Here is a 144,179-nt window from a genome sequence, read left to right as displayed (position 1 = left end):
GCAGCAGTAGTGATTACACTCTTTTGCTGTTATACTTGATGCAAACTTTACAATCTCACTTCAGAGTTTAGTGACCCGTTTAAAAGAAAATCTGGAGAAGATGACTGAGGAGAGAAACCAGCGCATCGCAGCAGAGAACCGTGAAAAAGAGCAGAATAAGAGAGTCCTGAGACAGATAAGGGACATGAAGGAGGAGATGACCGAGCTGTCCAAGAAGGAGGCAGAGGCCAGCCGCAAAAAGCATGAACTGGTACAGCCCTGTGTGCTCTACAGATAACTTAAAGTAGATAGCACTCACTAAAATGTAATCTTTTCACCAGGAAATGGACATAGAGAGTTTAGAAGCAGCCAACCAGAGCCTACAAATGGATCTGAAACTGGCCTTCAAAAGGATAGGTGACCTGCAAGCAGCCATCGAAGACGAGATGGAAAGCGATGACAATGATGATCTTATAAACAGGTAGAATGCATTTTCAGTCTTGTAGAGTTTTATACATGAAAGTTCCAGCTAGGCAAAAATGAAGTGCAATAATCTGCTTAGTGTAGAACAGCAAGTTTTCATTTTCAAAGGGCTGTCAGTCACGACCTAGTCCTTTTTCATATCTCCCACGTTGCCACATCAAATCCTCTCTAACCTCCTTTGTACTCCCACCAATGCGTTTAATTTGATTCCTTTATTTCGTCTCTACTGGTTTCCCATGTTTGCACGGAGGTTGAGAGTCGTGCTAACTGTGAAGTTGCCCAGGTAAACAGTGGTACAGACTTCTTCAGGAGATCAACTATATATATATATATATATATATATATATATATATATATATATATATATATATATATATATATATATATATATATATATATATATATATATATATATATCATATATATCATATATACCAGCACTGTTTGAAAAAGATTCATCTGATTCAGTATGTCAGATGTTGCATTATGTTATATTATTTTATTGGGTACCACTTATTATTGTATGCGCATCTCACTTTTTCCTTTTTCTTTTTTTCTTCTGGCAGTTTGCAAGATATGGTGACAAAATACCAGAAACGAAAGAACAAAACGTGAGAATGAAAAATGCATGCCTTGCCTCTCACCCATTTTAACAGCATGGTAGAATAATGCAGTATTACTTTATATTTGCTGTGTGGATAAGGCATATTTTTAAAGAACGGCAACTCATACAAGGACTGCGTATCTCTGATAAGAAGGATGCCCCTGCTGTTTCAGTTTGCTTTTATTTCATGCTTTCAGTTGTTCCAGGTGTCGGCTCACAGTCTGCCTGGTCGGAGGTTATACAATATCAGAGAATATAGCAAGATCATTTTATTTAAAGCCCCACTGCATATGATTTTTGCCAAAAAATAGAATGAAATAAAAATTACCACCTGTAATGAAGTAAAAAAAAAAAAACTAAGGGGGCTAGACCTGACTTATCACTTTACATGTGGACTTATAATACACTGAGGCACACTATCTGCTTGTCTCCATGGAGAGGTTTACTTTGCTTTGAACATTCTTTACTTTGCCTTGAACAATGAATAGCATAAAACTGAGCTATCTCCATGGTGAAGGTTCCAAAGTTTGGTGTTAACTTTCTATCTCCCTGGAGACATGTAGGAGGCGTACCCCCTACCAAGAAATCTTACTTCCGCTTTAAGATAAGCCAAACCAAATGCCTCAAATTCACACATTCTTTCTTTAACCAGAGTGCTTGAGAATATGCCTGAGCATGAGCAGAAAAGCAGCAAATAGTAATTGACCTGCTGTGATACTCCATCATTGTCTCCATGAACATCAACAGCCATCATCATTTTGCTAAATTTGAGCCCTCTTCAGAGGCCTTCATCTTCTGCATTTGTTTGAAATCATGGCTGCTGCTGAATTCATTCATTCCCTCAGTAATTTTCTCCTGCTACCATTCCAAATAACTTAGAGCAAGTTAATTCCAGTTCATTTGGGGAAAAATATTTGACATTTTTTGATTCCCAAAATGTGGATGTTATTTTTGACACTGTAATTTTGTGTTAAAAAACAATTTTGCATGTCCACACATTTTACATTGTGCATTTTTACTTTATACAAATCATGCTTTCCATTCCTGATGCATGTTTTGATAATTCACTCAGAATTTACCCCAGAACTAGATTGAGGGTCTGTGGTTCCTGTTTTGCACACTGGGTATTTATATCATTGTTACTATAAAGTCCAGGCTACAAGGCTTCATGCATGCCTGCACATTAGATAAACCAGTGCATGTATTTTTCTAATCTCCTTTGCTGGGAGTAGTGAAGCACTTTATATTCATATTGTTACAAATGATCACCTTGGTAGCATGGTAATGCTTAGTCATCAATCTGAATTCTAATTGTGTTTTCAAAAGCTTTGTGTTTGACTAAATTCGATATCCAGGTATTTTGCAGGAAACTATTCATCGCTTGTAAAATAATTTGAACATTTATCCTAGTATATGGAAGTGTAGCCTTTAGTTTAATGCTGACACTGTTACAATCTGCAGCCTTAACCCCTGATTGCTTTTTTGAGAAATCAGCATTGGGCTTGTTGTTTCTTTTATCGCCCTTTTCTGTTCACACAAATCAAGAGTGCCACTGCATTTAGTTTGTCTTTGTGCCCCTTAGTAGGAAAAAATACTTATGTTTCCTGAGAAGCCTTTTTGTCCTTCAGTGTTATTGAATTAGCAGAAAGACACACACAAATTGTTTTTCTTGTAATTTTCAAGTAAAATTTCCAAATAGATTATGCATCCAAAAACTGCAGTGCACAGCAGTTAATTTCAGAATCTCATTTTAAACTATTTAAACCAGTTTAAAGGTGCATTATGTAAATTTCTGGTTGGGGGTCTGTCACCTTACTTGCTGCCTGGAATGTTCCACAGTATGACATTAAACAGCTCAACCTTACATTTATTCAACTATAAGTGGTTTTATAGCTCAAAAATACCTAGAAAAAAAGGCATTTGGACTGTGAGCGAGGTTGCCTCTACACAGATCTGACCTGCAGCTTGATCTGGTTTGGTCTCCATGACGATAGAAAGGTTTAATGCTATACTGTGAAATATCCCAGGCAAAGCAAGAACATCTTCATGGAGAAAAGCTTTTGATGGACACTCCAATAGAAAAGTTACACAATGCACCTTTAAGCCAGTGTAGTCTATATTTATTCAGAAACTCAACAGTGATCTTAGGCAAAGGTAAATTTATTTATAAAGCAAAATTCATGTAAGAGCAACCCAAAGTGCTTCACAAACACAGAAATACATGATCAATAGTAGATGGTACTTATTGTGAAACGTGGCTTTTTAATATCAGTGAAGTAGTAATAGTTTTGTTAAACATAATGTATTAATAACATATCATTTATCCATTTACTTTGTGTCTATTAGATGTGTAACTTGTGTAAAACAACACTTCTGTAGCTATACCTATACCTATTACATAATTACCCAAATGCAAAGTTTGTACTGAAACCTGACCCCTATACTTTTCTAGCGGTAAACTTATAGAACCAAGCCATATCCAGAGTTTGATACTGACTGTAAACATTTGTGACAGAGATTTACAACGGCTGCAGCCCAATTGTCAGAAGCGATTAATGTTCACTTCTAAATTCTTGGGGCTTTGGTTGTATCTACGAGCCTCAGGACTGGTTAGCTACTGTGTGAAACCAAGGACAAATCGCTTGTGACACCATTTGCAAAGCACTCAATTGCAAGCCACCTTTTATTTTGTTTATGTGTGTTCTGGTGAGTGGGGGATAAAGGGGATCATTTAGCTGTGGGGGGTTTCACTAGTTGTTTGGGCAATAAATCATGCTAAAATAGGGGGGATTACGGTGTAGGCAGTATAATCAACTTAACACTGATAATGAAGCTATTTTTTCATGGAGGAGTATGTGTGGTGGTGTAAATTTGATTTTCGCAGCATTAGGTCAGTGTATTTAGGCCTGAACTAGCTAAATACCAGTTCCAATACAAGTAAAAGGGCATAATAAAGCTATTGGTAGCAGGTCTGTTACCAGTTCATTTTCTTAACACAATTTTTATATTTATGCAAAATACCTGGTTGAAGATGAGATGTCTCCTTAACACTGACTACCTTTCTATGATAAGTAGTAAAACTAAGTAACAATAGAACCTCTGCTAACAGAGTACCAGCAGTGCCATCTTTTATGAAAATGCTTTTAAGCAACCCACCAGAAAGGAGCAGCCACAGAGAGGACACTTTGTTCTTTAGAAAACCAGAGTGAATGTGAAACACAATGCACAGTGACACAGCAAATAGTGTGCAGTTCAATGGGAGCATAGACACATGTCTGCACTATGTGGACAAATGACTGAACTCAACACTCCTCCACTGGCTGGTTCAGGTATATTTACTATTTTTGGTGTAAACATTTTACACATGGTAAGATTAGCTTGTTTCAGATAAAAGATCTGTTATTTGTTGTGCCTCTCCTCATTTTTAATGACAGTCAGCTGTCAAAATGTACTCGGCACAGCTAAATCTTTAATTCAACAAGAGTAAACAAGGTGCGCATTTTAGATTGATGAAACATGACAGTTTGAAAGCTGCGTCAGGTAGGAGCATAAATAACTGTAATTCTAACATGACAGGTCAAGCATACTCACAGGACTGTCATTTATCACCAAATGTAATCTTCATTTAGAAAAAGATTCATCCAGCCCTGTGTCTTTAAAATATACAAAGTTTTCTCTTTTAAACAAACTCAAACCACCAATAAAAAAATGAAAGTCAAATGTGGCCTTCACAGCATCCTTGAGCTGCTTTTAAACTGTAATGTGGAATTGATTTTCACACATCAAGTATATGCGGGCGCCAATGCCATGTTTGGAGAAGCTAGTGTAGAGAGGTTGAATTTTACATCAATATATTCCACACATTGCAACCATTAAAGCAACACTGATGTGATTTCACTCATCCATGCCATTTCCTGTCACATTAACCTTCCCTCACAATGGGATGCATAATTCAAAAACATTCACCGCTGATCGGAGACAAATGAAAGAGGATTGACCTTATCCAAGTGGGATCTCCTGTGCTTTTTCACTGGGATCCAGGGGTCTGCATGTATTGATTGTTATGTCAGGAGTAAGGCCACGAGGCTGTCTCATGGCTCCACTCCAATAACGATCACTAAGAGTAGGTGACATGCCACGCAGATGCTCCCAGCCCAAAAGCAGCAAAACAAGTTAATTATGCCTCCCAGTGCATCATCTATATTCTGTCCAGATCACGACTTTGCCTGACTCTTTCACATCTGTTTATCATTCTGTGCTATTTTTACACCACTGGCTATCAAACTAATTGCATTTAATCTGTTGGAATTCTAACCTCTGCACTTTGAGATTAAAATTAACATTACATTAATTTTATATATCAACAAACCTTGAAAGTGGAAAGTAAGAGACATCACCACATCTACCTGTTAGAATAATGTTTTATTTTTTCACAGTGGCGATGAAACTGAGACCGATTCGGAGGTGGAGGATCGTGTGGATGGAGTTAAGTCTTGGCTTTCGAAGAACAAAGGCACAGCTAAACCCCAGCCAGAAGAAGGCAGTCTGAAGAGCACTAGGTCAGTCCAATCATCCTTATGCATCATGACACATCACCACAGCACATCCCATCGCTAACACTGCGATAAAACCTGCAGCATTTCCAGGATTACCCAGGGCACTTTGCTGCAGACGAACGGGTATTTCCTATGATTAGGTGTCATTGCTCTCTTCCAGTAATCTGTCTAATGACGGGAGGCAGAAAGGGAAACGGCTGCTGTCAGATTTATTGAAGTGGCCCATGGCGAGTTGGCACGCCTGCTAAATGGTGTCTAGCCTCAGTAATATTGCCTTCATCCCTGGCTGATTACTTCACTTACTGTGTACTGTACATAACAGCAATCAGCAGGGATGAATCTACCCTGGTCCCAAGGGCAAAATGAAAATGACAAATTGACAGTCTAATGTCGAAGTCTTGTGCCAAAATCACTATAGCTCTGTGTGCCATGTCCTTCCTCTTCCTGTGCTTGATTGCTAGTGTTATTTTTCTCTAGATATGCAAATGCAGCAAATGCAGATGTTGTCGATGTAAAAGAAGGTAAGGAGAAAACCACAGATGGAGGGAAAGATGGAAAAGTGGAAGTGGAACCTCTCCGATCAGTGTCTGTCATGAGTTCACTGAGCTACAGGAAGCGCTCCAACCTCAAGGACTCCATAGGGGGCACTGGTGATGAGAGCTCACTCTTTAGCACTCTGAAAGAACAAATGGACACGCCAGACCACGCTTCTATCCGCAAATCCAAGTCCAAACCCGGAGACCAGCAGGATGACTGGAAGAAGAGCCAGGCTTCAGACGATCTGGATGACAAAGGATCCGTCATCTCCATGGCCTATTCAGAAGCCACCAGTCGGGCCAGGAAGAGCTTTGATTCCCGCTGGACATCCAAAAGCAGCCCTGAGTACGACAAGGAGTCAGTGGTCTCTTCTGTTCGGCTTTCCACCAGGAGCAGGGGAATGCTAGACTTGGACGATGACGATAACAAGTCCACTATCAGCAGTGTTAGCCGCACAAGTCCTCGCTCTGTTCACCGAAGTTCCTCCTGGAAAGACGAGAGAAGAAGCAGCTCCCGTTTGTCTCTAGCACGAAGCTGTGGCCTTAGCGAGTTCGGCCTCAATGTTGACGACGACGATGATAGTCGCAGTGTTGCTTTTACAGAGGGAGGCACGTCCGCTTACAGCCCACGCTCTCTCAGTCGAAGTTTCTCCAACCCGGGTCAATCCACCACAGCAGATCTACCAGAATTGTCCGACATCAAAACTGTCTCTCACCGCAACTATTTAGACCCCGATCTGGAGGCTGCCATCAATGAAGTGCTAAGTTTCAAGCCTATTAAGTTCAAACGCAGCAAACTTGATGAATCTAGTGAAGAGGAAGGTGAGGATAAGAAAAGAGAAGACAGTCGAAAGAAAGATGATGAAGGATTGGGTACTTCTAGCTCGGCTTTGGACTACAGAAGTCGTCCGTCAAGCACTTTGAGCACCAGCAGCTCCAGAAGCCGCAGAGATAAAAAATCCAAAGTCTCTCTATCTGATGATTCTTCTTCAGATGATAGACACAGTAGAAAGAGCTCCAGGGGGAAGAAAGGCAAAAAATCTAAGAAAAGAGGAAAGAAAAAAGTTAGCGAATCTGAATCTTCATCCTCTGAGTCTTCATCATCATCAGAGTCATCTTCGGGGTCCACCATCTCGTACCGCAGCTCCAACAGTGTTAAAAGAGCGCCAACTAAAGGATCTGATGATGAGAAGGAATCAGCAGGGCCAAGTAAAAAAGATAGTAAGAAGAAGCAGAAGAAAATGGACAGTTTGGTGATGAAGTACCTCTACAAGCCAGACAGCGACTGAGCCCACACAAGCAGGTGATGCCTGGTGTGAATATATAAGCAAGAAGTCAACTCATTTTGGTTGATGCATGGTGTGGTTGACAATAACACTAATAAAAAAAGTATCTGTGATTGGATTTTCAGCAGCACACATAGTTTAAAGGTGCATTGTGTAATTTTTCTGGTGGAGGGTCTGTCAAAAGCTTTTCTCTTTTCTTCATGGACATGTTATTGCTTTGTCTTGAATGTTTCACAGTATGGCATTAAACCTTTCTATCTACATGGAGACCAAACCAGGGTAAGTTACAAGTCAGATTTGTGGAGAGGCAACCCCACTCACAGTCCGAATGCCTGGTTTTCTAGGTATTTTTGAGCTATAAAACCACCTGTAATGTAATAAATATATGGTAGAGATGTTTAATGTCATACTGTGGAACATTCCAGACAGACATATCCATAAACAAGCAGGTGACAGCCCACAACGAAAAAGTTACATCTAAAAAAGTTACATAGTGCACATTTAAGCATCTGACCTGTCCATGTTCAAAATCATCCCAAAACTGTTCATATACTCGAACACTAACCCAATAACTGACAGCACAAACTCTATCTAACATATGTTGTATAGATAGTCTCTTCTTATAAAAAGCACAATCACTTTACATACACAATATAACTTTCAGCCACCATAAGCCTCTCAGGAAGTGTATTCTATGTAGAAGAGGAAGCAAAGTACTTTCTATTTTGTAAAGATGAATTGTGTCTCTTGGAGTGCCAGTGCTACTCCTAATGATGTTTTTATAGCCTCCTAAGTACAGAGTCTTGGTATAAAACAGTGTCTAGTGTTGTAGCGCTAACAGATGTTCAAAATGAGACATCTTGTGCAGTGAAAAGAGTTTAAAGATGTTCAACATGACTGTTATTTTAGTGGATAATGTGCATCATAATTAGGAAAAACAAAAACTAAATTTAGCTTTGGAGTGGGTTTCAAAGGGCTATCTGTTTAAGAGAAATGTATTGACAGTTACAGCATCTGTCTGTCCTCTGTTAGTCTAAAACATGCATGCCAAAGTGAGTCATTATTTTGGGAGGACAGTTGCCCTTGAACACTCTCTCTCCACTGGAGTATTAGCTTCTGCATAAATAACAGAGAAGTGTTAGATTGGATTATTATACAAGCTCATTTAGACTAAGGTTATTCTGTAATGCAGTTTCATAAAAATACTTTCATCATGAGAGACCAATCTGAATTACTTATTTAGTACATGGTTGATGTTGACAAGTCTTTTAACACTTAATCATAGACAAAAGAACGTATTATTTATCATCTAATAACACAAAGTTTTCAGCGTTTCACACCAACACAATATTTTGGCAGTGAATGGGTGAAGTTTGACACTAGACACTTCCACATATGTGACACCTCTGAATACATAAGTTATGCATTGCAACCACAGTGAGACTTCTGTCACTGAGCCTTGTGTTGGCTGCTTTGTCAGACTTGCATAGTATTGGCTCTTCAGTTTTTATAACTTTTTATAGAAATAATATTTAGACTTTTTTAGTTTTTATTGTCGAATTAAAAACAAAGAAACACTAAAGCATTTTACAACTTCACACCCTCCAAACAAGTGTTATTTTTAGTTTTAGTCAAGGTTTAATAAAATAATTTTTTGTTTTAGTGTAGTTTTAGACAGTAGAAATGTCACGTTCATTTTGGTAACTAACTCCGTAATACTTGAAACTAGTTTAAAAAACACATTTTTAACTATGATAAATTGTATTGCACTGATTTATGGGAGATCAACAAACCCTGGATGTTTAGTTTATTTATGATCTGGTTTGGGGCTGAAAAATAAAGCTTCCTTTTGTTCATTTTTGTTTCGTTTTTAGCATTGGACAAGAATATCTGTGCTTTCAGTTGGAAATATTTACATTTGGTCTTAGTTTTTTATCAACAAAAAGTGTAATTTTCCTAATAGCTTTAGCAAAAATTTGAGAATATGACAAATTAACCCTGATCTAACAAATAAGACTCATGTTGTTACCTTTCCTTGCATGTGAAGTCAGTATTTGTCTTAGAGTGACTTTGTCTCAATCTGTATACACCATTCAAATGCTCAATACAAATTTCTATCTCCATGGAGACCTGTTGTTTACTGCAGAGGGAGTAGCTTAAATTGCTTGCGGTTTCGCTGTACTATATTTTAATAGCAAGTTTTTCTTCTTTTTCTTCCTATTCAGTTTTCTAGCCGATAACGATCTTATGGTGTTGTGTTTTTTGTTCCCCACAGCCCTCCTGTGTGCCAGAGCAACCCGGTTTTGGGCAGATCTGATGAGGAAGACAAGGTGGACAAAGACTCCAGCAGGCAGTCCCCGAGGCACAGCAACACCGCAGACCAAACTGAGGTCACATAATGCTTCCAGACACAAAACGTATAATTGTATTCTACAAACTTTTCAACGCCTCTAGAGACAAGGCCCATTTTTTCACCATCATTTGCTATTGTCAAACATGCACTGCAACTTGAGCGCTATCAAACCAACTTCCTGTCACTACTTTATACTAAAAAAGCTGATTTAAAAGCAACTTTTAAGCTCCCGTCAGAACTGTACTGTCAGAGTGTTGAGATAGCTTCGCCAAGAGGATTTAGATAAGCCTGAACCAAGGAGGGCCAACCAACTATTAGGAGCGCTCTTATCTCCCTGTACTTAATGTGGAGGAATTAACCCATTTGCTATTAATGACCACCCCCTAATGGGAAGCAGTTACATGTAGTGATTGTTCACGGGTCAAGATCTTCGCTGTATGTATGACATGTGAGATATTTATCATCGAAAGCAATTGGCACTGAATATTAATGGCTGATATTAATTTATTTTAAAGAAATTATCTATATTGTAAGTAAGATGCTGAGTATGCTTTAAAATTAGACTATTTTATGTATTTCTAGGAAAGGTTTTATTGGTTCCCAACTTGGTTTTTAACATTATTGTAAAAATGGATTTGGCTAGGGAGAAGGATACATTATTTTCCCTCACCCCTTTTTTATTACTGCAGTCCTGTTAAACAAGGGCAAAAATAAAGTAGAGAATAAAAAATGTCTAGACTAGACTCTAGTTGAGAACCAATGAAGCAGTTAAATATGCAATGTGTTATCGCAGCATTTTTTAATATTATTGATGCAAAAAACTTGGAGTGACTTTCCAGTTACTTTGTGTTTTTATTAAGTTTTTGACTTGCCTTCACCTTTACTTAAATAGGCCGGAAAAATCTATATTTTTGGAGGCTTGTTGTGAACCTTGAAATAAGGCCAAATTGATTCAGCAATAAAACTTGGCCCTTCCAATTTGTGGTGCCAAACCGAATATACTTACAAGCTTAACTTATTTTACAAGTGTATTAACAACAAATATTAATCTATAGACTCTGTAACCAGTGCAATGGCTTCTGTTATGCATCGTTTGAGCAGTTTCCTTCTATGACAAAGAATGTAATGCTAGTAATGTAAATAAATAAGCATATGAATAAATAATAAAAAGTATTTTACTGGGTAAGAGTACCATTACAGAGGACAACCATTTCTAAAAACACCTTTGTACCAATGTAATTTTCTCCTCCAATTCACATCCTGTATCTGATTTCAGAGCTACAAACAGAATTGTACAATGAAGCATGCAGCATTTGGCCTTATGGAATAATAATGACGATCTAGATAACATGACCTTATGAATTCTAAACTCTATTTAAATACACACAGGTAGATATTAATGGAGGCCGCGCCCTATATTTGTGCATAAATTCACCAAAGCCTCAAATGCCTGACTCGCTATTTGCATATCTTCCCAGTAGAAGGTAATCTGCATTTCTTGTCTTCTTTCTTTTTTTCTGTCTTAGCCTCAGAATATTCATGTGAAAACGCAGAAAACTTTGATGTGAGAGCCTCATAATAGAGAGATGTTAAGTAGGTAAAAATAGAACCAGTATTTATTGATATTTTCATACAAAGTAAGTGACATTTTAAATTGTTTTTCATTAAAATCATCTGTTACCTTGACCTTGAGAGTGAATAAATACAGACTTTGATTTGCAAGCTTTTTGTTTTTGAATTTATCTGTAATTTGAATAGAACTTGTGTAACTAGGACATCGTAAACAATCAAAGAAAAAACACTTCAAACAAAGAAAACATATTGGGATGTTATTATCATATAAGATCAGTGTTTTACATGTTGCTAATTGTAAACAATAATATAGATCTAAAACTGCTTAATTAATAATAGTAAATTAATTAAATTCCTGTTCAAAACTGCAGAAATTAGGAGCCCTATCTCTTAATAGCAGTATTTCACCATAAGCAGCATCTTTATTTACATGTTTTTATTGATGAAAAATGGTGGGCAGAGCTAGGGGGTAGGGTGAAACAGTCATTTTCTGAGCAATCATGCCTTGAATGCAGAACAGTACAGGTCTATTAAAACATGCATGAATCAACTGAAGAAAGAAATACTAGTAGTAAGCTAATGCTGATGGCACACTGATATAACATGCAAAAATTTAAATTTTCCATTAATGAATTTCTTGGCTTATTTGGGCTGTCATCAGCTGAGTTACCAATTATATACATACACATTTCCAATACTTTAAATGCAAGTCTTATTATTCTGCATGATAAGACACACCATACAGATTTGGCATAAACCCATCTGATTTTCCCGATTAATTTTAGCTCGTGTCTCCCTGTAGCATCTCATCACGCCCATCCAGCTTTCCCAGGAGTCCATGGAGGAAGCAAACAATTCATATACACTGATTAATTCGGAGCAGTTGTGGAGGCAGACTGCAACGATTCTCACTCTACCTCAGCTTGTTAATATGAGCTGCACCGTGCAAAACCAGCTTGGGGCAAATTCTCAAAGATAAAATAACCCTTTTCTTCTACAGTGGTGAGGCTTACAGATCCAAACATACTGATAGTTTTACATTGCCACCTTGGATGACATTGTGAGGGCTCTCTTTTTCAGAATCCCCAATTTATCTAGCAATCTAAAATCCTCATTCTTATACACAAACTTGTCCTATAGACCAGCGCCGTGGAGATTTGGCTGTAATTTCACTTCATCCCCTGGGCGGCCACATGTTTCCGCTTAAAGGCTTTCTTTTTGAGTGACAGATTAAATTTGGGGCCTGATTTGACTTATTTTGGTTCGAACACCGTTTCACAAACCACTGGAGCAGGAAGTGATTAGTTTCAAGCAAGTCAGTGTTCACGGTGCCACCCTTGCACTTATTTTAACTGAATGGTAAGGCCAAAGATGGTCACTGTTGCTATATGAGTAATCCTGCTAAGAAATACAATCAGGCATAGACTTTACTTTCTAAAGGAGTAATGTGCAATTAGTTAATGGTTAAAAGACACAAGGACACATTTTAATTAATCTCATTCATCATATTGTAGTGATAACATGTGAATACTGATATTTCTTCTACTGTATGTGTCCTCTGGGTTAGGAAAGGTTCAATGTCTTTTCAATGGATAAGAAAGTAATATGTGAAATTCCAACCATCAGCATCCAACCTAGTGAAAAATAAGTTGAATGCTGCCACAGGTGGAAAGCTTACATTTACATAGCTGTAAATGTACTCGATTACAAGTAAAAATACTGTTGCCAAATTTGAAATGGTAACATAGGAATTTGTAATTACGGGAGGTACTTTAATGCTCACAAAAGTTTCCTCTTTTTGGATGAATTTCTTAGTTTTTTGTGAAATGCCTCTTTCAGATCTTATTCAAAGTTATTGGTTCACACCTTTAAAGGTCCCATGTTACACTATTTTCTGATCTATGTTATAATGTTGTTTCTTCATCAAAAACGTACCTGAAGCTGTGTTTCGTTTCATTCACACATGTTTAACACACAAACCCAGCAGATATACGCGTTCTTCTATCAAATGGAAAACAATCTGTTCCACTTTGTGATGTCTACTGTGTTTTTAAACTCCTTCACTAGAATCATTTGGATAATTTCAGCCCTGGAATTGACGATCTGAACTCAAGGTAAAAGCTAGCTCTTAACTTGAAAATTACTCTAAAAGGGTTACTCAAACATGTGTGAATGAAACAAAACACAACTCAGGTATGTTTTGAAGAGGTAACAGCATTATAAAATGACTGAAAGCTCACAAGAGTGCAAGAGTGCTCACAAGACCTTTAAGGATTTAAGAAGTCAGTGAACAATGGTCTTTTGAAACTGTGGCTTTTAAACCAGAGGCAATAACTTCTGTACCCAAAATCTACCCCAGTGACCCTCATATTTAGCCCTTCTCTGAACAGCCCCAATGAAATAGTTTGAATGTGTTGATCAGTCTTCATCCTCCTCTATTAACGTCTCCGTCTGCAGCTTGGCGTCTGCTGTCAATAATGCCTCTGATTGGAGACTGTGGGACTGAGCCTGCAGGGACCAGGTGAGAAGGCTGCTGCGCTCATTTGCAATTCGGAGATGAAAAGACACAGGCGGGTGTGCTGCTTGGGTGCCTCTCTTTGTTTGCACATATCATTTCCACTCTAATGAACACTGCACAGTAGTGGGCCCTTGTAACGAGGCTCAGAGGTACTCGCAAACATTGTTTACATTTTGCATAGGTCTTCACTGGGCTTTGGGACCATTAAAAAGAATTTTCCCTTTTTAGGAGTAAGAGCGGTATCATTTTCAGAACACCTGTTGGATTTAATCCTGTTACATTTAAGTTATATTGAAACACAGCCTATGTATGTTCTTGAGTAATAATGTTTTATAATGATGGAAATAATCATCATTAGCAATTTTGGCTTCTTCTGTAGTTAATGTACATTTCTGATATTTTAGAGGCAAAAGTACATTTGTGACATGTCATTCACATGTTTTTATAAAACTGTTTTAACAGTATTTATCCTACAGTGTCTTACAAATTGGTGTTGTAACCAAATTATATTATTTTTTAATAATTTCAAAAAATAATAATAATTTAATAATTGTATTTATTAATAATTCAGTAGCTACTCCTTATCAAGTTCTGGCTGTTAAATTTTTTGCTGCAGAGCAAAGCTGAAAGGAAATTAATTGAAATGCTTACAGACGAAAAGTGTTCATGAACATTCTGAGTGTAATATTTGTGCCTGTATCTTTGCTCAGCACTTTGCAGGTGTCTCCTGCTGTGCAGGGAGCTGTGCAGTGCTCAGTGTCCCTGCCAAAGGAGAGTGGTTGTCCCTGTCGCTCTCCCTGCCTCGTGTGTGGGGCTGTGGAGACTGGGAAATGAAGTCCCAGGAAGTAACTGACTGGTCCACAGTATTTGAAAACATTCCCTTTAAAGAACTGCAAAATACTGTTATTTCTAAAGTTGGCCAGAATGTGTATTTGAGTAGTTGGTTTGACGTCTATGTTAGGGGCATTTTCTGTAAGGGTATTTGTTCTGTAGGCTGATACTGATAACAATATATATTAAAATGTAGATGTATTCTGAAGTGTGCATCCATGTGCTTGTAGTAGAAACAGATGGGACAGTGTATTTGTGTGGGAGAGCTGTAGTGTCAGAGTAGGGCATCACTTACATGTTAGTAACATTATAGTAGCATGGCAGCACTAGTAGTGGATCAAGTCAGTCAGAATATAAGGACAGAAAAGTAAGTCTTTTTGGTGTTCACTTTGAGCCACTTTGACATATACATTAATCTGCCTGGCTCCCAGTGTCCACGTGCACCTGTTAGGAGTGCACTTCTAATGATCCTTGAATCTCCAAACACCACTCATAACCATGTGTCATGTTGTTCCCTGGAAGCTGTCCAGGTCCTCTTCACAAGCATAAACACAGTATTAACCCCCCTTACATTTTTACATTTCACATTTTTATATGTTGAAATGATTAGTTTTTATTATATATTTTCTTTTTATCTGTCAATCCAATACTCGCACTGTCAATTTTTCACAATCAGAGTTTGAGCAAGATTACTACCTGTAAAAGTATGTGTTAGCAAATAATAATTATTAGAAGTATTTTAATAGATTCATAAAGTGATTATGCATATTATTTGCTTGTGTTGTGCTGCACAATAGTCTAATGACACTAATTGAATGTCTCTTTCATATTCTTTAAATTTTCCATTACCTCTGTTTTAACCAGGATAATCCCGCTGAGATTAAGAATCTCTTTTTCAGGAGATTTCTGGCCCCATAGGTCATCCTATTGTACATGTTTTTAGTGGTAGGGGAAACTGAAGCACCTGGAAGAAACCTACATAGGCACAGGGAGAACATGAAAACTCCACACAGAAAGGTCTCACACTGCCCCGGAATCAAACCCAAGACCTTCTTGCTGTGAGGCAAGAGCACTAACCACTTTGCCACCATTAATCTATGGTTACAACTCATAATAATGAGAATGTCCTACGCAGGGTTGGTCATGGTTAACATTTAGATGAGAAAGGTCCAATAATATCAGGGGAAGCTGTTGTTATGCCCTTGGGCAAGACACCCACCTAATCTTCAGAGTCCATGTACGCTATTGAGAGTGCACTTGTGAATGCAAATACAGGAGAAGTGACGTGTGTCCGTGTTTGCAGCATGAATGTTCCAACCAAAATAGACAAATAAGATGTGATAGTAAACACTTGAGATCATAAAAAAAAATAAAAATAAAAAATCCCACAAAAAATGTAACCACTTGCAAAAAACACACTTGGATGACCACACACTTTCCTGTCTCAGCACATATCTTTTAGAATGAAATGTACTCGTGCTGGTGCCAGTTCTCGACAGCTTGGTTTATCTTCGCCACAAACTCAGCGACAAACTGACAAATAGCAGATATTAAGCATGCATCTAATTGTGGAATATATTAGTTTGACTCGTGAACAGATGGAAGTCATTGGTGTGTTTGGAGTCACTTTATCCAAACCCCAGGACACTGCACTGCATCAACGTCCACTGAACACGTCCCTATGAAGTGTCATCTATTTCAGCTAATACAAAAGCCTAGAGGTAATTTGGCTCAGCGCTGGAATGGTGTCATTGAATTTTGGCAGCAGCTGAGTACAAACAACTGTAGTCAGTGTTAGCATCACTTTTGGACTTGTGTCATTTACAATATGTAGCACTATAGTTGATTCATAAGGTGACGATCTGAAAATTAGGACGTGCCATAGCAATAAACAATTCAAACAAAATATTATATTATATTATAGATTGGTGAAAAGACATTCAGTTGTAAACAAAATTGTAAACAGGAAGCTGAAACCCATAAATATTGACTTCCAAGTGAACATAATGCATGCTTTTTGGGGGAATATATTGTAACTCAAATAAGTTACTTTTTAAGGTAATCATGACCTTATTTTTTTATTTTGTTTTTGTGATATTGTTAGAAATAGCTGCTGTGTCACTTGCTCTAGATCACTGGTTCCCAACCTTTTTCTCCCAGCGACCCATATTTTACCCTTGGGTACGTTTGTGACTCTCACACCTCATAAACTATGGTCTTAAAATGAAAAATATAACTACTTTCTGGCTAAGTAAAAATGTTGTAAAACCGTGACTGCTCCTGATGACAGAATTGTTAAATTATGTATTTTGCTGTCTCTTACAAAATCAATACGTACACATTATTCTAGACAACTGGAAGATCGGACATTTCCCACTTGAATATTATTACATGTTCTGACCTTAGAGCATTCCAGCTGAATTAACTTGTAGGTACACAATGGCTCATGCTAAACTCTTGGCTAACCCCTCATATCCACTTTTTTGTGATTTTGTGTCACAGTGCCTATGTGACACCAGTGTCTTGTTATTTTTTCTACTTAATTATTATTTATTATTACTATTTATATTTTTGCTCTTTGTTATTGTATTACATTGTGATGTGTGAGCTACTGTGTCCAAATAATTTCCCATGTGGATCAATAAAGTTTGTCTAAGTCTGCATCTAAGTAGGAATTACTGCCACTGATTGCAAGTCACACATTGCACATCTTTTTATCTTTATTTATTTATTTAAAACAAGTACAGTGCACAGAAAACATTCAACTCAGAGAGAAAGAATGCTCTGTGTCACATTTAGCTATAAGCTACTTTCCATCTGCAGTCCTTGGGCGGATACAAAATACATTAAAGAAACTATTTAAACCAACTCTAGCAACAACATTTCATCATTAACAGTGTGTCCTTAAAATAACCACAATCCAATTCATCATTAAACATGTAAAACAATTAAAATTCATTTATTCTAATTTCCATAAATACAAGATTTCAAATTCGTCATTATCTTCTAAAATTGTCATTATTATCAGTGTCCTTTAAAATGTACATTTACCAAACTCTTCAGTATTATTATCCTCTAAAATACCATTCATCAGCAACATAGTGTAGTACAATCATTCAGACTGTTTAAACATTTGAAGAAGCCAAATTTTGACACACCCACCTGTTCAGATGCCATTGTTTAATCCATGAGAGAAATTGTGTTAGTTAGTGCAAGTTTTAAGGTCAGGTGGAACCGTGTTCAGTTTTTTGCTGCAGTGTATGAGAAAGCCAACTGTCTCATCACAGTCCAATGAGGTTCATTTGGTCTTCCGATAATTTATGGTATTAGGTTCTTTTTTCAGACCAAGAGTTTGTTTTCATAGTCCACAGTTTTGACTGCTCACTAGCTCTCTTCCTCAGAGTGGTCACGTGATGTTGCTCTGACGTGTCCGGTCAGCTGATTTACAGCTTTTTGGCGCTGTCTTCCTACCAGTGGAGGCAGGACAACAGCGCCATCTTCAGTCCGACTTCCATCCATCCATCCATTTTCTTCCACTTATCCGGGGCCGGGTCGCGGGGGCAGCAGTCTAAGCAGAGACTCCCAGATTTCCTTCACTCCAAACACGTCCTCCAGCTCCTACGGGGGGACCACGAGGCGTTCCCAGGCCAGCCGAGAGACACCTCCAGCGTGTTCTGGGTCTTCCCCGGGGCCTCCTCCCGGTGGGACATGCCCAGAACACCTCCCGAGGGAGGCGCCCAGGAGGCATCTGGAACAGATGCCCGAGCCACCTCAACTGGCTCCTCTCGACGTGGAGGAGCAGCGGCTCTACTCTGAGCTCCTCCCATGTGACTGAGCTCCTCACCCTATCTCTGAGGAAGCGCCCAGTCACCCTGTGAAGGAAACTCATTTCGAGCGCTTGTATCCGCGATCTCGTCCTCTCGGTCACTACCCAGAGCTCATGACCATAGGTGAGGGTAGGAACGAAGACTGACCAGTAAATTGAGCGCTTCGCCTTTCGGCTCAGCTCCCTCTTCACCACAACGGTCTGATACAGCGACCGCATCACTGCAGACGCTGCACTGATCTGCCTGTCAATCTCACGTTCCGTCCTCCCCTCACTCGTGAACAAGACCCCAAGATACTTGAACTTCTCCACTTGAGGCAAGGACTCTCCACCCACCCAAAGAGGGCAAGCCACCTTTTTCCAGTCGAGAACCAAGGCCTCGGACTTGGACGAGCTGATCCTCATCTCAGCCGCTTCACACTCGGCTGCAAAAAGCCCCAGTGCACATTGCAGGTCCTGGTTCGATGAAGCCAACAGGACAACATCATCTGCAAACAGCAGAGATGAGATCCTGTGGTCTCCAAACCGGACCCCCTCCGGCCCCTGACTGCACCTAGAAATTCTGTCCATAAATACAATGAACAGAACCGGTGACAAAGGGCAGCCCTGGTGGAGTCCAACATGCACCGGGAACAGGTCTGACTTACGCTTGGCCCGTCGGTACCTGTCAGCTGCCTCAGGAGTCCCGTGAGCCAGCAAGGCTCGATAGGACTCCTTCTTCAGCTTGACAGCATCCCTTACTTCCGGTGTCCACCACCGGGTTCGGGGATTACCGTCGTGACAGGCACCACAGACCTTATGCCCACAGCTACGAGCGGCCGCATCGACAATAGAGGCCGAGAACGAAGCCCACTCGTACTCCATATTTCCAGCCTCCCCTGGAATCTGTGAGAAGCACTCCTGGAGGTGCGAGTTGAAAGTCCTGTCGACAGTGGGTTCCGCCAGACGTTCCCAAGAGACCCTCACTACACGCTTGGCCTGCCAGGCCTGTCCGGCTTCCTCCTCCACCAGCGAACCCAACTCACAACCAGGTGGTGCTCAGTTGACAGCTCAGCCCCTCCGACACCCGAGTGTCCAAGACATGCGGCCGGAGGTCAGATGACACGACTACAAAGTCGATCATCGACCTCCGGCCTAGGGCATCCTGGTGCCACGTGCACTTATGGACACTCTTGTGCTCGAACATGGTGTTCGTTATGGACAAACTGTGACTAGCACAGAAGTCCAATAACAAAACACCGCTCGGGTTCAGATCAGGGAGGCCGTCCAACTTCCTCTGGACAGTATCCCAGGTGTGTGAGAGTAAAAAAGCCCCCTCGTCCCTGTTTATTGTCCCGTGGGCACATTTCTGTATTTCCATTGCCTCTTTAATCCAGTGACGGTGTTTGTTTTCCTCTGTCCCAATGATGTTTCCTCCGTCCCAGTCCATAGTGTGGTTCTCTCTTTTACAGTGGTCAGAAATGGCCAATTTGAGTTGTTCCTGTTCTGCTCTGTGTTTTGTTGTTTGTGTTATGTTCCTTTTTTCGTGTGTTGAACGCCCTCTCTGTTTCCCCAGTGTATGTTTTATTGCAGGACATGTAGGGTATTTCGTATATGTAATTAATATGATTAACTGAGTTTCAGGAGCAGGACCACGCCTCAGCCTCCCTCTCCTCTCACCAGCGAACCACAACTCACCTCGACCACGCCTCTAATTTCCCAGAAGCCTATATGTAGCAGCCTTTCCCATCATCCCAGTTTGTCTCGGCGAACTCAACCCCACCATCCCATCCCCTATTTTGTCTTTCAGTCATAAGACCCCTACAAGGGGGTCCCGTTCCGGCTGGGCCAAGTGAAGATTGAGACAGAGCCCCCACCTAGAGTCTCAACCCAGCCATCTCTGCTCCGCTTCGTGCATTATCAATAAACTTCTTTGCACTATGTCGTTGTTGGTGTCCTCCTAACTAGTGAAATGACATTACTTTTATGCTCTGGTTCTATTTTGTCTTTTGGGTGGACGAGTAATTGCCTGAGTTTTCTGTACTGGTGTGTTAATATTGTGTTTTTGTGTTTAGTGTGTCCCATGACAGTACCTTTAAAGTGAATGGTCAGATCAGAATTTACAGATGAGTGAGATGTTCTTGTCATCTGCACTGATCCTAACTTGGAGAAGCCTCTTAAAGCAGGGGGAGCAGCATTGTGGAGAATTCTATGGAGCAGCTGTATCTCAGAATTAAAATCATATTGTCAAAGTTTAGCAGGTTGTATCTGCTTTTTTAATCAAAAACTTTGAGGCCTTGCTTAAATAGTCTCAGTTGATATCTTTAAGGTCTTTCCTGCCTGAGACCAACAGATTAAGCAATGATATAAGTGAGAAAAAATCATGGCATGAAGAAAAGCCTTTGATGCCTGAGTGTTTAGAGAGTTTCAAATATGTCTTAAGTTTACAATATTAAATTTCATAACTTTACTTAGATGTTTAATTTGTTTATCAAAAGGATAGGACCAAATCCAAATACAGGCCTAAATATTTCACTTCTTGTACATTATTAATAATTTGTCCTTAGACACTAAGGTGGGGACCACAGATTTGTTAAAGTACATTGTAACAGTTTTTTTTTTTTTTGTGTTGAGTGAGGCATGAGGCCTGTAGCTATTTGACTATACTATCTATACTAACTGCTAGTGTGAACTTATCAGCCTCCTCTGTCACGTTTCTCCCATGGGTATAAATGACCATATTGTCTGCGAACATCTTTGATTCTAATCATTTTTAACATCTACACTATAACTTTCGCGAATCAGCCTCAGATTACATGAACTCGTTTTAAGGCAGAGGGCCAATCAGCAGTGTATTGAACAGACATAATTAGAGTTCCTCCATTGCTGTACAAACTTTTACAAGTATCGCCTCTTCGCCATATTCCCACGTTGACAGTTAGACAGTGAGTGAGTCAGCCGGGATATTAATGCATGTCCTGTCATTTCACATTCCCTTTTAGCAAGCTCCATCTCACTGCTCATCTGGGACCAGCCTGAGTGACAAGAGTCTGACATTTGCAATCTCTCTGCCTCAAAGAGTGACCAAGCATCCCCCTGGTGAGCAGCACCGGACAGCCCTGCTCATTCATTTGTATGTATTAGCGCTTCATCATTATAGTTAATTAGGAGTGTATCTGCATGAGGTTTGGGCATTTAGTTTCTGTGGCAGGTGACAGCAGAGTGGACTAGGGATTCTGAATTTGTTATGCCAAGTTGAAGTTATGGTTTGGGTGAAGAGTAACAAGCCATGAAATGTTGACACCTGTTGCATCATCAAAATGTGTAAGGCAGTGTGAAAGTTGTACCAAAGCGTCTGATTGGTGGGCCAGCAGTTTCTGTGTGGGGGCCCTGTGCAAGAAGCTTTTGGGAGCCCTTCGTTTGGTCAAATTGTGAGATGTCTTGAAAATCCTATATTATGCAAAATTTACTCTTGTGAGCTTTAAGTCATGTTATAATGTTACTTCATCAAAAATTTACCTGGAGTTGTGTTTTGTTTCATTCACACATGTTTGAGTAATCCTTTATTATTAGTCTGTCTGAATCACCTTGTGTGTTTTTTGTTCAATAGAGACTGGCAATTCCAGGTCTGAAATTATCCAAATGATTCTAGTGAAGGTGTAAGGAGTTTAAAAACACAGTGAAGCACTTCCTGTATTACAACATAACATCATAACAATTGCAACATCTAACCCTTACATATCCCAAACAGCTATAAGAAAACACTGGAAAAGCAGAGTGATAGCTGGCAAGTTAGAGACTGATTTGAACATTTGATCTGACAGTAGATTTAGGAGTGGGCATCAAGAGATATTTTTAAAACTCTGAGATCAGTTCGGTCAGGCTGAAATTGGTTCTTGGAGGAGAGGCTAAACAAGCTTTTGAAAGTGTGTCAAAATGCTATTTCAAAAGCTACTACCACTCTGCTAAGGTCTGGACTGTTGAGGACACTTCATTTTAGAGAATAAAATACATTTACCTTCTGTGATGACTTATGTGTGTGTGGACCTAATTAGACCCTCTGTATTTGCAAATAATAGGCCTTCATGTGCACCATTTGGTCAAATATTGTAATGTAAAAAAAAAAAAAAGTTTATTTTTAATTTAAATTTTTTCTTTATTTTGGATCCCCATTAGGTATTACTGCAGCAATAGCTTTCCTCCCTGGGGTTCACATAAAACACATAAACCAAACATGTTAATTTCACTAATTATTAACTTAGTTTTACATACAAACATTATTGCCACATTCAATTTAAACATACAAAAAGTCTCTCACCTGATATATTTTAACATTTCATGACAGTTTCTTTATTAAGTAAAATAAGTTTTAGTTTCTTTTTAAAACTATCATCCTTTTTCTGTTTTCTGTACATGGAAATTTAATATAGTTACAGCTTATGCATTTGTATAGGTATACGCATGAAAAGACGCATTATTTAATTGAATCTATGAGCATATAGCCTGCACTGTAAACATTATTTGAAGTCATACATGTTGCTAGGAGACTTTGCGTGGAGACAAACTGAAGAGTAATGGGCAGAGCAGCAGATATGCAGTTCTGCCACTAATATCAACACAGCAAACCCGTGTTACTCAAAGTTTTCATTATATACTGTGTGATACTTGGCCAGCTTCACCTTGTGCATAGCCTAGAGAAAGGCTCTTGGTCTCATTTTCTCTTTTTCTTTTCCAGACTGCAGCATGGATCTCTCGCCTTTCACACCAACACAAATTAATCTGAGCCGACTGTCCACCTGCGACGCACAAGGGCACAGGCATTTATTTCACTACAGGGACTAATATACAAAGATATATGGCACTGAGGCCTATCTTCTAACATTCTCTATGATACTATTCTTGTCTATAGCAGTTTGTCCTGTAAACTTTTTTTGATGGTCCCATAAATATTAGAGTGAGGATTTTCATAGTTCAGTCTTTTCTAATTGCCAATGATATGCTTTGGTCTTTTTAATGAAGAGGTCTACAGCCAATGCTCTAACAGTAAAAGCAGATGGTCTGGAGCAGTATTCAGATTTTTTTTATATATTTTTTGTAGTGATTGAAAGTATGTATTAGTTAGTTACTTTTAATATATTACATTTTTTAGTGTTTATGTTCTCGAAATTCATATCGAAAGCCATTTTTATTTAGTTTTAATATGACAAAATAAGAGTGATAGATTTTTTTGTGATATCATTCACCCTTACCTTCGCAGTTGTTTGAGGCCAGTTTAGTCCAGATCTTGATGCAGACTTGGTTTAGGCTTGTTCTCATCCTGGTTTAGGCCAGACCAGGTTTAGTCCAGGGTTAAGTCCCAATTTTATTTTGATGTGTGTTCAAGTGGGAATGCAGCCTTAAATGTTGCCAAGTAGAGTACTTGGAGCTATTTTTGTAACACGCAATCAAAGCCAAAGTGCACAGAGCATTCTGAGGAAAATAACAGGCACTTAACTGATGGAAAATAGAACTTAAGAGAAAGAAAGTTAGCTTAGTGTGTCTTTGTTTGATGAAGAAGGAACAAGTCAGTGTGAGTGATTATGAAACTTCAATGTGCTATTATATACCAATTTTGGAAGATAATGATAGTAGGCTAACACACACATGCAAAAATATATTATAATGTGGCTGTAATTTCTTGCTTTCCTGTTTTTCAACATGTCAGGTAATATCTAATTAGGTAGCAACTGCAAAGCAGTGATATTTTGCAATTACAATTAGATATTTATACAAAGGTGGTTTACAATTTCTTAAATAATAGTATATGACTAGAAGGAAAATATAAAGAGCTTCTGTCGTTTGAAAGATGAGCAGTCCCTTCTCTGACTTTGATAAAACTCATAATCATTCAATGTGTGCAAAAAAATTTAGATAACATTTTTTGGCCATATTGCCCAGCTCTATCATAATTTTCCATTATTTTGTACAATGACGTTTTGAACACAAGGATGTATCTGTCACAGGGCCTTTAACACTGCATGCAGCTTTAATCAGCTGGTCTTTGTGTGTTGTTACACATACTGTACTGGGAAGTATGGCTGAAAATAAACTGAGTACATATAATAACCATGGTAAGCCTTAATAATAATAATAATAATGATGATAATAATGATAACAATAATAATAATAATGCATTAGTTTTATATAGCGTTTTTTGGACACTTAGAGATGCTTTACAGAGGATTATTCATTTCATACCCAGTGGTGGTAAGCTACTATTGTAGCCCAGCTGCCCTGGGGCAGACTGACGGAAGCAAGGCTGCCAGTCTGTGCCATCGGGCCCCACTGACCCCACTGTGGCACCTGGAATTCCCAGTGGTCTCCCAGCCAAGTACTAACCAGGCCCAGCCCTGCTTAGCTTCTGAGATCTGACAGGATCAGGCTTAGCCAAGCTGGCATGGCCTTAGGTGTGGTACAGTTTAATGCCTATGAAACATAACCATTATCCAGTGTTTTGGAACTGAAGTCCTATTCTCAGTCTGTGGAGCAGAGTGTTCTGGACATGAAATCCTTCTCTCCCTCTGAGGACCTGATGCTCCCTACAGCTTCTTCTCTGCCGTTAAAGTCTTACCACAGGAGATGCTGTCACCAACACAAGTTGGACTAGTCCAAAATCAAGAGGAGAATCTATAAATGAGAATTTTCTTATTCTATTTTCCCCTTTAAATTTCAGTAAATTCTTCTTTGTGTCAAACTCCAAATGTTTTGATTTAGTAAACTAAATATTATTCAAGTAGGAATAAAATACTGCTGTTCTGCTAGAAAAGTACTCTGAAAACTAAAATTACTTTAAAAGTTACTCAAGTAAATGTACCTGAGACCTACCCACTTTAGAACTCTAGTAAAACAGATACAGAAACCATATGTGATAAAGTTCCAGAATATAATATCACCAGCCTGTGCAGCCCCTTCTTTCCTCCCTCCACTACAACAGATGCAATCCAAAATTATGAAAAGTTGAGACTTTTGCCATAGTAATTAATAATTAAAAACATGTGTCTTTTGAATAGGAAAAAGTTCTTAAAATGTTGCATATAATAAGATGCTGAAACCCACAAATACAAAGCATTACTTAGCATACAAACACTATAATTATCCAAATATCTCCTGTTTTTGTTCACCAAAAAGACCAGTCTTGTACCCAAGTCCTTATAATGTCAAATCTGCATCTAAACAGTGACAATCCGACTGTGCAATCCCCTGAGGCTGTAGGCCTAGACCAAACCAGCACTGGCTCAGACGGGCAGTCAGGCTGATGGATAACCTTTAGACTGATGTATGGCTGCTTTTATTCCCTCAGTCCTGTACGGCTTGTGTTTGGTCAAGTGAGCGCCACTTCCTGTGCACCAGCGTGTCCCGTGGGCCCAGAACTGCTGTCGGGTAATATGATCTATGGTCCAACAGCTGAGACATGAGTGATGAGGCCCAACGGAAATCACATTCTCCAAATTTAAGATACAGTTACCTTATTTTTTAGTTGTTATGATGCTATTGATTGGTTGTACTTGGACATTGTTGGCCTTGGAAGATATTTTTTCTAATGTCTGACTCAAGTTTCTTTCCACCAAACAAGATTACAAGACAAGAAAGTGTGCTCCTTTTGGTCTCTTCAGCTATTTCCTATGGGCACTGCATACTTATTTGTTTTTTCTTTACTTTAATGTCGAACCTTGCAGTTTCCTCCACTGGAGAAAAATAATTTATCTTACGCACTAATGAGATGCATCTAATTTCTTGATTCATGATTCTTCCACACGCTGTGTTTTATAATGGGTCAGCGAACCTCCACAACAGAGCTGTGCCAGGCGCTGACACAATGCATTCTGCTTGACGATAGCTGTTCTGGTAAATACACAAAGTGAGAAATTAGATTTGGCAGGTCATTCACTTCCCCCAGGGATCTGCAACTGGTGACTCCACTGCTTTTCTCTTTATTCTCTCAAAATGAACTCTTCTCGTTAAAAGCTTAAAAACTGACCTAAATGTTGTATATTTTACACATAATCCCATAATAGATTGAATTACATAAAACAATAGAGAAATTAAAGAAGAAGAAGAAAAAAAACAACAACTTAAAACTCAATCACTAACTCTGTGTCAGTTGTTTTTTTATTGCTCCCATAACTTGCAGCCTTAACATATGTTTGCTCTATGAGTCATCGACCCATTTTATATCAAAAGGAGTTTTGTGATTATCATCTCTTCAAGTGAATAGTCAATATTATGAAATATGAAATGATTAGTGTGTAGTGCACATGGTGAGTGTGCACTTCTATTGTTTAGAAAGAGACACTTGGTCTTGTTGATTATGAGCGATCTGAACATGTTGCACATTTGAACATTGCAGGAATTATTTAGGATAATTTTTGTGTGGCTGCAGATTTTCATCAAAGCCATAAACCTCCTTGTCGAAGCCTGATCTCCACGGACCTCAGAAGCTAAGCAAGGTCAGGCCTGGTTAGTACTTGGATGGAAGACCACTGGGAATACCCCAGATGCCACAATGAGGTGCTAGCTGCTATTATTGTGTCCTTAAGCAAGACACTTCACCCACATTGCCCAGTACGAATGTGGTGTGTGCATGAGCGTTTGTGGTTGTTCGAGGGGCAGATGCCTCAAATTTGCAGCCTTCCGTCTGTCTGCTCCAGGGCAGCTGTGGCTACAATAGTAGCTTACCACCAACGTGGACTGAATGAATAATGCACAGAACTGTAAAGCGTCTTTGAGTGTCTGGAAAAGCATTATATAAGACTAATAGATTATTATATTACAAAAGTTTGGAATAAAAATACAGAGTTGTTAAACCAAGTTAAACCAACAATACATTTACATTTTAACATTCTCAGTGATGGCTGTAAAATAGGCAAGGCAAGGCAAGGCAAGTTTATTTGTATAGCACAATTCGTACACAAAGTAATTCAAAGTGCTTTACAGAATAATAAATACATTAAAATCATAATAAAAACAAATCAAAACATAAATAATCATGAAGATTAAAATTAAAAAAGAGAGACATAAATTGGAGAGAAGAGTGCTGAATGAAAACCTTTCACTTATATGCACAGTTAAACAGAAATGTTTTGAGCCTGGATTTAAACAGCGTCACAGAAGAGTCTGTCTCACATGTTCAGGAAGACTGTTCCAGGTTTTAGCTGCATGAACCTGAAACGCTGACTCCCCTTGTTTAGTCGTGACTCTGGGCACCAGCAGGAGGCCGGTCCCTGAGGTCCTCAGAGTGCGAGATGGTTCATATGACACTAACATGTCACAGATGTACTTTGGTGCTCGGCCATGGAGAGACTTGTACACAAGCAGAGCTGCTTTAAAGTCTATTCTCTGAGCCACAGGAGCCAGTGCAGAGACTTGAGCACAGGACTTGTGTTTGTACTTCCTAGTTCGAGTAAGGACCGGAGCTGCAGCGTTCTGGATGTTCTGCAGCTGTCTCACAGCTCGTTTTGAGAGACCAGTGAGCAGACCATTACAGTAGTCTAACCTACTGGAGACAAATGCATGGATAAGTTTCTCCAAGTCTGCTTTAGACAGTAAACCTTTGATTTTTGCTATGTTTTTTAGATGGTAAAAAGCTGCAGATGTTATTGATTTTATGTGGACTGTTAAAGTTCAAGTCTGAGTCCATTATTACCCCTATATTTCTTGCCTGATTTGAAGGTTTTAGAGAGAGAGACTGGAGGTGACTGCTGACACTGTCCCTTTGTTTCTGTGGACCAAACACTATGACTTCAGTCTTGTCAGAGTTTAGCTGGAGAAAGTTGTTTTGCATCCACACACTGATCTGTTGAATGCAATGACCAAGTGACTCCACTGGTCCATAGTCTCCTGCTGCCAGAGAGACATAGATCTGAGTATCATCTGCATAATTGTGGTAGGACACATTATTGCTGCTTATTAACTGGCCTAATGGCAGCATGTAGAGATTGAACAACAGGGGGCCCAGGATTGACCCCTGAGGCACCCCACAGGTCAGGGCCACGTGATCTGAGACACAGTTTCCAATTTCAACAAAATACTTCCTGTCTTCTAGATAGGACTTGAACCAGTTTAGTACAGAACCAGAGATGCCCACCCAGTCCTCTAGTCTCTGTAAGAGGATCCCATGATCGACAGTGTCAAAAGCAGCACTCAGATCTAACAGGATCAAGACTGAGACTTTGCCTGCATCAGTGTTCAGGCGGATGTCATTTGTCACCTTGATAAGAGCAGTCTCAGTGCTGTGGTGGGCTCTAAAACCTGACTGGAAAACATCAAAGGAGTTGTTCATTTGGAGAAAGTTCGTAAGCTGTTGGTAAACAGCTTTTTCAAGGACTTTGCCAAAAAACGGCAGATTTGAGATGGGTCGGAAATTGTTCAGTACTGTGGCATCAAGACTGCTCTTCTTTAGGAGAGGCTTAATGACCGCAGTTTTCAATGCATTTGGGAATGTTCCAGATTGAAGTGACATGTTAACTATGTGAGTGAGTGGTGAAAGTAAACTGTTGAGGACAGACTTTAGAAATCTAGTGGGTAACATGTCCAGGCAGCAAGTAGATGAACTCAGACTGGTAACGATCTCTAAAACAGTTTTGTCAGTTACAGGTGCAAAGTGATTCAGCTCTAAGTGTCTCTGTGGCTGCATGCTTGTTATTTGTGTTGTGGAATTGATGGCATTTTTGATACCCTGAACTTTGTCATTAAAGAAAACTGCAAACTCATTACATTTAGATGTGGAAATCAGTTCTAGTGGCAGTTGAGCTGGAGGGTTTGTTAATCTGTTCACTGTTGCAAACAGGACACGAGAGTTGTTACTGCAATTACCAATAATGTCCGAAAAATACTTCTCTCTTGTTTTACTCAAAGTGTAGTTGTACATATGCATTGTTCCTCTGTAAATCTCATAATGAACCTGGAGGTTTGACTTGCGCCATTTCCGCTCAGCCTTCCGGCACTCCCTTTTCTGTGCCCTGACTGAGTCATCATTCCTCCACGGAGCTTTTTGCCTATCTTTAACCACTTTAACCTTTATCGGGGCGATGGCATCCAGAACATTCAAAACACTCAAAGTCACAGAGTTCAACACATCATCAACATTAGAACATGAGGCAATTTCAAAATTTATCATTTCCATGAACAGTGCACCTGTGTTATCATTTATGTGTCTTCTTCGAACAACTGTAGGAGCAGCCGGTGGTTTGGGAATAACAGACAGGTCAAAGAAGACACAGAAATGATCAGACAGAGCAACATCAACCACATTGACATTTGAAATATTTACACCCTTTGTAATGAGCAGGTCCAGAGTGTGCCGTCTGTTGTGAGTGGGCTCACTGACATGCTGAGTCAGACCAAAAGTTTCAAGGACAACATTAAGCTCTTTGGCATTTTTGTCACACACATTATCCACATGTACATTAAAATCACCTGTAATGACTAAACCATCAAAGTCTGTGCAAACAACTGAAAGCATCTCAGTAAAATCATCAATAAAACTTTGACAGTGCTGAGGAGGTTTGTATATGACTATGTAGAGTATGGACGGTGATTGTTTTAGCTCCATTTTGAAGGAAACATACTCAAATGATGAAAACACCCCAAATGACAACCTGTGTGTAACCAAATGATCTCTAAAAAATGCACACACTCCTCCACCCTTTTTATTTGCTCGTGTTTCAGATTCAAATTTGAAGTTGGGAGGGGTTGATTCCACTAGCACTGCATGACCTGTTTTTGTCAAGCCATGTTTCAGTTAAAAACATAAAGTCAAGATTAAAAGAAGAAATAAAATCATGAATTAGAAATGATTTGTTACATAAAGATCTGACATTGAGCACAGCAAGTTTCTGATTAGTTTCAGTAGGACTGGGTGTTATCTTCTTACAGGGAATGTGAACTAAATTTCTCTGAAATACCATCTATTTTAAAAAGAAATACTAATAGAATCAATACTCAGTTGTCAGGGTTGTAACCTTTTATTACTTTCATTACCACCGCAGCCATAAACCTCCTCCAGTATGTTGTTTGTTTGTTTTTGTTCATGAGCCAGACACACACAGGTGTAAACAGTAGCGTCACTAGAGCGTCTTCCCACTCTAAGCTGCCGCTGTGTGATTCGTGCATAAAGTGGAAGGCTCCCTGTCGCTTCACCAAAATTACATTCTGGCAGGTGTAAAAATTTGCTCTGCGAGGAACACTCCACACAGGTTGATTGTACACCTGCTTGGCTATTTCACAGGTGCTACCACACACTCTAAAACCAAGACTCCCCCCCGAGGCTCTGCTCTCCTCCCAGTCTCAAAGTGTTGACTGCCAGCACGACTCAGAACTCATCATGCTAATCCACCGCTCTCACCATTGTATTTCTGCCATACAGGTGAGCAATAATAACTTGGAGCCTCTGTGGTTGGGCTGGCAAAGATAGCACAACATAATGATCTGCCCAAAATGCAGTGAATAATTAAATTGGCTGGTCAGGGAGCACCAAAAAGTCATTAATATCTTGGTGACGTCTATGCAACACACAACTTGACTGTGCTGTCTCTGTAAAGGTCAGATCCACAGTTTTTTATGGGCACAACTATTAATTTGGGTGTCCAGTGAGGGATGCAATGTACTGCCCATCTTTCAACTGGATGGGTTAATTGTATTCTCAAAATGTAGGATAAACTTCAGTGTTGGAAATCAAAGTACAAGAAGTTTATCAGTTACTAGGCAGTTTAGTTTGCAAGTGGCTGTGTTGGTTTGATCAGTTCTTTGTATACGCATGCTAAAATCCAAGGCATTTATTGTTGGACATATTTTAAAATTGGCTCCCTACTAAATATTAATAGAGCTCCATGGGTTAGGCCCAGGTTAATACATGTATTTTCAATCGTGTAACTACAGACTTGTGTTTAATGCACAGTACGGGCTGTGCCTTGTTCAGTGTTACACTGCTTTTCTCCTGTGTGCAGGCTGATAGGCAGTAAAGGCATTATTAGAAGAATACCCATGTCAGCAGATAATAATGTGCTTCATATATTTCTATATAATTTTATAATCTTGGGTGATTATAAGTGATGTCTGTGCCCACACATGATAACACTGTACTTCTCGGGGTCTACTGCCTAAAGTGAATTTCTTCAGTTTTAATGATAGTCTGGGCTGTGGTGCTGTGGCGCTCTCATCTCCAGACAGGGTTTTGTAAAAAGAACCAGGACTCTGGAGGCAGTGCTGCTGAAATAATGGAGGAGTGTTGAGGATGGCCAGAGGCTGTGGATTGTTAGCTTGCTGAGTGAAGCTGCTTTCCTGCACTAGTTTGTGGACCCTTGGGCAGTTAGTTTGTGTAAACAAAATATTTATTTAATCCTTTCGTCAACAACCTGGGACAGTTGCACGTGAAAAGCAGAATTGATTTCCTGGTTCTTGGTTGTATAGTTGATGTATAAAAGTATTTATGATTCACAGATGAATCACAGTATGTCAGTCTGTTTATCAAAACACTGTCATTGCACAGTTTGGGAATGGGCTGGTGCTCAGAGCACACAGAATCACCTTGTTTGTGGAGGGTCACCTGATGTGATGGCACATGTGTCTGCAACCGTGTGGAGAGTGGTCCTGCTGCGCTGTAATAACACAGCCCAGTGCAGGCTGAAATATTCATGGAGAGCTAAGCCCATCACTCGGAGTCCGCCACATGGAGTCAGTCTTATTATCATGTGCTCTGCTCCTCTGCTGCAGGTCACTCCTGCTCTGCCTTTTAACACTGCCACCAGGGCTGACTCGCTGCCGCTCAGGTCCTGCACCAATGTCTGCACCTCATTTCACTTTGACAGCTGTTTTCTAAAATCCTCATACAAATTCTAAATCTACTGTTACACCTTCCATGATAAAATAAAGTAAACCAGTTTAGACTAATGATTAAGTGCTCAGTGGAGGCAAAAATGTCACTAATACATAGTATATAATTACAGTATATTATGTTAAGTTATTTTAAACTTTATGTAAAATAATGTAAAGTTATACTAACCTTGTGTGGCTTCATTAGACACTTGTCTTAAGGTAATGAATGCATATTTACATATATATTGCATATACAGACATGGGCCCTGACTTGATGTCACCTTAGCTGTTCTATGGCTGTTCCCAGGTCAGTGTGGAGCTGCAAAAGGGCAGGGCCTAAGTGACCACCATCACTCCACTGAAGAGCCGCTCTCCCCTGACACTGTGTGGAAAAGGTTAGACTCAAGATTTACACAGCCCCCAAAGCCACAACCATTACATCAGCAGACACACTCTCCTCGTGTGAATATGACTCATGGCTTCTCTGGTTGAAATAATTTACAAGTGATTAGTGTAATGTCTAATTCTCCTTTGAGATACATAGGCCTGTCTGAATAAGTCAACCAAGATGTCAGAGACACTTGGTTATCATAATAGACAAGGCAGCATATAAACTGAAATATTTTGTTCAAAAATCTAAGTGGAAACAAAGTGTGAGTATTTGGTTTGACAAAAAGATTGATTTGATTTTCTGGGTCATCCTTTGTTAGAAGACATTGAATAAATACAAACTATTTATAAGAAGGGCAGATCAAAAGTTGAAGGCAGGAGGAACAATGGTAAAAGCATGCCAAAAAGTATGTATCAGATCCTTCACCTGTCAGCAGATGTAGCACCTCTGACAGACTGTTCTCGTATATTAGCGTTTCTTCTTTGAACTTCTAAAACTTCTAAAGCTTACTTTCAAAATATACGTGAACATTTCTTGTTTAAAGATGCCGTCCATTTCCCATCTGAATGTGTGTAATCCAGACAGTCCTTGTGCAAGGTGAAGAGCCATAAAGGAGCAGTCATCCATCTTGTTTGGCGGTTGGTATTTGGAAAGCAGTTGAGAGTGATCCTCTGTCAGCTCAGTGTTTGGTGGCCATCATCTTATCCCTGAGAAGCACACACAGGCTCAGGCATTCACAAGGAACCCTTAATGACCAGGTAATCTACTCTATAATAGTTTGAGCTGTGTTTTATATTTATTCAAGGGTTAGCCATTAAAATATGCTGCCTTTTTAACTCCTTCAAATTTTATGAATAAATAAAAGTTTTCAGCTTTCCAGCTTCTAAATTTTGGCATCTCAGAACAGAAACAAGTCCAAATCACTAAGTGTAATGTCCATAAAATCACAGCAAAATTGAAAAAAAAAAAAAGAAAGAAAGATTTTTTTTTCTGAATGAAGTAATAGAATAGTAAAATATTTATTTTATTATTTTTTTTTTTACAATAAAATCATTCATCAGAAGTTAAGCAAGGCCGGGCCTGGTTAGTACCTGGATGGGAGACCACTGGGAAAATCTGGTGCCACAGTGGGGTGCCAGTGGCAATAACTGTTGTTGTGTCCTTAGGCAAGACACTTCACCCACATTGCCTAGTATGAAAATGGTGTGTGCGGAGTGATGGTCGGAGGGACTGATGGCACCAATTGGCATGGCAGCTGCGCTTCTGTCAGTCTGCCCCAGGGCAGCTGTGGCTACAACAGTAGTTGGTATAGGTATAGAGTGAATGAATAATGCTGAATAATGCTCTGTAAAGCGTCTTTGTGACAAAAAAAAAATGTCTGTGAAAAGCACTATATAAATAAAGACTTACTTATTTACTTACTTAACCCTGAATCTTCCCTTTTCAGTTTGTGTGTGGTTACAATGTTACTACTGTGAGATATTTTGCAAAACAGTGCTAATGCTTGAGCAGTATGCAATATACAATAGTAAAGTGTTTGTTCAAATCGTTGCCATAACACTGTTAATGTTAACACTATATATAATTTCTGAGAGTTGTATATCATTTGTTGTGTCACAGAAGTTGTCTCAGTTGGTTGGTGCGTCAAAGACTGATCATAATTAATAAATCTAAATTCTGAAAAGGGCAGAAATGCAGAGTAAAAAAAGGTTGAGTTGTCAGTGGCACGGTTTAGTCACGCTGTCACTCACCAAGTTTCATGTGTGGGTGTGTGAAGGTACAAGACAGAATGTGGTACTGACAGGCTAAAGCATTGGAACATTTATTGCCAGAAGGAACAAAGAAATCAGACTAAAATGAAATGGCCTTTTGAGCCTTTTTAATGAATTCAGTTAAACAATGTCCTTTATAATTTGAATTGTACGCAGGTTTTAATGCAACAATGACATTTAAAAAGAGTGAAAATGGAAAGACTGTGCTTCCCATTAGTGTAATTTTTAATATCTCTTTAAAGGGAATAATACCACATTCACATCATTCATTTTGAATGAGTTGAACTGAATGTGCAGGCTTTAGAATATAAGAGATAAGATATGTTTCGATTTTCAAGGCTTGCAAAGTTTATCAGCATGACTGAAAATAGCTGTGGACATCTGTATACATGCTTTCACACTTTCTCATTAGGAGCACATGACACAGTGCAACAGCCGACCTGTGACCAATTGGTTCATGATAACTTGTCACATGGGGCAGTCAGCATATGGGCCATGGGGCATTATGTATTGGCAGCTTTACAGATTGCTGGTTACCAATGAAAAATTCTATTATCTACTATGTATCAAAACCCAAGATGGGAACCCAAAACCCAAGACAATGATCATAATCAAAATCTCCAATTAATGGTACATACAGATTTGTGCCACTGCACAAGCCAAACAGAATCAATGACATGAAGCAGGATTGTACTGACCAATAAAAACACTGTAAGGAATGTACAGACACATAAAATGCATGATCTGTGTCTTGGGTCCATAGAAACCTGGCCTCTGAATGTCTTCCTTAAACTGATAGAAATCACAGAGCTGTGGACCCACCTCCCTCACACTTAACCTGTCATTAGGAGCACATGTGTCATAAGGCAACAACCTGTGACCAATCAGAGCTCTGTATGTGGGATGTCGGGAGGAGGAAGTGTAACACAGGGGCGGATCTGTTATTGCAACTCTTGTCACTTGTCAGGTACGGCGGCCACTAGCCTTGAGATACTTGGCTGTTGTCTGCGAGTGCTTTATCATGGTGATAAATGCAGCCTTGGAGCGGTGCACTATCAGCATGCTCTGAGGCATGAGACACACTCTGACTAATGAAAAGAGAAGGTCAAGGGGAAGGAGGGGGCTCGCACAATAAAAGGACCCAACTACAGAGATGTGCACGCAAAAGTACAGGACAACATGTCACTGACTCCGAAAGTGTACTACACTGTGAGGAAAATGGTCTTTACGCTGTCTGGGGAGGGGTGTTCTCATCACTACATGGTTTCTGATGAGGAGAATATTCATGTTTTTGTGCATGTGTAGCCTTTATAATGCTATAGGTTATCATGCCATATCATCTATGGCAATTCTCAACATACTTGACAAAAACAAAGTTCAAGTTTATTTAGTATTGAGTGACTTTATTTAGGATATTTGTAGCAGCAATGCTACGTTACACATAGCTTTTGCAGTTATGTGATATTATAATAATACGAAGTTATTCAATTAAAATGAGAACCTTTTGCATATTGCACTTTCCCAGATTTCTTTAAATACCACACGTCAGTGCTGTTTTAAACAAGTGTACATTGTAACTAAGCATTAAACCTTGCAGTATGAAGTACTTTAGCCACTTCTTAATTGCACATGCAGAACATCAGAGCTTTGATATTACAGTAATTACTTTTGACAAGAGGTCTAACGTTCAATTTCTTGTCCTTGTATCAGCCCAGACATATTCCTTCTATCTCCAATGTTATTAAAGCAGGTGTGGAGAATTTTTAGCACATTATTAATTTTAGCGATGTCAAAGTGACAACTGCTGAGTCCTCTCTGGGCTAATTAGCATATTGGGCTGAATCTATTGGCAGGGTCCCCGCCTGACTGGGCACATGACACCACGTGGCCTCCTCAGGCTCCAGCAATGATCAGGGGGTTAGCAGATGCTATGGTGTCTTTGGGGTCACATCCAGACTATTCCTACTGTACCAACTGAACCAGCCAGGAAAAGACTGTTTAGGGAACAAGGATGGCCAAGTATATGGTCTGCTCATTAACTATTTTAATGTCAACATTTTATCAATCCATAAGAAATATGTGATGTAAGGCCAAAGGTCAGACACTGCTAGATATCTCTATTTCTTTTCTGTTGCTTAAAATGGATGGGGAGCTTTGAAAAAGTGTCTTGCTGCTGTGCTCAGAGGGAGAGCTCTTTTCCAATACATGCTAATGAGGTTTCTACAATTAACTGGGCCCTACCAGGAGGAAGCAGACAACAAAGGAGAGGGGGAGGAATACCATACAATGCTAAACACAAGCCTTATTCTTCACAGACACTTGATATTTAGGTGAAAGGTTTTTCGAAGGACAAAATATTCAAAAAAGTGCTATCTAAAACTGATCCATTATTATTTATCATTATTTAAATATCCTTAAAATATTCAGGTTTATGTGGAAATGATAGAACTAAAAGCACATAGTGATAATGGTGATTGGAGCATTTAAACAATCTTTACACATACAAAGCATTGTATCTGATTTTTAATTAACTAATTCATTTTAAATGCAGTTTGCAGTGGTCCATATAGTCTTCACTTACCTTATGCATTCTGCGCATCCAACCTATTGAGTTTATAAGCACTTTTCACTTTTTGCTTCACAGCAAGAGAATTCTGGGTTCGATTCCTGGGTAACTGAGTGATGTGGTGCCCCAGCGACATAAAAACCACTTACTTCAACCACAAGTTGTGAAATGTAATTAAGTCTATATTTAAAAAGTTGCTGAAGATTAGAATAAGATAATGGCTGTACATTGACTACAAGTAATTTCCATTGTATAATCTCAGATAGTTTTGGATGACACATTTTTGTATCTGATTTTGTTATCACAGTCTGATACCAAACCAGGGTTCTGCAACAGAAAGTCATTGTGATTTGTGTGTATGCTTCCAACAGGCCTTTTGTTCTCAGTAATATTTTTAATGGTGATATTGATCATACATAGATTTTAAGTTCACCGTCTTGTTATAACTGTTGCCAAGTAACATAAGCAGTCGCTTCATCTTCAAAGCAGTTTTTTCCTATTATGCTGACAATTCCGTACAAGTCCGTACAATTACTGTGATTTTTGACCTTGTCTATTACAAGCATCCTGTCTGGCCGTGAGAATTAATATTTGCGCTGACTAATGCACTAAAAATAGCAGTAAATAAAATAAACAGATTCCTGGACATTCTTGCAATTGTGAATACTGACTGAGAAGTGTCACGTTTGAATGTAATACATCATGATTAGCCCTGAAAGCATTTGCGAGTGTGATAATGGTCTGTAAGACTGAGAACATTTTGGAACATGTGGCTTTGCTTGGATGAGCCACTTTCGCTGAGGGATAGTCAATCCAAAAATCATGTGTGATTCAGGAGGAGTGTGTTTGTTAACTGTGCAATAATCACTTAGTCCTTTGCTGCCTAATGAACAGCTATCAGAAGATGTTTTACATAATCCTGCCATCTAAGATTACCTTATTGCTTGTAAAGGCCCAGCGCGGATGTGTGCCTCATTACCTTGGGACATTGGTCATTTCATTTCAAGGGTCTGATTTTCATTAACTGCTCTGCCCCCTGCCCATTAGCGGAATGAAAGCTTGGCTGCAACCATCTGGCTGCCAACGAGACCTCAGGGTTTCTTTATAGCCACGCTAAGCACAGGAAACATTGCACTGTTTCAGAATTTTCTTAGTAAAAAAGAATGATGCAAAGTTTAAAGATGCATTAACTTTTCTGGAAGAGAGTGCACCAACTTTTCTCTTCATGATAGATGTTACTACTTTGCCTGGAACTATTTATCTCTATGAAAATAGTAGCTGACACTAACAGGCAGACTACAGGTCAGATCTGTGGAGATGAGGTGGACCACTATCAGAAAAGTTATATAGTTCACCTTTAATATTGTTAATACCGGAATGACTCACTTCATCTGTGTCATATTACAGCCATGGCATTATTGCATAGGAGTATGGCAAGAAATGGATCTGTAAAAATATGTTGTTGAATGTTTTTTTGGAGAAAAATTACATATTCCAGCCTGTGTGATTGATACATCCATAATACTGATCTCATGTAATGCTGGAATTTGTTGCAATGATTGAGTCTTTTTCTTGGTTGGGGAAATGAGCGTCCCATGCTCAGGGTTGACGAGGTAACAGAGGGATAAATTTAGACAAAAACATGAGAGAAAAAGTGCACTGTGAGGCAAAGTCAAACAGAAGCAGCAGGTAAAGTCAACATGAAACAGAGCAAAGGTAGACAACTGAGGGACATGGGATGTAAGATTTGACAATATCTCTGCAGAGCTCAAAGAAACTGAAATCAACTTTTGTTATCCCCAAGAGAGTTAGTCAAAGATTTATCAGTACTTGTCACATGTAGCTTAGGGTGCTGCATATGTAAAACAAGTGGAGCTGCTTATTATGAGAATGACTGGGCTTTTATTAAAAATAGCATTTGCTTGGTGCTTTGTTCTAGTGCCTTTAAACCTCCCCCATGACTATTCCTGTCTGCTAAGGCCCTTTGTTAGCTGTTTATTTCACTGTACAAAGTGTTTTAAAATATATTAAATTCTACTCCCCCTGTAGAATGATGCATTGAAAGAGAATGATGATAATAGAGCACTGCAGTTTCCAATCAGCACTTCCTGTATGGGATTATGTGACCCGGCTGACTTGGCGGGGTGAGCCCAGTCAAAGAGCTCTCATACCTATTTTAGTGCAATAAAGAGATAATGAATAACATAGGACAGTCATTTATACAGCGACTCTCTATGCCACTCTACCCAGATGAAGACATCCTGCACTTGCTGTGATTAAATGCTGCTTGAGCAGTGATGTAATGCCATATTGATTTTTCCAGGATGAACCATTTTTTCCACTTCTCTGGCTGCAAAGGGAGGTCAAAGTTCACCCTCTGCCGACAGCAACTACACAAGCCTTCAGGGGTTTGTATGAAGTCAGTAGAGTTGTTTGGTAAATAGAGCTTTAATATGCATACTGCTGTGTGTGCCCAATATTCTTTAGCTGTTTTACTTTTCCTTCGAAATCTTGGTGTTACTTTGCCCATATTTAACAGATTTGACTTTGAGTCATCAAATTAACCTCTAAACGACCCAAGGCAGAGACAATCCATGGAAGCACCTGGCAGAGACGTCACCTCAGGGATAGGCACCATGTTCTGTTCCTTATTGAAAATGGAAACATAAAACATCCAGTGCAACATGACTCCAGAGGGGCAAAGTGTTCTGAGATCTAAAAATAAAAAATCATATCAGTATGTCATTGGCATAGAGAGAGTGGCAGTGCCATCACGCTGACTTGCACAATGCTGTACCTTAATTGATGCAATAGAAGGTACAGACAGTAACTCACTGCCATAAAAAGGGAACATTATATTGACCAAATATAACATTATTTAGTATATAACACACCAGTGCGCAATAACTGATTTTCTCATATAAAACCAACTGGCATTGGGAATTAAACAGTTAAAACAAAATTTAATTTGTGTTAGTTACGTAAAGACAAATTGATTGAATATAAGTAGATAAAGCTGGCAACATGTAAATGACTCCATGTTTTGTGAAACATAACACAGACCTTTATAGACTACTAATCTACTGCCTTCACAAGTACTAAGAAGAAGAGACAATAGAAAAGTGAGTTCATTGAATTCAATCAGCTGTTGCTATCCTTGTTTACATCATAAATGCTGAATGAGGTGTTGTAAAAATCTATTAGGGACAGTAAAACCCAAATGGTGTAGACTTTTGCAAACACCTCAAAAGCTCGTTGCGATGAGAAGCAGGCGGTGAGAAGTGCGCGTAAGTTTGTGGGGCTGTTCCCGGAGCTGACGCTAGGAGCTGTCCGCGGTGCTGAATCCTCCCTCTCCGCCTCCTCTCCTCTCTCCATGTGCCTCAGCTCACACAGCCGCGAATCCGCTTACTGAGCGTCACAATTAAAGCAGGACCGCCGCGTTTCACTTGACTATTCACGACTCTCTTCATAGTCCGAGTTATTCCGGTGAAAGCAGAAGCCACTGTAGCCCTGGTCTGCGGTTACAGGCGCTTAAAACGAACGCGCGTGTGTTTTTATCCCTCGTCGCCCGGGAAGTATCATCTTTTTGAAAACACAAGGACGTGTTTGTGCAGCGCGGAGAAGAGCGACACCGACTTTGGCAGGCATGAGACGAGACGGTCACGCACGGACCCTCATCGCGGTTCTGGTTGTAGCTGCGTCCGTAGGAGAGATGCTCGGTCAAGGTAAGAACTTGGAGACTTAACTGGGCTTTTCCGCGAGTTGTTTCCGTTTTATTACAGGCAACAAAGACAAAGTACGGTGCCACAAGTGTGTGCAATTAAACATTGCACCAATAAACATATACACTTTTTAATCACTTAGCCTACGCATCATTTTATATTTCAACTTTTTATAAGGTTGCGTAAAAGTTAGCGCACATGGATTTTACTTGTGTCACCACGAGGCGCTTATATGAGCGGACTTGCTGTTGTTTTATTCTGTGGTAGCCTTTCAAACTAATTAGCTTAGCACGCCACCAGCACGTGGCTATTTAGAAGTTAGTTTTTCTTTAATTGTAATGTTTTCTGTTCAGAGGCTCTTTTTTGTCATCTCGCCCTTTTACCACTTTAACCTTAAACCAACACAAATGCAATTGGTCTCAACCTGTGTTGTAATTACTCTCACGCAGGAATAGTGAGGGAATAGTAAAGTAAAATCATGATAAATAAAACATAGATGAGGGTTGTTAGGTGTACACATATTTATCTTTCATCTCATTCATTTATTTAAGATATTTTAGATAGTAGTAAAACCGTGGCATACACAGGCTAGTGAAATACCACAGACTTATAGAAACTTAAATTGTTGACTGCTGTTAAGTTACGTATTTTTGCAGTCAGATAGAGAGATGTGTTTTGGCCTCTGAAGTCTGCGTGACAGACGGTGCTCCGTAATAAGACTCTAATCCTTAGGAATTGCTGAAGATTATTGACCAAGCTGTTTGCCACAGTCGAGTGCCTGTGGGAAGCAGCGGAGGATTCATTCACCATGGCCTTGGCCTAATTATTTCTCTATTGTGCATCTGACATTTCTTTTTTATGAGCAGATATTACCACACCTCTTCAATGCCTCCTTCAGCACCACCTTTGTAAACAAAACTGACATGGATCACAGAATAGTAAACCTAAACATGTCTTCACAAATATCAAATTCATCACATTTTCTGTGCCTATTATAAAACTCCTTCAGGTACAGTAAATGCAAATGAAATCTTTTTTATATCTCCAGCGTAATGATGCGTTTTATGAAAATGGCCCCTTTTTGTGTTGAAAATTAGAGCGTTTATGAGAAACAAGTGATTACTAAACAATGTCATAAGTGTGCAAATGACCTCATATCGCTCGGGCTATTTCTGCAGAGCCCTCTGAAACTGAAGGGCCATTCTCAAGCTATGCCTCACACACAGTTTTACATGATAACCTATGTCCAGTCACTGAGAAGATATTGGACGTGACATTTTTGCATACAGAAAAACAAAACAACTGAACAAAATGCTATTAGTCGCTAGTGGCAGAGTGCGTTGTATTTTGTTTAAATATTTAATGATAAGTTTATGTGAAAAAACATAGTCAGCATTGTGCTTAGAGGCTCAAGTTGTGTAAATTTTTTAGTGTTTTGAGTCACAAATGCTCTTATACTCAGAAAACATCCCTGTTTATGCCTTCCACCCTGTGCTCTGGGGAGTGGAAAAATGCACTCTGTCTTTTTAAGGAAATAACATGTAACAGCTTCCATTAATGAATTTTGTGTTGTCGTTTATCTAGAGATTGGTCAGATCACTCAGAGAGGTTTCAGTTTTTAATCCCTGTGTTGTTTTACATTGTCAGGAGGAGTTGAAGTGGTTCAGAAAACTATCTTCTAGGGGAATATAAGGATTTGGTTGAGGGGAGACGCTTCAGTGCTTGTTGTTGTGGACTTGTATTGGCCCGGTTCCTTTTTCCTGAGTAGTAAATCGATTTCGCTGTCACAGGCACAAGAAAACTTCACTGTACTATTTATGTGGGCCTATATTAAGATGTATATTTTTTTCTGGGCAGTACATTGTGTTATGTCACAACAAATACATCTGTATAATACATAAAAAGGAACACAACAACTATAGTTATACTTCATGGACATAAGTCATAATATTATGATATTATGTATACATATAAATGTATTCTGAGGGTATAAAAACACTACATGATGTTATCTTATGTTGTGTTTTACTCACATTAGTTTTTTTGTTTTGTTTTAATTTTTATCTAAAATGTTGAACAGTACTGTTTATAAATAAACAAATGACGATACATTGATCATATTAGCAGTCTGTTACTGAGTGTATTAGCATTTAGTCATATTTAGTATAAGGTATATCACCTTAATAAACTAAATCATATTAAATATTTGTTAATAACTAGATACATGAATAAATTAAAAAGAAACATTACAAGTTGTCCATTGTTAATTGAACAGAAACTAATATTCTTCACAAAACTACCTGAATTTACTTTTATATTACTACGTCACATCGGTGTATTGTAAAGACAAAACTATAGCATTGCATCACAATACAATAATATTCTCATAAATGCTAAGCGTCTTGTTTACAGTTATTTGACTCTCCATTCAAGTCCTTTGATAATTACTGAGACAGTGAAGCCACACAACAATGGTCGTGAGGCGGCTAATCCAGTCTTAACAAAGCAGACGATAATTACTGGATTCAGATACTGCCATTTTACGGTCAATAAAATCCTGACACATTTTAATAACTGCACTATTCAAAATGGAGAGATCTTTATTGGCTTCAGTGTTAGATTTACTATGAGTGGGGCTGATTGTCTTTACACCATATTCCATCTTTACAACAATATGGATTATTGTGGTTTATAAGAAATGTGCAGAGTTCTTTATAGGCACTCACTTTTGTATTGACACCTGTTAATGTTACAGCAGCATGCCACCCTATACTTAAACACTCATTTACTTTGCACATTCAAACCAGCAATCAAAGCCTGTCTTTGTCTGTGAAACATTAAAGGCAACTGTAGTTCTCCCTTATGTCGTGATGACAAACGTTCATTACATTTTACCAGATCTTGGGACTAAGGCGGCATCATCTGGCCTCGGGGTGGATTGATGCTTTGAGCGGAGGGAGAAAAAAGTGAAGGCGCTATAATTCCAGGGGAGGTAATAGAAATCATTCAACACCTGTTTGTTGGATTGCCGGTGATTAACTTCATCAAGGGCTATTCAGCATCTGTGCGCTGTCATAATTAGTTTAACTTTCCCAAGGCCTGTCAATGGTAAATGAGAGTCATTATGGCAGAATGCCCCTCTTGAAGGCTTTGGCTCCTCTGCCTGGGTCCTCTGTGCGCCTGCCTCGCTCCCTTTCACTGCCTCCTAGGTAGCGCTCGCAGCTTGGCTCAATGCAACTCATTTGCCACTCTTCATGTGCAAATGGCTCTCGCTCCACGACAAGATTCTATGCATCCTAATTTGAGTCATTGCCTCACATATTTCCTCCGACTTATTTTCCAAAGGGAGGTTGCTCTCTGAAAGGATCTTTTGGCTCTTTTTTTCACATTTTGCACAGACTGGTTCACCAGCTGCAGGTTTTATAGAAAGAAAATCAACTCGGTGTTAAGGCTTAATCTAGATGTACATGGGTGAAGAATGTTGCTTTCAAGTAGTGAGAGAACAGGGTGTATTTCCTTTCACTCTGGTGAAACTTCAGTGATGCTGGTCTTTCACATAAGCCCACCTGGAGGAAATTATAACATTTATTTTACAAAGTGCTGATAGTATGTACGTGTAAGCATTTGTGTCTATTAGTTTATTCGTTTAGTTTATCATATTGTTTAACATTTGTATTGTATAGAAAAATACCACAAAGGGATAGAAAAGCATTTTTGTCATTTTATTTGATAATATGGATGCAAAATTACAAAATAAAACTGTGCAAATACTGTCACTCTCACAAACAACCAAAGATATTTAGTTTAAATATATATATACATTTTTTAAATGATTACATTTTTTGGGTTTAAAACTAACTAATACTAACCATATCAAATCAAATTATAGTAAACATGCCCATACCCTCACCATCAGAATTACAAACTGAAATATTGTTCAAAGTTGAGTATTGTTGAGTGAGTGTCTGGAGATGTGGTTCCTTGTGATTTTGTCTGTGTCCTTTGGTGTAGATGATGGATGGAGCTCAGGAGCTGACTGAGGCACTGCCTGTATTCAGTTCAGTGTGTTCAATGTGTTCAATGTGTCAGTCATGAACACAAAACACACAGGGCATTTCTAGTTCATATCTGCCGTTCCTGCCTTTATTTTTCACTGTGATTTAGTGATGTGTACACACAGGCACAGAATAAATGGAATCAATTCATTTGGAAGAGGTTCACATAATTGGTTTCAGCTCAAAGTTTTTCAGTAGAACATTGTATATGGTATCCATTTTTTCCTCCCAAGCTCAGAGGAAGGTAACAAGCTTTTCTCTTTATCGGGCTCCATCCTGGCCACTCCGCCCTGTTTGTTTAATCACTCTGACAGTTTGGGATAGAGCAGAAATGGCTTCTTGCACTTCGATAATTATGTGAGAGGTTTCGGCAGCACAATCGCCTCTTCTGAGAGTTAAAGTAACACGTTCACAATGGGATTGTCAACAAGGCGAATTTGATCTGGGATTGAAATCACTCAGACACTCTTGTTCATAACATCTCTATCTAATATATTCCAGGTGAAGAGGGCCCCTCGAGCCAACTTCAAATGAAGCCAGCATTTTATGGAGGCAGCGACTGGTCAGGGCTTTGGCTTTGGCCTTGTGCCTCATCGATCCCAGCAGCGCTCCACTAGAAAAGCACCGTAGCCTCTTTTCCACACCTGCAGGCGGCGCCGCCTAATCAGGACTGGCGTGTGTGCGGCTGCTTTGGGAACGCCTCTCCCAAACGATTAGGTGCCAGGACAGGGCCGGCTCTCTTCCCTCTTCTCGCCGCCACATCCCATCTAGAAAGCATTTCATCTGTGGCTCGCCGAGTGCTGTGTGAGAAGCACTAGGTAATAGGCTGTGTAATGCGTTTGGGGAGGGGGCCGTAAGTTTAGTATTCTCTGTTAGCTCTGACCTCTGGCAGCCTCAGCCACCCCCTCAGTAATTTCCCCTGAAAAGATGTAATTGAATTCATCAGGATGAGTAAACATATTATAAGTAGCAAAGAAAGATAACGATGTTGTGGATAGATCAAGGAAGCGGATAGTAGCCTCACAACTAATTGAAAATATTCAAAGACAAACACAGGCGGCAGAGAAAGGGTGGAAGAGACTTATGCATTAATAAATGCTGCTTTTCTGCTCTCCACTCTGCAGCGCTTAACATTTTCACTTCTTCGATCTCATACAAAGCTGGTGTGAAAATCTTCCCAATACTGTATTCTTAAACTAAAAGCCCTAACGTTCCATCAAACTGACTTGGCTAAAATAAAAGCTTTGTAACATACATCCACGTAATCCCAAGTTTGTAGGATCTGACATCTCGAATGCTAGCGTGACATGGCCGCGAGCCTTGTTCTGTACAATGAGCTGTATTGAAGGCCAATCCCAGAGGAGCATGTGTATAATTTCAAGCTTCTAAAATTGACCACCATCTTCCAAACATCGAACATTGTCAGTCTGAAGAGACCGCCGGGTGGTCAGGCAATTGTCTGTCAGTTATTGGCCGGGCCACTGCCTCGGCTCGGCTCCTGGTGATGGAGAGTGGGCTCATTGTGGCCATTTTCATCTGTCAGAGCAGCGAGCACCTTTAGAAAAGAGAGAATGCCCGCACCCAGAATGGATTAGTTAGCAGGGTACAGCCGGAGCCTACTACGGCAACTCATTGATTGCTGCACTATAGCTTTTAGAGCTGAGCTGGCCTCTGTACTGTACTGTACATTCCTGAGATTTCTTTCAGACGCCACATGTGGTAGATGGTGGAAAAACGCTAAGTAGCTTTTACTGGAGAAGGGAGCGTACCTTTGACAGAGATGCCAGCTCTCAAATCACACGCTCGCCTCCGTGCACTTAGATCCAATAGGACGCAATAAGTAGAAAAACCTTTGTTAGAACAGAGCAGTGACGAGTGATAACTGCTGGGCTAATATAAATTCCTCTTTATGTTGGAATGTAGTATATCTATAATGTTCCCATGTAATGCATTACTCAGCTTCTGTTTATGCTCCCTAACAATGTTTCACACATTTTAACTTATTTTAAAGAAGTCACTAGAGCTGGGTATGGTTTATAGGTAAGTACAGTACTGAAGTTAAGGTACTTCTTTACTACTACTTTACAAAGAAGTGTGGCCACAAATAAATGGAATGTATGAACATTATATTTCTTATTTGTTACTCTATATGATGAACACAAAAAAAGGTACTGTTCAGGTACCAGTAATGAAAAGGAGGTGTTGATCAAGTACTCGAAAAATAATGGTAAGGTAGCCAGTTAACATACTTAAAGATAGTCTCTCTGCAAAAGTAGGATCTTCAATAATGAAATAATACCAGTGTTAATCTTATTCACCTTTAGTGTTTTTATAATCTAATAACAATACATGAATTTAAACACACTACTTATTACTGTAATACTTGAAATTGTTGTACGCCCTGGTGTTTTTCATACTGGCAATATCTTTATTATAAGTCCGTCATGGTGCCAGTATCTGGACTGAGAGAGAGAGGAAGCATATGCCGTGTGCTGTTAGGCCGCCCTCCTCTGGCTCCGAGTTGTTTTTGTTAAAGAGCCTGTGCCCACGCATTCATTCATGCATTCAGCGTGAATTATTACAATGATCTAAATAGATTGCTACTCAGGCATCACTCCGCACAGATAAACAGGGATCTCCGCTTGCACTGCCTTTTATTCAATCACTTTATTTGCACTTTTGAAAGGCCCTGTGGTGATGTGTGTGTGCAGGGATCAGTTTTAAATGTATTTGGCTGTCGGGGGAGGGGCGCTATTTCTTCCGTATGGCCCTGCCTGTACTTGGCTTTGTGGGATTATTTCGGAATTATTAAAGCAAACGCAACACAGGTAACAGAGGATGATCCATGTGTGGGATGAGGCAAAAGCACTCAATCCCAGGCTAATGTACTGTACAAAATACAACATGATTATAATGTTGTAAGCGATCTACAATTGACTGCTTGGTTTCTAGTAAGTGAAAATTTTGGTTTAGAAACAGCACCAAATACATGCCCTGTGGCTTTGTGGTTTATGGCTCGGTGGTTTAAACTGAAGGGTATACGCAATTTGGTTATTTTGTAGAGATGCCTGCTGAATGTCTCTCCCTGCTCTCAGCCTCTCTTGTTATTGTATTGCAAAAAAATAAAATAAAAAATGGCAAGGCAATATGTTTGTTTGTGGTGAATGCTTGCTTCCATTACAATTCCACAACATTCTACAGCCTTTAGTTCCTTGTATGCTCCACTCATCATTATATGCTTTAGGAAGCAATCTACACAGAATAAAAGGGGAGAATAAAAGGGGAAAAAAATCTTTCTTTTTTAGCAAATAGCCTGTTAGTGTTTTTCAGCACCAACACGAGCAGCATCACAAACACGTCTCTGGTCCTTTTAGCCGAGTGTGCTCTGCTGGAACAAAAACAGATGTTTATCAGCAGTGGCTTGGGAACACGGAGAGGACTATTCCATGAAGGTTCATTGGGAAGTGTTTTTCATAGTCAACGTCCTTGGCTGCTGCAGTAAGCACACTTCTCCTGAGGGCACTGTATGAGGACTTTCACATGTTTATTATATACATGCACTGACTTTACCTGAACCACAGCCACCGGCTGGAACATGTGATAGAAGAAATTCAATAGAAGTTTGTTTTTTATCATAGCAGAAATCACAGCAGCATGCTTAAGATGGCAGAGCTGTATGTTTATGTTTGGAGGAATATTTTGCTATCCGCAAATATTTTGACAAATATTGACTTGATTTTTATGTTTTCCTCTGGAGGAATTTGAACCTGCTCCTGCTATTTATTGTCTGTTTGAAGGCCTGAGCTCAAACAAATGCCAACTGTCATGTCAACAGCCATGACCAGGACTGGTTAATTGTGTAGTGCTGGACTCTTTTTGGAGCTGTCAGACTGGTGAGTAAACAAATGTAGACTGAGTTTTAGTAAACTGGAAGAATCCCATCAGAAGAGCGGCGCACTTGGCTCCAGTGCAATTACCTTCTGTAAATGAAGCCTAGTGTGTGAGTGCTGAGCCGTGTGCACAGGACGCATGTCAACAGTGCACCCGCCGCCTGCAACTGACGCACCTGACGCACACCACTGTTTACTTCTGCTGCACTGTGCATGGTGAAGAGGCTGGGGCAGAGCATGCTGTGAATACGTGAAGTATAATACTAAAGAGAGGTGCTCCTCTCCTTAGAGGCAGCTAACTGAGTTTGACAAAGCTGTTTGTGCTGAGAGACTATGGGACGCTCCCTGGCTGTGGTCCAGAGCCCTGCTCACCATCAGGAGGCAATGCCCCAGTGAAGTGAAGCTGTCTTTACTGAGGAGTTAGCGGCTAGCTGTGTTTAACACCAGCAGAGACAAATATGATCCACTGCCTGATGATCCACAGCTTTATTCACCAAACTATTTTTGGATACAGGAGGTCATGTGACCTAAAAGGTGTTCTCAACAATATTTCTCTACAATGGGATGGGTTGATTTCAGTATCATTTGGACTGTAAAAGTTTAAGCTTGTCTCTAAAGCCTTGTTGATCAATTCCACATCAACCCAGGGCCCATACAGCTTTCCCTATGGCTTATAGGAGACAACACAGAATGTGATTTTACACAGTTCTGGGTGCCAAGAATAGGGTATACCATCTGTTGAAATTCACTTGTTTTATTTAGCGTTAACTTCTTTGTCATCAGAAAGTTAATATGATCACACTTCAGGTTGTACACAAAAACAAAACAATATTTATCATTTGTCTTTTACTACATGCACCTCAGACTGGCTGGATTCAGGGTTTATGAGCCAATTGGATTTGTGAGTTCATTTTTCATTTCACAACCGAGTCCAGGCTGTCCAACCAGATTAGGATAGTCAATTTAAAGCACTACAGCCAAAGAAACTAGTTACATTAGAGCATCTTAAATAGGTTAAGAGAGAGTAAATTGCAGCCTTTGGTGTTGCTCAAGCTTCAGAATAAAACCAAAATAATTGATCAGGAGACACCGTGCTGAGAGGTGTCATATCCAGCCTATTCACAGACTCCTCAGGGTAGACGTGTTGGAATAGATCCCCCGGGAATAAATCTTGTAGTTTCCATGGTAATATGACTAAGAAGAAGGAAGGACAAATACTACTAACCAACTAATTTTATTTTGAAAACCACTTCTCAAATATATTTAAAACACACATTGAAAAAAAACAGTATGCAATTAAATGCAGTTTAAGTAGGCATGTATGTTTTTTTTTACATCAAACTAGTTAATTAAATAACAATCTTGGAGCTTTAAAAATTATAGTCAAAATCTTCAAATTTTGGCTTCGACCAAAATTAGGGGGTTGGCATTTGAGGAGTAATGCTACTCTAATGATAGTATAGTTATAATAATAAGCATAAACTGAGGGAGGTCAAAGCTCTGACTTGAAATAGCTGCTGTGCCATTACACAAATGAATGTGGAATGCCACTTGAGCGTGGTGTGCTTGAGTTTGTGCTGGCTGTGGATTGGGTGGGCTTGCTCACTGACAAACCCCCTCATGATCAGAACACTGGGAATCATAAAGGATGCACATCAAAGAATGACCTTTTCTCTCCAAGATGCTTGTGTTTAAATCCCCCAGATTGATGGAAAGGAAAGAGGAGATAAAGGACCGAACAGTGACTGAACGCACACCATCTAATTAGGCCGGGTTTGTGCTAAGTGTGCGGCACGGTGCAGCTGGATTGGCCAAGAGTGGCTTGTGAAGAAAATCCTGCTGTCGGGGTCTGGGATGGTTTCGGTCGCACGAGCTTCGTCAGGCACACTGAGACTAAATGGGAGCGGTTAAATGATCTGTGCAAGTAAAGGCTGTGCACGGAGCAGCTGCACTCCTATTCTGCCTAGAGTTTGGTCCAAGTTGTATCAGGAGAGTGCAAACTTTGCACTGGATCATCTTTTATCATTTGATCGTCATCGTGAGCATATTCTCAAGTAAAGTTTTTAAAATTTGTAATTGTTGTTGTCTTCTGTAAATCATGAGTAGGAATACTTACTTTTGCTTTTATTTGTGCTTGATGGCAGGTAGGGAAGAGTTTTATGAAATGAGTAAATGGAGGCCAGCTGCTGCTTAATGGTCAAGCATTCACCCTCTATCACAAAGGTTGGAGTTCTAGTACACACATATCTATGACAGACAAATATCAAAAATAAACCATGAAAAATAATTTATTCAGAAACCTGCATGTGTTTAAGATGCATTGGGTGCATTGCTTTGTATAGTGTTGTAATACACTGATATTACATTGTATCGGGCTGTGGAGTTTGCTCTGTTAATTGTTCAGCGGAAAACTGTCCTGGCCTTTATTTGAAACACTTCCTATGAGAGACGCTTCTTAAATTAATTATGTTTGCTTAATGAATAATTAAGCCAGGGGAAAGATAATTTGATGTTACGCAGTGAGCCAGACCATTGTGCATGTAGCGGGAGCGCTGCTCTGTGCCTGGCTGGCTTCACATTGGGAGTGTGAAATGAGAATTAACAAACAATTTGCCTCCTGTTCCATATTTCAGCACGACTAAAGTATCAGTGCTGATCATGTCCCGACAAGTGTCAATACAACGTGTTTGTTTGACGCAGACACACCGACTGTGTACTGACTCCTATTGTTTAACTGGGGTTTGCAGCATGCTGTTTGTTCACAGTTTAAAAGGAGTACATGACAAATGCTACTCAGGCTAAAAGTCAACAAGAAAAACAAAGACGAACTCAGTGGCTTTCTATTTCAAGCAATCAGTCTTTAAACTTCTTTGGTAACTATTCTGCCATGTTTTATTCTTGTCCCTGTGGGTTATTGTAAAATAAAACATAATTTTAGCATTATGGTTTATTTTGCCACATTTCTCTCTGATTTGTCAGTATGGAATAGTTTTTCCTTAGCAGTTTGACTATTGTTTGCCATCTACTCCATTGCTTTAGTTTGATTAGTTCTATCCCCAGTCCCCTTAGTTGTGCTGATCACAAGAGGTCATTTTTATATGTGATCTGTGTGTTTGTAACAAACACAATCAGCTCTACACCTCACAGTTTAAACTCTCTGTAATGGTTCAAATGCCACTGACAGCTTCAATTTGACTCCACAGTGTGATTTATAGGCTCCGTGACTGGCTCACATTGACAGAAGACAGACACACCTGCGCACATACACTAACCCTGTCTACCTCCTTGTCTTCGACGTCCCTCCTCCCTTATAAAGAAATCATTGGCTCCCCGCAGAAAGGGCAAATCCTCTTCAGCCCATTTAAATTCTCCTGAGCGCATGCTGCTGACTATTCCAAACTAATTAATAGACATGTCATGAATAAAAACACTTTGATTATGAAAAGAGGTTGCCCTCTGCCTCCTTTTAGGCTTGTCATTAGTATGAGGACACGTGTGGGGAATGGCTGGAGTGTTGGTACCAGCGGGCCCAGACAGCAGCACATGCCCACCCCCACCACGTCCCCCGTTTACATCTTTTGCTCCATGTTTTATTCAGGTTTGATGGAGCAGACCTAGCACCACGCTCTCTGATTAGACGTGCGAGTAGAAACAGGAGAGCGAGGGCCAGCCGGTGCAGGAGGCCAAAGCCTGTTCAAAGGCCAGTGTGGAGATGGGTGACCTCAGTGAGCGCTTTTGACCTCTCTGTTGCCAGTGTCCCCTCCCCTTTCCAAATACAGCTACAGATGCATCGCAACTCATGCCTTCATTATACCAGCATTGACCACAGAATGGTACACTTATCAGAAACCAGCTCTCAAAGGGGCTGATGCACAGTATAAGTGGCAGACTAAACACTTAAGAAGAAAAACTAGAGCCATTTAACATGATATATATTAAATCATGCTGCATGTAAAGTCCACAATGTTTTCCATTGATTTATTTTTGAGAGAATAACGTAACTAGCCTTTTGCTCATAGAAACAAATGGCAACCACACAATGTATTAAAAATTATGTCAATAATAAGAAAATATTAAGTTCACCAGTTGCAAGGCATGATGTATAGTAAGATGTCAGACCAAGCACCCCTTAACAACGTCTTTGCACAGTCATGAATGGATACATTTGCTGAAGCAGTTAGTTTTACACTCGGCTACTTTATCGATTGCATGTAACAAGTGCAACGTCTCCAAGCCGTACAGTACACGCTCCGCCAAACCGTTATTGATGACTCTTTGCTGCTTTATGTTACGCCACAAATAGGTTGTGGTTGTCAACATGTGGTCCGGGGGCACAGCTGGGTCACCCCAAAGGAGAGCCGGACCCCCTGCTAAGAGCCATCTGCGTCCTGCAACAAGGCCATCCATCATCTCGGGTGCAGCGCTCAATTAGGGGCTCTTCTTCAGACAGCTCAAGGCGGCAGCGAGGGGCTCTACATGTACCTGCCAGTAATGAGAACCCTTGAAACCTGCCTAGTGGCTCTCAATACAAGCCTTGAGAGCCTAAGGGAATCAATGAGTCAATCCCAGAGGCTGGTCCCACGCCCATACTCCGACTAGGCACCATATGTGGTCCCCTCTCCACGGACCAGGGGAGTCTAAATTAAGAAGAACGAACCAACTCTCTCAGACTCATGGCTCAGGAATTCAAATGAGACATAAAGACTTTTTTGAAGCATGTGTAGAACTTCCATATACAATACTGTACAATGGAAGAAAAAAGGATGTATTTCTTTTCATTTCAAAGCAGTCTATAATGGCTGTTGGATATTGGAAAATCCTGGAAGCCCTGACCCAAATCTCTGCAGGGATCCCTGGTACAGTGTGCCCTGAATGTGTGAGTGCCCTGCTCTGTGTCCTACCGTGACTGCAGCAGGTGCTCTGACTTACTCCATAGGACGTACTCATTTACAGTTTTAGGCCAATAGTTGGCGGCAAGGGAAGATTATATGCAATTCATAAACCTGGGCTCAGGGGCTGCCTCCACTGCATCTACTCGTTAAGTGCTTCTCATTAATTTCCACAGCACAGACTCCCAGCACTACCTCCAGTCATACTCTCTAGCCTGGACAACCTCAGGCTAACACTGCCCATTGTTAACAATGAAGTAAGTGCATGGCAAAACAGACTGACCTGCCTTTGAAGTGGTTTGTTAGCTGGATATTGTTTTTCATGTAAGTCTTTTTATTTGACTCTGTTAAGAAAATGTTTAGCCTTAATGGTATCTGAGCTATACTTACTAACTTATTATAGTTACTTACCTTTGTTCAAGCTTTCCTGAGAGAAAACTAAGAAAGTCCCAAGTTTGGCTCAGAGTATAGTGCCTTTCTGAGAGGAGTGCGCATGTTTCTGCCTGTGTACTCCTTTATATAAATTATGTAAAGGATAATTCTACTGCAGTGTTTGTACTGAATAGGTCCAAATCTGCCCTGGCCTGCCAAATGGCCCCTTTGCCATTTAAGAGTGGATAAACTGCAGAGGATGTTTTTTTCCCAGTAATTTAAGGCATGTAGCCACAAGCCAAGCAGTGGTGGATTGACAATAAATAACATATAACTAAACAACCAGACAGTAATAAATATTTCCCAATTTCCTTGTAAATCTAAAGCCACTTTTCAGACAGTGCCCAGCAAGTTTAGAACATTATTTAGTTAGCCTCAGCTGTGGCGTGTTTGCACCAAGGGACTTTGTAGACAGAAGAATGATCCACTCTCTGCTGAGGGGCTAAAAGTCACAGCCCATTGGCCTGTCCAGATGAGACCGCGTTATACTGCATTTTGGCTCCTCTGCTTATCATCATACAAAGACTCAGAGAGAGACCATTGGGTTTTTCCCCTGTGCTCACATGTCGTTGTATGGCATGTGCATCTCCTACATTACAAATCGTGTTCTTCATGCTGCTGCACTGAGCCCTCTCGCTGTTTCCCAATAATCACACCGGCTGCTCTGTTCCACATCTAAATCCCTTCCCGACAAGATTCCCAATCCCACTATGACTCCCGGACCACATCAGCGGTAAACAATATAAAGAGGAGATTTCATGTTCTATACGACTACAGTCATTCATGTGTCAAACCTAATCATAGTTTCATTTCTCTTATCACTCTTCACATATTGTACATACATATTCTGGACAAGGTTGCTTTGGTAACAGATTGTAGTGCAACAACAAGAAGCAGGGACGCAGGTGGAATAGAAAGTTAGAGACCAAAAAAATGAATGACCAACCAAGTTATTATATATTAGTTATAAGGAATCATTTTAACCCTATGAATACTTTTAGCACTGTTTAAGCAGGGGTAATAAACTGGAAAAAATAAACATGTTCTAACAATACCATAACTCTATCTCACTGATAAAACTTTTTGTCTTTGACTTCTTAGTATACTGCGCTTATGAAAATATAATGTAAACTTTACGCTTCCCAGTGTCATTACTGCGCACAGATCCATTACTAGAAGGTACAGTGGAGCAATAGATACAGTAGGGTGGTCTATGTGATGGCTTTGAAGTGGTCTCCATTATTTCACTCCTCACAAGTTTACTTCAAACACTGTGCAAGTGAATGTTTTTGTTGCTATTCTTAGGCAGACAAGTCTCCAGAGCCACACTTGCCTTTATTTTGATCACACAAGAATATATCCTGAATATATCCGTAATGATCCCTCTGTTTTCCATCTGGGAGACTGACAGCAAGACGACTTATGTAGGAATTAAAGGTGCATTAAAGGTGCGCTATGTAACTTTTCTGATGGATGAAGATTGTATACACTGAATGCTCTATAGCAGGGATGTCAAACTCAAATTCACAGCGGGCCAAAATTAAAAACTGGGACTAAGTTCTGGGCCAAACCTAAATATTTATTGAAAAAAATCTGCATGTTTTCTCTTCTTTCAAAATATGTAATGTTAAACCTTTTCTTATTAAAATTTATGTTTAATAATAGTTTTGTTTAAACATTAAATCCAGAACAAGCATAATATAAAATAATCTTAACAGAATTTTAAATAAATAATGTCTCTATAGTCTATCTGTAGCTGGCAGGTCAGCTTGAATACATATTTGATATGATCTCGCAGGCCAAATATGATTATATCATGGGCCAAATTTGGCCCCCGGGCCTGAGTGTGACATGTCTGTTCTATAGTATGTCATTAAACTTATCCATCTTGCTTTTATTTAATTACTATTTTTATTGCCTGAAAAACATGCTTAATTACCGAGTGGTAGTAACTTGGCCTAGTAGTCTACCTCACCTATGTGTCTTCATGGAAATAAATCACTTTAATGTCAAGTGTGGAACATTCTAGGCTAAGCAGTGACATCTCCATGAAGACCAGTAGGTGATAGATACTTACCTTTATTCAAGTTTGCATGAAAGAAAACTATATCTTTAACTGTCCCCAAGAAAGTCTCAAATTTCAGTCAGATCATGGTGCCTTTGTGTGCATGTGTCTCCCCATGTACTCTTTTAACCTTCACAAAAAAAACAAAACAAAAACAAACAAAAAAATAAAACACCACCACCAAAAAAAAAAAAAAAAAATACTGCTACCTTTGTCCTGAGGTCCAGGTCAAAATCATGGACTGAGGTGCTACTGACACTTTGCCCCAGTGGCACTAAAGAGGTAAAATGCAGAGGATTAATTTACCAGCAGGCGGCAGATACTCCACCCAAAAAAGTTCATAATGCACCTATGAAGAAATGAGCGAACTTGACAGAAACTTAAAATATTGATCACAGTGTTCATAATTTGTACTTTTGCTTGAGACTTAAATTGACTGCAGAATTGAGTCGACATAATTACCCCACTCACATATAAGACATCTCTCACATTTGTCATTGCCAATAAATTTACCTTCAGCGTTTTCTTGCTAGAACACAATTTTCCTATTCATCAAGTTAATTTGCATATGCTGCCACTTTATAATATGCTCACGCTACGACTAGGCTCTCATTCAGGAAGATGTTTGCGTGCCGAAACCAGTGTGTCTGTTGTTCACAAGTGCTTGAGCATGTGGCCAGAGCGCTGTCACTAATAAGAGGAATTAAATTTGTGTAGATAAACATATGGAGATTGCCGGGTGTGAAATTGACTTGGGGCTGTGAAATTAAAGGCAATATCCAGTGAGGTGATAGCGCCGGTTGTTATGCACTGTACGTCGACGCCGCAATTCAATTAGTGCCCTTGATCGTCTTCTTTACCAAAAAGGATGTTTGATTTATTTGTTCATTAGTATCCAGCTCCTTCTCTGCAGATATCCCATCTATCCCTTCTGGGTGCAAAGTCGACAAGCACCAACGTCACACCAATCGGTACCATTAGAGAAGGTAAAAAAAATAAAAATAAAAAATTATTTGTGATTATTTGACACAATTATTTGTCTGCAGGCAAAGTTAACCTGTAGAGACCCTATTCAAATATATTATGTCAGATTACCATACACATATAGTTTATATAGATGTTTACAATCTAACTTATTTACTTTAGATCAAGCTATGAAATGATCAGTATCTTATTTTTTTTTTTTATTATTTTGTCTTTTCTCATTTATGAAGAGTCCTATATTAGACAAAGTGGTTTCTTGTGAGCTTTTAGTTATGTTAGGATTTTTGTTGTTACCTTCTCATAAACATACCGGGAGTTGTGTTTCGTTTCATTCACACTTGTTTGAGTAACCCTTTATTCGTCTATGTCTTCAAAGCGCAAAATGTTCTGTTCCACCTTGTGATGTCATGTAGTGGTACTTTTCAAATTAACTGCTACCTTTTACCTTTTGTTCAATTGAGATTGGCAATTCCAGGGCTGAAATCATCCTAGTAATTATTGTGAAATTATATGCAGTTTAAAAACAGTGGAGCAGCACATGACAAAACAAGGTGGAACAGAGTGTTTTCTGTTTCAGAGAAGAACTCAGCCTAAATATGGTTTTGTGTGTTAAACAGGTATGTTTTTGATGAGGAAACAAAAAATAATGTAATATGGGCCCTTTAACATGTTTGGAGATGTTATAAAAGCCCCTGGAGAAGAGATAAGGGTTTACTCTAGGTTTTGAGGGTAGAACGAGCATAGATTAAACAGAATTTAGTTCTTTGTTGTTACTTCGATTGCACAATTTTGTCTGTAATTAATTGAAGGAGCAAACAATTCTAAATTTGCTGACAATTAAAATGGTATAAATTACAAATCCCCACATCACTGCCAACAGAAATCAACAAGCAAAAATTGGATCACAATAAAAAAAATCTCACCCAACTCTCAGTATATTAATCCCATCGAAAGTGGATTAAATATTAAAGAGTTTGGCATGTGCATGGGAAAGAGAGAGAGGGAGAGAGAGAGGGAGGAGGCTATTGAAATGCCAGGGGGATTAAGTTGGAGCGAATATAGTGCAGGCGGCCAGCAGCAGTGCCATGCTAGAGTTGCTGTTTCTCAATAATAGAAATGTCAGAAAAGGGAGAGGGGGGGTGGGCGGGGTGAGGAGGTGGGGGAGGGGGGTGTCCTGCAATAGCTGCAAGCCGTCGCAATCACAGCCGCCGCACTGTGGAATTTTGTCATTACAAGTGCACTCACAGGAAATGGCATTCACCTTTACTGCCACGGAAAAAGTTGGGATTTTAAAAGTGGCCCATTACAGGGACCAGACCGACGCGCCCAATAATCTATGGAGATGGCCGATTTTAGTGGAACAAACATTCTGGAGCATCCATGCCTCCAGGAGGAAAGCATTATTCATATCCAATTTCATGCTTTATTTTATAGTGTTTTATCTGTCCCTGAGCGATCACTTTGTCAGCATCAGTAATGCCTATAAATCCTACTGTGGAGGAGATTAGTCTGCGTGAAGTGCCGCTGCCTGCCTGCTGTAATTAAAATTCTGCAGGATGGTCGGGGTTCTCTCCTGCCATCAGCGCTCCCAAACACATCGCTCCCTGTCTGTCTCCCGTCGCACACTCGCTCAGTTTCACACCGTCCTTTTGTCCCCCCTCAATAGTTTTAATCAATTACGATGCATTTCCAGACAGATAACGGTATCAGTTTAAAAAGGCTCAACAAAGGATCCTTTCAACACCCACAAGCATAGATTGTTTGTTGTTCCGTCTTCGCATCTTGGCTTATCGCAGCATCTCTCAATATATAAGCAAAAAGTAAAGTGCTTTGCAAGACCTTCTATTTTTACTTAAGATGGATGAATCAGCTCAGTACAAATTACCTTACATAATAAACACTGTGAGAAGTTGGCAGATGAGAAACAATGCTTGTGTGCTGTCAATGAATGGACAAAAGGTCATATTTTTTAACTTCTTGGGTTCTTTTTAAAGACAATGCAGTAAAGTGTGTTTACCTTGTTGACATGTTTCGGCTGCTAGCTGCAAGCCATCTTCAGAACTGTCCCCGGTGTTGGTGGTGACGTGTCGTATATCAGCTGTTGTTACTTCCTGTAGGCGTGGTCAGCCTGATGGACCTGGCAGGTAACAACAGCTGATATACGACACGTCACCACCAACACCGGTGATCTGGTTTACTTTGGACCCAATGTTCACAAAGAAAACAAAAATCTGCAAATGTATTTGTGTTAAATCATTATCTGTTTTACTTGTGTATTTTATTCAGAGGGATATCAGTCTGGTCACCATGCCCTCTGCTCCATCCCAAGCCAGAACCAATATTTTTTCTATGATGCATGTGAAACAAAAGAGGTCACTGGTCACCTATCAAGCAATCACGTTTTTGTTTTTTTTCAGATTCCAGGTCTATATAGAACAAAAACAGACAGAAGACAAACCCAGCAATAATAATATTCTACAATGTATATACACAGTTTACAAACAAAATCACACTTCTCTCACCTCAGATGAGACTTTAGTGCTTTGCTCATTGATTTTGCTGAAATCTGCAATGCTTTTCAGTCCCCAGTGATATTTTTTTCCCTTTATTTTCTCCTTGTTTGATATGGATGGACGTGTGGAGATTTAGGGACAACACTCACATCACTGTAATGTATTGTGTGTATTCTAGATTCTCACTGCAGCCCACTTAACCACTGCTAGTTATCGAATTTTCTTCCTTGGTGGAGAATATAAAGTGAGTAACTTTGAATATAGTTGCATATTATTTTCCCAAACTCAGAACTGCCCCTTTTCTGCGTTGTATAAAAAGATTAGCTGCATTCTGATCCATTTTTCTCTTTTGTCTGAGTTGCTAATGTGGCCGTTTGCCATTGTTGTCTGAATTTAGTTAGGGAGTTCAACAAAAACAAACTACAATATGTCTGTGTCTATCTTTTGCACAATAAACAAGCTTTATGACCGACGCTGCTAGCAAAAGACTTAATCACAACACAATCAAATATCAATATAATTACAACAGCAGCTGCATTTAAAGTTCAGCCAGGCTCTGGAACTGGCATTCTTCTTACATTTCTAGTGATCGTGTGTTGTAATTATAGAAAGACACCTTTGTATGAGGTAATATATGGAAGTAATTTTGTTCTTTTTGCACAAATATACCGACTGACTAAGTTATAAGTATTAACAACTTTTCTTTTGGAGTGTCCGCCGTCTATGTTTTCCATGGAGATGTTATTTGCTTTGCCTGGAATGTTCCACAGCATGGCATTAAAGTTATCTATCTTCATGGAGACCAGACAGGTAGTCACAGGTCCGATCTATAGATTACATGTTTTACAAAGTACATTTAGCAACAAAGCGGAAAAAAGCATGATAGATAACTTCATTGCCATAATTATAAACATTGCTGACACAGCAATAACAACTCCATGAAGACAAGGTGTAACTAAAAAAGTTACACCTTTTAAGTATTAAGTTATATCCACCCCATACGACAGTTTTGCTCTTTCTATAATGTACTGAACAAAGTCGAAATAAATCATTAAATGTGAATAGAGGATGATATACAATTGTCTCCTCTTTATGCGCTCCTGGCAGTATGTTATTATATTGATTAGGCCCAGAGCTAATGTAACAGAAAGCCTTTCTGATAGCACCACACGATTGTGCCATTCCTCCTTTCTGCTCTTACACTTGTTGGCTCTAATGTGAGCTGTTAATCTGCTTTATCGTTTCATCGAAGCCCTCTTTGTCTATGAGTTACGCTGACGCTCGCACCATCCCATAAGTTTGTGTCTCATTTAGAAGTTAGACCCTGGAATTATGAGCAAAACTCAGTAGTTTTAATCAACAAATGTGCCTGGGCTCGGCAGCTGATTTGGTTTACAGCCCGGGTGACCTTTTCTGGGCCATAAAGCTCAGGCTCTGCCAATCTCGCAAACGTCACGGGGTCAGCGCTTCATCAGTTATCTGTACTATAACAGCAACGCCGCGCTCAACTCTCCATCTCAAGCTATCAGGCTAACAGAGATAGATGGCTTTATCAGGAAATGTAGCTATTGCGCTACACATGCCCACATAAATTCCCTGGACGATAAGGAGAAAGCATTACGGACTGGGCAGGGGATTCTACTCTAAACTGGGGAAATTTTATACCCGGTAGTGTAAATACAGTCTACATGGTAAATGCTTGATTTATTGTTTCAGCCTCTGGGAAAGCAGGTTAATTGTATTCTGTTTATTATGGGCCACTCCATAGGGCAATATGTCATAATTGAACCTCAATGGCTGTTACTAATTATATAAATGCTATTTTTATTTGTTTATATATTCAGAGGGCTTTTGCATAGTCTATATTATCCTCAAATGTGTTTCGGTGAATTGAAAATAACTGCTCTTCCAGGCTTACACAGCACTATAACTTAATCCATAAATATTTCCAAGCCCTTTATATTGCTGTTTGTCATCTAACATGTCAATTACTGTCAACACTTTAAAGTTGGAAGAAATTGATATTTTAAGAGTGACATGTTATTGTCTTAGCTGCATCATTTTAGATACATTAGAGACAGAAAAGCTGCTTAATGTGAATCTTGGATGCTCCACGGGAGGTAAATTTATTCTAAAGTGGTAATTTTATCAGATCAGATCCCCCCAAGATAATTCACAATTGTTGCTTAATTAATATGGAAAACAAGAACACACCATTGCATTATTTATTCCTATTCCATGCCTGCTCTTACTTGCTGATTCTTTTCGTCAGTGTCGCCAATTTCTGTCCTTTATTTTGTGTCTACGAGAAACAGCGCCTGAGGGTCGCAGGAGTGTGTCTGCAAGCATTTGGGGTCCTGAATACTAAAGTGGAGGTGACACAATGGAGCGATGTGAGAGGTTTCTACAAAGTGAAAAACAACTCCAGACCCACTTAGCATTAGCATGGCTCTGTGTGAACAGAGGTGAAAAGGGGTTGGTGTGCCACTTTAACCTTGTAGTCAGACACAGTGGAGCTTTGGGCTGCTCGCTCACTCCCCTCCTCATGGGATGGGCCCCAGCAGACAGGTGCACCGCTAGGATGTTAGTCTGTTTGTTAGTATGACACCCCAGACACCACCTCTGCCCATCGTCTCTTAGAAAATATGATCTCAATGTGATCCAAAAACCCTCAGGCTCTAGTTTTTCAAAAGCCTAATGTCACAATTGTAAATATTAGAGGATGTAGACTCTATTTGCTTTTATTTAGTCTACTCTCGGGTATCGTTTGCTTGAAACAGTTGGATCTATAGCCTAAAGAACAAACATCATGCTTTTTTGAGGGTACTTTTTTTATATTATAACAGCTGTACATCAAGGCTTTGCATTTTGTACACAGTTGTACACTGTAAAACACAAATTGATCTAAAAGCTTAATGATGAGAGCATTCATTTGATTTCACTGTGAGCAGCAGATGTTCATTTACATGTTACACGCAGGACAATATGAGATAACTCAAACATGCGTGAATCAGTCGAAATGAAACTATGAGTAGGCTTGTGATGTGCGAGCAGTGTTATCATGGATTGCAGCTCATAAAGGTCAATTTTTTATCATATGTCCCCTTAAAAATAAACTTTCCACATCTAAGAGAAACATGCTAAAGAAGGAAGTATAATATCATGCTGACATATTTATTTCATAGATTGAATTGATCCATATTGTAGTTTTTTAAAGGTACGCCATGTTTACTACAATATTCTTATGGCATTAAAGTAAGCTATATAGTTTTTTGTGCTGTATATTTTTTATTAAAAAAAAACAAAAAACAAAAAAACATGCATTCTTACTGTGGCCATTCTTATCTTCTTAATTCCATGGATATAGATGTTGAATGCCGTGCAGTGGAACAGTCAAGGCAAAGTAAAAACATATCAGTAGAGACAAGCAGACCACCCACTGGAAATGTTACATAGTGTACCTTTAATGATCCCTTGTACAACATAATAATGTTGGTAGTAGTTCAAACTTATCTTACTTATATTTCCTTCATCCTTTTATATTAACCGTTCAAAAAGACAAACCAAGCATCCTACACAACAACCATCTAAAATCATTAACTCATCTTTGTCAATACATCTCCAATGACTGAAATCCATGACAATAATTTTTAAATAAACGCACTGGCCAAATTGGACCATTTTTCTGACACACGGCCAGGCTGAAATACACCAGTTTTATATCTGTATTGCTGCTTGGGTTTTTCCTTACACTGTATCTGCCAACATTTAGGGGATTATATGGGCTTGTATTTTCCGTTGAGCTACATCGCGCTTACCCTTGCACCACTGTGGCGACCCTTCTCAGATTAACCTGTGAACACATACACATTTTCCAGATTTATTTTACACAGCGTGGCAAAAAATAGGCTTTACTCTGTCTTGACAATATGTACTTGTCACGGAGCATTTTCTGTATGGTTAACAAACCGTGAGGTGATTTCGATTTTTTGTTTCAAGCACATAAAACTGATTTTTATAATTGTCTAATTTTGACTTCATTTGATGGGATTATAACTGCTGCAAATATAAATTATAGTTTTGCACCAATCAAGAAGCAATTTGCAAAGAAAAGTAGAAAAATATGTTGAAAATTACAGGAAGTAGTGAGTTCAATCCAAAAGTTTTACACATTTCACACATTTTCATTTACACATTTTACACAAACACATTTTCTGATGCAAAATAAAGGTGTTTTCTTATATTTGTATTTGTCAGATAATAATTTCTGTGTACATTAGAGTTATACATACATAGTCAATTATGGAATTTCCTATATAATGTCACTATTCCCAACCAGGAACTAAATTTTAAGCCTTAAAAAATTTCCAAACTGGGAAAACGAGAGTGAATGTTTTTGCAAAAATTCTAAATATAACAATCAAGTAGTCTAACCTGTCATAGGCATTTTGAGGTTTGCAAGTATAAATAATAAAATTTCACAACATGCTGCCACCTAGTATTCCTTTCACAATGCGAAGAAGAGTGATTTTATGATTCAAATAATAGCTGTTTTATAATCTCCCATATTAAGACACCAACCAGTTTTCCGAGCGCTCTATTTCACCTCACAAATGTGGTTCATAACTTTTCATCGGCCTCTCTATCGTCAATTCAATCTTTGATTTGTGACCTTGCTTCTTTGATGTTAATAGAATGTATTGTTGCCCGCCGTGCTGTGGTGCCCTTGTGATGGTGAAGGACAGAGTGCTGAGGATGAAGCACTGGAAATGGGTTTATACAACTCAATCTGTGGAGAACCGTGAGGATTTAAAATGTGAAATTAAACAGACTTAATCTATTTATGTGTTGAATAAACAGATTACACACATGTAGGCCACCGTGGGGAATGATTTTCTCTGCCCCTTTAAGTCTTATAGGGTCACAGCTAGAACATATGGCTGAGTGCATTCATACAGTCACTGCACTCCATACATGGATTACTGTGCATGGAATCAGTGGGGTACTTTGACAGAGGCATGGCTATAGTTTAATCACATCCAAAATATTGAGTGAAAATAATATTTGTTGACAATAGTGTTTATGTGGAACCATTTAGTTTGTAACATTAAAATAATCAATTGCAATCAGTGGTGGGAGGAATACACTTAAAATGCGTTTACTTACAGAATATTGAATACCTGTATTTTCCTATTTTGTAATGTATTTTGATACATGGTCCAATCACAGTACTGTATTCTGAATATTTCACAGTGAGATGCATTATTTTACAGAAAAATCTGCAAAAAAATGATTAGAAACATCTTCATGTTTGTCTCACTATTTCTGATACATTTATTTATACAGCATATTAATTAGAGGGGGAAAACATACACTGACTCACCACAAGAGCAGTGTTTTCTTTTTCCTCTGTAATAAAGAGTCGTTTCAAGCATAAATTGCATCAACTGCTGGAAACTATTCCAGAATACAGTACTCTAGATCAGTATTGGGAATGTGTATTTTCATAGTATTTGGTTACTTCCAATCACTGATTTTAATAATTACATAAATAACTTTAGCTGGTTTTGAATGTATTACCTTATGACTATTCTATCTTGAAATGTTTTTGGAAATGTATGTCCAGAAATTCTATTAATTACTAATAAAACAATCTTCTCTCTTTTTTCATCTTGCTGCTTCATCTGCCTGATCCCTACAAAACCATTAACCCCAAAAGGTAAGCTTGTTATTTATATATTACCTTTGTGCACACATAGACCACGTAGCATCTACCGCCCTATGATGAATTATGACATTTGTGATAAACGCAGTGACCAGAAACTGTCAAATGGCAGCCCAGCACCCCTCCTGGCTCTTCTCTTGGTCACACTACCCACCCTCCTGTCCCCGCCCCGTCCGACCCACTCCACATCAGCCGTTGTAGGGCACTAGAGGTCAAAGTTCACAGTGGCGTGGGCTTAAGTGAGTCACTAAGTAGCTGGGGGCATCAGCAGCCAGCGTTAGTCACCGCTAAATGTCTTTTCACCTCTGCGTTTGAACCAGAAATCCTTGTCTCAGCATCACTTCCCATATGAATACAAATACACTGTAAAAACAACAACAAAAAGATCTGAGACTAAACTGCTTTGAAAAGAGGAAATAAATGGGACATTTTGTTTGACCAGTTTATCTCCCACAGACAAGTTGTCAATCTCACACTGCCTTTTGTCCTTAAAAATACTAAATTATTCACAGTGCCTCATGTTTGATAGCGCTGCTGTCTATTGACTATCACTTTAAATACAGATATGGAGGAAGTTGGGTTGTGTGTTTGTAGGCCTGTCACAAAATGATGAGCTTTGAAGTGAATTTGTTAACATATACAAAGAAAGGTCTGTCTATTTTTTTATATATAGGAACAGATAAGGTTTAAACTTTTGAAGTAGTCCATAATGCTATTACAGTGGTCTACAGTTAATTAATTCTAAAGGTCAGGTTTAGGTACCTGACTGCTCGGAGAGACCTTTTAACTTGAAGTAAAGTGCTTTAACTTTGTAATACATATCATTAATCCTCAGATAAAACTTTAATTCATTACTATATTCAGTGCATTGTTCCAACAGTATTCCAGTGTGATGTTTGCAAAGTATTCATGAAACTATTTTTTCCCAATAGTGATAATTAGATTTTGCAATGAATCCAAAAACAAAAGCAGCTCAAAATGTGCCAGAAAAAACAAAACAAAACTGTAGAATAAGATAGATATCACTTTACACTGGAAGTTTATTTTGAATCAGTTCCTTTGCAGTTTTGCTTTAAATTAGCTATTTTCAAACTATAGACAATATAGTCAATGTTCAAATTTGCAGTGTAATCTTACTATATAAAATATTACTGAAGTTTTGTATTGCACACCTCTACTCTGCAGAGTGTTTACATTTATATTGCTATCAACCAAGTAACTTCTCATTTGTCATTCTTAACTAATTGCAACTAAAAATGTAATGTCACTTTAAATCTTTGCATTATAGATCCCTTGCTTGCCGAAACAGCACATGAACAAACAGTATATTTGTATTCAAATTACAACCTCTTGTAATACACAGCAGCTTATTTACTCACATTGTAGTATGGCCCCGCTGAAGATCACAGTGTTAAGAGGCGTTCTTTACAGTGGAAAAAGCTGCGGTCCCTCTGAAATAAGGCACTATTCATGTGCTGTGGCGGCGTACGTGCAGAATCACCAAACAGCTCTGAACGTGGCTTTTGAAGTGTGTCTCTCGCATGTGCTCGCTACAAGGTTTAGCGCCCGCGTGGGAGGACCGACCACCTGCTGAGATGACCTTGAGGAGCTGAACTAGAGTCTCAATGGACCTAAAAGAGGAGCATACAAAACAGACATAAAAGATGAATAAGAACGCTATATTTCTGCCATTACTACATTATTGTATGCAGACCAAAAGTGACGTCTTGTTTACCAGTGGAAGATGCGTTTCAGAATGTTTTCACTCACCCTTTCCTCCCATTTATGCACAATGCAATATGAAAACATGAACTGAAAACTGGTGACATTCTAAGTAAAATAAAAAAACTTAAATATTTAATGACGTCAACAGAAGCGCTCTGGTGAACAAAATGAAGCATTGAATTAAATAAGCTCTTGTCTCTTCCAATTCCTTTTTGGTACTTTAAGTATGCTGTCATAAAATTATTACATAGCCTATTTTTATGTATTATGATGATGTTATTTTGTTGGAACACATATTAGTTGCATAATGAATTGTATACCTTCAGCATTTGCACATTTGAATGCCTTTATTTGCTGTTTTTTTCATAAACCATATAATAATAATGCAAGACTTATGATTTGCTGGCAATGACATATCTTAAATCCACACTCTATAATTTTATACCAAGCCAGACTGTGTTTCCCAGTATTAGATGTAAATTGAATTCCCAGACTGTAGTGTCTTGACTGATTGTGGGAAAGTTAAATAATGGAGAAGGACTAATGATGTAACATTAGAGTCACCCTCTCCACTGTGAGTAAAGCTCCTCCCGAGGAATAGGCGCTGAAACAGACAAAGCATTAAAAATGCATATTAACACAGCCACGAGAGGGATGAATGACTGGCCACTAAAAGGTCTTTTACGGCCCCTTGTATCCACTCAGCCTAAACCACTCTCGCCTTCACTCTTGTATCTCTCTCACTCGCACAGATCAGCCCCTGCTCCACTCGTGTTTGGAGGATCCTCTTAGGTTAGCCGGGCTTGAAATCCAATTTTTGGTGAAGCTATAAAGCACAAAAATAAATATATAAAATAAGTTCAGAAACTGTGATCACTTTTTTCGTAACTTGGGAAAAAAGTTGAAGTATAGAATCAGCAAAAGTTCGCAGCAGCTGCCTGTCGAGAGACCTCATCTTGTGGGTTTTGTTTTCACCATCTGCCTCTGCGGCAACTTTAGAGGTAATAGTTTCAGTGCAGCTCTCGTAATCTTGTCGTAATTTACATCACGTAACCTGATTGAAACATAAGGCCCCTCTCTGTGCAGTGTGTCTAGAGATTCAAGATTGGAACCTGCCACAAGTTTTAATCTTATTTATATAATTCATATTCCAAAAGGATCAGCTTTAGTTTAGTACTGTTAATGAATATGAGCACACAACTGTGACATTTTTAGGGAAGGTTATATGAGAATTTATGTGATTGCATGAACCCCAAATTATTAATGGACAGTTGCATCATAGAGGACCAAACATACTACATACACATTTCTTTGTTTTAATTGTGAGTCCAGGTTATCTTAGATTCTCTACTGTTGTGTGTTATGAAGGGTTGGCTGTGATGAAATTAAATGATGTTGAACTGAAGTACAATATAACAGTAAAACTTATTTGAGCTCTTGTGGCTAAAATGTATTTTATTGCTCCTTGGAAAGATTTTAAAGTGAACTCCAAAGCCACAGGTAAAACCGGTGAACTGCACTGGGTTTGGAAAGTCAGTTTTATGCAGTATATTCTGAGCAGAGAACATCTCCAAGCTACTCCTCAACTCACTGGATTACATTCAATATTTCAAGTCAGATTTTGTGAGCTGTTTGTATTCATCATTTAATAGCTTAACGCAGCAAAAAATACGAGTCAGAAAATTTTTTAGGTAGGCTACTTTCTATAAAAAAAAATAAGGGAGCCATATGCTCACAATCTTCATTTTAACTTTTGAGAAACATAGCCCCTAGCATGTATTTTTTTCAACCAATGAACAAAAATTTTTTTCAAGAAAAAAAAAAAGACAAAATAATAATAAATCTCTATAAAAGAAAAATTCTAGATTTTTTAAAATAATGGTCAGTAATAAATAAATAAAATAAATCCTAGAGCAGTAGCGTGTAGTAAACCTCTGAATTATATAGTAAATACAATATTTATACAGCCATGGCTCTCGCTGCCTGGATGATGCTAAACACATACAAATGTACTGTATTAGGGCTATAATGCAGAAGCAGCTTTGACCGAGCCTGCTTGTGAATGAGCCTCTGGAGCTAGCGTTAGCGCAGCTTTAGTCCCCGCGCTGAGCTCCACGGCTCTGAACGGCCTCGTATCTCACAGACCTGTACAGGAAGCAGCATCATCCATCAATGTCAGTGTTAATATTGTTTCCCCTCACCTCCCAATGGGCCGCTTGTGTTTTGGTTTAGTGCGTTTATGTTTGCAGACGTGTGTACTCACAGGCCCTCACCTGGCTGTGCTCTCTGGCATTCCTCTGCCACAACAAATAAAACTCATTCCTACATTACATGCAGCAGGCATATTAAAATGGCCCGCTCTCACGCCCTGGCTGCTCTCTTTATTTTCCTCTTGTTTGTGCCTTTTCCCCTGAGAATACATATTACTCCATTTCTATATTTTTTGCATCACTTTACATAGTCAATGCAGTGTACAAGATGCAATCTGATGTGTATCACAGAGCACATTAAAGGTCCTCCAACCTCCACTATGCAAAACTTACTTTTAATCTCATATATGTTATAATGCTGTTTCCTCATTGCATTTTTGAATAATCCTTCATATTTAGGCCTCTCTGGAGCTCAGAGCATCATGTCATGCAGAAAATCTCCCCATGTTTATACACCTCAGTCATTTAGGTATTTTACAGCGTTTACTACTAATTTGAATTGCTCATTTTACTTGTTTTCCATACATATATTATTGTCGTGTAGATTCTATTTTGTTTTCATGTACCTTGCCTTAACGAATGCTGGTAAGGGGTAATACAGTGGAAGACATTTTTCATATAGCTATATGTGATGGTCAGAATAAATTAATCATAGTGGTTTTTATATAATTTGAGCCATAATTTGATATTTTTCATTTAAATGAGCAATGCTGTTCATTTACATTAACATTTGAGAATGAAAAGAAGCTGATATAAAATAGAGGAAAATGATGAGGCTCTTATAATCAAAGAAGTGACGATTGTATCTGTCTGCTGTGTTTAGAGAGAAGAAAATCAAATCTCTTTCAGATAACCTAATAGCTGCCTTCTCTATCTCCACTGCATTGGCGCCCTTAAAAGATCCAAACTATCAGAATCAAACAGAGCGATTTCAGACGTGGTGCTTTTTGTTGTGGCACTTCGACCAATCTTTCTTTATTGCAGCAAAGTGCACATCAAATACATGGTGCAATTTAAGTTGCCATTTTAAAAAACGCAAGTGGGGATGCTGAGTGAATGTTGGACATATCGGTGAATGCTCAAAGATCACGTTTGATCCTAAACTTGGCTTTTGCTGCTTTGTTTCTTCAGAAAAGAGTTACTTCACCACAGCTAGATAGAGAGTGTTAGAGCATGATTTATTTATTTTTTAATAATTAGTTTTTTAGACTAACACCACCAGTGAGAAAGAAATAGTTTTAAAAGATTCTACATCTGATATTATGCATATTGTAAACCGAGAAGCATGTTTTTCTGTACATTGAAAGCCATAATTTGAGCTATTATGAAATTCTTGATTTGCTATTGAAATGCACTGTTGGACTGTTTCAATAGAAAGTCTGTGTGACATGGCACTCGCTCTATGGGTGTAGACCAGCACACAAAGCAAACAGCTGGGCACTCACATCCTTGTGAGCACATTTGACCTGTATGTGGTCTTAAATGAGGTCTAAAGTAGACGGAGGCAGCAGCCGCCCCACTGACAGAAAGCTTATTTTAACAGAGGCTAATTCTGCAGGGGGGCATCCAACTGAGAGGCAGGACTCAGGTGCATTCTGGGACTGTTCAGGTTTAGTCACTGCTGTAAACATACAACTAGTGTTTAAAGATACATGTGCACTGATTGACAAGACTTGACAGGCACTATATAATTATTCTATTTATTCAATATTTATTTAACGTTTTAGCTGAAATCTCTGGTAAACATAGCTGTTTCATTTCATGTGACATCATGGACACACATTCTAGGATGCCACTCACTAAATAAAATAAATGGGATAAAGCAAAATGATAACTTTTCTACAGTTTGACCAAAATGACTCCAACCAAGGAAAATGTGTTAAAATTGTAATTATGGTGTTTGATTAGTTGATGAAGAAGAAAGATGGTTTGAGTTTGGTGGAGGTCAGCGCAACAACAGGGAATCAGGATAGTGATTTGTTCTGGCTGGTCAGCGCAGTAGATTGTACCATGTAATTTCCTTTTTGTTCAGCGCAAGGTCAACATTTGTACTTCTCTCTGTTGAAAGAGTGAAAATATGCGAGACTGACTGACTCTTAATTCTTTCTCCTTTGTCCCACTTTTGACTGTGACCAATTACTAATTGCATTTACAATTGCACCAGCCCACACAGCAGATCTACTCAGAGTAATTGTACTGTAGATAAAATGATAAAAAAAAGTTTTTCATAGTTTTTGATGGCGTAGTTATGGGACCAGGATATGAAGAGTGGTGGAGAGAGACAAATCCATCACACTGCCTTTAAAATCAGCAGTGTACAGTGCTAACCCAATGTGGCTACAATAAAAATCCGATATTACCATAGGAGCTTTGCAGTAAATGAAATAACCTAATAGCTCCTAAATTTTCCACATTTAATCCACAGTTTGGCTTCGCACTCAGCGCACAGTCAGGTCCATTAGCAATTCTGAAAAGTTGCAGTAGGTCTTGTTTGAACCTCGGCTACGGTCTTAATTGACTTCACCATGGAGTAAATGAGAAGAAATGAAAAGACAGATTACTCTAATGGAAGGAAATGAGGTGTGAAAGAGACCAGTATTTTTGGAGGGATGTGGCGCTTTGGTAAATTAAAATACAACAAGGAGTCTTCATGTAATTCACAACAAAAAAGGATTTGTTACTTTTTGATCAAGCAGCTTCATTGTCAACAGTTGGGACATTGTTCAAACTATAAATACAAAGTGAAGAAATTCAAAATTTTAATTTAGATGAATTGCAGTAGTAGTAGTCATAGTCATAGTCATAGTCATAGTCTGCTTATTAAACCTAATACTTTCTTGTCCCATTTGAAGTATTGGGACACATTGGTACCAGTAAACTGATGAGAACCATTAGTTTTGCATGAAATGATTATGATAAAATGTTTAGTCTCTATATTTGCCATATTCAATAGGATAACAATGAATGCCTTATGTTTTTTTCATTTACATTAACCAACAACAACAACAACAGCAACAACAACAAAACATAAGAACTGGAAGATTATTGTTTATAGAAAATAATTATATTGGCCCTTTGCCATGGACCTCAACTGTGACCATCCACCCCGTGGTTCTGGAACAAAATTTCCCATTTATTTTTGTCATAGACTTTCTGTAAAAATGTATATTAAAAGTTTGAAAGCTTGCTCAGGGATAATCTGCAATGTGGTAACTAATGACCACAAGACCTATAAATCTGTTTCTGAAACTTTATAAACCAGGATGTTATTAAAACATTTGGTAGAATCATGTGTTTTTAAACCTTTTTGGACTTAAAATAACTGCATTATGGATATTTGTTTCCAAGAACTGTAGCTGCTGAGCCTCTGTGATGTCTTTGAACTCTTAATATTATAATTTTTCGAAAAATGTATGGGAAAAATGAATGCAAAATTTACTTCCAGATCCAAAGCAAGCTGTCAGTGTTGATCTTCATATGTACTCAAATGTAGTCAAAGGTGCTCTCAATATTCACTGTAGCTACATATTGCATGTTACTGTCTCCAAATGGCCAGCATGGCTTTTTTCTGCTTCAGCTAAAGGTCAAATCTTATGAGCGCGTCTTATTCACCATTAAAGCAGTGTTTTTAAAAGACAACAGCCGATGAACCGCAACAGACAGAACAAAAGGGAGAAGTTATGGTTCCGCTCGATGAAGCCAAAGGGCACTGGAAGCATCGAGGTGTGTCCCATCTCTTTACCCACTCCAAAACGTGACAGAGAAATTGGGATGTCCGCCACGGATTTAAATTCAAACCGAAGAAAAACCAGTGCTGACCTTTTGTTTTGTTTCAGAAAAGCCATCTTGTCCCCAGCCTCACGCTCACTTAATTTTTTCTCATCATTTCCCCCTGTAATATATATTCTCACATTCCTGCACCTGTCACACCCACAAGTTAAATTAAATTATCATTTCATTAAGCCCGCTAATAGAATCATTTATCAGTCTCACCCCATTATTCTCTGCAATCTGCGTTCAAATAATCTTTACATGTGCACCATACGCGGCTGCTATAGTTGGCGAATCTCACTCTTGTTCAAATGGGTTCTTGAACTGAGGCGTGCTCTCAGACTGCAGATAGATCTTGTCGTGTGATGTGCGAGCTTTGGGCCCATAGGAAGTGGGCTATTGATTGGCTTGTCTAGTGGCTCTCTGTAATAATAAGGAAATAAAGCCCCTGGATATTAGAAGATTGACGCCAATCAGCAGCTGCCCTCGAGTGTGCCTTGTCTTGTCTTATTAGTGCTTCTTCCCACCATGTTCGACGTCTGGGTCTGATTTATGCACGAAGAGGAGGAGAGTGGTGCCTGTCGGTAGCCATTTTGAGGAGGATTCCCCGATGATTGCTCTTTCGTTGGGTTATCTGAGACGGGGCAGAGGCATTGGGATTGCCATGGATCCAGGGAACATCGGGGCAAAGACTAAGCCCATAGATCCAGAGGAAATGTCACACGTAATCAAAAACAGCAGACAGGGAAAGCTTCAGTATAAAGAGGTCAGTGAGAGCATGTAGTGATGGACTAGAACACAAAACAAGTTAACAGGAATGAGAGTACTTCAAATAAGTAATTCAGATAACTTCACAAATTCAAAATGTTGCCATGTTTCTTTGCACTTGACTTGTGACGTGGCCTGTTTTAGAATGGCTTGCATCAACAAAGTCCATCCCGGAATATCAGTAATGTCATCTTTACTGTTCTGAGCCTTTAGCCATAAATACCAGTTTGTTTACACTAAAATGGCTTGGGAATGCCTTGGAGTCCCCCAGAGGAGCTGAAGTGTCCAGGGAGGGGGAAGTCTGGGAGTCTCTGCGTAAAGCGGATATAAATAGATTTTCTAAATTCACAAGATTTTTTTGCCTTGGGTTAAATCTATTAAGTAACCACCAGTCTAGAACAAATAACTGAAGATACTGTCCATTGCTCCCAGTTATTTGTAGTAATTATTGTAGTAATTAGACATAACAAGTTGGTACCATGGATTCTTCCCCAAATCACTTACAGCTGATTTGTTGGAACAAATTCAGACAAAGAAAATGTTATACAAATTAACATCAGTCCTTCTAACCTTTAAATAATGGATCTCACGTTTACTATTACAACTGGGAAAAACAAGAATATTAAAGATTGAATTTCGCTAGTTAGAAAATGTAATGTTTGAATGTATTATACAAATGCCTCAAAACTTCACAACTATTCAAACAAAGAATAAATACATGGCAGCTGCGTGATTGCAAGAAATTAAGTGGAAGCATTCGTAATTGGGACACTGAGCAGACACTGTTCAGAATGAGGTCTTGTTATATGGTATTTCTGTTTTCAGGACACAGGGCTAAATAAGGTAGATCTGCTATGGTTAACCTATTTCCATAAGAGTATCTGACAACAATCATTTCCTCACAAGAAAAGTGGTTTCAAGAAAGAATTAAGTAAGCAATGAATAGATAACTACTTCCAGAGATAACGTATAATTAAAATGACACATGATTTATGATTAGTAGTGCTAAGTAAATGGCTAAATAATATAGAAGCTTAGGCTGTTAAAGCGAAGGTTATTCAAATCATTTACAGAGCTTATCTCATTTATTAGATGTATTTCGCTTTAGCATGCCCGGTTGTCTAACTACCACGGTATATAAACTATTTATGAATGAAATGCCTCAAGTTTTTAATTTGTGCCACTAACACACCCTGAAAGTGTTGTTCTGTACGCGCTAATTTCCCTGCGGATAGTAAATGCTATTGCATTGTTTTCATGTCGCCACTCATAACAATAAAGTAGGTGCCATTGCAATTACCACTTGTAATTTATGAATTAGACCTAATAAAGCACCATCGCATATTAAAAGACTACTGTTTGAGGACATATGTGGTTAGCTTCCATTTTCTGGGCTAAATACAACTGCGTGGCATGTATCCAGTAACAAATCAACACCACATTGTTCTGACAGTGCACAGTACATTACCTCAAATGCATCCCTCTGCCACAATAAATATAAATTGGCAGTCTGCGAGCTGTAATTTCCACACTATAAATAGAAATATGCTATTACCTGCTCTCTGGGCAACATGTTAATCTTTGTCAGCATGGTCATAATTTTACTTTAGAAACAAAGAATCATCATAATAAAAACACAAGTATAAAATGAGCTTTTTGCTAGAAGCAGGTGTTAATTGAACTTCCTTAGTTGTTGTCAGTCTCTCTCAGCCTACGCCCACATAACTTTGACTGGAGAAATGAAAACATGACAGTAATTACCGCAGGCTAGAAGGTGATGTTTTTGCTCACATTTTCTTCTTGTCTCTTTTTTACAAATGTATTTATATCATTTTCAGATAGCCTAGTAGGTATAGATCACAGACTGTATATATAAATGGACATAGTTACTCCACTAACCATTGCATTCCAAATAGGAAGTGCTTTGGGCTCTTTCGACTCTGTTTCCAATTCACTTTATGGTGAGAAACTGTCGTCCCTCTCTCTGTAACTGCTGCAGTGAACTTTGTCATTTTGGTCTTAAAATGTTCATATTAATTATTTTTATTTCGCTATTATGTCCGTTAATAAATTCCAATTTCTAATATGGGCCTGGCTCCAAATTCCCCCCATAAGCCAAACTCTATGGGTGATGTTACAATCCCTTAGTCAACTTCTTTGTATATTCTATGGTCTAGATATAGATGCAGAACATTGTAATCAGTAATCACTGTCTTCATTGCCTTGGTGAGGATCTGAGGTCTAATTTTAATAGTTTTAATTCATTTTCAGCTTTCTGGATTGAAAAGCACGTTTGTCTTTCACTGTAAAAAGTATTATGCTTTTCCCATATTAAAGCCTTCAAACCTCCTACACCAAAGTCATACGCATTACTATCAGTGTTCCTTTGTCTTTAAACATAATTGCAGCCACATTTAGACTCCGCAGTGTAGAGATGACAAGTCGTCCAATCAGCAAGTGGTAATTGTACTGGAGAAAGCCTGTTAAATAAATGATTGGAAAGGCATTTATACTTTTACTAATTATATGGGAGAGTTTTGAATTAAGTGTGCAGCCCTTTTTATCCAGCTCGAAATCTATATATGGTACTATATACAGTATGTCCTTGCTTTTTATTCAATGATCCATATTACGATAAATATGAAAAAACACATTGAACACAACATTGAATTCAGTAGCTCCGGTCTGTGCAGCTTCAACTGTAAACAACCAATTAAGCTGGTGAAATGATAGTGGTGTGGTAGCACTAGCAGCTTCTCTCTAATCACTGCACTGAGGTCTCCAACCTGTACGCATTGATCCTGCATCGACCACTCTATGAGAAACTAACCTAGTTCTTGGCTCTCACTCCACACTTCCACTCAGTATTCAGACTCAAGTTCAGTCTTCTGCTCTGGAGCTGACCAGCAAATTGAGACACAGATATATGTGTGTGTGTGTTCATGGTACCTTTGCAGTGTATATAGACTGGATATAGCAATTCAGTGAGGAATATTGCTGCATACAACTTGCTGGGACAGAGATGAGAGAGGGAAGAGAAGTAAAATGAGAATAGCAATGTGCAAAATCCACGGGTTCTAGAATGTAAAAAAAAATTTTGATTGTTGCCATAACAATTAAAGTGCCCATATTATTTTCTAATTATAATGTTTCCTCGTCATAAACATACCTGGAGTTGTGTTTTTATTTCATTCACACATGTTTAATACACAAATCCTACATGCTTAGGCTCAGTTCTTCTCTCAAACAAAAAACATTCTGTTCCACCTTGTGATGTCATGTGGTAATACAGGAAGTGCTCCACTGTATTTTAAACTCCATAAAGCTTCACTAGAATCAGATAATTTCAGACCTGGAACTGCCAATCTCTCTTAAACTAAAGTTAAAAAGTAACTGTTAGGTTGAAAACTACTGCATCATGACATCCCAAGGTGGAACAGAGCATTCTGAGCTTTGGAAATGTGGAAAAACCAATAATAAAGGATTACTGAAACGTGTGAATGAAACAAAACACAACTCCGTGTATGTTTTTAATGAAGTAACATTATGACATGGTTTAAAGCTCACAAGAATCTACTTTCCTTTAACAATTAAAAGCAAAATACACATTTTTAATGTGGAAAACATCCTCTAAATTAACAGGAATTTAACAAGAAACTAAAACTTGTGACTTCACATAGCCATATATTTGGATGAAGTAAACATTAAGCACAAATAATAAAAAATTCCTCTGGTTTGATGAAGTTTTTCTCTATTTTGTGAATATGATTTTAGCTATGGGGGCTTTAACAATTTGTGCACATAATCCAAGTATTCTTTTCATGTAAATATTCCCCTGTTGTAAAAGGAGGCGTTTTGTACCTGCAGTGAAGCCCTCCCAATACACTCTTCAATTTCTCTGCTAGTGAGATGTGTCGACTGTGCTTAGTGCGCCTTTAGAACACAGCTTTGGCTCTTCTTGTTGTGACAGAATAAGGCTACAAGGAAGTGTTTCTGCTCCATCTCAGAACATCAAAAGGTCTTTGAATTGCTCATGTCGCCCAGCAAGATAAATAGGGAGTTGTTGCTTGTGCCAGTAAAGTGTAGAGGCACGTGTCAATGCTGTCAGCCCACCACACGCTTTGGAACTAAATTGTTTGCTCTTTTTTATGATCAAACTTTTAGCAGTGGGCTTAAAATTATCTACTATCAGCATTATTCTCTCACTGTTTGAATGTTTTATGAGGCTTTTCTGGTGCTGTGTTTTGTTTTTGCACTCATTCAGACAATATTTGTTATTAAAATTTAAATGTATGAGTTCCTGCTGTGGAAATCCTTACAGAATCAATAAAGACAAAGTCAGTTTTCCAGAGCGAGCGTTTGCCCTCGGGCGAACCGACTTAACAAGCTCTTTCATATGCAAGAAAGAGTGCATTAAATCAATACGCCCAAATCAGCTGGTGGCTGCAGAATAAGTAAGTGTTATTTAATTCAGCAAATCGCAAAGAAATGTAACAAGTACAAATGCTGGATTAAGCAGCACTGTCCAATTAAAGGGGCATCCTTTCTATGAACCATTTTAAAGAAACTCATTTATAATGGACTGTTTTGCAGTGTTTGTTTGTGATTCTATATCCATGGTGAATCAAGGCATTTGACTTTATTTATAGAAAGTAAAAATATGTAAACCTAATGAACACCCACAGTTTTTTACTTGAAGTTGTGCTATAAAATATATAAGACACATTGTTTACTAATTTTAGTATAATTCACTGCACTTCACTCCTTGGCTTATTTTAATCACTCTTGTTTAAACTGTACATTTGGCCAGTGCTTCTGTTGGCTCCACTACCTGCACAGATTAAAAGCTATAGAATTCTGCAATATTAATGTAGTGTACAACCTAATATTGGACAGTTCAGTGTTTCTCACGATGGGTTGTTAAATATTATGAAATGAAGAGGGTTCATAGGAGGGAGAAATTACTCAACCAAAAACAATAGAGCTCTTTAATTTCATTCACATTAAGCCCTTCTTTACAGAACATCTCAAATAAATCCTTTGACTTGCACCTCAGGGCTTTCCTCCTCCTTTATCCCGCTGAACAACTGGAGCTAATAGGAGCCGTCGCCACAGAATCTCCTCGTCATTCTTTCCCTGTGTCAACAACATCCTTTCATCTCCAGCCTCAAAAGTGCGCTGGCAGCTTTTCTGCCTCATTAAGACAACCTGTCACCCAGAATGCAAGCTAATTAACGTGTCAAAACAGATGCCATTGTTTCATGTCGACATGTGTACGCCAACGCGACCACACCAAGATTATTCACAACCCCTCAATTTTGTCAATATTTATCACATCTGAATACCATACCATTTCAAGCACCATATTGGAGCTTTATTCTAAATTTAAATTGTAAATTGTCTGGGTTTTCAAAAGTAAAAAGCTCTGCAAAGTCACCTAAACACATAAAGTGAATATATTACCTAAAACTGTAAAAACATGAAACACGTCTTTGTAGATATCTTAAGGTGTGGAAGTCATAGCCAGCTTCCTAATATTTGATCACATTCAAAGACACCTGTCCCATCAAAGGCCAGCGACCACAAAAGGAGCTCCCATTTGCTCATGTTTGCACCCAATTATTTAGGGATCTGCAGCAAAGAGAGAAAAAAACCCTCCTGGTTTTATTAGGCAGCTCGCATAAAGAAAATGTAGTGGATAATAAGGTAAATATGAAAAGTCTGACCAGAGTGCTATCATTAAACTGCAAAATAGATTTCCATGGATAAAAACTTAATGCTGGGGATTTTAGGAGCAAACTACAGAGTTCTTTTTTGGAATCCTATTACAGACCAAACCACAAAAGGAACACTATTATTCATTCCAGTTTTAAGCAGCAGCAAAGTTGTTCAATTTTGTCCCTAAGATAATTGGGTGCTGAATCAATTTACATAATGACTGTTTTCATTCCTGGAGTTATATTATATTATTATTTATACTATAAGAACTAGTGGTTTGTTGAAAACAATTGTTGTTGGCTAAGATGAGTTATACGTTTTCAGACAGTATTGAAATTCTTATTTGTACCATATGAAAAGGGTAAAAAGTTTCAAAAATAAAAACTTTGAAGTGTAGCCTTGCAGGGTGTTTAATTTAGTTTATTCATTTTTTGGTGATATGTGAACCTCAACAACAGATTTATATGCAATCTAATTATAATTATCTGAACAACCAAAAGAGATCTTTCCTTTCGATAGTTGATGCAACTTTTACAGTCCCGATCTGATACCAGAGCCTTAGGGATTTGCCGATACCCGATATTATCCAATAACTGGCTAACTACTGCTCAATAGGGATGTCCTGATCCAGTTTTTTGGGGTCCCGATCCGATAGTCTACTGATCTTCTCATTTTAAATTATTTCATTTACACAATTTACGGTGTATCTTTATAAACAATGAAGCGTTCCATAGTGAATTTCGCCAAAATTATTACCCAATGTAAAAAGGCCTATTTAAAAATATATTTTACAATATTATAACAGTGCAACAGCCTCAGGACATAGTGGTAGAGGCATTAGGTGACGTTTTATCTCACTCTTTCTAAAGTTTTTCTACATATTATTTTAGCCATGTTTGAGGCCTGTAAAAAGACGAGAAGCCTGCTGAAGCACATGGGCACATTATGTAAACAAATTGGCGCATTTGGCTCTGCTCCTCCGATTTACCTAAAGTTTGGTTTTCACTTTCAAGTCTCCGTAAAGACATCGGAAAGGTACAACAAATACTATCTCTGTCATTAATCATGTTTTTAGCGTCTTTAAAGCCTCCTCATAAGCATTAGCTGCAGCGTTAGCAGCGACAGTGGCGTGCAGAGGGCTCTGTGCGCGGTATCGACCCGATCTAGGCTATTCACCCAATTGATACAAGCCGATGCTCTAAAAATACTGATACCAGTATCGAATCTGTACAAGTTTCATTTTTGTCAATTGATACTTTGCAGGGACGTCATACTGGGGGTGTATGTATCTGTCTATGGTGGAATGTACACAATGCAGACAAAAGTATTTAAAATAGTGTGGAAACTCAATAAAAAAATACAAAATGGATTAAACAACACATTTTCAGCAGCCTGTGACTGGTAAAAAGCGTCCATGGACTTGTTTAGGAGTCTTTCAACAAAAAGGTGAGAAGAGAACTGATAAACTGTTGGCTAATGCTAGCTAGCTTGTGATTGTAATTTGAAGTGTAAGAACTGCTCACCTGTTGTAGTTCCAGTAAAATCAGTTCTTTCTCGTCAGATTGTGTTGAAACAAACCCAGATTAAAGTCTAACAGGAGTAACAGAGCTTCAGACATAGCAGTGTCTACAGTTAGCATGACATCAGCTGCAAAATGTCAATATTGGCCACCTCTACAGTACAGTCTTGCCACAAGTTGGTCCCTGCGTGTTTGAATGCTTCTTCCTTTAGGTGTTATGCATAGCTCACACATTTTCAATATACGTGCAAACATGAAAAGCCCCTTTACACCACTTCATCCTACAGTGTTGTTGCACTGGTGTTATTCTGCCTGCAGTATGTGATTGTGAAATAGTCTTTGATAATAAAATTGGCGTTCTGCAAGCCTTCGCAACCAGCTCCAGTCCACAAGCACATCCCCTGCTACTGTCACTCCTAATGGGCCCTGGACTGCGCCCTTAAAATACATTGTGAACATTATGTTGGATAATCAGACTCCGGATCAGAATATGTTTGTTGAGATAATATGCTTTTTTGCTGTTGTTGTTGTTGTTGTAGTTGTTTTTGAGATATAAGTACCTATAGTTTGACACTTTGCAGAGACACAGTGCTCTCAACATTACGCCATTAGAGATGCTTATAGCAGTTAAAAAAAAAGTTTTAAGATCTGAAAACACAAAATAGATTTAAACAACCAGTTTTTATGAGCCTGTGATCAATATGAGTGTCCATGGTCCTATTAAGGTGATGAGATTAAGTCTAATTTAAGTAACAGAGCTTCAGACAGAGTAGTGCATTTAGTTAGCATCACACCCCTGAAGGATATTGATGACATCAGCTGCAAAGTATCAATGCATTTCCTTTGCCCTGAAAATGACAACCCATAGTTAGTTACTTGCTAAAGCGCCTCTCCTTGTACCAGATGTTCTACCTTCCCCAAAGACGCTAACATCGCTACCACAGTCACAAGTGAGCCTATTAAAATAGCAACAATAGATGTGAGGGGAAATTATGCAGGAGCCCAGCCTCTCACCTCATTAAACATCGTTCCTGTAGATTATCTGTGGCCATACTTGATGATTCTATAATGAAACTGTCAAAAAGACGCACTGCACTTGAGTCTTGTGCTTTGTGTTATTCTTTAAAACTTACTGGTTGGTAAGTTTCTGCTAAAATTCAGAGATAGATTTCATTTTTTAATTATCTCAAATGTTGCATGCCAAAGTTGTAAAAATATTTTAACTGATCTGTCTGTCTGATGTATACGGAAATAAGCAAAAGTGAATCTGATCTGACTATAAGATCTAACCACTCCACTCTAACCAATCTTGTATCTCCTGTACTCCAATGGATGATGTCTCAATTATAGTAACATGTTTTTGAAATGCGACTTCAGAGAATTGTTGGAGGCGAGCCAATTCCAAATATCTTTGACTTGACTGAGTTTTGTGAAATTGACAGGTGGGAGAGAGTGAGGTTTAGACAATTGCTGAGATTGTGTTTGCAAATATTATTTTCAAAAGTAGAATTGATGTTGATGAAAAAGTGCAGCTTATTATCACTTGTTTGCAAATGGTTTTCTTTGTCAGACTAGATTGTCCAACAGATGTGATTTTCGGTTTGTTAGATTTGGTTTCTGATTTTTCTCTCTATTATAACAGACTGTAAATGGCCTCTGAAAAATAATAGATACCTGTGGTGTCTAAATATTAGTTGTTGTTGTAAAAACAGTTTTTAAACCAAGTGATGTGCATGCTGTATATAGACAGACACCCACATCATAAAGTGACCTTGGAATAGTGTTGCCATGCTGAGTGATGTCAGGCAGCAGTACAGGCTACATGGAAATAAGCAATCAAAAGTATGTGCTATGAATTTGAAGCACACAATATAACAATAAGAAAATTTTATGCTGAGTCAGGTAGTTCCTAAAATTATTCTCCCACATGAAATTTTCTGCAACTGACACTTTTGCAATGTCATTTTTCGAGTGGGTTCACTACCTGCTTGAATATTTCTTTGCCTGTAATGTTTCATGCTATGACATTAAATATATCTATTTGGCATTTAATACATTTATAAATACATAATAATACATAATACATTTGTAAAGCATGTTATTAGGTTCTTTTTTTCAGACCTAGAGTGTTATTTCATACCTGACAGTTTCGACTGCTCACTAGCATGAAATGAATCTCATTGGACTAACATTTGTAAAGCACTTTGAATTACTTTCTGTACGACTTGTGCTATACAAATAAATTTTCCTTGCCTTATTCAGTTACGTGTGCTCATAAACATGCATTCTTTCTATGAACCAGGTCACCTCTCCACAGATCTGACCAGCAACTTTGCTGTGACACTTATTCATCTCTATGAAGATTACAATGCCATACAGCAAGGGTGTCCATACTTTTTTGTCACATATTGAAACATATTTGAGGTGATCAGATGAAGATGATCAGATTAAGGCATTTAACAGAGCTTTGACAGGCATAACATAACCACTGTGCCTATAATAAGGAACAGCTACTTTAGGTCTATACTTCAATTTGCCCCCCAAAAAAAACTTAAGATCAATTGGTCCAATTTAGCTGGAAGAGACAAACCAGCAAAAATTGGTCTGAGGGCCGCATTTGGCCCCGGGGCCATAGATTGGACAGGCAGTGTAACATTCCAGGCAAAGCAATAACATCTCCATGAGACAAGCAGGTGGTGAATCACCAGAAAAACTACACAGTGCATCTTTAACCCAAATGTGTCATAGGTGTTTTACTTTTTTGGATAATGATGGAAATAAAAAAATAATATCACCAACCTCTTGTTATCTCGTGTATATAGCTGAGATATATCTTGTATATTTCTGTATTTAATTTTTTTCTTGTACAGACAATACTTATGCCTTATTTGACATCAGTCTTGCTAATTTTGCTACTTATCTTTGAATTTATTATTATCGTTCATATTTTTGCTCTTTGATATTATATTTACAGTGATATGTGAGCTATTGTGTCCAAACTTTTCTCTTGTGGATCAAAAAAATCTACATTTACCAACATGTACATAAATCCTGACTGAACTGTATTGTGTCTGCACTTACAGGTGTTGAGAGGAGAACACCAGAGGCTCACAGGGACGTCTTCACACACACACCCACAGAGGAGAGAGAGAGCGAGGTGCACCCGGTCACCACAGCACCCCCGGGACACATCCCCAATCACCAGCCTGTCCTGAGGGGCCTGCTTCTCCACGAACACCTGCTCACCAGAGACTTCCAGGGGGACCAGCATTACTTCAGGAGGGATGGCTCTGTAGCGGCTTATCCCACAATGCCGAGCGTCTTGCATGCGGCAGATATGCATGACTCTGCTACCCAGCTTGTACCCCACGAAGATGCTCCACCCTTTTCGGACATTGCCACAAGAGCCACCCCAGCAGCAACATCGTCCCTAACAACTTTTACGCCTTCCACCCCCAGACCACCTTTAGCTCTACGTGAAAATAAAGCTACTGCAGACAGGGCAAGCAATGTAGTCCCAACTACAGATGCTCTAACAACAGTAACTACTCATAGTAATAACAATAAAAACAATCCACAAAGAAATAGTCCAGAAGCTAGGCCCACATCATCGTCAACAAGGATGGAAAAAGCAGAAGGGAGAGAGAATAAAAATAAAAGCAGCACTGACAATTTCACTGCAGAGCCCAGCTTTGGAAGTGGCCTTGTGAAGTCCACAGCCACCACTATCACCACCATGCAAACATCTGGTAAGCACAAGGCTTTTCATCTCATTTTCAAAGATAGAGCAGTCCAATTTGACTTCACTGAGGTTTAGAACAGGGAGTTGGATTGAGTGTGTATTATTTGGATAAAAGCATTATGATTTATGCTTCAGAATGATCTCAGTTAAAATGTTAGTGTGCTGTTTGTGGGTTAGTTGGCTTCATAAAATTAACCACAGTTTATTTTGGTCCAGTGAAATGAATATAATAAAATACATTAAATAACACTTTACATCATGCGCACACAGCTCAATATACTTCACTATGGTGGACCAACAATATCACAATTCTAAATTTACACACAGGTGCCCCCTAAACTTTTATAGTCCCACATGCAGCTGCACTGCCTGATGTTATGCACATGAATATGTCAAAATTGAACTATATTTGTGTTGTTCCAGACTTTTTCATTTTATTTCAGCACCTGTTATTTTTTTTTAACCAAAACTGAGCCCGTCAAAAACTTCCCCTCTTCAATCCCCAGGAGGCCCTAACATGAAAAAGCAGGTCACTGTTGGACTTGTGTTCATTTCGGCTGGTGCAGACCAACTATTCATCCCTCCACTCGGGATAACAGAGCTGCCCATGTGTCAAAAACAATCACATTTTCCCCGGTCCGTCCTGGCGCCCTCTCCGCTGGGCCGTGGAGAGCTGCAGGCCCCAGCCGAGCTGCGTCACAGAGGGAATGTGCACAGATAGTTAGAGGGTTAGACGTCCACACAGGCACAGGTGGGCTGTCAGAAAGATCAGTGGTCCGGGAAAAAGGGAATAACTCATATCTTTACTGTCTCCTACAGAAGCATGCAGTATGAATTTCACTGACCCCGAGGGTAATATCGAAATCCGGCAGACGCTTGACCCCGGAGTGGAGTGCAACTACTTTGTGACTGTCTACTTGGGCTATGGCATCGAGGTGCAGGTGAGACCAAAAGTCTTAAGTCAACTATGGACCAAATGAGAGTCCCATTTAAGAGTTCTAAGATGCAAGCTTTCATATGGCCTCTTATGTATCATGAACCAAGCTCTAGCTCAAATAGGCTTCAGACCTCTTACATACAAGAAGGAGCTATAGAGGATTCAAGGACTGTGGCTGTTGTTCACACAAAATGCTTTAAATAACTCAAAATGACAGTTGTAACCTCTACAGACAGTCAACATTTTGAAAAAGAAAATATTAGATGCGTAGTTTCATTTTCATATACAGTAATCCAGGTGGGTGGACAGAGGACATTTGCAGGCTGACTGCTTACCCATCCAGTCCTTTAACAAAAAGGTTATAAAACGTAACTGTCAGGTTTTGTGTGCGCTGGTATGTGTGTTCCTCTGCCTTTGCGATTCCTCAAACGCCTCATTTAGCATTGGAGACTTTCAAAATGTGCAAGCTTTGTCTTGCTGCCTCTGGAGGGCTAAGATAAGTCTTGACAGAGTATATATTTGAGAGTGTATTTTTCTCTGGGTGCTCGCTTTGAGAAACTTAAGAATATCTCTAACCACTTTTAACCAAAAGCCTTTCTAGATGCTCCCTTTCGCACAGATGTTTGTTATTTACTTCCCATTTAGTAAAAGGAAATAAAACTACACCAATTCACTTTTTTATCAATCTGATGAATACAAAGCCATGTGGAGAGACCAGATGGTGCTATACAAATGACAGAGGAGCTTGTTTCTGTCCAATACATAAACTGTCAGTGGACTGCAGTCAATCAGAGCTTCTCATCAGTAGCATTTGAAGCAGCGTTGCACTCAAGTTTTCAGGTCGAGGAATTGATGAAAGGCGTAAGATCTCAACCAGCGATATAAAGCTCATGTTATTATGCAACAAGAGCCATTTCCTCGTTTGATGTCCCTCGCAGTTTCAAGTGGTTCACCTTCTCACAGAAAAGTCCTTACATGGCACCTTATTCTGACCTAGTCCCATATTGTTTTGAAACTAAAACAAAGTGAGAGGCAATATGTATTATTAGGTAGTGTATTAAATAGTTACTAAATATTAAGTATCTATGTTCCCGTGACATCAGCAATTAAGATTGGGCATTTTGTAACCATTCACATTACAATTTTAATTGAATAGCAAATGTGCCATATATCTGCACTGTGCAATTTTCCTGATGGTGGGTCTGCTGTCTGCTTGTTTCCATGGAGACGTTATTGCTTTCCAAAGAATGTTTCGTGATTTGACATTAAACATATGCATCTAGCATTTATTCATTAAGGGTGTTTCTATTGCTCAGAAATACTCTAGTATTCTGTGAATAGGGGAAACTCTCCACAGATCTGAATTCTAATGTGCTTGTGCTGTAACCTGCTTGTCTCCCTTGTGATAGATAGGTTTAATCTATACAGTTGAACATTCTATACAAAGCAATAAGATTTCCATGGATGCAAGCAGGTGGCCGACCCTCCACCAGAAAAGCTACATAATGCACCTATAAAGCAACCCAGGTGATTGTAGTGAAATCTTTAAACCATTAATAGTGCGAGTTACATAAGATACATAGTTACATGCAGCAGTAACATAATGCTACAGTATAATATTACTGTATTGAAGGCCATACTCTTAGAAAGATTTCTAGTAGTTTTAGTAAAAGAAAAGTTATCTTTATAGTCCAAAAGCCTTAGCATACACTGTTAGTCATCTTGACATTCTGTGATATTCTGACTGTGCAAAGCATTAACCCAGAGAAAAGGCTTGTTCTCCACACTCGAGGAGCTGTGGAGCTGTGGGAGGGACATGACGCTTGAAGAACATGTACTTGTTTTGGCAGCCAGCCTCTGTAATAGAACGGAGTCATCATTACAGTAGACAGGCCAGCAGTTTTAGAGTGAAGGAGAGGGGAAATTAGGCAAAGGAAAGCTCTCAAGGGCAGACACGGTGACTAATAATACGCACTTGTGTCATATAAAACATAATGCTGGATATTTTCTGTCTCTTCCACTAGTGAATCATCAACATTTAAAAAAAATATATCAACGGGCGCCAAGTGATAAATGAGTGGGACCTTTTGGGGATTTTCGTCAGTACGCCTTTCTGTGCTCTGTGGCAGCTTGAGACAGTAAAGTAAAATATGTATTGTGAGAATTTACTGCCACCAACATTTAATGTGGCGGCCCATCTGCTGATTCTGGACGCATTACCACTCATTGGTGAAATCGCTCAAGAAGTTCAGAGCTGTGCAGAATTAGCAATAAATATTATAACATTCAGTTATTGCAGTGACTATTCTGCAGGCCTAGGAAGTCATTTTCAAATGTTAATTTGTTGCCTTGATAATTTGAATGAAGTACTAAAACATGCACAGTAGACTAATCATACTAATCATTCTAATCATAGGCATGTCTGACCAAAATAGTAGCTGACAATGGCTGCTAAATCTGTAATCTATTGCAACTATCACTGGATTCAGAAGACATCACAACATTTTAATGGGCCATATTATTTAATACAGATTGGGGGCAGGTAAAATTAATATTGCTATGATGCTGTTTGTTTCTAATACATTGAGTTCTTGGCTCTAGTCACTGTTAGATTTGTAAGTTTACTTTTGGATATTTTATGGCAAAATACAATGTAACTAACAGGAAAATCTGGCTCTTGCCCCCCATCGGTTAGTATCACATCATCATATTCTAAAATAACTTTTTATTCCCAAATATTTTCAATTAATTTTCTTCTAGCAAATTACTTGAAAGCTATGCACCATTTTGGCTTCCACACATTTTTGAAGCAATCTTGAAACCAGACTTGTGACTGACAGTGCGAGTGTCTAATTTCTTCCCCTAAATCCTTTCCCCTCCCTCCACTGTCGATTTGAAATAAGGTTTTAGTAGAGGACAGATGGAGGTTTTCTAGAACTGGGCCGTGGCATTAAAGCGCTTAAAATCTGTTTTGGAGTTTTTTTATTTATTTGATCAAATAAATCCGATGGGTTAGCTAGCTATCAGCTCTTCCCAGGCCATCTGTCCTGCTGTGATGTGTGTGTCTCTTCTGCTTCCTGATCTACCTGCCCCGGTGACTCCAGGACCTCCTCACTTTAACATTACTTTGCCAGTCTCTCTCTCTCCCAGGCCATTTTCTATACATTTCCTCCAAAAGAATGTATTACGGCGAGGATTCATTTCAAGGGAAAAGTGCCCAGATGTGCCCCATTCCAATTCCTTGTGCCTTTGCCTCCTCTGATAGATTTAAATGACTATCCTGCAGGCCATTATAGGGAGGATTCAGAGGGCAGCCTTTTAAGGACCTTTTTTCCTGTCCAATTCCATTCTTGGTCAGGGTTCATTTCGGAGAGGTGTCGTCTGTGGTCAACCTAGGCATTATATGAAAGAATAAATATATTGTGAAATAATTTTACATTTAAAAATAATATAATACAACAATACAGCGTCTACTGAATAGTGTATTGCAGCCAAAGAATTTTAACAAATTTTATGTTCTACCATATTAAATACCAACCAAGGCATATACTCCTATCTTACAATGTTAAAAAAAACAGACAATGCTAAAGTAAGCCCTTATATTTCACTTTTTGTGTCTTCACAATAGCGACACTAGAAAAAATACTACAAATTTTTGTGATTAGGAATATCAGACAGTTGCATTTTGAGTTGTTCAACTATATACAAAGAAACAATTAAACAAGCACTTTATAACTTTTCTGACACTGGGCACCCACCTACTTGTTTCCATGGAGATTGCATAGACTTTCCTGGAATATTTTATTGTATGGCATTAAAATTTCTAAGTCCATGTAGACATGGAGAAGACGCCATCAGGCCATGTTACAGGTCAGGCCCGTGGAGAGGTGACCCCACAGATACTTTTGAGCAATAAAAGCACACATCCTTGAATAAATGCATGGAAGATAAGTTTAATACCACTGAGAAACTTTCCAGGCAAAGCATTAACATCTCCATTGTGGCGAATCCTCTCACTGGCAAAGATACATAGTGCAACTTCAATACCAGCAATGCTGGGAAGTAACTGAATATATGTGCCAAGAATGCATATTCAGAATACTAATTTTGAGTAACTTTATTCTGGTACAATCGTTTTTTTCATTTGGTAGTATTCAAATATAGTTCAAGTATAGTTACCTTCTTGGTGGTGCTTGATTACACAATTTAGCCTTCAAACTGCATATTATCAGTGAGGAAAATAGAAACCAGAGCTCTTATGGTCTGTGGATATGTGCTTTTAACTTCTCCAGTGAGAGGAAATGCACAACAAATGGTGTAACAAACATAAAGCTGTTTTTAATCCTATGTTGCGTGTTTACCCTATCATTTAAATGTAACCCAATGTAAAAGGTATTTGAAATACAGTACTTTGATTGGACCATGTAATAGAATACATTACAAAATACATGTTAATGCAGGTATTCATTCTATTTTCAAAGTATTCTTCCCAGCAACAGTAGTCATTTTATTAGTACATTTCTGCCTCTTCACCTTCCTTGTGAATCTGGGACAATAATACCATGCTTGACTACTACAATGCATTTATACTGTGAAGTGTACTCCCAGTAGTGCATGATTTTGTACTGCGTCAGTTCACCTCTCCTGCCAAGTCGTGCACTCCCCAAAGGACCAGTAGTGCTAATGAGCCACAAGTTGACACTGTAATGAGCTGTACAGAGGAGAATGGGCCCGTGTATAGCGGATCAGTGAAATGCTCTATTGGACGAGTGGAGGTTTTCCAAAAGGATGCCAACTGTTATAGCTTACCTTGACTCCAGGGTTAAGGATCGGTCTTTTTAGTTTTCCTGTGTGGCGGTGCTGCTCTGTCTCCAGTCAATAGGCATGTTAATAAGCAGGGCCAATACTTGACACACAGTCTCCTCTCAGCGCTGCCTCAATTACTCTATTGATCCAGATGCTCTCATTTTAATTCCACTGTTTCTCACAAAAGAAGCCAACGCACATGGCATTGACCCGTCCTGACTGATAGGAGAGGGGATTAGATGTGTTTTGTTGGTGTTCAGTGACCAATAACAAAACCAGACCACAAACTCAGCTTTAGCTCCTTGTAAAATGTTTTATTTGCAACTCCTGAATAAATTTACCAGTGAGTCATTAGGTAGGCTGTAAACTTAATTCCCAGCCACTAATAATTTGCAATACATTTGTGATTCTTTCTTGGATACTCTGGCTCTAACTCGCTATAAGAAATATAAGTGTGGGCTATTGACAGTGAATGAATAATGCAAGAAATTGTGGAGTGGCTTTGAGTGAAAAGCAGCTATTGCCTTATTATTTTCATAGTGCTTAAAGTTGATAATGTGTACTTATAGATCAGTGGTTCTCAATCTTTTCACGACAAGTACCAGCTAAGTTAATAATTGGCTTTCTGAGTACTTTGAGGCTCAAAAACCGACTTCACCGGAACGCTAATCAGACTAATGCGGGCTTCAAATAAGAATAAACCATAGATCTGTCTTGAAAATTAAAATCTCAAACTGCTGAAAGCACCACATATACCAATAGAGGAAGCCTGCATACAACCATGGGTAAATTCTATGGGTATAAGAACAGTGTGATTGGTCTAACAGATATCGACATTTCAGACTTCACCCCTGTGGCCAATTTTTGTAATCAGAAACACAGCGCTTTAATTAGGGCAGTACAATGTGATGTCACATAACACTTGAAATTGAAGTAGTCACTGGAGGCAGCTCACACTCACTTTTCACACTTTTTGACTTTTTTTGACCAGTAAAGTTAACCTAGTTTGCACAAAAAATGATCAAAAATTTACAGAAACAGTAGAGAATGCTATTAACTCCATGAACAGTTCAGCAAAAAAAGTTGATGTAGGGTTTAGTCCCACTTTAATTCCATTGCTAATGATGTACTTCCTGCCCCTAGTAGCTGACATAGACCTGAGCATAAGTGAGAGAAATTGGATAAATGAATGAGTTGTGTATTGCATGTGCTTTGATTCATCCAGGCCTGTGCAGTGTACATCAGCACAGTGTCCCATGTTTCTGAGAGACTGAGGCTGGGGCTGAATAATGGAGGCCACGGCAGCTCTGCGCCTTTAATCAAGTGAAGATGAGGCAGAGGGAAGCCTTCATCTCGCTGTGCCCTGGGGGAGAGAGGCGGGACATAAAGAAGGCCAGTTTGATCTTGATGAGCTTTTTAGGGTGTCAGGGCTTTGCTGAAATGAGTTTTGGTGGGACCCAGTCATCCCGTGAGGAATGCTTTCAGGTGACATTAATTGCTCCTCCTCCTCCTCCACCCTGCGAGCTGTCACCAAGAAGGAGTCTGTCTGGAGCACCACTCTCTTTCAGTGTCACCGCAGGGACGGCACAGTAAATATGCACGCTCAAAAATATGAGCAGTAATCAGCAATGCATGAATTTAAATCTATGCAAAACTGCACAGAGCAACAAATAAACGGAGTGTCAAGGCCCCGGCGCCATTTCGAAGTTGATTTATCCGGAAGTTACAATCTGAAGTAATAAAAATATTTTAAACAGCGAAAGTCATTAACTCGCAGAGGGTGTATCTGGCATCAAAAGCTCATACTTTTAGACTTTGAGAGCAATACAGTAACTCCCGGTTGACTTATGGAAACTCAACTTTTTAGCTGCTAACAACCCTAGACTCCTTTTTCACCCCAGCTATACTCCTTATTTAACTGTGCTGTAAATTAACTTTTACTTTTTAGCATCTCTGTTCTGTAGTAAATTGAGGCGCAGTCAATCTTATATTCTTGTATATTTGCTTTGAAACACATTACAAATTGTAATGATTTTGGTTTGAGTGTTTTTGAAAATTTTGTTTTCCACATTGATATTGATTGATTCTTATTTTTTTGTTAATTCTGTGGATACCTATCAGAAAAGTGCTACAGCTTTCAGTAATTACTATTTTCCACAAAATGGCATAATTACTGTAATATCTTATAACTTTATTTAAATGAATGTCTGCTCAAAACTCCTGGGGTAGAGTATGAATATTTTTACATACTGAGTAATAGCCAATGTTAAACGTAGCAATAACCAGAATGAGGAAGTTCGTTTTTCATTTAACTGTTGTTTTAAGCCCATTCTCATTAGCACACTGCTTCAGCTGATTAGTGTGGTACCATTGTTTTATAGTGTTTGGCAGCGTTGGCTGTTTTATAACGAAGGTGAATGTTCAATTAAGAGGTTTTTAGCATAATGAGCCCTGAAGAACTTGTATTTGGTATGGATTTATCAGGAGGCGCACAAAACACCAACTGGACGAGGAGCTTATAGGAGAAGCTGCAGTCTTTAGCAGGAGGTGCGTGTCCATTGTATTGGCTGCAGGTTTTTATCGTATACTGATGACACTGCAGCTTCCAGTCCAATAGAAGTTGATTTATAGGCCCCAGAGGCAGGGTCATTTCATTTCCATGTATAGCTGGATCATTTTGATTATATACTGCTCATTTGTGCATCGCCAGTGGCCTCCGCGAGCTGCGAAAGTGAATAGCAAAGCACCGCCAGATGTTTGTCGCCGTAAATTATCAGTGTGAGACAGCCTACCTGCACTGTATATAGGCAGTAAGCAGTGCTCTTGTAACTAAAAGTGGATGGAGATTACGTGCTGTGTGATGATTTTGCCTTTTTATTCAAAAATGTTCTCTTGTAAAAATAACACATAAATAATCTGCTGCTAGTATTAAAATAAAATATAAAATTGCACTTTTTAATAATTGTCATAAAAAGTGAACGAAAAGCTGAGTTGAATAAAAATGGAATGCATAGCTATGGTCATGTGACACTTTCCTCTAGCATGAATAAAGATGTAGTTCGTATAAGCAGTGAGCAGATAGTGACAATGAGCAGGTGTTATAGAGTTAGTAGTTAGGGTATTTACTTGAATAATCACTCCAGTCACAAACCATTATAAATTAAGGATTTGAACATGCTTAATTAAGGCAGTTATTATAAATTGCTACCAAACAATAGAAACATTTTTGTCCTGTTTTTTTATGATACATTACTTTCACATCAATAGAAAAGCATTTGTTTTCATTAAAAGCAGTGTTTTATGGTGGCTCTGATTATCTCTTATGTGAGACTTGCTGTCAGATAGCTGAGGGGACTGAAGTCTCAGATGAAATGGCATGGCAGGCTGCTTTCTGCTTAGATGTGATAAGAGCAGCTCCTCCAGCGCGTGCTTCTCACCAGCACGGCCCCTCACTGCAGCACACAGGTGGCCCTGTGCTACAAAGGTCACACTGCAAATGTAGAGATTAAAGCTTCAGAGCACCAAATATCAAATCATTGTACAGAACTTTTTGTACTCAGCATGGATTGTGAAATATCAATTGTACTTTGGCCTTTCAGGATAGTCTGTTCATTATAGTGGTTTGACTGAAGAGGCTGTGGCTGCAGTAGAGAAGCTGACTTCCACAAGCAGTTTCAGAATAGGAATTGTTTGATTTAGCTACAATGAGAATGTATTTCTTTTACTTTAATTTATTCCAAAAATGGAAATACCAGATTGCTGATGGTATCCTGTGATAATGTTGAGCATGGTATGGGACTGTGCTTGGTCAGCCAAATCCACTCTCACAGATGTGGCTGCTGAGGCAGAGGTTTTGGCTGCTGGTTACAATAGACCTGCTCCCATCACAACATGTGTATGTGTATGTGTATGTGTATGTGTGGGTGTGGGTGTGCATATGTGTGTGTGATGATCTCCTGGCCCTTTAATATGTTATGAGTGCAGGCCCACGTTCTCCCTGTAGGACGTGACTTCCCCACAGGGACATCCTCTACTACCCAAATGATTCCATTTGAAGGTTAAGAGATGTTTCAAGGTTTAGGTTAGACTGCATTGCCATTACACTAGATCAATGTAATGTCTCTTAAACCAGTGGGAGCCTCATACTGTACAAGTGTAGTATGTGAGGAGCACAAGTGTGAACGAGGTCCCTCTGGGCTTTTGGCTGCAGTGTTGCTGAAGATAAGGCAGTCTGATGTCTCCTGACATGCCCAATGATTCATAATTGAGGCAGGACAGCTGTTGCTGGTGCTCTGACAGGTCCCAGGGCGGTGACAGATGATAGGGCCCTCTGGGGCAGCACTGTATATCAGTCCAAATGTTCCCTGTCCACTGTGTCTGCTCACCTGCTCTCTGTAAGTCTATCCAATAATCAAGTCATTTTGTTAATGTTTCATTAACATCTGTGCAGAGGTGGCACTGTAATTATAAGACATAGAACCAATTTAAACATGAAGTAGAATGTATTGTTGAAAGCTAGTGCAACACTAGATAATTTCAGAAAATGTACAATTAAAAAGAAAAGCACAAAAATATAGCACGTCTGTGTTTGTCATTGCCTTGAAACCTTTTTCTAGGCAATGACAAGGCAATTTTTTCAATGTCACTATACAAGATTTTACATAACAATTATGCACAGACATCTACATAATGGGCCATTTATTTTCACTAAACATCTATTGTTGGTTGTTGATGGAAAAGCTGCAGAGGTGTGTCAAGTCTAATTGTACTTGTGATAAAAATCCAATCAGTCAATCCCTGAGCTGCCCCCTCCTCACATAAGCAGGACACAGTCACCTCTAAGCTGAGCTCTGTCCATTAGCCCTGTGCTCCCTTCAGCTGAATGACAGCCTGTCAGCAGCACAAATGTATTCTGCTGCTGTTGCAATTGCACATTGTGCTCATCTCCACAGTCTGAGCTTTTCCAGGCGGCTGCACTAAAACTCCTGCTCACTTATTACCTGTGGGACTGGGGCCTGCGGGGGGCGCGCCTTTTTCTGCCTCGTGGCATTGGCCGACCTCGGCCCACTGCCTAAGACTGCATTAGCTTGCACAGCCGGTGTGCATCACACTACAGGCTTCAAAAAGACCTTGAGACTTTGGAGGCTTGGACTTGATTGCATTTCAGGATTTAGACAGAAAGAAATAGAAATACTAGCAAAGCCATAAAATAATAAGTAATGAAAACTTTTGCAGCTTTATTGCTCATAACCATTAGCTGTGGATGAACATGGTGCGCTTATGGCTCTGTGGGGAATGAATCAGATGTTACTGTGAAATGTGTCAGTCCTCCATTATCCAGACAGTTTAACTGCACAGTGCTCTCCTGAGAGTCTCACTCCAGATTTCAGTGCAGATGCTGCTCAAACCTGTTGAAGACATAAAACGCTGCTGTCAGAGCGGCTCTTGGGCACAAGGAGAGCACAAAGGCATTCTAATTTATATGTTTGTACCCCTGATGACAGCAACAGCCACCAAAAACATCCCTCTAGTCAAATGAATGTGCCTGTTGGAAGTTAACATTTTATAATAAATACAGTAATTAATTGTGGAATACATGCTGTCTGTTGTTTTTTGGACAATAAGGAGATAGTAGATTAAAATGATAAATCACACATCAACATTTCTAATTCCACGCACTGTTGAATCTTAATATAGACAATAACATTTTTAAATTATGTTGTATTAAGACTTAACTATACTAAGACTGCACCATATTAGTATCATAACAAGCAATGTGTTTAAGTGTATGTTTATATGATTATGGTCTGAATAGAAGACACAAAGTGGTGTCTCATCTTTACTTTTTATTCTGTGTTTAGACGAGCATTTTTGGGAGGAAATCTACATGCATACAGTGACGCAAAAGTGTGAGGAATTCAATTGGGTATGCATGCCAGGCTGCTAGGTGGTGACGCTAGGTGGTGTTGTATGTGACGTAAACACTTACACGACGTGAGCAGATCTGACCAGAGTTTTGTGTCTTTGGCAGTTTAGATGGAAATGCTGCTGCGGAGCATATTCAACTTTTCACTCTGGAGGGTGGTTTCAGATTTTTGTGTTTTTAAGCCCCCAAGATGCCGTCGCTGTCTAAACGAAAGGCACTTCTGATAAAATATTTTGTTGTTTTTACCCGCAAGCATTCTCGTGTAAACAGGTCCTAAGTGCAAGTAGAATGATTTTTTTCATGTGCTAATTTATAAATGTCAACATGCATCCAAAGAGAAATAATCACATGGCAATGGTCAAATGAGAGTTCTGTTTTCATAATACTGTGCTATAAAGTCAAGGATGATTGTTTGTGTGTCTGTTTGGCTGAAACTACCTTTGTACATTTCCAGGTTGTGAATGTGAGTGTTTTGGATGGGGACCAGGTGACTGTAGAGGACACAGGTGGCAGAGAGCCCTCCATCCTGGCCAACGAATCGGTGCTGATGCGGGGCCTTGTACTGCGCAGCTGGAGCAACCAAATCTCAATCCGCTTTCGGAGCGATCAGCAGTCAAACCCTGGATTCCTCCTGCTGAGTTACCAAGGTGAGCCCATAAGAAAGCTGTCAGCATTTCAAGGCCACACCCACACAATCATTTTCACAATCAACTCATTATAGTTTGATGGATGTTAGTTATGCCTGCACCAATCTGGTGTAAGCAGTGCTCATCCAACAGTGTTATTGTTTCACTGTGATTTCTATTCAGTGGTTGTATTCTTTTGGTGGTGGGGTGTAATTAATTAAAAGTGTGTCAGTCAAGTAAATGCATGATCTTTTATAGAGTAAATTATGAATTAGCCACGCTTTGTATTTCTATTTAGTATTTTGTAGTTGTTAGTGAGTACAGTTAAGGTATAAGGCTGGGCTATATATGGCAAAAAAGCTATAAAAAAGTCATATTAATTCATCTAAATTTTTTATTTGATTTTTATATTTTCTTTTCAAAAGCAAAATAAAAATCTACGCAATTTAACACTTTATCCAAACTCTGCTCCAAACGTCATGCTTTTACTAACAGAGGATTTTTTGCCAGGATTTAGCTGATTTGCTAAATTAAAAGGACCCAAGCAGATCATTGACGTTCAGACATGACTGAATCTCAATCTTGATTAAAGTTTGATTAATTGCCAAGCCCTACTAGCAAGTGTTCCAAATGTCTTACTATTAAGCACTACACAACTTATTACTGTCAAATGTCAAAGTACATGCAGGTCCTAAACTTACAAAAAATATTAGTATTACTAGAAATATTAGAAGTATTAAAAGGACCTATATTACTCTATTTCCTGATCTGTATTAGTGTTGTTTCCTCATCACAAACATAACTGGAGTTGTGTTTTGTTTCATTCACACATGTTTGACACACAAACCCTGCATTTTTAGGCTGAATTCTTCTCTCAAACAGAAAACAGTCTGTTTTACCTTGTGATGTACAGGAAGTGCTGTGTGTGTGTTTAAACTATATACACCTTCACTAGAATCATTTCTGACTTGGAGTTGCCATCTCTACTGAACAAAAGGTAAAAGGTAGCTGTGAACTTGAAAACTACCACTAAATGACATCAAGAAGTGGAAAAGAGCATTTTGAGCTTTGGAGCCTAAGAGTTACTCAAACATGTGTGAATGAAGCTAAATACAACTCCAGGCATGTTTTTGAGGAGGTAACAACATTCTAACAGCTTAAAGCTCACAAGAGTCAATTTTGCGTAATATAGCACCTTTAAAAGTATTATAGCATTGAGACTCCATGGATTCAATCTGCACAATGTTTTTGCTCCATTTGTCCATATAACAGCCATAACCACAAAACTGCAGCGCGGATAGTTACCACATGTTGTTAAATATGACGCACGGCCCATAAATTCCCTCTCCGTCCGCTCCCATGCTTTTGGCATGTGTGACATTGATCTCTCCATGTCCACAACAATGTCTATTTAGCTTAGCAATCACACAAAGTGGCCACCAATTACATGCTCCATCGATTTGAGCTGATGCTGGAAGCTGCTGGACAAAACATTCATTCCAACACATTACGATGGCACTCTTCATCAGGGCTAAAATGATAGCAGGCATGTGAGCGACGGTGCTGACGTGAGATAAATCAGAGCGTGGTCGCCGGGCTGAGTGATGGTTGCTAGGGGTCAGGACAGCACGTACCCGCTCCTGTTCACGCGCAGACAGATGGAGACAAATAGCCCCAATATATTGTACTGTTATTTAATTTCACTTCCAGGCTCGGGGTGTGGAGGGATATAAAGAGAGCAGGTAGTACAGGCAACATTTGGTCTATAGACACTGTATATCACTTTATAATAACTACACTTTAACTGGCCTTAATGAAGCATGAACAAAGACTTAATTTGTATTGAACAAATAGTTTATTATGAATGATTCCGGTAACTACTTAATTAAATGATTACCGTAAGTTTAGGAGTTAGGGATAGGGCATTAAGTATACTTTCTAAACCATTATGATTAAAATCTTTTTTCATGTTTGATTAATTATTATATGTATTTATTTATTATTTATGATAAAGTGTTGCACACTGTGTAAATGTAGCAAAAATAAAGTCAGTTAAGTAGATTTTAATGATAAAATTACATTTATTACATTTATAGGCCTATAATATTGAAAAGGAATGTTAAGGAATCATTGGTCGGACCCAAATATGCAGAGGGAAACAAAAGTATTTATTAACAAAAATAGTCGTGGACAGGGGGATAGATTCCAGGGGAGGTAGGACGGGTCCAGGTTGGCTGAAGTGCAATGGTGAAGAGGCTGACCAGAGGCTTGCAGAACAGGTGCTAACGGGATGAGGCTGGCTCCAAAACGGTTGAACTGGGGAACGGACAAAAGTAAACAGGTAAGAGTCAAAAAACTTTCAAAATGCTCAAAAACACAAAAAGCCTGAGTAGTTCACCACTTGGTTGACGGAACGATCTGACACTGGAGAGCAGGTCAGCAGGTCTTTTATTGCCGGAGATGATTACTGACGAGGATCAGGAGTGGAGCTCAGCAGGTGATTGGGGTCCGCCCAGGAAAATCCAAATAGGGTAAGGAGAGAAAGAACAGGGAAGGGAGGGGTAGGAGGGCCAGGATGAAACCCTCACAAGGAATGGGGGCCAACTAACTTAATACACTAAATATACCTCTTTTTATTTCTTTGTTATTTTGGATATTCCTTACAAAATACCATGTAATCAATAGGTAAAACTATTGAATGATGACACAGCATCATCACACTCTGAAATCTGAAATCAGTTGTTATATACTTTCCAATGAATTCTCTAAAATGTTGAGAATTATGTGTGGTAGCATGGCATGTTTAGGTTTACTTTCCCATTAAATAATGAAAAAAATTGAAAAATGATTGTTGTAGTACTGCAGACTAAATTCCAAGAAGAGTTACGGGTTGTCTGAATGAAGCTGTCAAAGCATCTTTTGAACAAACATGTGAGTAGAACTGGATTTGCTCTCTCATTCATCTCTTTTAATGCGGCGAGAGGAAAGTGTATGTTCAGCAGAGTTTCCAAAGGCGTCTTACAAACCTGGAGATGTTTTAATTTGTCAATTCATCTCCTTGGTAAGCACTGGATCACCTTGTCCCACATAATGGCCTGTGAGAAATGTGATTGGACAAGCGTGGAGAAGCAGACAGAGCTGTGAGGGTTCAGTGTAATTAATATCTGCTCCAGCACTGACGGATGGACACCCCCTTTTATCTGCTGAATACTGAGTTTGTCCTGTTTGTGAGAGGAATTTGTAGTCCACATTTGTAGAACACACACACTCACTTGAGTTTCTGTGCTTCTTTAGAAACATTACATTGACATTCAGACTGATTCTAACCTTAACCATAGTCAGCACTCACCAGACCTTAACCTAAACCCTAACCTTAACTTATTTGAACCCATATCTGATATTTAAACCATGTTGTTGTTCTAATAATAATTTTATACGCACTCACATCACAGGTACTTGAATTCCTTATGGGGATAAAAATCAGGTCCCTGTGTAGTGACTGTGTATACAGATTTTAGATTTTTACAAATGTTAAGCAGCAGAAAGGCAAAACCCAAAGGCAGCTGTCACAATTTTATCAAAACAGAAAACAAAGTAAAAAAAACATTACATTTAAATTATGGATTGATATTAAAACTAGTATTAAATCAATCTATTAAATCTCATTTGAACAAGTATCACAGCTGAAATGATACCGTCAACAGGACATAGCTGGACATTTCCTGAATAGTTTTAGAATGCTCTTGAGCTATATAAAGATCACATGATAGCATTAAAGGAAGTACTGTTATTTTGTGTTGAAAATTACATTCCATTGTGTAAAAACAGTTCTTATTCTCATTATGGAATCAACATTTATATTAGTATTAAGCCTTTCTGTAGTATCAAGTTTAAAATTGTAGTATCTTTTATGACAACAGTCCAAAGTAGTGGTATCTATGAAATATATAGCACTTAGCCATAATTGCACAACTCAAGTTAACCAGTCTGTATTGATTGCGTCTGACCTTACAACATCTTAGTAAAACAGGACAAGAATTAGCCCTCTCATATTTACAGTAAAATCATAAATCTGTGTGCTCATATTGATCTGTAGCAGCTAATCAGAGCATTGACAAGTGAAGAGGCCAGAGACCTTTACACCTGACACTAATCCACCAGCCGACCCTGCTCCTTCACTCTATTGACAAGAACCTCTAGTCCAAAGTTATTTCTTCTTAATAGGCTTCATTGAGTAAATGACCATTAAAATCGAGTTTTTAACCCAGCCACATAAATACCAATAGAGCATATGGAGGCAGCCTGTGCTTGGACCTTTATAAGTGAATCGTTTCCCTGATACAACTCTATTGATCAGTTTAGAGAAGGAGTGCTGGTGTGCTGAGCCAGCGCCACAACTATAAAGTGTATTTAGACACGATCAATGGGACACAAAAATCCCCAGCTTCATCTCTGTAAACTTTTGTCCAAAACAGGTCACTGGGTTGTTGTAGGTTAATAACGTTGACTTCCACACTTCATCTAATGTGCCCTTCTGAAAAGACATTATCAGCTAATGAAGAGCGCTACTTCCTAATTTCACAGGCTGAGAAAGTGTGTACACAGCAGCACTATGGCAGCCTAATATCACAGGAACAAATAAGGGCTTGTTTGCTTTCTTTAAACGATGTCCACGAGTTTATCTTTGGACAACAAGAGAGTAAATTCAACAACACAACCTGTTACCGAATGTAAACAAGGCATAGAACAATGACTAATTTTAAGAAATATAAATATTGAACCATATTCAATACCGTATTCCAAAATAAGCTATAACACACTTTATGTTCTTTGTTAATTTATTGAAGACAATGTGTTTCACTATTAAGACCACTTAACCCTGAAAAAGATTATTTCTGCTGGTTAGGGATGTTGCAAAATCAATGATTATTTGACTTTATTGAACCACACGAAAAATTATTTGGACACAGTAGCTCGTATATCACAATATATTATAAGAGCAAAGAGCAAACATATAAATGGTAATAATAAATTCAAAATAAGTAGCAAAAATATTAAGAGATGGGTGTCAAACAAGGCATACTTATATAAATGTATACTTACAAGTAAACATTAAATATAGAAATACAGTAATACAAATATATCTCAGCAATCTACAAGAGGTTGTGAGGATAAAAAGATGATATCATGACTGGCAGGACATAGGGTTATCGGTAACAGAAGGGGGAGTTGCTGTACAGTTGTGTGGTTTGAATGCATGTATGTATTATGGGGAGAAACGTCTCAATTTTTTGATTATTTGACAAAATGTATTTAATTTTAATTTTAATTTAATATTATTGATTAACCAAACATTTTGACATCCCTACTGGCATCTGTTTTCTCAATCCATTTTCTCAGACCCTTCCTCTGATATTGTCTTGTCTTTCCATGCTTTGCCTCACCGATTTTTCACCTCCCTGACAATAGACCCATAACTAAAAAACATAAGCTGCACGTCTGTTTGCCCTGGCCCTACCGTGATATCCACTAATCTCCTCTGCCTCCTCCGTTGGTCTATTATTTGTAATAGCAAAACAATCAGACTTTATGGCCCAGCACCGCATCTAACGGAATGGAGGCACCACCTAATTTAATACTTCAGGAATTGGCTGCACATTTTCGCCCCTGGCTTTCCCCGCCGCATGCTCAATAGGGATGTAAATGCTGCTATGATAATGGCAATAACTAGGTTCATTGGAGCTAGTGATAAACCAAGAATTGAATGGACGACCCAGGGGCAGTGTACCTGTTCCCCCCGGCGCTCTGATTTACTACCAAAGAAGGGACTGTTTCATTATGGAAGGAGGCAGTGGCCGTGTAACAGAAAACCTCCAGTTTGAAGATTAAAACATGCTGCGTGAGGGCAGTTTACAAGCCTCTCCGGGAAAAGAGTGTGTGTAGTAGAATGTACTGTGGGTTCAAGTGCAAAGACTAATAGAATGGCCCTTTTAATATCCAATTCCCCCTTAATGCTGTTTGCAAACACATACATAAACTGCTGCCTTCCATCTAAAATTGATATATAGTACATGGCAATTCTTCTATTACGGCCAGCTGCTGAGTGCCTGGACACTTAATAATTCATACAGGATTATATTGTTGACAATATTTTTTCTGTCTTGGCTTTTATGTGACTACACTTGAAACTAATGTGGCCATTTAACAATATAGAATATACCATGGTTTTATTTTGGATTATGTGGGCAATTGCATGCAAAATCTCTCCAACTCCAAAGTATAACGGTCAATGTGATTCATGTTCATCAGAAGACTTGTGATTTGTAACTGATTTTAATCTTTAAAAAATATGTATACATAAAATAACTGTTAAAACTGTTACTCTTCCAAAGTGGCATAAAGGCAGAAGTTTGAATGATTTATTTTCTTGGAATTAGATAAATGACAGATTGCTTTATTTATCAGCATAAACATGATCTAACTAAATTAGTACATGAAATATATATATAGCCCACTTTCTACTATAATTTATCATTTGTAGTAAAATCTACGCCCACACAAACAAACCCAAATAACCTTCTCCATATTAGCATAAGTAGATTAAGGTGTTTACAGTACGTGGCCTGTGGCTGATTATTATCATAATTGCTTTTAAGGCTGCAAACATAAATTCTATGAAGGCAGGCTTCCAGTGTGGCCTTTCTCTGTTGTTTTGTAATTACATCAGCTCTCATTTGGACTGGGCCTGACATCCATAATGCTCAAACATAATGTGGAGTATGCTAATTCACACTGAAGTTAAAGCTTTTGAAAAAGGCTCTATTCTTTCGTCGCATTTCCGAACAATAGCCCAATTACGGCACTTCTGTGTTCTATTCACACATTCTTCCAAGTTTTAAAAGTTTGATCATTAAAGCGTCTACACTAATGAGGTAGAACAGTGCAGTTATTAGCCAGGAAAGTCGGTTGTTTAATAGGTTCCATTACAGACTTGGTTAGCCTAATCCATTATCCGTGAGAACTCTGCATCACCCGACACTATTTGTTTAAAAACACACAAAGAAATAAACGCGCACCAGCATTGATCTTTCCCCCATTGCAATGAGCACAGTTTGACAAGCCCCTCACTGCTAGTTCCTCTTCCAGTTATCACATTACACACTCATTACGGTGCTCTAGTGATCGGCGGAGGTTTCATTTGTCATGGTGACACAAACCAGACACAGAAGAGCTTTATACTCCTGTTAATTACCTCAGCATTGCAAACATGTCATTGTACATTTGCATACTGTATGTAGCACAACACTGTAATCAATTAAGAGAGGGATCGTTTGGAACTACATTAGAGTTGAAATCATAGGGTGCAGGTTGTGGGTACAGCTAGAGTATTAAAGCAGACCTCTTCTGCTTTTCTGAGCTTTTAAAAATGTTTTAGTTGTTTCTCCTTCTCATTTACCCTCTGAAGTTGTGTATGGATATGGGATTCATGCATGTTTGAGCAATCTTTAATTACTTATATTCAAGACTCTGTTTTGCCGATCAACCCCCGCTTTTACCGCCACTGGCATACGCCCACTGCTCTGTACTTAATTTGTTTTACAATTTTATTTTCTTTATAAGAGATACACATAGGATTCGGCAGCGTCAGATAGTCATATTGATACAAATATTTAAAAATCTGCTCCTCGGTAGCGTGATTTGTAGCTATCCGTAGGAGTTGCCAAGTCTTTGTGTTGATGGCATTTACTACGGCATCAGCTCGCATTGGGCACAGCATTATTTTTTTTTATGTGGAAGTCATTTTAGATGAATATTGCGATTTAAAATATATATATATTTAATAAAAAGACATAATAAACTGTGTAGTAGGCTCAAACACAATATGTGTTTGCGGCATTATATTGGGTTTATCTGTGCTCTGAACTCATCATTGGTAATATTTTTTGAGAGGAAACCTTTAAAATGTCATATTATGATTGTTGTCTTTTAACTACTGGCACACAAAGAGCTGCCTTGTGCTGCTATGATAAAGATCTATTACCACGATTGCCTGTAACAAAGGAAATTGTAACCAGCCAAATTATGATAAATGACACTGTTCTGATAGGAATAACTAATGTCTGATGAGAATATAAAAGATAATAATACATACTATATTATGCAAAATCAACCTAATAGTTTTAACCATGTTATGTTTCACCCCATATTTAACCCTCTCAAATATTTTGAATATTCATGCATGTTCGAGTAATCTTTACTCTACCTACATTCAAGACACCATTGTTCAAAAATTTACGTTTTCTCCTACCTCCATACACGCCCACTGTGTGATCACGTATTAAACCTTCAACTTTATATAAAACCTTAAGCTTGTTTTTGTATTTTCTGATAACCCGTCTAGCCTTTTCCGGCACTTGGGAATAGTCCAATCTTGGTAAGGAAGATTGGACAATATTTGAACTGTTCACTGGTATCTCTTCCCATTTATCATAGGCTTGACTAGATCTGAATCAGGACTCTTTCTTGGTTTATGCACTCAATTCCAACACTAGTTGATTTAAGAGTGTGCTGACATAATATTTCTCTTTCTACAGCGTTTGTGTTGAGCTGTGCGTTCCCTAAAGAGCCCACTGGTGGAGAGGTTTCTGTGACTCACCTTCATCCTGGTGGTGAAGCCTTCTTCAGCTGTTTGACTGGATACAAGTTACAAGGGCCCAAAATGCTTTTATGCCGCAACGCAACCACACCCTACTGGAGCGGGAAGGAGCCCCGATGCATAGGTACAGTAATCTATTGTGCCTCCTATTGTTTGTGCAGACAACTATTCTATTCATAGTGTCTTTACCATGACCATATAGATAAAAAATGAAAAATCACCTACAGACTGAGCTATAACAATAAAATTGACTAGGATTTAATTAAACATTTAATTGTTTCCCTTCCTGTTACCTCAGGGTTAAGTGAAAATGTTAATTTTTTGTTACTTATTTTTACTTTATAAATTACTTATGAGGCCAAAAGGCACACTCCTGACATCAGCTATTTTAAAGCTATGTGGTTTCATGATCGAATTCTGTCAAAAGTCACCCATCCAAAGTAGTTTATGCAGTATAATAAAAATGTATTTATGCAAAGTAAGTCTAGGAGAGATTTTTGTGTTGTTTTCTCCTGCTGAGTTGATTACTTGCACTCTGTGGCCAAATGAGTGTGTTTGTGTGTGATTAGCAGCACACATCTGTATTCTTTTGGAGCCAGGGCACAATAGGACCATTGGACCTGACTGCTTTAATTAGAAGTGGGCTACATTACTCTGCTTCTCCTGCTGCTAAAGGCTCATCTGGCAGTTCCAATGTGTTTGTGTAGCTGCTCTCCGCTGATAGTGAACGTGCTGGTGTTGGCCTCTCCTCTTTACAAGTCCATCACACACAGTCACACACTCTTAGAGCTGGTGAGGGCCACGTAGTGTAGCCTGGCCACAGTCCACTGGATACAGATGTAATCTGCGTTCAGTCTGGGGACTTTCCTCTAAACCTCTGCTCCACTCCGCGCCATTACTTTTCTCATTTTGAGCCCCATACCCTCCAACTGGTTTGTCTTCACTTCTCTCTCTCTTCTCGTGCAGCGTCCTGCGGAGGCATGATAAAGAATGCAACCTATGGTCGCATAGTTTCCCCTGGTTTCCCTGGCAACTACAGCAACAACCTGACATGTCACTGGGTCCTGGAGGCACCCGAGGGCCACAGGCTGCATGTCCACTTTGAGAAGGTGGCTCTGGCAGAGGATGATGACAGGTAACATGTAGGACTAGGTGATGCCATTAATAACTGCAGTTATCACTCCCCTGTCCTGTCTGTGAAGACTTCACATACAACATAACCTTTATCAGTTGGTCAAAGGTAGAGCATGTGATCATTGGACTGGTAATTCTACTTTCAGCAATTATTGCACATCTTCATCTTATACCAGTATCATATTTCTCTAAAATGATATAGCCCTAGTATTCCCACAGCTCTAATCAAACAGCCCTGTGCTGTGTGTCTTCATCTAATATTTAGCCAGTTTTAAGTCATCCTTGTGACTAACAGTGTGTCTGGGGAATAAAGCTATAAATATGCATAACCTGTAGGGACTGTCTGATGAGTCTGAAAGAGCTCTTTATCATTACATGACTTTAACAAAGCTGTGTTACACAGAACAAGTCAAATTGCTACAGAGGACAGCAATAACATTACAATTTGAGTTCTGCGGCTACTGATCCATAAAGTTATTAGATTTGCAAATGGAACAGTGAGCAGCCCATATGAAACCTTGTAATGTCTTTCCTTTTTGTCTTACCCCTCACTGACTTCCCTTTTAATCTGTCCGTCTATGTAAATGTATCTTGTAGGCTGCTGATTAAAAACGGCAACAACATCGACTCTCCCCCCATCTATGACTCCTATGAGGTGGAGTATTTGCCCAACGAAGGCCTTCTTAGCACGGGACGCTACCTGTTTGTGGAGTTCACCACTGACGGGAGCCTGACCTCCACAGGGGCAGCTATCAGATATGAATGTATGTCTGGTCTAAAATGTATTATTAGAATTTTATTGTAGATATTTACTTAGAAGAAGTATACATTTTGGGTGGAATTTACATGGGACTAGCAAAAAAAGTATCCTCTTTTTTTTTTTTTTTTTTTTTTTTTTTTTACTATCCCAGTGACAGTTAGTCATACTTTTGTGTTTAATATTTCTGCAGCTTTCGCCAAAGGAATGTGCTATGAGCCTTTTGTAAAGTACGGAAACTTCAGCAGCTCTGACTCCTCATATGGTGTGGGGGCTGTAGTTGAATTCTCCTGTGACCCTGGCTACACCCTTGAGCAAGGCTCTGTTGTGATTGAGTGTGTGGACCCAGAAAACCCCCAGTGGAACGAGACTGAGCCAGCATGCCGAGGTCAGTCAACATCTTGTGCATCTTTTCATCCTCTTTAGCCTCTGTGCCAAAACCTACCTCTCCTTAAGCATCTGAAGGACCTTGGCTTTCATCTGGTTTATTTCTGGAATTAGTGAATCCTTTTCACTCAAATATTAAAGCTAAACTTCCAGTTAAGTATATCTTTTAAGCAGCCTTCCTCTGATCCTTGATAAATTCCGTCTTATTATTAACAATAGAGAGTGTGTGCTGGCAGGGCAGATTTCAGAAGTGCCCAAGATTAAAGCGTACAAAGGTTGCCTGCAGACGGACTCAGTATATTGCGCACACTAAGCACTGCACTAAATAGCTGTCTACCCTTAGTGGCCTTTCCTTCTTCACTTCACATCTCCCAAACATAACACCCTGACCTCTCCACCAGGCTTTGTTGGCTGCATGGTCATCGTGACACATAGCGAAAATTGAAAAGCTTTCTAGTAAAAATAGAAATGAGGAAATTAAATTTCTGTGCCCTCTGGGTCATGGTCGCTCAGAGGTTTAGTGCCAGCATGCAGTTTTACAAGGTTCTTATCAAGGAGCCTGCACACGAAGTTGTATTAGAAGTTTAAATGCTGCATTTAAAATGTCTTGTACTTTACTGTAAATGTACTGTACATTCATATAAATATTTTATATCTTAAAATCCTAAAAATAAAGATACATTTTGAGTACATTACTGTGAACTACATACAAACTGCAATCCTGATATAGTCAAGACAAAAAATATACATTAAAATTAACCGCAATATGCTACTATACTATTTCACAATATATTTATTCATAAAGATAATCTAACATAAAAATGTATACTACATTGCTGAGTAAAAGTGTCTAGGTTACAGCACTTCTGCAAAGCATACAGTTATTTGAACTAGAAAGCATAAGGTAGCTTTCCACAGACATTAACAGTGGAGAATGGAAGAAATAATTGATGGAGGAGAAGTTGTTTAAAGCTTTAAATGTGTAGCCTTGTGCAGTGCAGCACATCTTTAGTTTGCGGAGAAAAGAGGAGAAATGCTATAAGGATGTTATTTTTGGTTCTAAAGACTACTGCTGTCCAGATAATGGCTGTGAAAGGCTCACGCTGTGTTATTTGTGTTGCAGCTGTGTGCAGTGGGGAGATCACAGACTCGGCTGGTGTTGTGCTGTCTCCTAATTGGCCCGAGGCCTATGACAAGGGGCAGGACTGCATCTGGGGCATCCACGTGGAAGAGGACAAGAGGATCATGCTCGACATCCAAGTGTAAGAGTGCACCAGGTGTAGGGCAGGAGCCACTTTCACATGTTAAACGCATCACTCCTCCATACATTCACATAGGACAACCTATTGCGTCTGTGTTGTTAATTAGATTTTTAAAAAATTTCCACCACATTAAGAATTCTGTGTTGCTTCCAGCTCGCTCTGACCAGATTAGCCAGTAAGCCTCCCCGCTCCCACTTCCCTGGTGCGCGTCTTGGAGTTGGCTTTGAAATGAATACGCTCTGGCAGAGAACTACTCTCAGCCACTTGTTCTGCCTTGGCCAACTGTAATTCAACACACAGACGACGCACACATGCAGATGTCATAGAGCATGTATATGCGCCCAGTCTCCTCTTCAGCCATCAATCTTCCTTGAACGCCCCATCCATCATCACACAGACACATACACAGTCACAGCTGTTAAGGAGGCAGCTGAGGCCACTATGGAGCACTATCTGTTCAAACCACTACAGACCTTGTTTTTCTCAACTAAAATAACAAACTCAGTTATGCACATTCAGAACCGTACTTTTGCTGCATATAATTGAGTCACACTATTATTTATATGAACATACAGTCTATATAGCAAGCAAAATACAGCATAAGTAATTTGTTTTAGTGCCTCAAGCACTCAGCAGTGCATGGGCTGTGAAAGGTTAAAATTAAACCAGCGGGAATACAGCCTAGGGTCACAGAAAAAATAGACACAGAATACTGAAGTCTGACAGAGACGATTGTTAGCTATTGCATACAGTGGTCATTCATTACGTTGTTTAAAGGTAAAATCAGGTTAAAATAGTGCAGTGTTTTCCTATTCTTCCTAAAACTTGTAATTATAAAAATTGCTATACAGAATGGCTGTATGAAATGTAAACACATATGATGCAAATGTTGGCATAGCTCCATAACATGTTTTATTCAGAAGAAATCATAAGGAACATATCAGCGTACACAGTAATATTTCATTATTTTATTAAAGGCAATTAAGTTTAATGGCAGCTATATATAAAACAGTTGGCAAAAACGTAACAACATGACAATACGTAGATGGTACACAAATGCCCAAATATATAAAAAACAATTTTAAAGTAGCTCCCTAAAGTAGCTCCATTTGTCATTTTCTTTTGACACAAACCATTTAATAACCTTTTCAAATTATTACAATCTTTACACATTGTTCTTATCCTTCAAAGATAAGAACATTCAATTGGGTCTATGCTGTACTTCAGTAGAGCACTTTAAATGAGTGCCAATTAAACCAAATACTTTTATTAGGCATCTGGTACTCTAAATGAATTAACAGTTAATATTTATTATAACAATAGGACAGCATGAGTAAGAGCATAAAAAGAGCGCTTAGGTTTAAGGGGACAATGTAGAGTTAGACTGAGGCTGCTGATTAAAAATGGCAATAACCTAAATTAGCCTTAATGAGAGCAGGGTTTAAAGTCATTATCTGGGTTGAATAACTAAATTAAGTCGATCCATATGGAGCAAACAGACAGGAGCGTTGCTAGATTTATCAGCCCCAGCAGCAATGTGAATACCAAAACAGACTTTTAAAATATCTTTTTGAGCTCAAATGTGCATGATTTTCTTAATGGCTTTCTCTGTTGGAACAAAGAGGCCAGAGAGCACTTGGTTTTGGCTCAGCCCACTCCATTGCTACAGTGCACACAATGCCCCAGCTCTTATCTCCCAGGATTATAGACTCGCAGATATGAACAATCAGTCAAATATGAGTTGCATATCAAAGGGAAGAGGCAGAGGAGGAAACATGTATTACAGGAAAAGACTGAGTGACCCATCTCACCTCTCAGCGAGTTAGTGTTAGTGGACATATATATTTCATTGAACCATGCCTAAAAGGGGAGGTTCATTTTATTTAAACTGTTGTAAAAAAAACAAAAAAAAAACCTTTAGTTGGATTTTTTGTCAATTTTAGGACCACATAATACATGAATAATGCATCAGTGAATCTGCAATGCAAGGAATTAAATGGCAATGAACAGCACATTGCATTCAGGGAAATATATTATCCAATGAAAATTTAAGACTCAAAGAAACCCTGTTAAATGCTGTATCTCAACTGTAAACCTATAAGGTCAGTATGACGCCTGTATTAGTATTTGTATCTCTGTGTGTTGATTTGATATGATTAGGATCAGGTAAACTTGTAATAGGAAATATAGAAAAACACTAACCTTGCAACATTGCCCAAGCCTTTATTTTCTGATTGTGATTCTTTTTACATACTTCAGAAACTAGGTATGTGCTTAGGTGATATGGTGCAACATAAAACAATGAATAATAACAGAAGAATATAAACTGTGATAAAGAGGGGGTTAGAATAAAAATAGACTTTGACTGTTAAGAAGCTGTATGCAAAATCCTGGTTCTGTTCTCAACTTTAGACATTCTTTATTTCAAACAAACCAGAGTTGTGTGCTTATGTATAGTAACTGAACAAAATTGCTATTCACACATAACTAACCAAGAATTGTCATAGTTTTTTTTTACCAGTCTGTAGCCCTAACCCATTCCCTAATATGCTTCTGTGAGTTAGTTTTAATCCAAGCCACTGCAGCTCAGGGTTGGTCTCGTGCTGTGAATTAATGGCGCTGTGGGCAGTTCTGGTTTATCTCAAGCTTGGTCATGCATGGCTTTCATGGCGGCGTACACCACAGCTTGTTTGATTTCCACAGATCCCTCTATTGCCCTCCTGTCTGCTGTTCTCATCATTAGAATAGCATTCCAGGAGGCTTGGTCCACATATCATTTATGTTTATGTGTGCGTGTGCATGGCATGTTGAAGTGACAAAAGCTTGTGTGTCTCATTATTAGGGTGGGCACACTCTTCCATACAGTAATGAGAATGTTTGGGGCATTATCATTCATCGCTGTGCCCGCGTTGGCAATTACACAAGAGCAGTGTGCATAATGAGGGTTGATTAATTAATTTAGGCCAAACAGGAGGGCCGGCTCTCAGCTAATTAGCATGGAGCAAGAGCAAGAGACAAGAGGTTACGGCAGATAGTCCCACCTGTAGACAACACTACACCAGGTACATGTCCTCAAGGGGAGTTAAGAGCAGTACTTCTCTAAATGCTCTTTATCAATAGGTTGCACTGACCTCACATGTCAACATTAATGAATGCCTATCCCTCGGTTTTAGAATGATCATTGCCGTGTTGATTAACAATTTCTGACAATATCTTTTGAAAGGACAAAAGTTCTCTAAATATTGCATAGAACAGGAAGATGAAACCCATGAGTAGTTTAAGCAGTAAATAGTTTGAGCTGTAAGAATTCAGAATCCTATGCTGGAATTTTATGTTTAACTGTCACATTGCAAGAGTAGTAGTTGTTGTAATCTTCATAGTTAATATCTCTGTAATTACTGGGCCTGTCCACATGAAACACAAACAGGCATAAAGTTTAATGTCTTCTCTGGCAGTACAAATTAAAGAACTTGAAGCCACAAGATTAATATGACATGTTTTTGAATCCAATCCATAACAAATAATAAGGTTCAGTGTTTGTGGATATCAAAAATGGTTACAAAAATGGTTTCCTTCCCTCCCTCTACAACCTGTCCAACTCAACATGCCAGTGATCAACTTTTCATTTTCGGTTCTATGAGTAGGTGTATAATCCCTGCAGTTTAGGTCACCCTGAGCTCTCTGCCCAGTTATGTTAATATTAATATAAATATAATAATTATTAATATAATTAATATATTAATATTAATATTTTATTATTTTTATTTTTATTATTATTTATTTTTATTTATTTATTTATTTTTTTTGTAAGGGGAGATTGCAACATCTTCAATGTTGTCAGGATACAAAGTCGTCAATGTCGATGTGCCTGAGAAATTTGCCCTCTCATTCAGTCAGTATGTGGGATTCGTATACCTATATTATAATGTGATAAAACCTTGCACATATAATATTTGCTGCAGATTAAACACAAAACTGTCTTTTGCCAGAACACTAATGACTCCGCATAGAGAATACTTTGATTTTCTTGCTTGGTTTGAGCAATAGACAAAGCTGCACCAAACCCATGTTCTCAGGCTAAGTTATAAATTCACACCGCATTTAGTCATCCACTAAGTGCTTTTCCACAATTCCACACAGCAAGGAACCTTGGGGTAAAACTGTTAGTCAGTTATGAACTTTTACTACGATCAGACTGGTTGTATAGAGCCCCCAACTGGAGACTCTGAGTACTGCATGCACTTTTATTCAGGTGTCAATGGAAGATGGAATGCTTTCTCGATGAAAACAATTCTTCAATCAGTGTAACAATACAAATGTCAAATATGAGTATGAAAAAATGGCATATGTGCTGCTGACAGGCACAGGAACTTTCATTGTGTAAGAGTTAATGGGATTTTACTGTTTTTCTCCAGATTTGACTTGACAGGTCAGTTAAGGTGACAAAATGCCTTGAGGCTTGTACATAACGCAGCTGTCAGCCACCACATCAGCGGGAGTGAGCTGGCACTATTGGTATGCTGAAGACATGCGAGCAGAAAGTACAGTTTCAAACAGACCTTGAAACTTAGTGCACTCTGAAACTGGGAGAATTGACAAAAGGTATGCTCTTCTGGAAGCTTCTGTGCAGTATATGTCTATAGTGATCAAGGTTAACAAGAACAGGGATTAAAAAATAAGCTCTCACAATCATTTAACAGAAAGTCATCACAAGTAGAACTCCAGCAATGAATCAGAATAGTAATAATTACTAGTGGACTATTAAAATGATTGCAGTTACATTTTAATTATTTTCAGGGTTCAAAAGGATTTTTTGGATGTTTGTATTTTAATTGGTCTGTGGACTGTATGTACTCTAAAAGACTTTAAAAAGACAGATGCATCATTAAATAAAAATGTCAGTTTCAGATTTTTTCAATTTACAAATTTTTCAAAATACGATTTAATAATAATTCAGTAATTCATGGTTTAATTATTGGGGTTATTATCTTGAAGCTCTCAGTCTGTATATTTAACCTTTTACTTAGTTTACTTGGTGGACTACTAAAAAAATCATTGGTTGCAGCCCTAATCACCTACTGAACCTCAGTGTGTGTCATTTTGTACTACATGTGAATTACATATAATAGCAATAGCCTTAGAATCATTTTGTTGCAATAGTACTGGTAGTGTTGCATTAGTAGTTCAAATCTTTTGTAAAGGTTGCACAGATTTGTCAGATACAGGCTGGTTGTCTGCCTGAGTCCTTGGCTCTGGCAGGTGGGGTAACAGTTGGTTGAAGTTGGGCCCATATTGGTGCAGTGGGAGCAGCTGAGTGGCCTGTGGAGTGGCACTGGAGCAGGCGTTAAGTCCACACTGAGGCGCTGCAGAGCTGGCACATGTCTGTGTTGTCACTAGGTTTAGATTTGGACTCAAACCAGTGAAGAAATGCAGGCCAATGCATACATGAAATTTTCACATCACCTTAGCTGTGACTGTGTTTTTTTTGTCTTTTTTTTGGATAATTTCAGCATACCAATGATGCTCTTGAAAGAATTGTTCATTCATTTAAAAGATTTAACAATGTATATAGGCACATGTACTTTATAGCTCTCATTATTTTCATACTTCAATTAAACCCTTTTTGGTTTTAATTTAGCTAAAGATTAAAACTTTATTATGACTCACCCATTGCAAATCATCTATGAGCTTTGAGTAGACATAGTGTCAGACTCTCAGCAAGAACCCTTTGAATATAGTTATAAAAGCCCTATAGGAACCAACAAGGTCAAATATGGTTAAGCTGTGGTGAATAAAAAGCTGCATATTACACAGCAATAAAATTATATTTTATATGAGGCTTTTCAAAACTTCCCTTGAACATTTCTTTCATCAGTGACTCACAAATATTCTGGTCCACAGGATTCTATTCTTGTGATTTGGTCCAAACCATTATTACCATTGTGCCTGCCTCATGTACAGCTACTGATTGTGGGCCGAATGTGGAGGTCTAAATGATCCCTATAGCCGTCCAGCTAACACGAGGGGGCCGCTCCCTGGTCGCTACCTCATTTCACTGCCATTCATTCAGCTGGCATCTGCTATTTGTGTTCTTCAAGAGGCTGAAATTTAGCTCTGGAACCATTTCCTCCACCATTATGAGCCAACAACCAAATCCCCCATTTTTCAGTCAGATCAGGCTTTAACAATATGAACATAAGGGGGGTTCAGTACAAATTCTTACTTGACTGTGAAATAGTGTAATAGTGTAATTTCAAATGATATCTGTGTTAAGGGTGACCATCACAGGAATGGACTCAGGAAAATTAAGGTCATAGATAAAAACTACTAGATGATTGTTAGTTTTAAGAGATTGGAATAGCAATAGACAACTATGAATGTCAGTACACCCTGAAAAAATATATATCAGCATGTTTCTCTGTAAATCTCATGTTTTTGTTAATAATGCATGTGGCATCAGTGAAGTGAAACATTCTCCAAATAAGTGGGACGAGAGCTATAATATAATAATAAAAATCTGCATTTTAACAATATTCATTTTACCCCCATCTGTATTGATTATTGCTGGTCTATATTAATTAATGCAAGAAGTTGTTATTTAAAGGTCTTATATTACACAATATTAACTCTTAGCTTTAAACCGTGATAATTAACAATGCTGTTACTTCATCGAAAATCCACATGACATCACAAGATGGAACCTAGTGTTTTCAATTTGAGAGAAGAACTCTGCCTAAATATGCTGGAGTTGTGTGTCAAATGTTGTGTGAATTAAACAAAACACAACTCCATGTATGTTTGTGATGAGGAAACAACATAATAATAGATCAGAAAATAGCATAATATGGGCCCTTTAATTTTGGTTTGATGAAACTGTGAGACAAAACAAAAGCTAGTTGCTGTTTAATTTACCTTTGAGAGAAAATTTGGCCATCCATTCATCTTAACTGCAGCTTGTTTTTACTCAGAGCCCTCAGATAGATGGAGGTGAGAGGCTGTGTAAGGAGTTATGAATAACAAATTGAGCATAGGTCATTTTGTTTCACTCTATCATCATCAAGTCGTGTCACTTTTAAGACGGCTCCCCCTCCCGCTGCTTTGTCTGCTGGAACGCCGTGTGATTCATTTTGTCACAAGCACTTTCAGTTGTACAGAACAGACTTCAAAGTAAAACACTGAATATGGAAAGGAAGAGGCTCACGGGTCTCGCCTTCAAACACGTCTCACCGCTGAAAGGAAGATTCAAATAATTGGAGCCATTAATCAAAACAAGAATGGCAGTGTGTTTTTGTGTTGTCAACTGAGTGCTATTAACTATGCTTATGTCATATTGTCACTAAAAATAAAAACACATTACACGGGCAAAGCCAAAACAAGCTGTTGGACCACAGAAACTTCCATAAAGGAGTAAGGCTGTTTCTCACGCTGTTAAAGCTGCATTATGTCACTTTTCTGGTGAAGAGTCCACTAGAATGTACCAGAATATGGCACTCAATGTATATGTCGTGCATTAATTCTAACAAAGGTGTTTTTATTGAAGAAAGCATGCAACTCCACAGATCTGACTTGTAACTTGGCCTGGAGGTGTTATTCTTTCTAATTGTATTATTCTTCTTGTACACTGATATTTTACCCTGATTCATCAGCCGGTTTCACTTTGTAGAAACCGTCTCACCTCACAGTGTTAGAATTCGTTCTCTGGAAGTGAGGTACTTTTTTTCATTTAATCAATCACTGCTATTTGGTCGTGATTAAGCTTTTCCCAAATTCCGTAGGAAGAAGGGCAATAACGTCTTTCCCTTTGATGAAATTCACTGAACATTCTCTTTGCTCCGGCTTCAAATCCTCGATCTTGAGAATCGTTGCCAGCACAGAACGTATGGGTCTTCGCTGATTGGCTGGTGCCTGAACTTGCACTGCCGGGCTTCTTGCAAACCGTCTAGTGTATTCTGATTCCTGACCTAGTCGCTGCAGAGAAATGAAATTGAGTGGAGGCACTAGGTGGCGCCAACCTGGCTACTGAAATTTACCCATTGTGGGATGATTAAACCGTGTTTGTTCCATTAATATTGGTACTGTGGAAAATTCCTGGCAAAGCAATAGCATCGCAACAGAGAAACAAGTGGCAGACCCTCCACCAAAAAAGTTACATCATATACCTTTTTTGCCTCGCTAAAGTTTTTAAGTGTGAATCTCCTGGTTTCAAATGTAAATACTCTGACGCTACACCAATAATAAGCAGATTGTAGTAAATGGCTGTAGATTTTACTGCTCCAAAATTTTTGAAATGTTTTCTGTGTTCTGTATACATATTATGATTGCTATTTATATTTTAAATTTCCGCATACAGGGGCAAAAAGGCAATTAGTGGGCAGAGTTCTGGTAGAGTTCTTTCATGTTTCGGTTTAAATCAATTTAAACTGACATTATTTTCACCGTAGCTAAGCAAAGATTCCATATTGTGTCTTTTTATAACATCAAACCCCATGATGATTTAGCACAAATGCAACCTCTGGAGCCTCTTCAAATGGCATGCATGTAAATTATGAGACCCCACCTGAAATGATGCTGCTAAATATGAACATATCTCATTATAATGGCCATCTTGACATTTAAGGGGGTACTTTCTCCCAATGCAGCAGAGCAATACTACTTTTCTCTCACCATTTTCCTTGGCTAGTGCACGAATAAATGTCAAGCTATACTAACACTGCATAAAGAGGGCAAGAACATATGAATTTCTAAATGGAAAAGGTTAATGCATTCTTTAAGTTAATCATGCGCTGTGGACATCCTGTCTAACTGTGTCTCCACGGAAATATATTCAATTTAACAATGTGGCAATTTACCACTTCCCGGCTTGTGTATGTTTGTAACCTTGAGGTAATTTAAAAAGTGGTATTCTATCGGAATGAATAATGTTTTTCTTACATATTTATGAAATCAATGTGGTGGTGAAAAAGCATACATCTTGAATTATTTAGTGTTTATTTTTCACATCAGATCCATCCAATATAAACTGCATACAAATGTAGCCAGAAGTGTTGACGTGGCGTTATCTGTATTCTGCTGCTGTCAGCTGAATAACGCAGTGCTTGTCCGCTTACATGTAATACATTCAACCTACACTCAGGTCATTTTTAATCATAAGCTGATGTTAATTCCCTTGTTTTTGTTTACGCTTTAGACTTCATCTTGGTAAGAATGACCTTTTGACCTTCTACGACGGCGATGACCTGACTGCTAACATCCTGGGACAGTACAGTGGGACCCGGCCGCACTTCAAGCTCTACACTTCTATGGCGGATGTGACTATTCAGTTTCAGTCAGACCCAGCCACAAATATCTACGGTTACAACAATGGATTTGTGGTCCACTTCTTTGGTATGTACTCATAAGTAAATTGTGCATGGAAATAAGTTGGTCTTTTTTGCCTGGTCTTTTTTCATAGTTTGGTACTTGGTTATACTTTTGTTGTTTAGTCGCATTTCCTCAGCTTCAAGTTCGTAACCTGGTTCTACTGTTCAGGGATAATGGAGAACTATAAAGCTGTACTATGTAACTTTTCTGGTGAGGGGTTTGCCACCTGTTTGTCCCCATTGTTACATGGCTGGAATATCTCATAGTATTGCATATAATAATCTATTTTTAATCAATTAAATGTCAAAAATATAGTGAAAAACATGTATTCTTACTGTCAGTAGGGGCCTCCTCACCACTGACCTGACATGTAACTTAGCTCTGTGTCATCACCTGCTTGTCTTCATGTTAAGTTAAATTTAATGCCATACTGTGGAGCATTCCAGACAAAGCAATGACATCTCTTTGGAGACAAACAGACCCTGCGGACCCCCGACCATAAAAGTTACATAATAATTTTCACATTTGCTCTTACATAATGTGGGCCATGTACATGTACACAGTTAACTCAGCATTAATAGACTCGTTATAATAAATAATGGACTACACATTGGATAAAATTGGTCTATTTAGAGGCATCCTGTTGAGCCTCTTTTCTCTGACTGTACCACTGTCTGTCTGTGTCTTCCTCCCTGGGATCGGGCCAATGCCAGGTGCACCGGATTAGACAAACAAAGCCATGCAATAATAGGGTGCACTTCAACATCAGCTGGTTTTGTCCAAAGCTTTGTGCAGTTGGCAATGTCTGCAGTGGTTATTGAAGCACAGATTGACTGGTGCCAAGCCACATGCTGCTTTTCCTCCCTTGCAAAAAATAGACCTATATTTATACTCCCCGCTAGCATTACGCCCGTCGAAGTCAAGAAAATGGCTGGTAATAATAACATTTCTGAGCACTAACTGTCTTGTTTTTGTGGTGACTTACAGAAGTGGCCAGGAATGACACTTGCTCTGAGCTTCCGGAAATTAGCAATGGCTGGAAGAGCACATCACACCCTGACCTTATTCACGGGACCGTCGTCACCTACCAGTGTTACCCCGGATACGAGCTGGTGGGCTCTGAGATACTCATGTGCCAATGGGATCTCACGTGGAGCGGGGACGTGCCAAAGTGTGAGGAAGGTGAGAGGAGTCAAAGGAATGTCAGGATTATATATGACAATGGTTCTCAAAATGTGGTTTGTGGGCTTATTTTGTACCTCATGTGTTGGTTTTATTTACCTGTATTCATGTTTTTATCCTGCTTTTGTTGAGACAAGTTAGCAAATGTTTAGTTCTACTTCCAGTAACAGTAAGGTCTGGATTAGATCTCTCATCAAAATGCTAAACCTCATGACAACAAAATTACAGGTTAAATTCCACTATTATGATGTTTGTTTCTCTAAATATGCAAAATATGCTCAAGTAGTCCCACTGCAGCAGTGAGGTTAACCCAGTAACACTGAACGATAGGTCGAATGAAGAGGTCAAGTGTTCCTACAATAAAGTACAAGTTACTTTGATTATTACTATGCCTGGAAAGCTCCTTGGTTAGATCTAGTCTGGAGCTAGTTTAATGAAACCTGTTTCAGTCTTTGAAGAACAAAGACATTTCTAAAGTTGTATTATTAAGAATCACTCTATGCCACTCTTCAGTTTCTTTTGTTATATTTCCTTATGGATATACCTCCATGTGTTGTGTTCAGTGATGACATGCCAAGACCCGGGGAATGTGGAGCACAGTCGTAAGGTGATCACAGGAAGCCGGTTTGCAGTGGGCTCCACAGTACAGTTCTTCTGTAATAAAGGCTACATCATCTCTGGGAATGGCCTCCTCACCTGCTACAACAGAGATTCAGCCAAGCCCAAGTGGAGTGAAAGGCTTCCCAAATGTGTTCGTAAGTCAACTTTATTCACATACATATAGATATAATTATAAAGTTAAATAAAGTTATAAGTTATAAATATCACTACGTAAACCACAGCACCTGCAGCCAGTCATTGAGCTAGTGCAGCCTCTGTAGCTCATTGAGTGAATTCTGCAGGTTCTGAGCATGAGTTATTGCTTGCTTTTGAACATGTTCTTGATTTCTTTGTACTGCATGTCACAAACTACCTGACCTTTACTGCATCTGAACAGGATCGTGTCTGGCCGGTAGACCACACTCAGGGTCACTGCTGAAGTGATGTTTAGTCCCTCTTTTCTGTGTAGTCTCTGCTGCAGAAAGGGACTGTGGTCCCAAAGGAGACAGTGTCGTGTGTGGACAGTGAATGGTCCAAACTGGATGTCATACACTGGCTGTGCAGGAGCAGGAAACATTTTGTTTTCAAATATTCTTCAAAGGAGAAATGAAAATGTCAGGACGAATGCACTATGCTGTTCACTGCTTTCAGGACAAAGTTGTCTTTGTGTTGTTCTAATGCCAAATTTACTCGGCCTCATTATCATATTATGTGGTTGCCATAGAAATGAACCACAAACTGTGACCTCAGATTTTTGACTCTGATTTGAATTATTGCTTAAATCGGTGTTGTTTTTGGAAAATGTGCCCTGCAGAATCCTCATATTATAGTATGTATATTATATATATATTAATATGAAAGTGTGAAATGTCTTCAAAATTAAGTATTGAAGTATGCCATAAATGTATCCAAATTAGCATCTAGTCTACAATCTAAAATAAATTCTGGATTTTATTTTAATTAAATGTTTACAGAGACTGGTCTCTGCTACAACCAGGATACTAAAACGTTTTACTTTCATCATTATGAAGTTTTCTCCTTAATGATTTTTCCCTAATGACTCTATTGTAAAACACTTCATTAACGATCACTAATTGTGTGCACACACCAATGATGAGCTCCTGGTAATAAATGGCATTGTAATTTAGAGTCTTATACATAACAGTGGGGTCTTAGCTGAAAACATCACTTTAGCAGGGAAATACAGTGCACCAAATGTCACCATTTATAATGTTAAACCTCCAAATTAAACGTCATTTTCAATTGCAGTTTGCATTGCATTTGATTGGTAGTTTTGTAATCATTTTAACTTAATGTGTGCTATGCAACTTTGGGTCCACCTGTTTTTGCCTATGGATATGTTATTGCTTTGAGTGGAATATTTGACAGTATGGCATTAGACCTGTCTGTCTCAATGGGAAAAAGAACCATTACAACACCAGGCCAAGTTACAGGTCAGATCAGTAATGAGACCGCTCACGGTGAGAATGCATCATTTTTACCAATAAATCTACATGTAACTGAATAACTACAAGATTGATGTGTCTAATGCCATACTGTAGAACACAAAGTAGTAACATTTCTATGGAGAAGAGCAGGTGCCAGATTCTCCCCCAGAAAAGTCAGCTGTTACCATAGCGATTAACAATTTAAAACAAAATATATTTTAAAAGGAAAAAAGTCCTCAAAATGTAATATGTAGCATGCTGAAACCCAGGAATAGTTCAAGCAACAATTGGAAAGTTATAGTATTTATTATTGTGTATAGATGGCGGAAGCTAACCAGCATTCTTGTTATTCCCTGGGGATCAATAAAGTATCTTGCTCTCTCTCTCTTATTGCTTACAGTATGAATTAAATAAACTAGTTACATCCATCCTCTTTGTGTTTGATAGCTGAGAAATATGAGCCATGTAGGAACCCTGGTGCCCCCTCCACCAGTGTGCAGAGCTTGGAGAAGGCCTTCTATCAGGCAGGAGAGACCCTCACCTTCTCCTGCCACTCAGGCTATGAGATGCAGGGCCATGCCACCATCTACTGTATCCCTGGGCATCCTTCACAATGGAACAGCACGCCCCCTGCCTGCAAAGGTTGGCTATTACTTCTATAAAGCACCATCATAATTGAAGTATGCTTATTGCTTTCTAAATTACTTTCCTATTTTGAAGCTTTAACACAGCAGTACATTGATGAACGAAGATTAGATGGTGAGTTAATTTTACAGTGACAATTTTGCTTATATGGTGCGATTCGATAAAGATAAGATAAATTGCTTAATTGTTTTTTTCCATTACAGTTTCCAAAGTAGATTATGAGCTAGAGGGGACCAACATAGCTCTGATTGTTTTCATTCCCACTGCAGTCATCCTAGTGGCTGTGCTAGCGATTTATGTCTACTTTGTAAAGTAAGTAAAAATCTCTATCCATTTCATTAGCTGTGAAATGAGCCTTAAATTATGTACTCCTTTTTCTCAGGCTCCAAGGAAAGACCATTCGAATGCCATCATCATCATCATCGCCTCCATATGACAACATGACAGAGGAGTCGGCATTTGAAAACCCCATATATGACAGTGGAGTAAGTACGGATATAATGAACTTGCAGGACGTGGACTCTCACAACACCAGCGTCTTGTCCTGATTCCATCTCATCTGGCTGTCGTCGTACTTTCATGTCACCACCAGAGGGCGACATTCATTCATCTCTCATCTGCATGTCATGACCAAATCAGGAAAGTTAATGTTCTAATATAAAGGTTTATGCCGGTGTTATCATGTTTTTTTGGGGTTTTTTTTTTTTACATTTTTAATTATTTTACATAATAAATAAAATGTTATTCTCCGTTGTAAACTGAACATCCTCTTTGGTCTCTTCTTGTCCTTCCAGCGCTGGCAGACCCGATCTAGATACTAAATCAGATGACTTTAGAGGGCCTATGAGGTAAGACCTTCATGTGAAGCTGACAGCATCATTCAATCACTGTCAGCAAGGTCATGTCCTCTACATGTGTCAGATATATGTTATTTTGGGCCACTCCAGTTTCTATTAAATCTGTCTTTCACCTTATGTTAGAAAAAGTCTGGAATAGACTGGCTATAGCCATCTTACTCTTTTTCAGTAAAATATGGGGGAAGACTGTAACCTTCAAGACCCAGATTGTTTTTTAAATTTAAAAAACAATATTTAGGGAAAAAAAAAGAATATTATTCTTTGATTACACCTACAATTTCTGGCTATTATTTATTTCTAACATGTGTTTTGCAGGGTTGAATAAAATAAGTGAGTAAACTGAGAGCATACAAAAGAAGAACTGCTCAAGCTTTGCCTTTGGAACCCTCACTGCACTTTTTCATCCTCCTGTTTTTTTTCCAAAACATTTCTTTGAATTTTCTTTATTTGTGCAATTTACTGTAAATAATGTCTTCGCTGTCAAATATGTAAACCTGTGGATCACCATGGTGATATTTTTATAATGTAAATTACTGAGGACCTTTGGTGATTGGATGTTTTTTTCAGTACTTTTTACCGCCCAGAGCTTGGAGCAAGTAGAGATGGACAAAACGGTGCTTTGACTGAAACATGATAGATAAGCCTGTCCCAATGGTATTTTTATGTTTTATGTAAGGGTCTGCTCTTTGTAAATAAACTGCCTGTCCAATATGAGTGCCTCACGACTTATTATATCCCAATGAAATCACTTAATTGTAATTGAATGTTTCTTTTATCTTTTTTGGTAGGTGTCATTATCTTCTCCACACTTGTTTTGTCTCATTTATCAGTTTGTCTTGAATAAATAAATAAATAAATAATATTTCCTACAGAAACTTCAGTTTACTGTGTGAATGTAAAAAGTAATACATGATGAAATTGTGGTGTCTTATGTGTGCAACCCTAACCCAATTAGAAGCAACAACATAAGCTTCTCTCAAAGAATTTACCTACCTAATATTGGCTTGCTATAGTGATATTAGTAATATTAGATTCCATTGTTTCTTTTAGAAATTATGGATGATAACAATTCTGCATGACAAAAGTATAAATAAGCTATAAGTTGTAAATATTCTTTTTTTTTTTTTTTTTTAATTCAACCAAGATTTTTAGATTATTGCGTCGCTTGATCACGTGACAAACCCTGCACGTTGCTGCTGTTGACTGAATCAGTGGAATCCATATTTTACGATCTGACAAAGTTTCCATTTACAAGCAACGATTTGAAAGGTAATATACAACTGTGAGCTCTATCTAAACTGTTCATCATTGATCAAAAAGAAAACATGTTGCTTATTATTAGTAGTATTATTATTAGGTTTTTTGGGGTTTTTTTCGCGTTGTGTACATGGGCGTTGTAAAAATCAACGGTAAGGCACAAAAAATGAAAATCTTGCAAAAAGTATTTCTTTTACAAATTCACTAATATCGTTGTGCTCCTTTTAGGTTGAATTAAATGAAAATATGCACTTCACTGGAATTTTAAGGTCTGCTGTAAAAACCTTGTCATCCCCTTTTTAACCACTAGATGCCAGTAGATCCACTCTTACCTTTACTGGCCAGGTTAAAGGGCCTATGTGAGATTTTGATAGAATTCAATTTCATAAACATGACCTGTGTGTGATCTGTGTCTCTAGATCCGAGGTAGACATGTCCAAATCAAATATGGATTTTGTTGATAATTTGATGGCCACGTTGTTGAGGTATCATTTGTTTTTTGTTGTTGTATGAGCTTCACATGAGTGTCTCATTTGGGTTATCCAGTTGGTTTTGGGCTCTCTCTGATCTGAATTACCTCTACCTAAACTTCTGTGCAGGTTAAAACGATGGCAACCTAAGCTCAGTTGTCAAAGCAAAGGCTACATATTATATTTCACCATTAGGTCCCAGTTTGACCGGTAGTCTTACTTTAAGCTTGACTTGATTTGTTGTGATTTTACCAGCAGATGGCACTACACTCTTGTCTATTAGTAACAGGTATTGAAAGCATATGCACCCCATTATTATTACCTCCAGTAATTCCACCAGAGTAAACCTACAACTCTGCCCATGCTGTAGCCATCTTAAAGGTCCACAATGAAAGTAAAACACAGCTCTAAATCCAGTGGGGAGAGGACATGGCAATTAAGCAGTAATACAGAGGACCATTACAAGTCCCACTCTGCACCAGTAGCCCCCAGCCAGGCGCTTACCACCGAGCTGTGGGAGACATATTAGCACACAGTTAATGTAATGACCCATTCACTCTGTGTTTGTATGTGCACTAGGTGGTTAGTGACGAAAAATCATTGCAAGTTAATGTTTTTTTTTTCTCCATTAGATTCTCACTGTAGGTGTTATTGCCGGACTGTAGAGGAGAAATGCAAAACCGGCCTTCTTTTTTGAAATTGAAATGGGATTTATCAGGCTTTAGTTCACCCCGAGGCTCCTTTCATTTTCTATTACAGTGTTTTTAGTCGAGATTGACAGAGGCGCTCTTCCTCCCCAAAGCACAGTCCTATTAATCTGATGAATATGTTGTTCAGAGAGAATGGAAAAAGGGGGAAAACACAGCAGCTCGGGAGACAAGCCAAGAAAGGTGTGTCATTTGCAGCCAGTGGAGCCAGGTGGAGGAGGTGGTGAAGGTAGTGGAGGAGGTGGAGGAGGTAACGGAGGTGGAGGAGGTGGAGGAGGAGGCGGAGGAGGTGGAGGCGGTGGAGAGGCACAGGCACAAGGTTAGTGCGCGCTGGGTCATGGCTGGTCACTTGGAGGCAGTGACCCCAGCAGGCTTGGCCTTTGCTCACACGAATCTAGAATGAAATGGAGCTTTTTCAGAACGTGTCTGAAGAACATAAATCCACTTTCATGTTTTGCAGTGCAGCCCTAGTTCTCAGCTTGTCTTGTAAATCTGCAGCATACATCCAGACCTCTACTAAGGTATTTTAATAAGAGGTGCCTTTAATTCTGTGGTTGGTAACTTGCTTTAAGATCATAGTAGCTTAGCTTTTATGGTTTTTCATTGTACTGGTCTGACATTTAGATGGTTACAAACCATACTAAAACACACAAATTCTCTCTCGCCCTTGCGCAATTAAGATTTATTTGCTTGCAATTATTTATCATGCCTGTACCATTTTTGCTGATTGTATTATGTACAATCATATTGTACATAATATTTATTTAGTTGGAGGATAAAACCATCATTAGCCTCTTTTGATGTGCAGTGCACAGAAATGTAAAAATCTTTTTAATCCTTTACTCTCATTAAACAGTTTTAGTCCCAGAGGGGCTGTTTTAATCACTCCAAGCTGACTGTGTGTTGTTTTTAACTGAAAACTATAGCTTCACAAATTTAACACTAAACAGAGGTGAGAGAACAGCCATGTGCCATTGGTGTGACTGAACCTGTCATGTGTGAAAAGTCTTCCGTCAATTTATGATTCATCAAATAAGAGAGATCTGAACATCATGGGTACATGTAATGCATTGTGTTGTTGTAATTGTACAATTACTAAATTAATTTCAATATTATACAATGCATATTTTGAGATAACCCTTATACTTCAACTGTTTAGATTGTACAATGTGTGTTTGTTTATGAAAATACAGGAATATCTGCTGTGCAGTCCTTCTCCCACATGGGTTGTCAAAAAAAACCAAAAACTTATTAGTTCCTCATCAAAGACATTATGTGAAAACATGTTTTGATTAGATTTAATTCTTTCCCAGCAGGCGGACCAAACTAGTGCAAAAACAGTCACCCCAAAATGAAAGACATTAGCACAGTATCGCTGGTGGTGTTTGCTGTGGTCCTGGTCGCTTGTCACATGGAGGGGACAAAGCCATGAAGCCGGGGGCCAGAGGGGAGTGGATGAACCGCGCCGATGATAATGCAGCATGACACCTCTGAAATGAATCCCTGGTTACCATGGAGAAGAAGCAACTTGGGACAGTCTCTTGGGTACTTCAAATAAAGCCAGCTGTAAGTGATGTTTGATTAGTATTTAGATCATGTTCGCGCTCAGTGGAGACATGTTGTGAGCTGCTTGTGCGTCTATGTTACACACATGTGCCCATGCAAGTGTGATAAATGTGATAGCATTTCACAGCTCCATGTTCTATACTGTACACTTAGAGTTTGTTTTTTTTTCCCATGAAGGCACTGTTTATACAATCCCAATCAATCATGTAAATTTGCAGTAGTCAATTTGCAATTAACACAGAATGTAATTAGCACTTGTCAAATATTAAAAAGGGGGACATCAGAGAGCAAACACATCTATTTACATTGCAACGAAGGACTCATCAAATCTGGATTTTATTTCCAATTCAGTCCAATGTCCAGTCTTTTTTAATTGCACTTGTTAGTCAGACTTAAACATTGGCTATAATGTTGTTTTACATTTGCTGGATTTTGATCTTTAGAAAACATTTGTAATGAGTTCTTTGGCATACAAATTCAGAAACCTCCAAACCAGAAAGACACTGAGAGATACAACCAGATACCTAACAGTCAACAAACACAAGGCCTTGAACACAGCAAAGTGCTTTTAAGATAACCAGCAGAAATGTCAAATGTCAAAAACACTTGTCAGTTAAATAGTGGATTAACAAGTTGTGGGAAACAAAGTAAAATCATTTTTTACCTCCGCCAAGGAGGTTATGTTTTTGCCGGCGTTTGTCTGTTTGTTTGTTTGTTTGTTTATTTATTTGTTTGTCTGTTAGCAACATAACTCAAAAAGTTATGGACCGATTTTGATGAAATTTTCAGGATTTGTTGGAAATGTGAAAAGGAAGAACTGATTTCATTTTGGGGGTGATCCGGAAGAAATCCTGGATTCTGGATCACTTTGAAATTTTAGTTAACATTGTGGTAAATGGGGCCAAAAATTTTGTTTCTCAATATCTCGGTTAATTATTGACCAAACCCCATGAAATTTGACTCAGGGATGGACAATGGGATCCTCTTTCATATTCCAAAGGCTGATCCGGATCTGATCCAGAAGACTGATTTTATCGCAATTTATATAAAAAATGGGGGTAGTCCTTGGCGGAGGTCTGCGCTCTCTGAGTGCTTTTCTAGTAAAATTTCTTTTTGTCTTTTTGTCAGATTGTTGGTATCCAATATAACTAGTGCGTGGCTATACTAGATTATTCTCAGCCACAACTGCTTTATGGTGCAGTTGATTAAACATCTAAAGATGAAATCCCAGAGCCCCATCTTCTGCCCTTTGCTGCCTGTGCATCTTTCTTTAAAAGTGTCAGCCATGTTACAGATGGACTGCTTACTAAGATGGAACTAATCACTTCTGACTGCTATCTGTCTGTGTCAATTACACAGTCGTCACATAGCAGGTCCCTTCACCATCACACAAGTCAATAAATACAAGAACATACAAAATACACACTTGTTGTTAGAAAAGTATTTTGAGGTACTATCATCTTTAACTTTTAATAGATGGCAACAGAGCTTTGCCCCAACCAACCAATAAATAAATAATGACACCCTTTAGCTGTTAAAATAATTGTCCTCACAAAGATATGAACATATTTCTGAATAGATTTTAAGTATGGTATAGTGTAACACGCAGCATCTTGACTACTACAAAATGTAAGTCTTTGTTCATGTTTTAAGGCTTATTAAAGTTCCTATATTACGCAAAACTGACTCTTGTGAGCTTTTAGCCATATTAAATTGTTGTTACCTCATCAAAAACATACCCGGAGGTGTGTTTTGTTTCATTCACACACGTTTGAGTCTGTCTACATCTCTAAAGCTTAAAATGCTCCATTCTACCTTGTGATGTCATGAAGTGGTAGTTTTCATGTTAACAGCTTACAGTCTTTTACCTTTTGTTCAATAGAGATTGGAAATTCCAAGGATGAAATCCAAATGATTGTAGTGAAGGTGCATGGTGTTTAAAAACACCATGGAGCACTATATTACCACATGACATCACAAGGTGGAGTGTTTTCAGGGTTTTCAGTGTGAGAGAAGAAAACAGCATTATAACATAAATCAGTAAATAGTGTAATGTAGGCCCTTTAAAGTGTAGCTATTGCAAAGTGTTACCCAAATATTTCATACTACAGACAGACTTCAGTTGTACTAATTGTAAGAGAAAATACCATCTTTAAAGTGCTTGCTCTGTTGTTTTTCAGACATTTCTTTCTCCTGGTCTGCTGTCCGTCCCTTGTTGCTTGTTGCTGAGACTTTGACAGAGACAGATTGCCTCAGCGCTGCTTAAAGGTGACTGCTTCGCACCCTGCTCCCTCAAGTGTTGCATCATTGTGGTCCATCATGACAACCTGGGCACAAGACATCACTATGGCCCATATGGTAATACAAGAATATGTTGATATAAAGAAGAAGGGAAATTGTAATAAATAAATACAGTGAAGGAGCATTTGCGGCCAGAGAAGCCCATACTGGGGGCTGGGTGGCTGAACTGAAGGGGATATTTATCATTATTGGTTCTTCTCGCGTCCCTTGGTCAAGCTGACATCCAGCCTAACATTGACATAAATCATCATTTCTTCATAATGGATCCCAGAACTACCACAAGGAGAAAAATGAGCCCACATTATGGATTTGTCCTTTTCTGTGCTTTAATATATATTTTCATTTTTTACTCCCTACAGTGAAATAAAACCAAGGCATGCTTTTATGTTTGTAATGTTTTTCTTCTCCCCTTCTTTCTGTCAGATGCCTGCAGCAGGCTCTAGTGCCACTGTGTCCCGGTCAGATAGATGAAGGTCCATCATGGGCTGTGGATCGCTTCAGAGGAAAGTAAGTAACACGATAATCTGATACACAGTGACATCATTTGATTTTATTTGCAAAGGTCTATTTTGCACAGTGTCACTGAGACTGTTTGTAAAGCACGGTTTTGTGTGTTAGTGTGATTGTTCTAGAGTAAAGCTACATTTGTTCATATCTCACTCTGCACTGTAGCCTTTACAAATGTAATGGTGACATTTAGATAAATTATTAGTTTAAGTGATTATTTAGTCATGTTACCATGAAGACTTTAGAAAAACTTTTACACTTAAGTATATATATAGCATTGTCGGCCCACACATAAAAAAGCGTTATAATAAAGTGTAATACTTGTTTTTTAAGGAGAGTCAGGAGAAAACATGCCCCCAAAATTAACTCCTACCTGAATCATTAAATGCCATGAATATTGCATTTGTTATAATTAAACATTAAAAATGGATGGTTTCTGTAATAAGTTAACCAGCAGCCACAGGACCTTACATTGTAAGTGTCTTGATTAATCACTTAGCAGCAAATGTATTTTCAAATTATAATATAATTATTCATCTTATGTTTCAGTTGTGGATGGTGATAAATGGACCAGACTGAAGGGACATTACTGAAAGACCGGGCTTCTTTTAAAGCCATAGACCAACTGTACATAGAGTAAAGGCACATATGTGTACACTATGTAGTTTTATGTTATGTGTTGATGAACGCTCTCTGTGGTATCACTTGTTAACTTTACTGTTAGTGTCAACAGTTTACTCCTCTCCAAGGTTTTTTTTTTACAATTATTTTAAGCAACGTACAGTCTATGGTTGTTCTAACAAAACATTTTAAAATCATCTGCTGCTTATCTTGACCCCTGTTGTTTTATTTCCTGGGTGCTGAAAGTAAGAATTTATCCCATCTTATTTGAAGATTGATGGCCAATATTAGGCTTAATGTAACTTAAAGATGTGTCTAGTATCTGTGAGTATGTCATTTCAGACGATCAGAGCTCCAGACCGTTCATCAGGGGTCATGACCTTTACAGACTGTCCACTTCACTTCCATTAATGCTGTGCTGAGCAGTCGGCCATCATGCTGTGAGTACCTCTCTCCCACTGTCTAATTGTTGTAATTAGACCAGTCTGACATTAAATGAAGTGTGCTCCTCTTACAAATGATCTGACATGACACCTCTTATTAAAGGTGCACTATGAAACTTTTCCAGTGGAGGATCAGCCACCTGCTCTTCTCCATGAAAATGTTAGTTTTGCCCTGAATGTTTCATGGTAATAAACTTATCTATCTCCACGGAGGCAAGCATTTGGCACCACCAGGTCAGATCTATGGATAGGCAAGCCCACTCAAAATATGAATTAAAGGTTTATTTTCACAATAAAAAAACGGACTGTAATTAAAATAACGCCCCTACAGTAGAATATACCTGGCAGAGCAATAGCATTTCCTTTGAGACAAACAAAAGAGCACACACTCTTGTGTAAAAGTTACACAGTGCACGCACAAAATCTTTGAAATGACCACAAAAGTTAGGTTAAGTCACTGCATTAACAATTTAAGTGAAAACTAAAACCTTAAAATATCTGCAAATTCACATTATTCACTTTAATGAACAACAGCTTAACAATGCGAGTGCAGCACAAGAAAGTGTTTGGTAACACAATTTCCAAAAGGAAAACAGATAGGAAGATAAGTGGACCTTTTAAATGAAAATGTCAGAGTCACCAAAGAATGGGAGATGGGCGTAATGGTCGGGGGTTATTACGGGAGATTGTTGTGTCTGAGGTCCTCCTTTGTGCACTTTTAGTCGGTACACAGAAAGCCTCTTCACGTCTAATGGCAGTTTACCCACAAGTGACATAATTTGCTCTAAGTGCCACAATCACACCGCTTATTTGTAGAGTTTATTAAAAGGGAGCTCTTCTATTTCTCATTAGAAACTGTGTTAGAGCTGTATGCGCAATATACAACCATACAACTGCTTATGGGATTCTAAAATAATGTGAATAAACAGTTACATTTAAAGCTAATGGCGCTGGTGAGTCAAAAAATAGTTTTCATTGAGCAGGCATACGTGGTTGGTTTGTTTGTGTCTGTAACAGGTGAATGTAGAAAAAAGAAAATACTACTCAGAAAATACTGCACATAATTTGGGGTGAAAAGGAATTTATTGATCGAAAACAACTCAACTTCAGAAAAACATTTTTATAGTGTGGGATTTTTGTGATGTTAGGATACCCATGAAATAATCACAAAAGCCTGTAAATTTTATGTATGTTCAAAAATACTGCTGTATTCATGGAGTATGTATACAACTTGTTAATCCTGCTTTCTAGACCTCAACAGATATGTAAAAAACATGTCTAGTTTTGCCGTTATTATTTAAGTCTCCTAAATGTTATTGCTCTGCTGCTGTAAAACATAGATTGTGAATACAAATCATTTACTCATACTTTTTAATAATAATAATAATAATTAAAAAAAGAGAGAGACATGTCACTAGAGGTTCACTTCCATATCTTCAAATTAAGTTGCCATTCTTTTTTATTTTTATACACATCTTTTTTTCACTACCATCTATTGTACACTTTTAACATAAAATAACATCTGCAAGCCAGGAGTAAATCTTTGTGCTGTAAATGTTTCTCTCTGCTGCCCAAAAGAAATTAACCGAGCAAAGCCAAACTTCCATTAATGTGAAATATATGTTTTTAATGGTTTATGGATAATGACCTATGTACAAATTCTGTGCATTGGCTCATTTGTGTTTCTGGGACCTGAGAAAAAAAAAGAAAAGATAAATTATAGCTGAGGAAATTTAAACAATTAGCCATTTTATTTGAGAGGTAATTGGATTTTAGATCCACAGGACATTTATTTTACACACATGCATACATTTCTCTGTCACAGAAAAGTCAACAAAGATGGTGCTTTTTTAACTCCATATAAAGAGTAAATGCTTAACTGATTTGATATAATTATCATCATGAATCTTTTTAATTCAACTTTTAAATTCAAAATAAGATCCTCAGAAATATACCTAAAACATGATTGCTATGCACAACTGAGTAGCTACTTCTTGATTGATTCTTGCTCAATAAACTTAACTTTCTTCACCAAGATCCTCAATAGCCTTCTATTTGTAAATATGTATTGATTTTCTGTGGACGTGTATATAACATTAAAGTGATATGATGTGAAATAAGGTTTGAAATTGATCCTTACCAGACTTGTGCAGGTGAGCGGATGTGGGCCACCATATGTGACTTTGTGTTGAAGTCTAAAGCGACAGAGGAGGATCAGCGCTCATGAGGAGCCTGTAACACCCATGAAGAGCAGGGGCCCTTTGTGCACCTCCTCCACCCCTCCTGCCCCTCCTCCCGCCATGACAGCATGATTAGCCATGAGCCCCCTGTCCCCCTCTCTCAGACCTGGACGTCCTAATGCGGATTAGTCCACAAGTTAACAATGAATGAAAACGTCCTCCAGGAGCTGCTAATTCTATTCTGCTCAGTGTCAGTCCATTCACAGGCCGTGTTTGAACACAACCCATAATCCTCTTACAAATCAAAGGTGGACAAATCATATTCATTTAAACATTGCCTTGGCAGCCAGAGGACATATTATGAGCTCAACACAAGGCTATGAATCTGCCATCTGCACACAGCTCACCTGCCACTGAGACACCAGTGCATGCCCAAATGTAAGTATAATACTATTTTGTCCATAACGTGTTTATTACAAAAAAAATGTATACAAAAGCAATAATATTGTTTCAAACACCATGAATTAGTGAACATTGCATAACTTTTGTCTGTCACAAACTTGAGGTGTAAATTTATGTTATATATTTTTTTCATCGTCATTATCTTGCTGGAAAATGTTACCACAGTCACTTTAATTTGTTGCACTTTTTCCAGAGGGCCCCTTGGCTTATTTTGGCATATTATACTGTTGCTTTTGGACATTGACTTTCACTGTCCATGTAGTAAATGAATAAATAACCTTTAAAATATTTAATAATCCAAAGATACAAATGAGTCCTTGGTTTTGGCCTCGTTCTTACGCTTTACTGTGTAACTCTGAGCCCACAGCAGCTCTTCTCAGTCTAATGGTGCTGGTGCTGGCCTCTGGAGCAGATAGCATACACAGTGTGACATGAATTAGCCTCAGATCGACTGATACCTCTGCCCTGGGGAACGCTCTGGCTCCACTCTGCTTCTGCGTGGCTGAATTTGTTCTCTATTCTCCCTCAGCTCGTCCTTGTCAGGGGAACGTCAGGCCTGCCTTTGTGTGATGGACAGGTGCTGGCCAAGTCTGATGGAGCCATTTCAACAGCTCTATACTGAAAAAAAGAAATGTCATCCAAGAACACGGGAGGTTGAGCGAAGACGTCTTTGAACACACAGGTACATTCACGTGAGATCGTTATGTGTAATGTTTTTGTTTGTTTGTAGCCACGTTTGAATTATCAAATTAGTAATAACCTGCAAATATACTGGTATATACCAAGTACTGATCGCAGTATATATTGGAGCACACACAAAACACAGACTTCTTGTTTTGGCCCTATTTCACAATACATTGTTACAGGTGCAATATGTAACTTTTTTGGAAATGGAGGTGGTGTAGGGGGGTTCCATGTGCCTTTCTCATGGAGATGTTATTGTTTTGCCTGGAATGTTCCTCAGTATAGCATTTAATTTATCTATGATCACTCATTATTTATGGAATTCAATCATTTATTCAATTTAATATTGCTACAATAAATACCTAAGATCCTCTCCACAGATCTGGCTTGTAACTTGGTCTGGTAGCATGGAACATTGTGAAGGAAACAGCAGGGGTCCTTCCACAAGACATTGCCATTTTAAGTGCGCACGCAATTTTGACCAAACTCACGTATTTTTCACGTATTCAATTTTTAAATTCTTTGCGTCAAAGGTAGAATGCCTGCCTTGCTTATCTGTTATTTTTGGTTGTTTCTCATGCGAACAAGTGTAGCTAAACAAATTCAAAAGTTAATCTCCAGCCTGTAAAATTATAGTCTAATAATTTTGTGTTTCTTTGTTATTACTTATTGTCAAACCATTTTAGCTGATTGTTCTGAATGTACGCTCTTGGCACATGTGTAAACTAAAGATAAGTCTGCGATGCCTGTCCCACCACAATTAATAGACACAAACTATTATTTAGGAGCTTCATTTGATTGGATGAATTAGAACAGAATGCACCAATAAGACAAAGGACCAGTGTAGTTACAAGTCGCTTGCACACATCTCCTGACAGCAAAGGGAACAGCCATGAAAGCAATGATTCAACTTGTTTTGTTCTGGCAATGAGAATTCAAAAGAAAACCGCGAAGAATAACAGAAATCAATAGGGAACAAAACACTTCAGATTCAGCACAGCAGTCTGCTCCGAAAGTCTGCCATGACCCTGGAATGACCATATTCCTTTATTGTTCCCTCATCTCCAGTGGATAGGACATGCATTGATTTTCTCTCACTTTGAAAACACTCCAAGCCTTTGTTTAGCTGCCGCATGCCTTTCTGTTAAGCACAACACATTTTCTTTGTGGAAGTGTTTCTTTTCTGCTTACCATACCAAGAGTGTCTAGTCAACATCTACAAGAGTGTCTAGTCAACACAGTATACTCCAGTGCCCTCGTGTATTTTCTAAGTTAAAGGTGCAAGTCGATAAAATGCAGTATGAGCAGAAATCAGTGAATTCTGACTCCTGGCACTCCTGACTTTTTCCAATCCTCAGAGGACCCCAGGAGAAGTCAGGGGTTAGCTCTGATCAATGGGCTGCAAATAGCTTTATTGACATGACAAACGTTACATCTGCATTGTCAGGGAACTCTGAACAAATAGAGGGATTGGCAGCAAGAACAACAAGTAGTGATAGTTGTATTAAGATTTCAACTGTGATTATTGAGGGCTGTTGTGTTGTATGGTGGCCATACACCTGGTCAATGTCTCATTTGAGGCAGTGTTAGGCTTGGCTAGTATGGGATGGAAATGTCAGTGACTCTAATATAGTGCATAATGTTGTGTTCTAAGGCAAGACACTCACCTTGCCAAGTATGTATGTGGTATGTGAGTTTTGGTGGTCGGAGATCAGCAGCCTCACTTCCATCAGTTTACCTTAAGGAAGCTGTGGCTTCTGTTTTACCTTATCATTACTTGGTTTGGGATGAATGAATATTGCAGTTCTAAGGCTCTTTGAGTCTTAAAAAAATACTTAATATAAATTGAATGCATTATTATAATTATTATAGCATTATAACATCAATAGTATAGGCAAAACTATGGTACTGGTGGTCACCAGTGTAACAAATATGTGCCTCAGTCAGAGTCAGAAGCCCCTGTATGTGTTGGGCCAAACACTCATTAATAATTACATTAAGCCAATGTTTCCATTACTCATTTGCATCAGAACATTATCATGATACACTTAAATATCAAATATTACAATATCTCTCAATAAGGAAATTATAATCAGTAATTATCACATTTCATCCATGGTCATCATATCAAAGGTTACAGAGCTCTGTTGTTTACATCTCCCTTTTCACTGCCTTATCTGTTTCCAGTAGCTCTAGAGGCTATAAGAGCTGCACTGGTGTCTCCAGCCTTCTGTCAGTGTATGAAGTGGTGGAGGGGAGGCTGGAGCCTGCAGGAGGGTTGGAGGATGCAGAGTGGGTGCTGTACAAGTGTTTTGTTATGAGCATATGTCTAAGTCAAGAGCCACTGAGAGCGGGGCCTGGCGCTCTCAGGGCTGTGATCAGCTGTTCACTGTGTCAGTCCATTAACACTTTCCCTTTAACATTCTTCTGACTGTCACCACCCACTGTTCCACATCGCACAAAGGAGCCCCCAATGTGACTGGATTTACCTATCAGCCATACCATCTCACAAGGATTGGTGTCTTTATTATGACACACACAACCAATTTATTTTTTGAAATGTAACTTACCTTACATTATTCCACCAAATTAGGCCTGAACAGTGTGATGAAAAATAAGTTGTTTTTCTCATATTGATTGATCAAAATGTTTTATTATTTTATTTTTTTTACATTTTTACTTTGTCCTTTTAAAATCTAACAACAAAATATTTCCTTATTAATCTCCTGAACATAAACAATACAGATTTTTAATCATTGTCAGTCAACACAAATTGCCATTGTCAAATTTCTTATGCCAAAGTCCAAAGCATATGCTTTTACTGACAGAGGATTGGCTGTAGACCTCAAATCACTGATGATTATACTAGTACATGACTGAATCTCAGCCTTCATCACAATTTGATTACCTCCACAGCCCTACACCAAATGAATATTAATTCATGTTGTGTATTGTTTCAAAACCCCACAGAAATTAAGGAGCACAGACACACACAAAACACGCACCGTAAACAAATCACACTATTTTTGTCAACATCATGATTTTGCCCTGCATTTAATGCATTCACCACAGCAAAAATGCAACATATTTTCTTTTGAAATTAGAATCCACTATTCCCTTTATTTATTTATTTATTTTTTTTGTTTTTGCATATTTTTAAATAGACAAATATCATAATACACATTGTTATTTATAAAACTCCTTTATAAAACTATGGTACAAGCAGCACCATAGTCAACAAGCTGCTGACACTTTATGCTTATAGTTTTCTCATAAACATATTCAACTATATTGAATCTGTAATCTGTGTTTTTAATCAGACAATAGGGACATTTATATAGCCCAAATATGGATTGCTTGTGGAACTATATGGGAAATACTGCTGTTGCCTTCACCCTGAGCACCAGTGTCTCGGGGGACGCATGCTGCCAGTCCTGTCCTGCCTGACTGCACAGCGCGGACACGTCACATTGTCACAGGAAATATATATACGATCCTTGTGTAGAACCCAGGTGTGCCGAGGCAAACTGTTAAATTTGGTCATTACTCTTGTAATAGTGCTTTTATGGTTCGTTCACACAGGGTCATGTGTGTGAATGCCACAGTGCTAGGGTGAAGTCTCAGGCGCTGTCAAGTTCATAGAAAAAATCAGTTTAACCAAAGATAATTCTCAAATTTTAAACACAAGGAGAAAATATAAAAGAAGAATAAAAGACTGGAAAAGTGTTAAAAGAATTTAGAGGCATGTCAGAAAAAGTTCCAGCAAAAATTTGTCATGCAGCAACATATGCTCAAACGAGTGGTGACGCATGTGTGAGGAGAGGACTGGTGTGGGGGCGGGGCCAGGGGACGGGACACGCCTCCTAACGGCTTTTTGATGCAGATAAATGGCTTACAGATGGCCCACTCAGTGCGTTCAAAAAAGACATAAATATAGGAAAGGGAGAGTCAATATGGGACTGTCAGGGTGGCACTCTCCATGACACAATAAACAGTTAGGCATTCAAATGCCAGGTGAAAATACAGTTTAATATCCCCATTATAATACGCACCTGATGCATTTTTATTTGAGTAAATGTAAAATGTATGTCAGTTATTCTTTAAATATTGACAGTTTACACTGATTGACATTAAAAACATTTTAGTCTTCAAGCAATTATATGTATTGATATGTTATTGATATAATTACCTATTTTAATGTAACTGATGACATGTTTTTGTTTTTTGTTTTTTTTAATCAAAACTGGATACAGCCAAAGAAAGATATTGCTTGTTTTCCTCTGGCTCCACAGCTTAAACCATGTCAACCAAAACTGACACCAATATATATTTTTTTAATTGTTTATCCATTAGGCAACTTAATAGAGTGCCAGTGTTTGCTCTGTGCTGATTTATGTCATTTGTATGTGCATTTTTATGTGTATATTTATTTCTGTGTATTTTACAGAATTTTATTATTGGCAGTTTGTGAAGTACTTTTTGATTTGAATATCTCCAGACTGTGTCCTGAAGCCAATAGCTGCTGGCACGTCTCGTCGGCAGAGTTGCTATTTACCCATGATTCACCTTTAACACAGAGCAAGGTAAGAGGAGCCAAAATGTGATTATGCACATGAAGGATTAATCCGCAGATGAGTGCGGGCTAATGTATGCTAATGATCTGACAGGATATTCTTACGGAGGCATTAGCATATCTGGGAGGCCAGACAGAGACGGCAGGCCAGTCTGAGAGGAAGCAAAGGACACAGCTGCTGATAAGAAGATCCGCTGTGTGCGTTTCTGATGGAAAATGTGGATAGTCTAGCTACAGGCATGTACCAAACCCCCATCTCTGTCTGTCCTTACCCCCTACTATCTTATTTACACATCCACACACTCATCTGAATGGACAGAGAGCAAGCATATGCACACTGAATGAATAGAAGGACAAGATAAGGACTAACTGGGATAATAGTGCACAATTTAACTACAGTACAGTAGCTGTGCTTTAGTAGGATCTAGTTTAGATTAGAATTCTCATAAACTCCTTAAAATTATTGGTGAACAAATTTAAAATGGGGTTCAGTGATTTTTTTTCTTATCTGTTTTATCCCTTCACAAAAGCGGAAAATAAAGTGACCATATTCAGGGTTTGGTTCTCTTGTAATTCTTTCCTGCACACTTTGTAAGACTCCCAAATTTATTCAGATTATGGCAAATACACCCAAAAAAGTATATTACAACTGTACAATAGTTGTAATAGTTATGGAAACTCTCACATTCTTTAAAAATTCTATTTAAATGCTTCATGATTTTGCCATCATCTTGCCAGTGGTCCCAAGGCTGGGTGCGGGAGTGAAGAGAGTGTTGAATCAAAACTGAATTTTAAAATGCAGTGAAAAAAATTGACTGATATATGAAATGTCCACACTCAAACTTTATAATTTGTGACTTTCTTGTTATAGTTATTTATAGCTTTGACTAATGAATTGTTGCAATCACAGTTAGACTTTTGTCCTTTCTATTCTGACATATACCTAATACTGACCTACTGAAGCATTGTCTTCAAGTAGAGCTGTCTTTCATATTGTGCGTGCCCTGTAGCCTTCACTGATCACGAGTCACTGTATCAATCTCAGCTTGGGTATTTGGAAGCATTGGGCCATGCAGGACACCGGAGCAGGAGGGCCTTTGTGACTCCCATCTGTTTGGTGCATGTGGGACTGTCCCCTGCCACAGAGAAGGCCCAGCTGAGAGGGTGTCCATGTGGGACCGTCCCTGTGTCCCAGATAAGGCCCAGCTGAGAGAGGGCGTTATGTGGGTCTGTCTTTTATTGTGATGTAGGACTCATGGCTGCATGCGACTGGGAGATCAGACACTGACAGATGCTGCAAAGAGAGAATCAGTTTGAGTTTGTCTGTTAAGCTCTTGGGCTAATATTTTCCTATTGACTGGCCAGTGTACACAGCCTTGTGACCCTCGGCAGGACGGATGTGCCAGTGCAGATCGATTCATAGTGTGCAGGACGGCCCGTGTGGGAGCAGGTGATAAGCTGCTATAAGCCAGTCAGGGCAGTCCAGCAGGAATGGTGGTCCCAATGTAGGAGGCCTTGTATAACTGCTTTATTGCAAGCAGAATAATAAGCATCTATGACATATAAAAGCATATAAAAGATCTCAAATCTAAATTGTTCCTTTACAGAGTGCTATAGTTCCGCATTTATATATTATTTAGGTTTAAATTTTTATGGTTTCACAGTCATCAGGTGCCAACAACTGTGCCAACTTTGTATCCAACATTTCTGTAATTTATTAGAGCTTATAATAATAAATCTATAGTTTGCTCTCTAAAACTTTCTTTAATTATTAAATCAGTATTGAAAAGCTTTACATTTTTAACTACTCAACACATAAATCACTTGCTGCAGTCATCATGTTTGTAGTAAAGTAAAGTAAATTGTTAAAGATGAACTGTGTAACATTTGTAGAGGAGGGTCTGCCATGTGATGTCTCCATGGAAATGTTATTGTTTTGTCTAGATTGTTCCACACTGTATAAGATTAAATCTATTTATCACAAGGGATACATTCTGATACAGATTACAGTTTAGATCTGTGGAGAGTTGCCTCTGTTCACAGAAAGAATAATTGTATTTTTGTGCAATAGAAACACCCATAATAACCAGGAATACATGCTAAATGGAACATTCCAGGCAAAGCAATACAATCTCTGACCCTCCACCAGAAAAGTTGCACAGTGCATCTTTAAATGGTTATTATACAATTCAGTGTGCCCATTGATTAGATGTTATCCTTGATGTCTTTAAGAATTGCAGGGGTTATCAGTGGTTTAGCGTGTTCCCTGAGCGGGTGGGCAGAGTGAGGCAGGTGATCCACTGGTGAGAGACTGTGCATGTGTTGAGTGAAGGGCCTGTGCCATATGTCCAGATCTGCACAGTCTCTCGCTCAGTCGATGGGAGCACACACAAGCACACTCCACCACGGCAACAAAAGCCCCCCGAACCCCCTCCTCCCCATCACCCCTCCGCCCCCTCCTCACCCTCTCCGCACATACATCGAATCGGGGTGAGTGACAGCAGCTGCATTGATGAGCACAATGGCGAGATGGGTCCGCTCAGCTGGCCTCACTCCCCACTTGACACAGGGCTGACCTCTGGCATGTGCCTTGTGCTCCCTGCAGGCCTTGCCCTCCTCCTGCAGACCGTGGCGCTGTGGCCCTATCACACACACCACACACACCGCTCCCAGGCACGCACGCTGGGAGGGAGCATCCTCGGGTCAGCTGGGTCAATTATATTCAAATTGAGGATAAATGATTTGTAAATCATGTACAGGGAAACAAGTGCACATACAAGAGAAGGAGACAGCTCTCTTTCTCACAGATAAATGAGAGGTACACAGACATTTGGTAAACTTCATTTTTACTTCATTTTCTTTTTATCAATTTTTAGCACAGTTTTGTTAAAGCTGACAGTAACATTTCATCTTTTGTTCCATATAGTGACTTTAAAATGAAACACTCTTTACCTATGTCCTGCATTTAAACTTTTCTTTTTTTTTCTTCTTAGTTGGTTACTTTTTGTTGGGAAAATAAATGTTATGGTTAACTCTTAAATATTAGGTATAGGCCTGTGTTAAGAAAGCCTTGTATGATTTTGGTTATGATAGTTGTCTGTTATAATTTATCTTTTTTAGTGTTGGCTAACCTGCAGAATAATATAGCTATTGCAACTTCATGAAGGTATCACAAAATACATTATGATTATATATTTATTTATTATTGAATAGTATGAAGTGGTAAGTATATAACCATATTTTAACCCCTTTAAGCATACAGTCATGGTGCCATAGATAGCCCACGTGCACGTTTATATGAATAGTCTTTGTACGACTTTCCTTTGGGGATCAGTGACACCAACAAAAAGCTGTAAACAGAAACTGTGCATGCAGAGGAGGGGGTCTTCCCTGCCCAGTGCCCCCCCACGTGCCGTTCTGCTCCTTTACAACTCCACTACAAAATGGCCTTTTAATTTGCTGCGGCGTCTGCTCTGTCTGAATTCTGCCCGCATCAATCACCATCATCACCTCTGCTGCAGTCCCGGGGGTCCTCTCACTTAACGGCCCCCCAGTCACATCACTCTCTCTGTCTTTTCCCCTATACACACTCTTTCTAACCTTCTCCATATAAACAATGTGACAGAGCTTCAGCAATACTCTGCATTTTACTGTCATTTTATCGTCTTTGTACCAAGCTAGGGGACTCGTGTAACTTTAACTAACCCTAAGTGATTTTTAATAGTGTTCCCTATTCAAATATATAGCCTTTTAATCACTGAGATTGATTACTGTTTTATTACTCACAGTAGACTTTCTGTTCACTTCATGCTGTGCGTGTGTACCTACAGGCAGGTTTGAAAGATAAGGATGGGCAGTTTGCTAAAGATGTGGTCAATATGGATTGGACTTCACCATCAGTGCTCTCACCTACTAAAGTTCACATGCAAAAGTTCATATTTAAATGTTGTTACTGATAATAAGGCAGTTATTTGGTTAATCACAGTACAGAATAAAATGTTTTCGGCACTACTGGTACAGGAACAAAAACTGGAACCAAGAACAGAATAAGAAAAATAATAAATTTTCTTTTAATAACAGGTTTGATGCTGCGTGGGTCTTGGGAGAGCACAATAGAATAGAAGACAGTGTCACTATAAATTAACAATAAAAACATAATTCCCCCCCCCCCCCAAATTCTGTTTAATGGGATTTACGGAATATTTTACTGTTTGTCATTTTAGATGATGATTAGGTACTGAAAGGTATCATTCAAGTAGGAATCTAAAAAGGGGGTGTTTGTGTACATTTAATAAGGTGTATCTAAAACAATCTAACCAAAATAATGGTTTTAGGCTATATTTGCTGAATTCATTAGAAAGTAACATTCATATTTTCTTGAACGATAAAAGTTCAGACAAACATGGCTACATTTTTCCAAGTGTGGAAAGCTGATATGGGAGTTGTTGGTGACTTTAAAAATACAATAAAATAGCCTTACGTTTCACAAAGTGGATTAAGTCACCTAATTGTTTATTAGTCCTTTTGAGCACTGTAATGGATCATCTAAATTTGGAGCAGCAGTGAAGACTTGGCCACCTCGGATGCGTCCTTCATATGAACAACATGTAAACAGATTAGTACATGTGTGAAGACATGCCAGGTATTTTCAGCCTAAAACTTTCTCATCCTCCTCTCTAATCAGCTTTAATTGACAATAATTAGCATCTAGTAATTAATTTTGTTTTGCACAAATTGTATGTATGAATAGTCCCAGTGGGTAGCTTGTTCATCTTGTTAGGGCCAATTAGCTGCAATTAACAAACACTAATCACTTGCATTTTTTTTCTTTCCCAAAACAAACAGTGCGGTGCGTGCCAGACTCCTACACTGCACTGCGGAGAGCTCTTGTGTGTCGGGGTGCTGCTGGGGGCCGCGCGCCGGGCCACTGTGCTAATCAACACCTCTCATGTAGAAAGGCAAACCCAAGAGGAGACGCTTTCCACACGAGTCAT

At 38.8% G+C, this 144,179-nt stretch overlaps 2 protein-coding genes, 1 long non-coding RNA gene and 1 pseudogene across 3 annotated transcripts in view; 3 read left to right on the top strand and 1 right to left on the bottom strand.

Moving 5' to 3' along the window:
• The window catches only part of LOC110168090 (unconventional myosin-XVIIIa), a 41,476-nt gene extending 31,624 nt beyond the window's left edge, over positions 1-9,852 (top strand). The window contains exons 29-34 of the mRNA XM_055148233.1: positions 65-250; positions 321-460; positions 1,029-1,073; positions 5,503-5,625; positions 6,100-7,461; positions 9,720-9,852. Of these exons, the coding sequence (XP_055004208.1) occupies positions 65-250; positions 321-460; positions 1,029-1,073; positions 5,503-5,625; positions 6,100-7,447 (1,842 nt within the window). The 3' untranslated portion in view covers positions 7,448-7,461; positions 9,720-9,852. The remainder of the gene's footprint in view (positions 1-64; positions 251-320; positions 461-1,028; positions 1,074-5,502; positions 5,626-6,099; positions 7,462-9,719) is intronic.
• Positions 9,853-24,853: 15,001 nt separating this feature from the next.
• On the bottom strand, positions 24,854-24,971 carry LOC129407561 (5S ribosomal RNA; annotated as a pseudogene).
• Positions 24,972-53,565: 28,594 nt separating this feature from the next.
• Positions 53,566-123,105, top strand: LOC110168089 (seizure protein 6 homolog). The gene is made up of 16 exons (XM_020933496.1): positions 53,566-53,626; positions 84,173-84,838; positions 85,651-85,772; positions 96,955-97,147; positions 105,721-105,906; positions 106,749-106,917; positions 107,514-107,680; positions 107,867-108,061; positions 109,184-109,322; positions 118,510-118,706; positions 119,670-119,864; positions 120,428-120,619; positions 122,360-122,554; positions 122,633-122,671; positions 122,761-122,869; positions 122,940-123,105. Exons 1-16 carry the CDS (start codon positions 53,566-53,568, stop codon positions 123,103-123,105), a joined length of 2,991 nt encoding a protein of 996 aa, XP_020789155.1.
• Positions 123,106-123,285: 180 nt separating this feature from the next.
• Positions 123,286-124,125, top strand: LOC129407383 (uncharacterized). The gene is made up of 2 exons (XR_008631517.1): positions 123,286-123,405; positions 123,730-124,125. It is a non-coding gene; the product is annotated as an uncharacterized LOC129407383 (long non-coding RNA).
• Positions 124,126-144,179: the final 20,054 nt, after the last annotated feature.

The sequence above is a fragment of the Boleophthalmus pectinirostris genome, unplaced genomic scaffold (assembly GCF_026225935.1).
Source record: "Boleophthalmus pectinirostris isolate CB_2022bp ecotype Guang Dong unplaced genomic scaffold, ASM2622593v1 HiC_scaffold_12, whole genome shotgun sequence".
In the NCBI taxonomy this organism is placed as follows: Eukaryota; Metazoa; Chordata; class Actinopteri; order Gobiiformes; family Gobiidae; genus Boleophthalmus; species Boleophthalmus pectinirostris.
Note: the sequence above shows the minus strand (reverse complement) of the source record. Positions and strands in the feature narration are given on the sequence as shown.

What these genes read in the sequence shown, in the direction of transcription:
- LOC110168089 (XM_020933496.1), top strand. Translation starts at nt 53,566, where the DNA reads ATGGCTGTTGGATATTGGAAAATCCTGGAAGCCCTGACCCAAATCTCT. An exon ending in GCTATGGCATCGAGGTGCAG is followed by an intron (nt 85,773 to 96,954) that starts GTGAGACCAAAA and finishes GTACATTTCCAG; the next exon opens with GTTGTGAATGTGAGTGTTTT. An exon ending in CGTGCCAAAGTGTGAGGAAG is followed by an intron (nt 119,865 to 120,427) that starts GTGAGAGGAGTC and finishes TGTTGTGTTCAG; the next exon opens with TGATGACATGCCAAGACCCG.